Below are 136494 nucleotides of genomic sequence, written 5' to 3' on the forward strand. Positions count from 1 at the left end.
AAATGTCCTTGCTGATCTCTTTCAATTGATTTTAGTTTGATGTCTATTTTATTAAATATTAGGTTAGCTACACCAGCTTGCTTCTTATGTCCATTTGATTGGAAAGTCTTTTCCCAGCCTTTTATTCTGAGCTAGTGTCTGTCTTTAAAGTTGAGGTATGTTTCTTGTATGCTACAGTATGGTGATATTTTATTTGTAGTGAAATATGGTTTTAATTGTATGTTAATAAATAAAGTTGCCCTGGGGTCAGAGCTATTAGAGCCATAGCAAGAGTGTGGTGGTTAGAAGAGCTAGGTAGATTTCTGTGTGTTCAGGGATACAGCCAGTATTGGAGACATACGCCTTTAAGACCTGGAGGGCAGTACTTACAGGCAGTGACGAGGCAGTCATGTGGTTGGGTTTACAACCAATGAGAAGGCAGAACAGAAAGACTATTTAAAGACAGACACACAGGAGGAAGCTCTCTCTCGGGGAAGCTAGGAGCACTTCAGGAGGTAAGATTTTATCTCTGAGCTCTGACCTCTCGGCTTTCTCTTTTACATTGGCTCTGTGTTTCTTATTTTAATAACACAATTGGTTACATCTACACAACAGAAGGATTGATCCTGTTTTTGTATCCATTTTCTCAGCCTATGTCTTTTTATAGGTGAATTGAGACCATTGATATTAATGAATATTAATAACAGTGATTGTTAATTCCTGTTATTTTTGTTGGTAATTGATGTTTCTCTTCTTTGGTTTTTGTTGGTGTGGAATTATCTATTGCCTGTGTTTTCATGGTTGTATCTAACTTCTTTAGGTTGGATTTTTCCTTCTAGTGCTTTCTGTACGGCTGGATATGTGGATAGGTATTGTTTAAATCTGTTTTTATCATGGAATATTTTGTTTGCTCCATTTATAGTGATGGAGAGTTTTGCTGGATGTAATAGTTTGGATTAGCATCTATGGTCTTTTAGTTTCTGTATTAGTTCTGTCCAGGAACTTCTGGCTTTCAGAGTCTCCATTGAGAAGTCAGGTGTTTTTCTGATGGGTCTGCCTTTATATGTTATTTGGCCTTTTTCCTTTGCAGCTCTTAATATTATATCTTTATTCTATATGTTTAGTGGTTTGATTATTATGTGGCAAAGGATCTTTTTTTTTTAGATCCAGTCTATTTGGTGTTCTATTAGCTTCTTGTACCTTCATAGGCATTTCCTTCTTTAAGTTGGGAAAGCTTTCTTCTATGACGTTTTTGAATATATTTTCTATGCCTTTGAGTTGGTATTCTTTTCCTTCTTCTATCCCTATTATTCTTAGGTCTGGTCTTTTCATGGTGTCAAAGATTTCCTGGATGTTTTATGTTAAGACTCTTTTGACTTTAGTGTTTTCTTTGACTGATGAATCTGTTTCCTCCATTGTATCTCCAATGCCAGAGATTCTCTCTTCCATCTCTTGCATCTGTTAGTTATGCTTGCATCTGTAGTTCATGTTTGTTTACTCAGATATTCCATTTCCAGCCTTCCCTCACTTTGCATCTTCTTTATTGTTGCCTCTATTTCAGTTTCCAAATCTTGGACTTTTTCATTCACCTATTTAATTGCTTTTTCTTGGCTTTCTTTAAGGGATTTACTGATTTCTCCCAATTATTTGTTTGTCTTTTCTTTGAGTTCTTTAAGGGCAGTCTTCATTTCCTCTTTAAAGGCTTCTATCATCTTCTTACAGTCATTTTAAAAGTCTATTCCTTCTGTTTCTTCTGCTTTGGGATGTTCAGGTCTTACTGATGTAGCACCACTAGGTTCTGATGGTGCCATATTAGTCTGTATGTTGTTGACTGTATTTTTGTACTGGCATCTACCAATCTTTTCCTCCATTCCATGAAACTGCTGTCTGGTTTTAATGGAGACTCTATGGGTTCGATTGACACTTTTGGTCTGATGGGCGCTCTTGGTCTAATCCAGGCTCTTGGTCAAATCGGTGCTGATGGATTTTGTGTCTCAGGGAGCAGAACTTAGTCTGCTAAGAGCAAAGTGGGCTCTGTCTCAGGGAGGAGCTATTCCCAATGGGTGCAGAGTGGGACCTGTTTTCAATTCCCAATTGGTGCAGGGTGGGCGTATGTTTCTGGTTTTCACTGGTGTCACACTGGGCTGTTTTCTAGGGAAGGAGGCGGGGGAAGGGGCAGTTGGCTAGTCCCTGGGGCTCCAATGCCTTAGAGGAGAGGCACAGGGTGTTCCCTCCAGGGCCTAGGAACTAGGGACCTGGTCTGCCCAGTCCAGAGATGGAGCCTTACATGTTCCCAATTGGTTCAAGGTGGACTGTGGCTCTGGGTTTCACTGGTGTTGCAGGGGGCTGTTGTCTTGGCTGTAATTGAATTTTGAATATGTCTGTTGCCCATTAATTTATAGATTACAAGAATAGCTAAATAAAGTAAATTTTCAGCAGTAGCTTCTATTTGGAAATAGATTGTCTGTATGTGAGACACACTGAGGGGCTCTTCTACTTTATTTAAATATATATTTCAGAAAATCTTACTGAAAAGTTAAGTAAGTTCAATTTTTACTATACTAAAGGATTTTATGAAAAAGACTCAATTCATTAACCAGTCAATGTTTTCTAGATTGTGTTTTGTTCTTAAAATATTTCAAAGAGTTTTCATCAGGTTTAACAAGAATAATGTAGCACTTTGGGAAAAAGATGCATCCTAACAGTCCTGCACTTGAAGTCAAGATGGAGAAGACCTCCACAGCCACCATGGTCTTGTCCTTGGTGCTCTGGTAGACAAGGAGGAAGGTGACCCAGACACAGCAGAACACCAGCATGCTGAATGTCAGGAACTTGGCTTCATTGAATGTGTCAGGCAGGTTCCTGGCCAGGAAAGCCAGAGTGAAGCTCCCTAGGGCCAGGATCCCCAAGTATCCCAGCACACAGTAGAAAGCAGTAAGTGAGCCCTTGTTGCACAAAATGATGATGTGACTCTGTTCAGAGTATGCATCTGCCTCAATATACGGAGGCGAGGTTCCCAGCCAGACTCCAAGAAGAATAAGCTGGATCAGGACACAGATGGGGATGACAGAGTTATGGATGCCTGAGACAAGCAGCCTTCTCATTGTCCTTCCTGGCTTCAGGGCTCTAAAGGCCAGAATTACAGTTATAGTTTTGGTCAAAACAGTAGAAAGAGCCAGAGTGAACACAAGTGCAAATGCAATTTGCTGCAATATGCAGGAGGCTGTGCTTGGGTGGCCAATGAAGAGAAAGGAACATAGAAAACAGAGGAGGAGGGAGATGAGCAGGATGAAGCTGAGCGTCCTGTTATTGGCCTTAACAATGGGTGAGTCTTGGTCTTTGAGAAAGATCCCCAAAACTACAGCTGTGCTGACAGAGAAGCACAGAGCTGTGCAGGCCAGAGCCTTTCCCAGAGAATCCTCAAAGGACAGGAATGTCACTGACTTGGGAAGGCAGTTGTTTCTTTCAGGGTTTGGATACTCTTGAAGTGGGCAACGGATACACTCCTGCTGATCTACGGGAGGAAATGAATCAACATTTAAGCTTCTATAATTATTTACATTTTGTACTTCAGCCATGAAGAACACTGAGGTTGTGTGTAGCCTTGTTCATTCTGCCTTACTATCATGTCAAGAAGGACACTAACTCTTTAGACATCCCCTTCCTAATGTCTGCCATGAATACCTCATGGTACACCATGTGTTGACAAGTTTATTCTTGTTTTTCTAGGGTAATGAAAATAAAATTGTAATCTACTTGTTCAATTGAAATAAAACTCTCAAGTAATCCTTTAAAGAATTCTAAACTTAACTCACACCAGCTTGATCAGTCTTCAGGTGCTCATGTGTGTAGTCAGAAAGATTTTTTTGTGTCCCCACCTGCTGGCAGTAGGGACATATCTCTCTCAATCACATCCCTCAAGTAAACACACAGAGGCTTATTTTAATTGTAACTATATGGCCATTAACTCAGGCCTACCACTGACTATCTCTTACAGTTAAACTCACCCATTTTTGTTAATCGATATGTTGCCATATGTTCTGTGGCTTCACCTGTGTGCTGTTACATGCTGCTCTCTGGACTGCAGGCTGGCCTCTGCTGACTTAGCCTTCCTCTTCCCAGAATTCTTCTTGTCAATTTATCCTGCCTATACATCCTGCCTGGCTACTGGCCAATCAGAATTTTATTTATCAACCAATCAGAGCAACACATTCACAGCATACAGAAAGAGATTCCCCATCACAGATGCATGCCAAACCAGTCAGAAAACAGTGAACCCCTGCTACACCAAAGGCCAAGCTAACAGCCAGAAGGACAATTTCCAACTTGAACAAGGATTCCCAACTAGGCTAGAAAACTAAAGATTAAACAGAAACCAAGAAAGAAAATACCAAACCAATGAAGAGTAACTCAGAATTCAGGGACTAGAACTAATCATTCCAAACCTAGATGCATAAATGCCAGTATACAAATACAATAAACAACAGCTAGAGCAATGACCCCACAAGAGCCCACCCATCCTTTGACATCAAGACCTTAGTATTACAACATTGCCAAAGCAAAAGAAAATGACATTGAAACAACTTTATTGAATATGATAGAACTCCTTAAGGAGAAATGAAATACTCCATTAAATAAATTGATGCAAAGCTAATCAAAGAATAAGATGAAATGAACAAATCTCTTAAATAACGTCAGGATAGCCAAGAATAGTGCAAGCAGGTAGAGAAAAGTATTTATGGTATGAAAATTGAAATAGAAGCAATAACAAAAACACAAAGTGATGGATTTCAAGAAAAGGACAATCTGGGTGAGCAAACATGAACTACAGATACAAGCAGCACCAACATAATAAAAGAGATGCAAGGTGTTGAATGCAATAGAAATAGTTTCATTGGGCAAATAAAATACTCAATCTAAAAAACTCCTAACACAAAACATCATGGAAATCTTGGACACCATGAAATGACCAAATTTAGCAATAACCATAAAAGAAAAAGGAGAAGAATCTCAGCATAAAAACCTAGAAAATACATTTAACAAAGTCATAGATGAAATTTTCCATTACTTAAAGAAGGACATGCGTACAAAAGAACAAGAAGTTTACCAAAACAACAACAACAAATAGATTAGATCAGAAAAGAAAGTTTCCATGTCACATAATACTCAAAAAGCTACATGTACAGAACAAAGAAAGACTACTAAAAGGTGAAAGGGAAAAAAGGCTAAGTAAAATATAAAGACTGGCCTATAACAACCACACGACTTCTCAACAGAGATTCCAAACTACAGCCTTTAAAAGACAACAGATGACAGCCCAGACTAATACACCCAGTGAAACCTTCAATCACCACAGATAGAAAAAAAAGTCAAATTTAAACAATACCTACCCACAAATCCAGTCCTATAGAAGGTACTCAAAGGAAAACTCTAACCCAAGTTAAATAACACCACACATACACTAGCAATAGATAATCTTTCACCAGCAAAATCTAAAGAAGGAAACACACACACACACACACACACACACACACACACACACACACACACACACACACACACAAAATTATCACCAGCACCAGAAACATAATAACAACAATTACAATCACTGGTCATTAATATCTCTCAACATCAAGAGGCTACATTCCACCAATAAAAACACACTGGCTGGGTTTTGTATCCATCCACCAGAATGGATACAAAATAGGATTCACCCTTATGTTGTATACAAGAAACATACCTCAACATTAAAGTTAGATATTACCTCAGAGTAAATGATTGAATAAAGATTTTCCAATCAAATGGACCTAAGAAGCAAGCTGATGTAACTCTCTTAATATGTAACAGCATAGGCTCAAACCAAAGTTAATCAAAAGAGATGAAGAAGGAAGTTCATAATTGGAAAAATCCACCAGGATGACATCTCGATTTTGAACATCTATACCTCAAATGCACATTTGTGGCATTTGTGAAAGACACATTTCTAAAGCGTACATCACACATCGAGCCTCCACATTAATAGTGGGAAACTTCAACACCACACTCTTGCCATTGGACAGGCCATCCGGATAGAAACTAAACAAAGAAATAATGGAATTAACAAACATTATGACTCAAATGGACCTATCAGGTAACTACAAAACATTTCACCCAAACACAAAAGAATATGTCTTCTTCTCAGCACCTCATAGAACCTTCTCCAAAATTGACCATATACTTAGTCATAAAGCAAATCTCTGTAGCTATAAAAAATATTGAAATAGCTCTCTGTATCCTATCAGACCACCATGGGTTAAATGAGATAAAGCCTACAAACTTAGGAAAACTTAACAATTCTCTAAAGAATGACCACTGGGTCAAGGAAGAAATAAAGAAAGGAATTAAAGCCTTCCTAGAATTCAATGAAAATGAACACACAACATAGGCAAACTGATGGTACACAAGGAAAGTGGTGCTAAGAGAAAAATTCATAGCACCAAGTGCCTTTATAAAGAAATTAGAGAATTTTCATACCAGAAACTTAACAACACACTTGAAAGGTGTAGAACAAAGAGAAGAAGGCCTACCCAAGAGGAGTAGGTGGCAAGAAATAAAAGTGAATGCTGAAGTCAATAAATAGAAACAAAGAGAATACAGAGAAATCAATGAAACAAAGAGCTGGTTCTTTGAGAAAATCAGCATGATAGTCAAACCAAAACTAACTAGAAAGCAATGAGAAAATATTGAAATTTACAAAATCAGAAACCAAAAGCAGTACATAACAGACACTGAGGAAATCCAAAGAATCATTAGGTCATAAATCAGTACTTCACAAATCAGTACTCTACTAATTTGAAAAATCTATAGGAAATGGATAGTTTTCTAGATAGGTACCACATACCAAATTTATATCAAAACAGATAAGCCATATAAATATACCTATAACTCCCAGGGAAATAGAAATCATCATTAAAAGTATCCCAATAAACAAAAGCCCAGGGCCAGACAGTTTTAGTGCCAAATTCTATCAGACCTTCAAAGAGTAGCTTATACCAATACTCCTCAAATTATTCTACAAAATAGAAACAGAAGGGACATTGTCAATTCATTTGATGAGGGCACAGTCACCCTGATACCTGCAACACACCAAGACTCAAAAAGAAAGAGATTTACAGACCAACTTCTCTCTTTAACTTTGATGCAAAAATACCCAATAAATTACTTGCAAACCAAATCCAAGAATGTATCACAAAGATCATCCATCAGGATCAAGTAGGCTTCTTCTCAGAGATGCAGGGCTGATTCAACATACACAAATCTGTCAATTCATCCACCACATAAACAAACTGAAAAAAAAAAAACACATGGTCATCTGAATAGATGCTGAAAAAGCCTTTCACAAAATCCAACACGCCTTTCTGATAAAAGTCTTTATGAGATCAGGAATACAAGGAACACACTTAAAGATAATCAAGGCAACATATAGGAAGCTGATAGCCAACATCAAATTAAACTGAAATTCAAAAGATTCCACAAAAATCAGGGACAAGACAATGTTGTCCACTCTCCCCATATTTACTCAACATAGTACTTGAAGTTCTAACTAGAGCACTAAGACAAATAAAGGAGACCAAGAGGACACAAATTGGAAAAGAAGAAGTCAAACTTTCACTATTTGCTGATGATATGATAGTATATATAAGCGACCCAAAAAATTGTACCATGGAACTCCTACACCTGATAAACACATTCAGCAGAGTGGCTGGATACAAAATTAACTAAAAAACCAGTACCCCTTCTTCATACAAAATGATAAAGGGGCTGAGGAAGAAATAAAGGAAACAATCCCCTTTACCATAGTGTGATGATAATGGAGTAACCTCTGAGAGTATAAAGTAAATTAAATGTTTCTAATTATTAAACTTGGTTTGGTCAAGGTGTCTCTTCATAGTAATTGAAACTCTAAATAAGACACCACAAATTTTATATTCCCTCCCTCTTTTTCTTATTTTCTCCCTCTGTCTTTAGGATAGAAAATATCCTAAACACACACACACACACACACACACACACACACACACACACACACACTCCATAAAAGCAGAAATGAAATTAAACAAGCAAAGAAAAAAAAAAGGAAAAAATTCCCACTAAAGCAAAATGAGAAGAAAAAAGTGTACAAACATACAATTGAGTTCATTTTTTATTGGCTTTCTAATGATTTGAATGGGGCCTGCCCTCAAATGTGTTTAATACATCCAATAGGACCCCTTTGTGGGAAATTGATTTTATTCTTTAACAACTGAATTATATCCCAATGTCTAAATGTACCAAATGTGCATTATCTATTATCCATTGCTTGATATTTAAGCTCTTTCCAGGTTCTGACTATTGAAAGTAGAGCAGCAATGAACATGGTTGAGTAAGGGTCTCTGTAGTAGGGTGCAGGTCCTTTTGATAGAACCAAAGTGTGGTTTATCTGGATCTAGAGGGAGAATTATTCCCAGCTTCCTGAGGAACCGTCACTGTTTTCATAGGGTCTGTACAAGTCTGCACAACCACTAGTGATGGATAAGTAAACATTCTCCCTTCCTCAGACCTTTGCCAGGGAATACTGTCATTTGTTTCATTGACTTTGCAATCCTATAGTTTTGATCTGTATTTCCTAGTGACTAGAGATGTTGAACATTTTTTAGTGTTTCCCAGCCAATTCAGTTTTATCTTTTAAGAAAACTCTGCTTCCTTCTGTACTCCATTTTAACTGTCTTGTATTTTGATGTTCAGTTCTCTTTTGAGTTCTTTACACATTTTATATATTAGCCATCTCTCAGAAATATAATTGGTAGAAATATTTTCCAACTTAGTAGAATGTAACTTTGCTCAATTCTGGTGTCCTTGTTATACAGAACCACTTCCACACCATGAAGTCCTATATATTAATTGATGTTCTTAGTGATTGTGCTAATGATATTCTCTCCAGAAGGTCATTCCTGTGAAAATTGGTTTAAGGGCACTCCCCACTTTCTCCTCTATGAGGTTCAATATATCTGGCCTTATGGTGAAGTTATTGATCCATCTGCAGTTTAGTTTTGTGCAGAATAATTAGTATGTGTCTATTTCCATTCTTCTACATGCAGTCATGCAGTTAGATGAGCATCATTTTTTGAAGATGCTATCCTTTTTTCAGTGTGTATTTTCAGGTTCTTCATAAAATATCAGGTGTCCATATGTGTGTGGATTTATGTCTGGGTCTTCAATTCAATTCCTTTGGCTTATGTGTTTGCTTTTATGCCAATACCATCCTTTTTTATTACTTTAACCCTATAGTAAAACTTAGAATTGGGATAATAATACCTCCATCACATTTTAATTATTCATGAATGTTTCAGCAACATCCAAATTCTTCATCCAAACTCTGCATCCAGCCGGATGTACCCCCACACTTCAGGCATCAGTAAGGACCCACATGCTGTACAAAAGCCCAGGCCATTCGTTGTAATTTATTTCATTACATATAAGCCATTTTCAACCTGTAGACATATCAAACTTATATATAATCTCTTTTCCACAATTTTCATTGTGTATATGAATATTAGGAGAAATAAAACAACTACATGCCCAAATATTATCAAAAAATACCAATAATATCACAGATAATGACAGTATATTCTCTCCAAATATAACAGTCTGGTAGAAATTTTTGCCAATGAGTATTACCTAATAAAATTCAGGACACAGACTGTAAAAGAACACTCCTTATAATCATAGAGTAATTTAAGCAGTTGAAAGAAGACACAAACAGTTTAATAAAACTAAAGAGAAATAACTCAAGGAGAATCAATGCCATAATGATGCCCGAGAAAACACAAACATAAACCTGACGTAAATGATGAAGACAATGCAAGACTTGTACATGGAATTCAACAAAGAAATAGAAAGTGTGATGAAGACTGAAGCTGAAATGAGGACAGGACTGAAAAAACACATCGGCCAGCCAGAAACTCCAGGATAGCCTTCCATGTCAGAGGAAACAAGCAGAAAGAAGAAGTTAGTATCCAAGTTAGAATAGAGGATAAAAAATAATCAAGAAATATGAAAAATTGAAACGGAAAAGGAAGTGTGGGATGCTTTGAGAAAACTGAATCTTTACATTATTGGCATAGATGATGGAGAAGAATTTCAGGTCAATGACATAGACCAGTTTTTCAATAAGGTCAGTTTCATAGAAGAAGAGTTACTGAAACCATGGAAAGATATCTCCAAATATGTAGAGGAAGCACAGAGTACACCAATAGACAAGACCAGAAAAGAACATCCCTATAGCATATTATTACTAAAACACTAACAAAGAAAAATATTTTAGAATAAATTTTAATTCTCACTTAAAAAACATAATAAGAAGGTGTGCTGAAAGCTGCAAGAGGAAAACAAAAGACAAGGCAAATATAAATGAAAATCTAAGAGAATAGAAACTAATTTCTAAATGGAATCCATGAGAGCCAGAAAAGCCTAGAGCAAAGCATGTCAAGTCCTGAAAGACTATATTGGCCAGCCTAGAGAAATGTACCCAGCAAAAATAACTGCCAAACTGAAGGAAAAATACAAACTTTCCAAGATATAAACGGCCTACAACATCATATCCACCAAACCAGAACTAAGGAAAATACACGAAGTTATATTTTAGACTGAAGAGAGCAATGAATACAGCAGAGATGTCGGAAAGAAATAAGAAGACATAATTATTACAACATGATACACCACTGCGACCACAGAAAACAACAACAGCAGAGTGACCAAAAGTAACATAAGTTTCTACAATATCTTAAATATCAATGGCCTCAATTCTTCACTTAAAAATGTGGACTAGCTGAATGGATCATAAAACAAAATCTGTCTGCCTCTTCCCTTCAAGAAATATATCTTGATTTTAAAGATAAACACCACCTTAAAATAAAACGACAGAGAAAATACTCCAGTTGCAAACATTCAGGAAGCAAGCATGCATGCCACCATGACATCTGGCAAAGTAGATTTTAATTTAAAACTAATTAGAAAAAGTAAAACAGGAAACTACATTCTAATCAAGGGAAGAGCAATCAAAAAAGACATTACAACTCTACACGTGTATGCATCCAATTCCGGGGCAGCTAATTTTATGAAAATTGTACTGCTGTGATTAGTGACACATTAACAACAATCTACTAATAGAGTGTGAATTCAAAAGCCCACTTTCTCCAACAAACAGGGCATCTGGGAAAAATAAAGAGAAATATATCAGAATTAAGTCACATCTAAAATCTCCTGAACTCAACAGATATCTACATAGTATCCCCCACAAACTGCAAAGAAAATTTATTCTACTCTTTAACACATGGGAGCACTTCAAAAATAGACCAAATCATGGAACACGAAACAGGTATTTACAAATTCAAAAAGATTGAAATACCTGTCCTATCTTATCACAACACAACAAAACTTAAGCTTGACAGCAAATATATCTGTAGTAAATACACAGACTCCTTGGAGATGAAACAACTCAGTACTTACTGACGAATGAGTCAAAGAAGAAATCAAGACAGAAATAAAAAATTTCCTGGAACTAAATGAAAATGAAAACACAAACCAACAAAACCCCTGGGATACATTGAAAGGTGTTTTACAAGGGAAATTTACAGCTCTAAGTGCCTACGTTAAAAGTATCAGATGGAACACAAGTAGATGGTTTAATGATGCAACTCAAAAATTGGAAAAACAAAAAATGCAAACACAAGCCAAAATAATAGCAAGAAATAATAAAATCTGTAGCATGAATATTAAAGAGTCTTATTAATAAAAACAAACCTGAGGCCAGTTATTGGGGTGAATGCTGGAAGATCAGAGAAGCAGAACAAGCCACAGCTTCCTCACCTTGACAGTTACTCAGCTGATCCTGTTTCCTCAGACAGGAAGCTTCTGTGTCCTCATCCCAATGGCTCTCAGCTGAACGGCTGCTAGAAGCCTAAAAGCTTAACCAGCCAAATGCTTCTAGTTTCTGGCCCTCATGCCTTATATACCTTTCTGCTTTCTACCATCACTCCCTGGGATTAAAGACTTGCTTTCTGGGATTAAAGGCGTGAGTCACCATGCTTGGCTATATCCTTGAATACATGAATTTCTGCCTCTGGAAAGCTAGGATTAAAGGCATGTGCTACCACTGCCTATCCTCTATGTTTAATATTGTGGATAGTCTGTCTCTGACCCCAAATAAGTTTATTAAGGTGCACAATATTTCGGGGAACACAATACCACCACAAACATCAGAGCAGAAGTAATTGAAAGAGAAACAAAGAAAACAATACAAACAAGCAACCAACATAAGAACTGACTCTTTGAGGAGATAAATAAAGACAGACACTTGGTTCAAGTAGCCCAAAGAAAGAAATGGAGGAGTCAGATTAAGAAATCAGAAATAACCGAAAAGAAAGAAAGAAAGAAAGAAAGAAAGAAAGAAAGAAAGGAAGGAAGGAAGGAAGGAAGGAAGGAAGGAAGGAAGGAAGGAAGGAAGGAAGGAAGGAAGGAAGGAAGAAAGAAAAAGAAATCAGAAATGACAGGGAAATATTACAACAAACTCCAAGAAGCATAGACTATAGTAAAGGACTATTATAAAAAAAAAAAAAGACAATCTGTATTCCAGTATTCTTGAAAAACTATATGAAATGGATATGTTTTTAGATACGGCCAAACCATTAAAAAATCAAAACACCAAGTCAACAAGCTAAACAAACACATAATACACAGCAGATTGAAACAACAATAAATTCATTCCAGTTATGAAAATATCCAGGTCCAGATGAACTCACAGCAGAATTCCACCAGACATTCAAAGAAGATATACAGTCAGACCTTCTTAAAATATTTAAAAAATAGAAGAGAAGGATCATTTCCAAGCTCCCTTAGAAAGCCATTTTCATTCTGATACCAAAACCAGGGAATGTCCCAACAAAAACAAGAAAACCACATGCCATTATCCCTGAGAAACATAGACTCAATAAAATGGTTGCAAACAGAATACAGACTCACATCAAAACTATTGTATACCATGACTAAGATAGTCTTATCATTGAAATGTAGGAATAGTTCAACATATTTAACTCAATAAATGTAAAATTCACATAAATGGATTATAGAAAGAAGTCACATGAACATCTCAATAGATGAAAAAAGGTGACAAAATTCAACTCCCTTTATCATAAATGTTCTAGACAACATACAGAAAGAGGGAACATACCTCAACACAATAAAATCAATATATAAGAAACCCGTAGGCAATATCATTCTCAATGCAGAAAAACTTAAAACAATTCCACTGAAGTAAGAAATCAGACAACTAAGTCCACCACTCCCACTCCTTTTCAATATTTCAAAGTATTAGCTGGAGCAATAAGGCAACAAGTAAGTTAAAGGAATACAAATAGAGAAAGAAGTCAAACTATCCCTATTTGCAGATGATATGGTATTATACACTAGAGGTCCCCCCAAAATATACCAAAAAAATTCTTGAAATGATTAACAAATACAACTATGTGACAAGATGCAGAATCATCTTGCACAAATCAATGTCCTTTTTTATACACTAACAACAAACATAGGAAAGAGAGCATGGACAGACTCCCATTCACAATTCTCCTAAAGAATATGAATTACTTAGGAATAAATCTAAGCAAGGAAGCAAAGGACTTTGACAGGAGAACTTTAAACCCTTGGAAAAAAAAACAGGAAAGACAGTAGAAAATTAAAAGACATCCCATCCTGTGATCACTGATTTGTAGAATTAAGTTTATAAAAATGAACATTCTACTGAAAGCTATTTATAAATTCAGTGCAAACCCAATCAAAATCGTGATCTCATTTGTTGCAGATAGAAAACAACTATAACAAAATTCAACACACCAAGGAGACCAAAATAATACCAAATAAGAAATAACTATGACAGAAGGATTACCATTCTGAATTTTATGATATATTACAGAGGCATAGTTAAAAAAAAATCACCAAAACTTGCCAGAAGCCATTCCCCGGTGGTGGATGGGTCCTGAGGAGGATGTAAGGAGTCCACAGGAGAATGAAGTGAGCCAGGCCATGGTGGTCAGGAGAATCTTGCAACCTGAATGACTAGCAGCCAGAGTGTTTATTTATTCAGAATTTAGTCAGCAGGGATACATTAACGATGTTCCAAAACATAGATCATATCATTTTTGTTTTTGACATATGTCTCACTCCCTTTTGCTCATCTTTTAGTCATCATTAATAAACTATGACAGAACAGAGTTATCATTTCCAGTCATTTCCCCTCAAGTTTTGACATCATTAATAGAGTTATCATTCTTACTCATAAACCCCATAACCCAATTTTTGAGAATCTAGAGGAATATGACAGCATGTGCTCAGGCTGGTTGTTTTGGTTGCTTCAAGGACATTAGACCAAAACAAAATCTTCAACCACCCTGGGCATTTTGCCATGTCCCAGGCAGTGTATTAATAACTCCTAGTGGTCAGAGTACCCAGGAAAAATCCTCAGGCTAAAGCTGCTGCAGTTATAATTCAAATTCTGGCATAATACAATCAATGTTCCCATTTATATCATTATAGAATTCGTCTATATGTCTAATCCTGGCATTCTGTTATTCCTTGGTCATATGACATTATAGCTCTACATGAGCTAACTTCTAAGAGAGGGAGGACCTAACACCTCATACTTTTATCATCTTTCCACTCCACACTTTGCTCATCAATATGTCTCTATGTAGGGCAGACTTGTGTGGTGGTATTGTGTTCTCCAAAATACTGTGTACCCTAATAAACTTATCTGGGGTCAGAGAACAGAAAAGCCACTAGGTACTTAGGATAGGCAGTGGTAGCACACACCTTTAATCCTAGCATTCCAGAGGCAGAAATCCATCTGTTTAAGGCCACATTGGAAACAGCCAGGCATGGTGACACATATCTTTAATCCCAAGAAGCTAGCCTTTAATCCCAGGGAGTGATAGCAAAAACAGAATGATATATAAGGCTTGAAGACCAGAAACTAGAAGCATTTGGCTGGTTAAGCTTTCAGGCTTCTAGCAGCAGTTCAGCAGAGCCCAATTCTGGATGAGGACTGAGAAGCTTCCAGTCTGAGGAAACAGGATCAGCTGAGGAACTGTCAAGGTGAGGTAGCTGTGGCTTGTTCGGTTTCTCTGATCTTCCAGTATTCACTCCAATAACTGGCCTCAGGTTTGATTTTATCAATAAGAACTTTTAAGACTCCTGCTACAGAGTTGTATGCCACATAAATGTCTGAGTGTACAGTGGGAAGAGACTTATAATCTGAACTGTGGTCAACTCCTCTAGCCTACCAGATCTTGTTGACCTTTTTGAATTTACTTTGTCTTGAATATCTTGCTCCAGTGTAAGTACAGGGACAGATGTTTCAAGAATGTCACATAACCTCATGAAGAGACATCTGGCTTCTTCTTTATGTTACAATCTCCAAAGCATAAGGAAGACCTTCAAGTAGATAAGGATATCTCCCTCAAAGTCGAGGGGGGGGGAGGGGGGTAGTATGTTCAGGACTTTCCTGGGTAAGCTTAGAAGCAGCACTCCTTGGAGTAGGCATAATTGATTCATATGGAATTTTCCATCAGTCCAACATCCCCAAATTGTACAAATATTAAAAGTACCCCAAGTATGTAACAGGTAGAGATGAAAACCAAAGGTTGCATGGCAGCCATCATGTGGCTCAGATCTGCTGGATCTTTGTCAAGCAGCTGTGCTGGATTTATGATTTCTGCCATTACACTGAGATATGGCTGTGCCAAAAACAACCACAAATTAATATGGCACTGGCAGAAAAATATACCTGTAGATCAATACATAAATCCAAAACCCAAATTTGAGCACCTGTTAGATTAGTCATTTAATATTCAATAAAGACACTAAAAACAAGATTGAGAATTGAAAACATCATGAAGACATGTTCTTTGAAAAACTGGAGTTCCACAAGTAGAAAAATGCAATTACACCCATAACTAGCACCGTTGCAAATTGTAACTCCAAAGGATCAAAGACCTGAACCTGAAAACAGGAACACTGAAATTGTTAGAAGAAAACATAATCAAAAGTCTCCATGATCCAGGTTCAGGATAAGACTTTCTGAATAGGACTCCACTTGACTAAGAATTAATGCTAACAACTGAAAAGTAGGAGTTCATGAAATAAAATGCCTCTTTACAGCCAAAGAAACAGTCAACTGAGTGGGGATAAAGCCTGCAGAATGGGAGAGAATCTTTGCCGGGTATATATCTGACAGTGGATTGATATCCAGAATATACAAAGAAGTGAAAAAAACAAAGTCTTAAAAAACAAATGACCTATTCTATAAGAAATGATCCTGGCATCTGAAATGAGATTATCAGTTGGAAATAAAATGGCTAATTAATAATTCAAAAAAGTCTGCCATCCTTAGAAATTATGGAAACATAAATCAAAACAACTTTAGATTTCATGTTACCACAGGAAGAATATAAAGATCCACAGAACAACTGACAAATGCTTGAGTGACACAGAGGAAAAGGAAATCCTCATTCATTTATGGTGGGATTGTAGCTGGGGCAGCTACTGTGGAAACATGGGGAAAAGTAATTCTGCCATATGACCCAGCAGTACCACTCATTGTCTTACATCCCTAGGACTCCACATCCTGCTGCACGGGTATCTGCTCTGCATGTGCAATGCGGCTTTGTTTAAAGCAGTTAGGAAACAGAAAAACTTCTAAATAATCTAGAACTGACTAGTGGATAATAAAACTGTGATACACATAATCCATGGAAACCATTTGAGTATAAAGAAAAATGAAATCATAAACACTGTGGATATACGGGAGGAACTAGAAAAGATTATATTGAGTCAAAAAATCCTGACCCACCAAGACAAATATCACATGTTCTTTCTCATCTGAGGCTCCTATCTCCAAATCTTCAGATGTGAGTACATGTCCTGGAGAAACTGCAGAAGACAGGAAACTGAGCAGGACCACTGCAGGAGCTGGGGAATAACAGAATGGAATAGCAGAGAAGAGATGACCAGAAAAGGGACATACAAAAGAGGGAGACTCTAATCGTGGAGGTAAGAGAGAGATAAGTACAGGTGAGGGAGAGAAGAGACTGAAATAACAATAAGGATATCCAGAATAAGTGATGTGATCAAAAAGGAAAAAAAGGGATGAGGGAACTTTAGGGAAAAGGAAGGGAAGTAAATACAGAACAAGGAGGGAGGTGGTAAAATATCAGTAAGGATGTCTGAAATCCACAGAGTCTCATAATATTACTATAACTAGAAAAACCCTACAATACCATTAATTCTCTTTATACTGATATAAACAAAAACCCAACACCAGACATGAGAAACTTCCTTTGGAGCTGTTGTCCAGGGTTGTTGAAGGGTTCCCAAAGCATACCGCCTATCACTGCTGCCCTTGTTCATCCTGCAGAGTTGAAAAGTGAGTCCCTACTGCGGATGACACCATGTACTTCAGAAACAGAGCACAGAGACCCTTGAGGTGGAACTTATATGAATGCCCTTTCTCTGAGGACTGGCTTTTCACAGTACCAGAAGACATCATGCAAGCTTCCAAATGATTGAGACAACCAACAGTCCAAGCCTGTTATGTCCACTAAGAGCCATATCAATGACCAGCATAGCACAAAACCCTAAGGGTGAGGTAGTGGAATTCATACCTTGACAGTATTCAACAGCTCTTTAAATAGGACCCAAGACCCACTCAACAATAAAGAAACCATTCCTATGCCTGAAACCTAAGTACTCAGTGATAGTGAAGTCATGATTATTACTAATTTACTAGACCAGCATGATCTGTAACAGCAATCTGTAAATGTTTGCCCTGATTCCCACAGATAATTGTAGTCTGTACTCCCCAGCAAGAAAACTTCTCTTTACAACAGATGAGACCATTACGGACCAATCAATCAAATGCAGAGTTGTGGAGGGCACCTCCAGTGGATAAATCTCCAATACCATTCCCAAACCTAAGGCTCACAGAACATTTCAGATTAGGGTGGGGAAAGATCATAATAAACGAAAGTTCAAGGGTTTGTCTGTGAGATTTTGTCTCCTAGTAAAATCATAAGCTAAACCCATACATAAGTCCTACCAACATGACCACCTAGATATGTGGAACTGACCAGAGACAAAAGGGGCAGACATGACAAAGTATTCAGGTGAATGATCACAATGCCCCAACCCTACCCAAAGAACAGGATGCAACTACAAAATGTTGAGAGGGGGAGAAACGGTCTTCCCCAGGGAAGAGCAGAGTTTGTCACTCAAAACAAAATGGTCAGCCCTAAAAACATATATTCAAGTAATGTCATACAGAACAATCCAGTTATATTAGTAAATCATATGTATACATATATAATTGTAATCCAATCAATGAAAAAAGGCTGTAATGTGAAAAAGAGTAATAAGGTGTATATGACACATTTCACATCAAGGAAAATGAAAGAAAAATAACACAATTTCATTATAATTTCAAAATCAAAGGAAAAGGAAACAAAAAACAAATGCTTGGTGTAGCAAATGCTCTAAGAAACAGGGTAGGTGTTAGTATAATATATAACTCTGTAGAGAAAAGGGCTTACCATGCAAACCTGATAACCTGAGTTTGAACTCTAAACATGTCAAAGTCAAGGAAGATGCCCCAGCTCCACAAAGATGTCCTGTGTTCTCCATATGTCAGCTATGGCACATACATGCATGCACACATGCACACACACACACATCAAAATAATCAGAAAGAGTTATTTTAATGACCTTTTCTTTATCTGAAGAAGTCCAGTAAGGAATTAGATATTTCCAGTTATCCTACCCTTATGATGATGACAATAACAGCGCGCTCTGCCAATAATTTCACCTATGGTAACATTAGCTTTCAGAAAACTAAATTCTATTTAATTAATCTCCCTGTCTTTAATTTTGTTGTGATAACATATTCCATTTGTTATACAGTTGCTTAGTGTTGGTTTTATTGAAGCCAGTAGTTAAATAGTAGATTGTCATCATTATTAGAATTTCATATTCTACTTTCACCAATTTTTCTTTATGTTATCCTTCCTTATTTAAATTGTAATATAATTACCTCATTACCTCTCTTCTCTTTTTCCCTCTAATTCCTCTCCTGGACTCAGCCTAGTCTTATTTTCTGTTAAATTTATTCCTCTTTTTCATTAACTGTTGATTTGTGTGTGTGCATGAATGCATGTATTCCTAAATACCATCTGTTATGTCTATATAATATTAGCTGTATATATGATCTCAGGGCTAACCATCATCCTAGACAAAGGTCAACAGCTGTACCTTCCTTTACAAAGACTTGTTTTGCATACTATGTTTAATATTCCAAATGACAATTCTAAATGTTGTAAACTTAATTCTTTATATGGTACATTTAGGAAACAGCCCCACATGCACTTTTCCAGAACTTATTTTCAGGAAAGAATCATTGGATTAATTTATTCAAGGAATACACATGCATCCTGGACACTTGCACACCTCATATTGTCTGGCAGTACATAGCATGAATCACTGCAAGAGCTGAAATGAAACTACCAATAATGAAAGGCAGTTTGGGGAAGTAGGGATGCAGATGACACAATAACATGAAGACTGCCACTCAAATGTTCACACATTGTGTGACATCAGCAGTGATTACTAATGAATATGGGGATGAGTGGGAAAGATATGGAGAACGCTGCTGCATCACAACACCACGGTCATGTCTTAGTTTTCTCCTTCTACATTCACAAGCAGATTGAGGAAAGTATTAATTCTCTACCTGTCTGATTGGAAATGTAACTCTCTGGACAAAGCATACAGGTAAAACAGCAGATCGGTCTTTCATCTTCTAGAATTTTCCAGAAACCTGGACCACAGCTCTGTGTACATACAGATTGAGGAGTCTGAGGGCAACACAGAAAAAAAATCATCATAATTTTGAGCATCAGTCACAGCCTTAAAATATTTTTAAGCTAAACTACCTAAACTACAAGCAGACTCTGAAAATTGTACATATTTATGAGGCACTGTGATGTCTCCATACGGTAGTGTAGAATGTAGAGTTGAAGTTATCACACTTCCCAATGCTGAAAGTTCAAAATTTCATTATGGTGCCCCAACTGTGACTAACTTCTGCTGGCTTTTGTGAAATGTGTAGGACATCTTTATATTCTCTCCTGTGAGGCAGAAAGCCAGAAATCCTTCCTTGTATGAATTATGGAACAGCTGAGTTGTCAGACATAAACCCAGACACATTTCTCTATCCATTTCTACCTTTACCTTCCCAGCTTGTAGTCACAACCATTCAGTCTGATTCACATTTCCCATGAAAGAAGCTATGGCCATTGGTGGATGGCCACAGCTTCTCCTGACACCATCATATGTTGATAGTCCATAGATGCTGAATTATGATCCATTACTGTGACTTTTATCCTTGACTCCCCCTATTCAGAATAGTGCTAAGTTTTTTGTTCCAAACATTAGTGGCTTCATTACTTAGAATTTTCATCAATTGCCTTCGTAGTTAATCACTTAATAACTATACTTCTGAGAGTCTACCAGTGCAGATTAGACTAAGAGGTGAGTCTACTTTCATAGCTGATCACCCCAGCCTCCAGGCTTTGGGCCCAAGGGCTCGTCCCTGTGCCCCCTCACCACCCATTGCAGTCCCAGATTGAGGCCAGCAGGCAGGTCTCTTGCAGGCAGGTCAGACTACCACCATCCCCCACTGGACCCTGTAAGTAAAAGCCCCACCCCACCTCTGAAACCCACTCACGCTTTAAAACCACAGCTGCTCCCTGAGACACAGAGTCCATCAGCACCAACTAGACCAAGAGCTCCGATTTTAGACCAAGAGTTCCCATTGGACCAAGAGTATGAATTGAACTGAGAGGCTCCCTCAGACACAGACACCATTTTCACCAAGTAGAGAAAGAGATGAGTACACACCAGTGTAAAAATACAGTCAACAATATAAAGACCAATATGGCAACACCAGAACCTAGTGGTTCTACATCAGTAAGACCTGAACATCCCAATGCAGAAGAAGCAGAATAAATTGACCTCAAATTATTTTAAGAAGATGACAGAGGTCTTTAAAGAGGAAATGAAAAATTCCTTTAAAGAAATTGAGGAAAGATAAACAAAAAATTGGAAGAAATCAATAAATCCCTTAAAGAAAACCCCCCAAAAAGCAATTAAACAGGTGAAGGAAACAGTCCAAGATTTGAAAACTGAAATAGAGGCAATAAAGAAGATACAAACTGAGGGAAGGCTGGAAATAGAAAATCTGAGTAAATAAACAGGAAACAAAGGGGCAAGCATAAACAACAGAATGAAAGAGATGGAAGAGAGAATCTCTGGTGCTGAATATGCAATAGAGGAAATAGATTCCTCAGTCAAAGAAAACATTAAAGCCAACAAAGTCATAACACAAAATCTCCAGGAAATCTGGGACACCATTAAAAGACCAAACATAAGAATAATAGGGACAGAAGAAGGAGAAGAATACCAACTCGAAGGAACAGAAAATATATTCAACATAAACATGAAAAAAAATTTTCCCTTCATAAAGTAGGAAATACCTATGAAGATACAAGAAGCCTATAGAACACCAAATAGACTAGACCTCCCAAAATGTCCCCTCAACACATAATAATTAAACCACTAAACATACAGAACGAAGAAAGAATATTAAGAGCAGCAAAGGAAAAAGGCCAAGTGACTTATAAAGGCAGATACATCAAAATAACACTGGACTTCTCAATGGAGACTTTGAAAAACAGAAGGTACTGGGCAGCTGTTTGCAGACACAAAGAGACCATAGATGCCAGCCTAGACTAGTATACCCAGAAAACTTTCAATTACCATAGATGGAGTGAACAAGGCATTTCAATACAAAACCAGATTTAAACATTACCTATCCACAAATCCCGCTCTACAGAAAGCACTAGTAGGAAAATTCCAACCTAAGGAAGTCAGTTTCTATTGTGTGGAACAATTTGAAGAGCATTGAAATTAGTTCTTCTTTGACAATCTGGTAGAATTATGCACTGAAGCCAACCCCACAACTGACAGAGGACTGATTTCCACAGTATATAAAGAACTCAAAAAACTAGACATCAAAATACTGAACAATCAAATTAAAAATGGGCTAAAGAGCTAAACAGAGAATTCACAAAAGAAGAATCCCCAAATGGCTGAAAGACATTTAAAGAAATGCTCAACATCCTTAATCATCAGAGAAATGCAAATCAAAATGACTCTGAGATATCACCTTACACCTGTCAGAATGGCTATGATCAAGGCACTAATGACAGTCAATGTTGGAAAGGATTCAGAGCAAAGGGAACACTCCTCCACTGTTGGTGGGATGGAAACTTGTACAGTCACTGTGGAAATCAATATGGCGGTTTCTCAGAAACTTGGCAATCGATCTACCTCAAGACCCAGCCAAATCACTGTTGGGTATATGCCCAAGGAATGCCCAATCATACCACAAACATACATGCTCAACTATGTTCATAGCAGCACTATTTGTAATAGCCAGAACCTTGAAACAACCTACATGCCTGTCAACTGAAGAATGGATTAAGAAAATGTAGTACATATACACAATAGAATACTACTCAGCAGAGAAAAATAATGACCGCATGAAATTTGCAGGCAAATGGATGGAACTAGAAATAATCATCCTGAGTGAGGTAACCCAAACCCAGGAGGACAAACATGGTATGTACTCATTCATAAGTGGATTCTAGATATAAATCAAAGAACAATCAGACTACAATGCACAGAACCATGCAGGCTATATAGCAGGGGGCACCCTAGAATGACTGTGGCTTATAATAAGTTTTGGTTTTACTCAGTTACTGAGCAAGTCTCAATGAAACATTTCACTATTATGATAAGAATTTATACTGTATCAAGCTGATAATAGAAAAATAAATAAATTTTTAAAAAGAAAAACTAAATTTAAAAAAGGAAGTCAGATACACCCACAAAAACACAGGCAATAGATAACCCCGCAGCAGTAAATACCAAAGAAGAGAAACACACACAGACACACTTCCACCAAAAGATAACAAAAATTAACAATCACTGGTCATTAATATCCATCAATATCAATGGATTTAATTTACCTATAAAAACACACAGGCTAACAGAATGGATACAAAATCAGGAACTATCCTTCTGCTGCATTTAAGAAACACACCTCAACTTCAAAAACAGACACTACCTCAGAATAAAAGGCTGGGAAAAGATTTTCCAATCAAATGGATTTAAGAAGCAAGCTGGTATAGCTATCCTAGTATCTAATAAAATAGACTTCAAACTAAAATCAATCAAAAGAGATCAGAAAAGACATTACATATTCATCACAGGAAAAATCCCCCAAGATGAAATCTCAATTCTGAATATTTATAACCCCAAACACAAGAGCATCCACATATGTAAAAGAAACATTACTAAAGTTTAAATCACACATCAAACCCCACATGCTAGTATTGGGAGATGGCAACACCCCACTCTCACCAATGGACAGGTCAGCCAGACAGAAACATAACAGAAAAATAAGGGAACTAAGAGATATTATAACTCAAATGGACTTAATAGATCTCTACAGAACATTCCACCTTAACAACAAAGAATATACCTCCTTCTCAACACCCCAGGGAACCTCCTCTAAAACTGGCAACATGCTTGGTCACAAAGCAAATCTCAACAGATACAAAAAAAAATTGGAATAACCTCCTGTATTTTATCAGACCACATTGGATTAAAGTTAGATTTCAACAATAACAAAAATTACATAAAGTCTAAAATTTTATGGGAACTGAATAATGCCCAACTGAATCACCACTGGGTCAAGGAAGAAATAAAGAAAGACATTAAAGACTTCCTAGAATTTTGAGAAAATGAATGATCAACATACCCAAACTTCTGGGACACCATGAAAGCAGTGCTAAGAGGAAAATTCATTGCACTAAATGGCCACATAAAGAAGATGGAGAAATGTCATACTAGTGACTTAACAGCACACCTGAAAGCTCTAGAGCAAAAAGAAGCAAACTCACCAAGGAGGAATAGATGTCAGGACATAATCAAATTGAGGGCTGAAATCAATAAAAGAGAAACAAAGAAAACAATACAAGAAATCAATGAAAACAAAGAGTTGGTTCTTTGAGAAAATCAACAAGATAGATAAGCTCTTACCCAGACTAACCAAAAGGGAAAAACAGAGCATCCAAATTTACAAAATCAAAAAGGAAAAGGGAGACATAGCAACAGATAATGAGGAAATCCAGAGAATCATGATGACATACTTCAAAAACCTGTACTCCACAAAATTGGAAAATCTAAAAGAAATAGATAATTTTCTGGATAGGTATCACTTACCAAAGTTAATTTGAGATCAGACAAACAATTTAAATACATCTATAACCCCTAATGATATAGAAACAGCCATTAAAAGTCTCCCAATCTGGCCAGATGTGGCAGAACATGCCTTTAATACCAGCACTTGGAAGGCAGAGGCAGGCAGATATCTGTGAGTTATAGGCCAGCCTGCACTAGAGAGCAAGGTCCAGGACAGGCTCCAAAGCTACACAGAGAAATTCTGTCTAAAACAAAAAAACAAAAAAACAAAAAACAAAAAAACACAGGACCCAATAGTTTCAGCAGATAATTCTACCAGATTTTCAAAGAAGAGCTAATACCAATACTCTTCAAATTGTTCCAAACAATAGAACCAGAAGGAACATTACCGAACTCCTTTTATGAGGCTACAGTTAGCCTGATACCCAAACCACACAAAGATGCATCAAAGAAAGAGAATTACAGACCAATCTCCCTCATGAACATTGATGAAAAAATATTCAATAAAATGTTGGCAAACTGAATCCAAGAACACATCAAAAAAATTATCCACCATGACCAAGTAGGCTTTATCTCATGGATGCAAGGATGGTTCAACATATAAAAATCTGTCAATGTAATTCATCATCTAAACAAACTGAAAGAAAAAAAAACATGATCATCCCATTAGGTGCTAAAAAAAATCCTTCAACAAAATCTAACACCTATTCATGATAAAGGTCCTGGAGAGATCAGAAATACAAGGAACATACCTAAACATAATAAAGGCAATTTACAGCATGTTAACAGCCAACATCAAATTAAATGGAGAGAAACACAAAACAATTCCACTAAAATCAGGAATAAGACAAAGTTGTCCACTCTCTCCATATCTATTCAAGATATTACTCAAAGTTCTAGCTATAGTAATGGGACAACAAAAGGAGATCAAGGGAATATAAATTTGAAAGAAGAAGTCAAACTTTTGCTATTTGCAGATGATATGATAGTATACATAAGTGACCCCAAAGATTCTACCAGGGAACTCCTACATCTGATAAACTCCTTCAGTAATGTGGCAAGATACATTATTAACTCAAAAAATTCAGGAGCCCTCCTATATACAAATGATAAGTGGGCTGAGAAAAAAATAAGATAACATCACCCTTTATAATAGCCACAGATAATATAAAATATCTTGAGGTAACTATAACTGAGCAAGTGAAAGACAAATATGATAAGAACTTTAAATTTCTGAAAAAATAAATTGAAGAAGACATCGGAAAATGGAAAGTTCTCCCATGCTCATGGATAGATAGGATTAACATAGTAAAAATGACAATTTTACCAAAAGCAATCTACAGATAAAATGGAATACCCATCAAAATCTCAACAAAATTCTTCACAGACTTGAAAGAACAATATTCATCTTCATAAGGAAAAACAAAAAACCCAGGATAGCAAAAAGAATCCTGTACAATAAAGCAACCCCTGGAGGCATCACCATGCCTGACCTCAAGCTTTACTATAGAGCTACAGTAAAAAAAAAAAAAAAATACAGCAGAACAATGGAATCAAATTGAAGACCCTGACATTAACACACACACACCTATGAACACCTGATTTTTGACAAAGAAGTCAAAACTGTACAATGGAAAAAAGAAAGCATCTTCAATAAATGGTGCTGGCATAACAGGATGTCAACATGTAGAAAACTGCAAATAGATCCATAACTGTCACCATGCACAAAACTCAATTCCAAATGGATCAAAGTCCTCAACACAAATCCAGTTACATGAACTTGATAGAAGAAAAAGTAAGAAGTAGTTGTAGTTGAAAGTTTTTCTATGTCCTGGCTAGCCAGCTCTAGGGACAAATCTCTCCCACTTGTGTCCCACAAGTAAATACACAGAGGCTTATATTAATTATAACTGCTTATAAAAGCTCAGGCTTATTACTGACTAGATCTTACACTTAAATTAACCCATAATTCTTATTTATGTTTAATCATGTGGCTTGTACCTTTTCTCAGTTCTGCCTTGTCATCTTGCTTCCTCTGTGTCTGTCTGGCAACTCCTGACTCAGCCTTTCCTCTTCCCAGAATTCTCCTCATCTACTCACTCTGCCTATACTTTCTGCCTGGCTACTGGCCAATCAGCATTTTATTAAACCAGTATACAAGGGCATTATCCCACAACAAGTAGTCTTGAAGGCATTGGCATGGGAGACCACTTCCTAAATATAACACCAGTAGCACAGAAACTGAGAGTAACAATTAATAAATAGGACTGCCTGAAACTGAAATGCTTTTGTAGGGCAAAGGACAAGGTCATTAAGACAAAACAACAGCCTATAGAATGTGAAAAGATCTTCACCAGACCCACATCTGACAGAGGTCTAAATTTCCAAAATATATAAAGAATTCAAGAAACTAGACATCAAAATACCAAACAATCCAATTAAAAATGCACTAATGGACTACAGAGTTAACAAAGAATTCTCAACAGAAGTATCTCAAGTGGCTAAAAGACATTTAAGAAATTGCTCAACATCCTTAGCCATCAGGGAAATGCTAATTAAAACAACTCTGAGATACCATCTTACAACTGTCAGAGTGGCTATGATCAAAAACACTGATAATAGCTTCTGTTGGAGAGGTTATGGAGCAAAGGGAACACTCCTTCACTGTTGGTAGGAATGCAAACTTGTACAACTACTGTGGAAATCAGTATGGCGGTTTGTCAGAAAATTGGGAACCAATCTATCTCAAGACCCAGCTATACCACTCTTGGGCATGTACCCAAGGAATTTCAGTCATACCACAAGCACACATGCTCAACTATATTCATAGCAGCATTATTCATAATAGCCAGAACCTGGAAACAACCTAGATGCCCCTCAGCTGAAGAATGGATAAATAAAAGGTGGCACATATACACAATGGAGTACTACTCAGCAGTAAAAATCAATGACAACATGAAATTTGCAGGCAAATGAATATAACTAGAAAAAATACCCTGAGTGAGGTAACCCAGACTTAGAAGGGCACCTGGTATGTACTTGCTCATAAGTGCACACTAGATGTAAAGCAAAGGATAACCAGACTCCAACCCGCAGTTCCAAAGAAGCTAGTTAATGAGGATGACCCAAAGAGGAATGAATGGATCACCCTGTGAAGGAGAAATAGATGAGCTCTCCATGAACAAACTTGCGCGGGGGGTGGGGGGGGCTTCATCCAGTAACTGATGGACACAGGTGCAGAGATTCAAAGCCAAGCACCAGGCCAAGCTCTAGGAGTCCAGTTGATGAAAGAAAAGAGGGATTCTATGATCAAGAGGCATCAAGATCACAATGGAGAAGCCTACAGAGACAACCAAGCAAACTAGTGGGAACTCAGGGACTGTGGACTAATAGCTGTGGAGCCCCCATGGACCACACTAGGCCTTCTGCAAAGGAGAGATAGTTGAATAGGTTGAACTGTTTAAGGGGACCCCTGGCAGTGGGGTCAGGATCCATCCCTAGTGCATGATCAGGCTTTTTTGAGCCCAGTGCCTATGGTGGGACACCTTACACAACCTTGGTGCAGTCCAGAGAGGGCTTTGGACCTGTCTCTACTGAATGTGCCAGGCTCTTCTTACTCCCCATTCGAGGGCTTACCTTGGAGGAGGCAGGACTGGGGGGGGGGTAGGTTGGGAGGGAAGGCTGTGGGGCGAAAGGAGGGAGGAGAGGGGATCTGTGGTTGATAATAAATTGAATAGAAAATTTCTCAATAATATAAACGAAGAAAGAAGGAATTAAAAATATATTTATATTAAAAACAACTATATACAATTTTAATATTAATAGTTTTGGAAATTGTATATGCAAGTATATATTTCTCTCCTTCCCTTAGACATGCTTCTTGCCATGATTTGGAAGTCAGTGTCTGTTTCATAAATATCTACATATTAATAGATACATGGGGCTGGAGAACCAGCTCAGTGATTCAGAGTGCAGGCTGCTTTCACAGAGAAACCTGAGTTCAGCTCCCAGTATACAAACCAGGCAGCTCACAAACATCAGTTATAATGAGAAATTGCATAAATATTGGTAATTTATTTCCTCTTTGTAAAACCTGTGGGCATGTTTGAGTATGAGTTATCTTAGACTGAGGGAAAATTAATCATCAGCATGCATATATATATAAGGAAAATATGTATATATTTATACACATGATTGTGTGCATGTATGTGAATACTCACAGAAACACACACTCATATATACAGTCATGAACGCTGATTTATTCATTCCCTGCAGCATGAATGAACACACCCAAATTGAATTTCAATTTAAACTAATTCTATCTACCAGCATTATCCATCGAAATGTGTGTGCTTGTGTGTATATGTATATGTACCTGAACATGTATATGCATATCTATACATATATCAAAGTCAAAATCAAAAGATTGATTTATTTCTAAATTGAAGATATCAAACAGAACTAAGGAGATGGCTCAGTACTTAATGTACTTGCAATATAAGCATGAGGTCCTGAATTTGATCATGCAGAAGGGAAATATAGGAACGTGAGGTGGAGAACTGTGTTTCTGTATTCCCAATATGGCATTCATAGAGACAGGGTGTCACTGTCCCGTTGAATACAGCTAAATCATAAAGCAAGGGGTTCAGAGAGAGACTATGTTCACAATAAAATGGAGAAAAAATGAGGAAGTTAACCAGTGCTGACTGTCGCCACAACAACCACAGGCAGTGACATGCAGGAGAATTCATACACAACCTCACAACAGAAGCTAAGAAATTAGAATATAAAAATAATTTAAAATTTCAAAGAGACATCACAATCAGTTCTCATAAATCTTTGCAGATATTTGTCTATATATTAAATATTGAAATTCAGCCAGACCTGATTGAAGTTGCTTGGCCATTTGATCATAACTTCATTGATGAAAAGGCCTTGATCTTGTGGACTCCTGGAGACAAACTCTCCTACTTTAACTAGAAATGAATAATGATTTGTATGTCCCATAAAATTTTGTACATCATACTTTTCCACATGATTCTTGTTCTCATCAAAGCATATTTGGTCTCCAGCAGCATTTGTAAATTGAATTTTTCTCAGAAAAGGATGAAGCTGGAGAGAGACATCAATTGGATATGAGTAGTGTATGCAAATCTCTCACTTGTGGTCCCTAAGAGCAATCCTCTTTCTCTCTCCCTACACTGGCTTTCTTTTTGAAGAGACTTCATTTGAGCAATTGTCTCCCCCACTTGTTCCAGTGAGATGAACTTTTCTCCCTATGAAATTAATGTGGAAGTAGCTGAACAAAAAGAAAAATGTTGTCTAAGGGGTGGAACATAGTGCAGTGTGGACCATGTTTTAGTGGGAACAAGGCCCTGTGTCTCTCCCCAGCAAGGAAAAAATGTCTCTAATTAGAAAATACAGATGATTTCTGAGTGAATCTGGAACAAAATGGAAGCAACACTAGTCTATTTGTTTATAGGTGTTAAGATATTTACCTTCTTTATGGCACACCATGAACCTATGTGTGTATGGTTAGGTAGGTAGATATGTGTACATGTAGATAGAGAGAGTGTCTGGACTTGATAATATTAGCAGGGGTTTATTCAAAATTCCATATTCTTGACAATATATATTAATATGCAGAAATTTTGTATGCAATTTGTTTTACAGGAAATTGGAAATAGACCCACTGCCTGCCTCCAATCCTTAATTCAGTTTGGGTCACAACTTTTGTCTTTCAACTTTGATAAGAACAATATTGGAGTCAAAATTAAAATTTAAATGTTCTGTGATTAAGCTAAATTTTTAAAATGATTTCTAATATTTTTATATTAATTTATTTTGTGTATGAATTTCCTTCCTGGACATATGTATGTGCACTACACATGTTCCTGGTGCCCGTGAAGACCAGAAGAGTGTGCTGGACTGAGTGGAAGTGGACTTGGAGACATTTGTAAGCTGCAATGTAGATACTAGGAACTGAACCTGCATCTTGTCAAGAGCAGCAGTTACATCTGACTTCACATCCCTCTGGTCCCTAGATTTGTATTATTTTTAATTCTGCATATTGCCTATGTATATGTATGTATATTCACAAACTGTATTCCTGATATCTGCAGAGAGCAGAAGAGAGTGACACATTCCTAAAACCTGGAGTTACAGACAACTGTGAGCTGCCATGCTAACAACCAAACAGAGTTCCTCTGACTGAGCATCAAGTGCCCCTAACTGAAGAGCCATCCCTCCAGCTTGATTTCATTACATATTTAAATTAATACAATGGGTTAATTTTTCACATTCTGAGATTCACTATTGTGTTAACTATTTAACAACTCATTTCATAAAGAACCGTTTTTTTAGATATTAAGTTATCTGTACAAGAGACACACTAACTTACCTAATATCACATCTCTGGAAGCCATGTTCACAAACTGTGTCCATGTCTATGTCAAATATTATTATCCATAATACTAAAAGCTACATAGTACACTATACATTCAGAGTTCATTTTCTATTTATCTACTTTAGACTGAATTAAAATGAAATAAAAGTGAAAAGTTTGTTCACCAAACTTCTTGAGGATCACCTATTTGAACGGGAACATCAAGGCTCATAGGTATAATTGAGTCAGAAGTTTATATCAGGATGGTTTAAGCCCAAACATATCCACTTGTAACTATAAAAAGGTGATATGGCTTAGGCTCATGAGCACAATCTGTATTAAAATATTTAATAATGGAGGCATAGTCTTTGGTTTCTCCTTAATTTTATCTTATTTAAGAGTAAATAGTCTGTAAAAAGCAATTTCTTTCTCAGTTACTTTTGAGGTTATGACAGCCTATTTTTATTTTCCATAAAAGTTTCTCCCTATGGTCTTGGGTGGTTAAATATATATTATATTTTATGTGAAATAGCTGCTGTTAGATATGGTGACTATGTCTCTATCTGATGGCACCAGATATATTCCATGAAATTATATAAATTATTATTATTGAACTTGCTAACTTTGACAATAATTGATTTTGAATATTTTAACAGAATTTCATTACATAAAAGGAAAACATTTTTTAAAATATGCACAAATTTCATGTCTTGAAATCAAAGCTACAGTAGCCCAAATCGTGCACCATAATTACAGACACATACTTACCCACTGTGAAAGATCTCTTTCCATTTTGCCTTTTATTTTTATTATAAGATGAAAATGTGTTGTACGTTTGACTTCAATGACTCAACTACTAATTAGTTCCCAGCGCTTCCCTTGCTTTTGAGATAGGCTTACCTGCCAGGGTAGAAGCCTGTCATGGTTTGTGTCTTCATGAGATCTTATTCCTGTTGTCCCCAAAAGCATTTTATGGAGGGTGTGGGCCACTGCATACACTGCATTCCATATGGAAAAGCTAGGCTCAGAAGTGATCATCACATTTATTTCTTGCTTTGTCTTTAGGGATATATTCAGTGGGCAGGGTTTATGATTTCCACATAGCAGAGGAGGAGGTGAGCAATAAAAATTGTCAATCCAGAATTTATTAAAGTAAAGCTCACCTGGGTACCGGGAGGGTGTAAGTGCCTCTAGAAAGGGCTTGAAGCCAGGGATATCTCTCTTCTTTGAAAATGAGAAGCTTCCTTCAAAAAAGTCCATAAAATCGTTTTTTTCATAGAATACAGACTCTAAATAAACTAAGTGGGACTTTGCCATGATCCACACCTTCCTTTTGGCTTTCATGATTTCATTTTGCCTGCAGAAAAATACTAAGTCATCTATATCACCATAGAATACATGCACATTTGCTTGTGTATGTTGGATCAAATTCACCAACACAACATCAGATGTTAACTGAAACTTCCAATTAGCCTGGAGTTTTTCTGCAAAAGCCACACAGATATCTTCTGATACCATCTCTGCTTTCAGGTCAGAGAGGAACTCCTTTCCTTTCAGATCATCAGACACTATGAGCCCTACCCACTTCCAGCCAAAGTGCAGCAGTAGAGAGGTCACCCCTTGGGTTAGAGCTGTGTCTTTGGGAGACATCTGGTAAAGGGATGGGAATGTATCTCTGTCACTTAGCATAGAATCAAAAGTTCCATATGTGACCTGCAGAAGCAAACAGAAAAAAAAGGGGATTCTGAGTTTCTAGGTATTTGGATTCCTCACCCTTAGAGAGAAAGTGAGTTCATTATTCGCATAAGGGTATCAGGAAACTGAATGTTGGTAAGGAGACTGTCTTCTGTGATATTAGCTTCTCTCTCTCATTGTGTGATGGAATATGGTCTTTGTCAAGTACTATGGGCTACAGAGTTACTAAGAACTCTGAAGCAATTGAGTGAACAATATTCTGTTCATGTTAGATTTTAAAGGCACCATGGATTTCTCTTGTTCCAATAACAATGGAACAGAGTATGGGATGTAGAGTTAGACTGCAGAAGCATTACCAAGTGCTTTACTCTGACCACAGGACATCACCTTCCCTAGATCCTCTGCCTTCAAGAATGTAAATAACACATTTTTCGTCACAGATTCGCTCCTGTTTTAGAAAAGAGCAAATCATGAATATCTGGGGGAATTTCACCAAGCATTGTTGCATCATACTTCCCAAATGATAGGTTTGACAAAGTCATTACCAAGAAACTAATTTAAAATGCAAATCTCTGAGATAGATGGAAATTCTTGTGTATATAATTTTTTCTTACTTTAGGATACAATAAATGTATGAATTGTTTCACTGAGTGATAATGATCAGTTTTACATTGTCTGATTTTCTAATCTTGATTATCCATGAGTAAGTCACTCACCGAATATTTTCTCTATTTGCAGTGATGCCTACTGATGGTTGCTTTGCTTCAGTAGTGCCTGGCAAGAGCCAATTGTCAGGATGTATCTAAGTAGATGTTCTCAGTGAGTGCTATTCAGAGATCTACTTTCCAGAATGAGAAAATAAACTCCTTGGAACATTTTCATTTGTGATGGTCCAAGGATTGTCCCAGATTTGTTTACATGTCCTGAACTTACTATTCCTCTATCTGTCACTCATTGAACACATAATTAACTCTAAGATGTTTATACCCCAGCTTGGGCAGTTAGTTATCTGGGTTGTATGTTTGACTTAAGAACAGCACTCAGCTATGAGCTGCCAAGTACATCTTGCCAGTGACTGGAGATAGAATCATGAATATTACTAAATGATCTTCATAGAAATCCACAGTATTTACTGCTCATGTTTTTCACCACACTCCACTGTTGATCATGGCAGGATCCACATAATTCTTTCACTTACATTTGAAATCACCAGCAGGAAATATAGACAACTTCTCCATTTTCTTTTGGTCAGATGTTTTATGTGATTATGGACACCAAATCTTTGCCAACTTACTTGTGGAACTTTGTAGAGCTCTAAAAGTGTTCCAATTGCAGCAGAAAATTCAGGCCTGGTTCCTGCAATGATTCCGAGAGCTTTGTGTTGAGTTTTGCATTTGTAGTTAGGGATAAACTCACTCCTTCCAGACAGCCACATCAGAGGGCCCTCCAAGGTTCTCCGGTGGGAGTTAAAGGCATTGTAGAGGTGGAAACCCAAGGTCACATTGGGAAGCAGGTGGACATCCTTATTGATCTCCTCAATGGCAAAGTAGAAGGCCAGCAAACATTGATAGTTTTTCCATCTCCATCTAAACAGGAGGGGCAGAATGATGGGTACAGTCAGGCCATTGTTCTTAGAAACTCCTTAGCAAATTCAAGAAATTAGACGTCATTAAGTTCTGACTTCTTTCCTGACACATAAAGCTTGTGTGAATGAGCCCCTGACAGCTCAGAAACATCATGGAATGACTCAAAGTCTCAGTACTTGGTTTCTTGAAGAGCATAGTGTGGATTTATTGTCACTTGTCTGTGTCCTGTAGCTGATCAGTACATGGTGCTTATGATGTATCTATACATTGAAGCATTGGGCAACAGAAGACACTACTGTTCTCTCTAGGATTGTGAATAAGAGTTTCATATCCTTTTATTTTGTAATGATTTAATTTCATACTCATTCTTGAAAAGTGTAATAATTTTGTTTCCATGCATGCCTAGTGTTAAAGTGTTTCTTATGGACATAGACAGAGAGCTACGCAGTAGGCATCTGCCTCCTGTTGTAGGAAACCTTGCAACAATCCCAGAACCTACATGGTGGCTCAGAAGCATCTGTAGATTCAGCCAGGAGCTCCTCTCCTAGCATATTTGGGCCCCAGGCACACATGTAGCATACACACATATATAATAAGGAAAGCACTCAAACACCTGACATAAAAATAAATAAACCTTTTTGGAAGTGCTTCTGGGGCTTGAGAAGTGACTGAGAGGTTAAGACTACTTGCTGTTCTTGGGGAGTGCTCTAACAGGTCAAAGAAGCTACTCTTCGGGTTACAATAGTATATACCAGTTTTAAGAAGTCATGTGTTCTCCTCTGGCCTCTTCAGTCAGAAGGAACACATATGGTACACAGATAGACATGTAGGGAAAACACTCATAGACATAAAATAAAAAAATTAAAAATTGAAAAACTAATAAAGAAAGAAAAGAGAGTTTCTCTAAGGTTGCAGATTAAATGAGTGATAGCATCTCCTGTGTAAGCCAGTGAAAGAATCAAAGTTCCTGAAAATAGAATATGAAAAAGAGGAAAAGCTCCCAAATCCATGAAGGCAGTGAAGAGTGCTCAGAATGAGAGGAAAGGAAACTCTGGAAGCAGGAAGTTGGGCTGAACTGTCTCACACATGTCATTTGGTGGTTGGGGAGCGGTCTCTAGAGGGTGCTTTTAAAACTTTGCTTGACAAGAGCCTGCCTAGTCCCACTGCAGACAAGTCAGAGAATTCATGAGGCCCAAGTCCCCTGGGTTCTGTTGAAGCAGAATCTACCTAGAGGCCTGAGGGCAGCAGGAAGAAATGCAGTTTGTTTACACTGTGTTAATTTGGGATCTACGGCTAGATGCTATGTTAAGAGAGAATCTGTTGTACGAAACCTGGTAATTGGAAGCTATGGAGAGAGGGAGGGAGAAATTATTTTCCCCCAGGGATTATCTAATACCAAATATTCAGCAGTAAAAGTGTATACATGTCTATAAATGTATACATGTGTATCAATGTATGCATGTATATAAATGAATACATGTGCATAAGTGCATCTATGTGTACAAATGTATGCCTGTGTACACATGCATGCATGTGTATAAATGAATACATGTATATAAATGTATGCATGTATATAAATGCATATATTGTAAAAATGAATAGATGCATATAAATGTATTCATGTATAAAAATGCATATGTGTATATAAATGTATGCGTGAGTATAAATGCATGCAGGTTTATAAATACATACATATGTATAAATATATGCATGTATAACATGCTATAGTCTATGCATGCTTATAAAAGAATACACGTGTATAAATGCATGTATGTGTATAAATGAATTGTGTATGAATTATGAATTTCTATAAATGCATACATGTGTACAATACAATAAATGTGTACAAATGTATACATGTGTATAAATATACATGTATAGAAGTATAAGCATGTGTATAAATGCATATAGGTATATAAATGCATACATGTAAATATAATTGCATACTTGTGTATAAATACATACATGTGTACAAATTCATAGATGTGTTTAAATGCATACATGTGTATAATTGTATGCATGTTTATAAATACATACATGAGGATCCCTAGAAAGAGCCATATCTGAAAACTGACTGAATAGAACTTCTGTGATATGGAAGGTTGAAGTGTTGTATGTCTAGAGACTCATTAACTTATTCCAGGCTAACTGTAGCACCCTGAACAGCCATTTCTTGGACATGTTTGCAGGTGAGCTAACCTCCTATAACTAGTTAATTAAATACATTTGAAATCCACTAACTTATGAGACAACTGACTTCCAACAACCTAAAAGCTAAAAATGACATTGCATAGCATCTTGGGTCTGTGGGATAAGTTTTCACATCTTGCCTGTGACTTCCTCTCTGTTGTTTTCACTAATCTTTTGATTTACAAATTTCATATATTTTACTACAAAAGCTTCATGAAACTGCCCCCACCTTGGAACATGGAATCTGGGATCAGTCAAATCTGTGGTCACCAGCCATAGTCACTGAAATATGGTTCTAGAATGAATTGTCTCTTCTGTTTGATCTGAGGGTTGAGGTTTTTCCTATGACACAAAAGTAATACTCAACACGAAACAGTTGGTTCAGTTGGTTAAATTTGTGTACTCATTTGTTTATATATGTATGCACCCTTCTTCATAAAAATCATAAAACAAAATTAATTTGAGAGGGAGTAGGGCTGGGAGGACAGGATAGAGTTGGAGGTAGAAAATGAAAGAGGAAACGATAGAATTGCATCTTAAATATTGAGGTGTTGGGAAGCAGAAAGTTCAAAATATATTGTCTGAGATATTTTTATGAGTACTGTATTTAGTCTGCCTCATGTCCTGAGTGATAGAAAGTATAGAATGTATATTTTAGAGAGAAGGAGTGTAGGAAAATTATGGACCAAAGGGATTAGGCAGCAGGCAAGCTATTCCAGGAAGGACATAAGAAAGAGAGCCCAGTCCAGGGCAATCACAAACCAAGCTTCTCCCCACAGAGTTATCCTGGGATTTGAATGAAACCGCTGAAACTACGAGGTCAGTAAAAAATACAGAATTGCAAACCTGTTGGTCATTGCAGTGAAGGACAAGACTGTGACATCCTGTTGTCAGTCTGAGAGTCACACAGCTGCCCTCTCACCTGGTGATTAATACTGAACAGGTTTTCAAGTGTCATTGCCTGTAATGTTCTCATGATATGGTGGCTTCCCGGTCTCAAGTCACCAAGGAGACATCCTCCAGCTAAACAGTAACCAGAGCAGTATGGTTGGGGTTGGCCCCAAAGAGTGAGAGAATAGAGCCAGTACCCAGAATTCACAGCTCAAAGTGGCTACATAGCTCTGATATACCAGTTGGGAAAATGGTGCCTATGAGCACAGGCTGGTGGACATCATACTCTTATCTAATAAAGACTCAAGAACAACATAAGCCAAAGAAAAGACAAGAGTCCACACTGTCAGCTGACCTCCCTCTATATGTTCAGCCGGCAGTCTGCAATTACTAAGGACAGGGGATTCCTTTCTGCTAGTCCTCATCTTCTTTTCTTTATTTTTATACTTGATTAAAATTTTCTCCACCCCATTTAGCAGAGTTTGTATACTTAAATTACTTGAGAATACCTTATATGCATAGCATATGTTTTTATCAAATCTGCACCACCCCCATTACCACATATTCCTCCCTTATTCTTCCTGACACTTTCTCCACCCAAATTCAAGTGCATTCTCTGTAATTCCCCAGAGAGTCCACTCTGCATTACCAACATATACATTGCAGTAAGGCCTTCTGCTGCAGTATGGGAATCCTCTCAGTGTTTACACCCTAAAGAAAACTGTATTTCTCATTCCCAGAAGCTGCTAAATGCCAAAGGCTCATCAGGCAGAAAAGTATTCATGATCCTCTATCCCATTAATGTGTTTGGGGGGTCTTTTCCTGCAGGTCCTGTGCAGTAGGTTCCTGTGTGCCATGACCATGTGATGTAAGGAATAATTTCACCCCAAATCATGCACTACTTTTTACTCTTAGAAAAGTCTACCCATAATCTGACGTAGTCTCTGAGATTTTGTAAAGACTGCATGAAACATGCCCCATGTAGAGCTGAGCACAGTCTCTTATTATCTGGTTGGTGACCACTTATAGGTCTATGTAGTAACCAACAGCTATTGGAAAATGAAGCTTCTCTGAAAAGATATGAAAGAAGTATTCATTGAACTGCCCATATAAAGGTAAGAACTGAGGAGGCAGGTACAATATTTGTCTGTTTAGCATAATAATTATAGTAGTTCTCATTTTGGATTAATGGCATGACTAGCCAGAGTTTCTTAGGTCAGTTAAGGGAGTGAGGCATGAGATCTGTCTAATGGAACTGGACTTAAATATGATAAGAATATTATGAGTTACCCTTGTAATATTCATGCCACTATAAAGATATGCCACCAGTGTGCATAGCTTTCCCTGCCAGTCATAGTTGTAGGTTTCGGGTGTCACTGGTGTGTTAGACAGTTGATTATGTTTTCTTTTTATTAATGTGCATAAAACTTTTCAGCTCTGTGGATGCTAGCAGGTAGGAATAAAGTTTCCATGTAAGCACCAGCTTGATTTCTCCAAGTCCTATAACTCAAGTATGCAAACACCAGCAAATTCTGGAGGGTAACCACGAACAACAGAAATAGCTTGTAATGTTTGGGTGTGTATTGACAGCATTGACAAACAACTTGAAACATACCTAGCGATGGGATTTTTGTTTGATGGCCCACGGTATCTAGGAGAAGCACTATTCTGCAGCTATAGAATAATGATATTTAAATTATTTATGTATGTATTTTAGGATGATTCAATATTAGTACATTCCCATGTAGTTTTCTCCAAGGTCTTACTGTTAATCCTTCACACACTCCCTCTGCTGATCTGCACTCCCAGAACTCACAGCCTACCCTTCCTGTTCCAGTATTTCCATTCCCCTGTTCATACCACATGTGCTCCATTCCTCTGCTAGTGAAATCCCTTTTCTATTGCACCTTACTAGTTCCCTGATTTACATGGGTACACCAGTAAGTAGAGATAACTCAAGATTCAAAATTATCATCTGCTTATGAGAGAGAGCATTTAGCTTTGTATTATTGTGTTTGGGTTACCCTATTCAGAGTGGTAATTCCAGCTGCATCCATTACAAGTAAATTTTATAATTCTATTTGTGATTTCAGCTGGATAAAATCAGTTGGTGTACATGTACTACAGTTTCAATATCCATACATCAGTAGAGGGACATCTATGCTGCTTTCACTTCGTGGCTACAGTGAATATAGCAAGAATGAACATGGATGATCAAGAATTTCTTTAGTAGGATGTGTAGGCCTTTATGTATATACTCAGGATTGATAAACATAGATGATATTGTAGATCTCTTTCCACACTTTTAGAAAGCCTCCACACTAATTTACATAGGGCCTACAGCAGTCTGTGGTCCCCTTAACCGACATAAGGGCCAGCATTTGTTGTAATTTGCGTTCTTGGGTAAGACAAAATATCAAAGAAGCTTCAATGTTTATTTCACTGGTTGCTAAGGAGATTGAACACCTTTAAAATCTTTCTCAGGCATTTGTATTCCATGTTTTCTGCACTCTCATTTCAGTGCCATGTGTTTTAAATTGGGTTGTTTGTTTTATCTAGAGTTAAATCAATGCTTGTTGATAAGACATTGGGATCTCTGTTTCCTGTTATCCCAACTTCTCTGGTTTTAGATGAAGTGAGAATGTTTGAGACGCAGTCTTGAGGCCACTCCATGTTGATGTGTGAATGAGTTGTCTAGAGTGTGTGTAGCCTGTGTGTCAGTCACATAGAAAGGGATGCTGCTCCTTTGTTATTTCAGACATTTCCTTTTGACAAATCTCTAGGTCACTTGGAGACATCATGGTTGAAATTCTTGTCACCGGGACACTTACCCTTCTCTCTCCCATCCTTGCTCTCCCTCCTAGTGTGTTCCCTCCTTACACCCGGATCTTGCTCTGCATACTCCTCATGTGCCTTCTCCAATCTCTTTTCCTTCTCAGACTTGGAGATTCCATTAATCCTAGTTGTCTTATTGAACATGACTTGGCTTCAGGACAGCTCAGTGACCATAGATGGCACACTGGACTTCCCATGCCCACAGACTGTAACAATTTCTGTTATCATAAGCATATGATCCCAAACTAAATTCTCTCTCTATCTCCCTCTCTCTCTCTCCCTCCCTCCCTCCCTCCTATCTCAAAAATCTCTTGTCTCTGGGTCTTAGCTCCCTGCTCTTGTGTTATCTCAGAGCCTTCCTTCTTCTCTGCTTGCTCCAGTCCCTTCTCTCACCACTAGATACAGTTTTACAAACATTCACATATATTTGGGATATGGATAATATTATAATATTAAAATTGTTTCATGCTTTTGTGTTCTATAAATAAAGTGTCTGTGGGGTTGGGTTTTAGTTCTCTCCCTCCAGACCTGAGCATTCTGTTTAAGGCTTTCGTTCAAATCTGTCCTGTGTTAGGTGAGCCACCTCAACCTGTGACAAGAGAAGTAGAGAAAGCAGAATAGAACAGAAAACAATGCTGTGTGTTTAAAAAACAGCTAAAAAGTAAGTTATTCCTGATACAGGTCAGGGATGCTAATCGGCTTCCCTCTCTTACATCCCTAAAGCTTTTACTAAAGTATAAAGTTTATCTTTATGTTTGTAAGAAAAGTCTGTAAACTTTCTCTATCTCAGGGTTTGTAAATTCATTGAATGTGGTTGAAAAATCTGTAAAATCTGTAACAAAAAGTTATGGTAAAATTTATTTTAAAAAAAGGATTGAGAGATAAAATCTACATCATGCTTCTGTGTAACTGTAATTTAACTCTTGTTCTGGAAGACCCATGTGACACAGCACACTGTATATGTGACTTTCATTCAATTACTGTTTGTGGAAAACAAAACTTAACAGCAAATGTTTGATGAATCTACCAGCTCTCATTGGACCAAGAGGTGAGGGACTCTTCTCCCATCTAGACAGTCCTGCCTCTAGGACCCAGGCCCTGGGACACAGACAGTCTCCAAGAACCCCAAACCAACTCTGTCCTAGTTGCTGGCCAGCAAGAAAAAGTGCTGTGGGTAGACTCCCCTGCTAAAATCTCCCACTGGACCCTGCAATCTACAAGACCAATGCCCTACCCAATACCCATCTGCGTGTGACCCCAGTAACTTCCAGAGATAAGGAATCTACCAGCTCTCATTAGACCAAGAGGTGAGTAACTCTTCTCCCACCCAAAGAGAACTGCCTCAAGGATCCAGGCCCTAGGACACAGCCTGTCTATGAGAACCCCCACCCAACACTGCCCAAGTTGCCAGCCAGTAGAAAAAACTCCTGTGGGCAAGCTCCTCCACCAGAAACCCCCATCAGACTCTGCATTCTACAGGACCCATGCCTTACCACAATAACCATCTACCTACAACACCAGTAACTTCCTGACACATGGAAATATGCCAGCTCTCATTGCAGAAAGAGTTGCTGGCCAGGAGGTAAGATTCCGGTGTCAGGCACCACCACCAAAACTCCCCATAGGACCCAGCAATCTACAAGACCCATGCCCTACCCCAATAGCATCACCCTGTGATACCAGTAGCTTCCTGAGACATACAATCTGCTAGCTCATATTGGACCAAAAGATGCTTCCTGAGACACAGAATCTGCCAGCTCTGACTGGACCAAGAGTTCTAATAAGACCAAGAGAGGCTCCCTGAGTCTCAGAATCAGCTACCTTGGACTGGACCAAGAGCAGTTCCCTGACATACAGAATCTGCCAGCTTCAATTAGAGCAAGAGCTAAGATTGGACCCAGAAGGGCCCCCTGAGACACAGACACAGCAAGCACAGAGTGGACCAAGATCAGATAGATCAGACACAAGCACCTCTTGCAACTATTGGAGGAAGAAATGAGTAGATGTCAGTGCAAAAATACATACAACAGCATTAAGAGAAATCTGGCATCACCAACACCTAGCCTGCCTGCAACAGCAAGATCTGAATATCACAATGTAGAAGAAGGTAACCTTAAAAATAACTAAATAAAGATGCTAGAGGCCTTTAAAGAGGAAATGAAATTTTTTCTTAAAGAAACTGAGGGAAAGAGAAATGAAGAAATCAATAAATCCCTTAAAGAAAGCCAAGAAAACAATGAAAAAGCAAATAAACATGTGAAGGAAACAGTTCAAGACCTGAAATTTTAAATAGAAACAATGAAGAAGACATAAACAGAGAAAATGCTGGAAATAAAAAATCTGATTAAACAAACAGGAAACACAGATGCAAGCATAACCAACAGAATACAAGAGATAGAAGAGAGAATCGTTGGTATAGAAGATACAGCAGAGGAAATGGATTCATTGGTAAAAGAAAACAGTAAAGCCAAAAGAGTCATAACACAAAATATCCAGGAAATCTTGGATACCATGAAAAGGCTAAACATATGAATAATAGGGATAGAAGAAGGAGAAGAATACCAACTCAAAGGCACAGACAATATATTCAACAAAATCATGAAAGATATTTCCCAACATAAAGAAGGAAATACCTATGAAGATACAAGAAGTTTATAGAACACCAAATAGACTAGAACCAAAAAAAAGTCTTCTAACCACATAATAATTAAACCACTAAACATAAAGAATAAAGAAAGAATATTAAGAGCACCAAAGTTTCTCCTTTCTCATTCAAGTGATTTAAAAAGGCAGACCAATCAGAATAACATCTGAATCCTCAATGGAGACTTTGAAAGCCAAAAGATCCTGGACAGATGTAATGCAGACAATAAGAGACTATGAATGCTAGCCTAGGTTAATATACCCAGCAAAACTTTCAATCACCATAGACAGACTGAACAAGATATTACAAGACAAAACCAGATTTAAATAATACCTATCCACAAACCCAGCCCTACAGAAAGCACTAGAAGGAAAACTCCAAGCTAAGGAAGTCAAATGTACACTCAAAACCACAAACAACAGATAACCGCAAAAGAAGGGAAATAAACACACACTACAACCAAAAAAATCACTGGTTATTAACATCCCTTAATATCAATGGACTCAATTCTCCTATAAAAGGACATAGGCTAACAGAATGGATACAAAATCAGAAACTATCCTTCTGCTGCACACACCTCAATTTCAAAGATAGCCACTATCTCAGAGTAAAAGACTGAGAAAAGGCTTTCCAATCAAATGGACATATGAAGCAAGCTGGTGTAGCTATCCTAACATCTAATAAAATAGATTTCAGACTAAAATTAATCAGGAAGGACACTACATATTCATCACAGGAAAGATCCAACAATATGAAGTCTAAATTCTGAACACTTATGCCCCAAATACAAAGGCACTCACATATGTAAAAGAAACATTACTAAAGCTTAAATCACACATCAAACCCCATTCATTAATAGTGGGAGACTTCAACACCCCACTGTCACCACTGGACAGATCTGTCAGATCAAAACTTAACAGAGAAATAAGGGACCTAACAGATGTTATGACTCAAATGGCCTTAAGTGATATCTACAGAACATTCTACCTTAACAACAAACAATATACATTCTTTTCAGCACCCCGTGGAACGTTCTCTAAAATCAACCAGATACTCAGTCACAGAGCAAATCTCAACAGATACAAAAAAATGGAATAACCTCATGCATTCAATTGGACCACCATGGCTTAAAGTTAGATTTTAACAACAAAAATTACAGAAAGCCTACAATCTCATGGAAACTGAATAATGCCCAACTGAATCACCACTGGGTCAAGAAAGAAATAAAGAAAGATATTAAAGACTTCCTAGAATTCAATGAAAATGAATGTACTACATACCCAATCTTGTGGGACACTATGAAATCAGTGCTAAGAGGAAAATTCATAGCACTAAATGCCCACATAAAGAAGTTGGGGAATTTCACACTAGTGACATAACAGCACACTTTAACAGCTCTAAAAAAAAGAAGCAAAGAAACAAGGAGGAATGGATGCCAGGAAATAATCAAATTGAGAGTTGAAATCATTAAAATGGAAACAAAGAAAACAAATCAAAGAATCAATGAAGGAAAGAGTTGGTTCTTTGAGAAAATCAACAAGATAGACAAACCCTTATCCAAGCTAACCAAAGACAGAGAGAGAGCATCTAAATTAATAAAATCAGAAATGAAAAGAGAGACATAACAACAGACAACAAGGAAATACAGAGAATCCTCAGGTCATACTTCAAACACCTGTATTCCACAAAATTAGAAAATTTAAAAGAAATGGACAATTTCCTAATTAGGTACCACATACCAAAGTCAAACCAAGATGAGAAAAACAATTTAAATAGACCACTAACCCCTCAGGAAATAGAAACAGTCATTAAAAGTCTCCCAACCAAAAATAAAGCACATGACCAGATGGCTTCAATGCAGAATTCTACCAGATTTTCAAAGAACATTTAATACCAATACTCTTCAAATTGTTCCACACAATAGAAACATACGGAATATTATAAAACTCCTTTTATGAGGCTATAGTTACTCTGATTCCCAAGCCACACAAAGATGCAACAAAGAAAGAGAGTTACAGATCAATCTCCCTCATGAACATTGATGCAAAAATACTCAATAAAATATTGCCAAATCGAACACATCAAAAAATTATCCACCATGATCAAGTAGGCTTTATCTCAGAGATGCAAAGATGGTTCAACACATAAAAATCTGTCAATGTAATACACCATATAAAAAAACTGAAAGAAAAAAACCTACATGATCATCTCATTAGATGTTGAAAAGGCCTTTGACAAAATCCAACACCCCATCATGGTAAAGGTCTGGGAGAGATCAGTAATACAAGGAACATACATAAACATAATAAAGGCAATTAACAGTAAGCCAACAGCAAACATCAAATTAAATGGAGAGAAACTCAAAGCAATTTCACTAAAATGAGAACAAGACAAGGCTGTCTACTCTCTCAATATCTAATCAATATAGCACTTGAAGTTCTAGCCAGAGTAATAAGACAAAAAAGGAGATCAAAGTAATATAAATTGGAAAGGAAGAAGTCAAACTTTCTCTATTTGTAGACGATATGATAGTATACATAAGTGACGCCCAAAATTCTACCAGGGAACTTCTGCAGCTGATAAACACTTTCATTAATGTGGCAGGATACAAGATTAATTCAATAAAAATTTAGCTCTCCTACATACAAATGATAAATGGGCTGAAAAAGAAATCAGAGAAATATCACCTTTTACCATAGTCACAAATAATATAAAATACCTTGGGGTAACTCTAACTAAGCAAGTGAAAGATCTATATGACAAAAAGTTCAAGTCTTTGAAGAAAGAAACTGAAGGCAATATCAGAAAATGGAAAATTCTCCCACTCTCATTGATAGGTAGGATTAACATAGTTAAAAGGACAATCTTACCAAAAGCAGTCTACTGATTGAATGCAGTCTCCATCAAAATCCCAACACAATTTTTCCCATACCTGGAAAGTACGATACTCAACTTCATATGGAAAAACAAAAACCTAAGATAGATAAAACAAACCTCTACAGTAAAGCAACCTCTGGAGGCACCACCATCCCTGATCTCAAGTTTGACTACAGCTTTAGTCATAAAAACAGCTTTGTATTGGCATAAAAATGATCTGTGGACCAACAGAATCAAACTGAAGACCTGACATTAATCCACTTGAATATGAACATCTGATTTTTGACAAAGAAGCTAAACTGTACAATGTGGACTGTATTTATGGTTTAAGGTTTTACTTTGATGCTAAAGGATCTTCAAATAAATCTTTAACTAAAAATTTTAAGGCTCAGATTGACAGGGATAAAACTATAAAATTCTAATCTTATACAAACTATGAACTTGGTATAAACTGTAGAAGATAATTAAGACACGGAAGTTAATGGTCAGTTGTAGTTAGATAGGCCCATAGGGCCGAGGAAATTGGCTCAGACCAGTAGCCAAGGCATGCACACAATGTACTTCCAACCTGGAGCAAACCTGGAGTCTGCATGAGGGCCTAGCAACAGGAGCTATCAGAGTTCCTGGTCACTGTCAGAGGTTCTGACTACTGTCAGAGTTCCTGATCATGCAGAGTCTGCCTAGGACCTAGCAACAGTCCTTGTCTAAGTTCCTGATCATGCCCAGCCAATGAGGGATGACCACACAGACTAGGCACTGGGAGGAGGGTATATAAGGGCTTCCCTGTTATTGAATAAGAGAGTTTGTTATTTGCCTTCAATGGACTCTTGGTTTCTGTGCCGATGATGCTGTGCCATCTCACCTCCTCCCCCAAGGGAGCCATTAGAATCTAAGCAACAGTCAGTTACTTTATAAATAATCAAACTTTTTACTGTGCTCCAAACTGTGGTTTTGGTAATGCTGAGTTTAAATGTAATTCATTTACAGAGGGGCAAGCCATAGCCTTCTGTACATGCTATCAAGGACAAGCACGAAGCAAGTAACTGAAAATAAGTAAAGTTTGTTTAAAATCAGGTATAGTTAATTAATTAAATGATGTCCCACACACTGCTCAGAGAGATCTGCTGAATATGGAATGTAGACTATTTAACAAAAAAGCTTCCCCTGATACACAAAAATACTAGCTTCTAGAATCAGCTTCTAAGACTATTCACAAATATGGTGGAAGAACATACTCCACCTTGACCTTTCCTCAGTTGTGCTAATGTGGACAACTGGGCTCATACCTGGCACACAATTTACCCACCACCAGGTCCGTGCCAAAATGTGGACACTATTGAGTTAGATGCCCTACTCTGCCCAGCCAAGGTAGGACAGTTTTCCCTAGTTCCTCCTTCACAGAAACATCTCTCAGACCTCAGGAGTCTGGTGTTTGAAGGTAGATGCTCCCCTGTGTGGCAACCAACGTCTTAATAGTGTCTTGTGTGTCACATCCAAGAAGTGACAGCCCTGCTCCCAACAGAGTCATAGAGACCACCATGGAGAATTCCAGATGGATGCTTAGGTATCAGGTAAGTCTCTGTCATTTTAACTGATACAGGGGTAGTTTTGATATACTTCCTGCTCAAATTTTTCTCTCTGATTTCTAACAAGTTGTTGTTTTATAAGTTTAGCAGAAGCAAGCAGACCTACCCAGCTCCTCCCTGTAGCTGGAGAGTTTCTCTCCAGCTCCCAAGTCCCACCAGTCCCAGAACCCACTTGTAAAATAAAGACACAGACTCTTACATTATTTAAACTGCTTGGCCATTAGCTCAGGCCTATCATTGTTTAGCTCTCACTCTTATATTTAGCCCTTTTCTATTAATTTATACTTTGCCACATGGCTCGGCTTATTGGTACCTTACATCTTGCTTGTCCTGGCGGCAGCTCCAGGCAGTCTCCCTTCTCCTTGCTCCTAGCTCAATTTTCCTGTTAGTCCTGCCTATACTTCCTGTCTGGCTATTGGCCAATCAGATTTATTTACATATAGCAATATCCACAGCACCTCCCAACAAGGCTACAGCTGCATGATCAGTCCACATAATATGTGAAAATTATGTGTTGTTTATTTTTAAATAATAGGTCATCTGCTGAAGAAGGCAGACTCAAGACAGGGTCATCTTGCTGACAGGCTTCATACTGAAAAAGATATCCTCACAAACTAGGTTTAAATGAAAACCAAACTGAAGCTATCATGCTATTATTCAGCAAAAAAGAAAAAACTGTTTACTATTCATTTATTAAAGGAACTTGCTTTTCAATCATTCTTCCTATTAACCAGCCATATATGTCTTCTGGTAAATGATTGGATAGAAAAAAAGGATTAAAGTTTATATAAGTTTGAGGGTCTTAGGAAGGGATATATTATGTACACACAAGTTGGAAAGGTCTGAGGAAGTGACTTATGCTATGTGAAAATAAGACTTAAAGATTTCTAAGCTTCAGAGTTTTATGTTAGTAGTTAGTGGAGTTCTAATAAGCTATTAATCTAGGCTTGGCAAAACACTGGCTACTATTATTATCGTCACAGGCCAAAATTTTTAATTTTCTTTCATAGTTTACTAAACATAGACTTAAAAGTGCTGCTGGCTGACTGTGCTGAAAATATCCATGTCATATACATATGACATATATATGTATATGTACACACACACACACATATATATATATATATATATATATATATATAGAGAGAGAGAGAGAGAGAGAGAGAGAGAGAGAGAGAGAGAGAGAGAGTGAGAGAGAAAGAGAGAGTATAAAACTTGGCCAGAAGAAAAAGTATTCATGTTTGTAACTGAGCACCATCCTTTGGGTCCCCAAGTTTTTACTAAGTCTATAAAGTACAAGTCTACCCCACCTGTACACAAACACTGGTTTTGTTCTTTTATACAATGAGGATTTAAGCACCGATTACAGACAGTGTTCATGACAATATATTTAAAACTTTTTTTTTTTTTTTTTTTTTGGTTTTTTTTCGAGACAGGGTTTCTCTGTGTAGCTTTGCGCCTTTCCTGGAGCTCACTTGGTAGCCCAGGCTGGCCTCGAACTCACAAAGATCCGCCTGCCTCTGCCTCCCAAGTGCTGGGATTAAAGGCGTGCGCCACCACGCCCGGCTAAAACTTTTATCTCTGAAAGTAAACTTAAAAAAATTAATGTAAGCTTCAGGAAGTCGTGACTTGAATCCACCTATGACAGATCAAACAGGCTCCTGAAAGAAGCTCCTGTCAGTTAACAGTTCCAGCTTTCCTCTCTACTGCCTATCCCTGAGGATGGACTCTCTCTTTCTCCTGGCCTTGGGACTCAATCTGCCTCCTGCTGTAGCATGATACTGAACTACATACAGTCTTTCCATCCTGTAAAAGCATTCCTAAGAGAACTTTAAGTGCTAAATAAATTAGGCATGTATGTTGGCATTTTTCTTTTCACATACTCCATAATACCACAACTACCAGGACTACAGGTCTGGAAGACTGTTTCCTGTTCACAGAGCAGTGCATGGATTGGACCTTCAAGAAGATACTTCTCAGCAGAGGACAATCTTAATCTAGAATTAATGTTTAAATGAACAAAGGTACCAACAATAGCAACAATAGATAAAAGTAGGAAATATGGAAAAGCAAGGCCAAACAAATCCTCCACAATATCATAAGAAACCAACAAATGAACTCAAAGATACTGAGAGAGACCAAGTGCCAGATGAGTAGTTCAAAAGGCAAAAAGATGATGTCCTAAAAGAACATAGAAACAAGCAAGCAAAACCAACTGGGCATTGAGACAAGATGCAACACTGTACAGGAAAACAAAGGCTGAGGGACAAGGACAACAGCAATTGTACATATACATATATATCAAAGACTCAGTACCAAGAAAGTCAAATCCTAAATGGAAACTGAGATTCTTCCAGGGGGGAGAACAGATAGAAATGTTGGAAATGAAAAACACAAAACCTCCAATAAAAACACAGGGGAAAGTGACCCCAGGAGAACTGACTAAGCAGAAGACAGACTATCAGGCATGAAGGATGTGATTTCAAAACACTGCATTAAAATATCAATAAGGAATTAATAAGTAATAAACATGACCACAGTGTCCAAACTCTGAGATATTTTAAAGAGACCAATGCAAGAACCTGAGGGAGAGGAGATGCTAAACCATGTACTAAGGACATGGGGTTTTAGCAGAAAATATCCAGGTCTGTAGAAAGAAAGAGACATTCCTACAGGAGTCATTTAGATTCTCAAAAATATGAGAACAGGGTGGAGCCTCCCCTTGTCAGGTTAGAGTCAATGTGTGAAAACAATATAAGACTGTCTGTGGACTCACAGAATGGACAGACACAAAAATTGTTTTCCCTCTTTGATCTCTACCTGACTAAAAAATAAACAAAAGGAAAGCAAAGGTCTGTAAGATGCATAATGAAGGAGGAAAGTTTGCAAATGAGTTTCACATTTCTGTGTATACAGTTCATTATACTCAAAGGAATTACATGTGCACAGAGGAGCATACACTGTCATGTAGCCAGAATACCCTTAGCACAGTCACACAAATACTTACAGAAATTTATCAAATATATCTGGTTTGGTATCAAAAAATATATGGCTATTGTAGAATCCTTCCATTGTGATGTAAATGGGGACAAATCCACCTAGGATGATGTCAGTCTTCATGTAGGTGCTGGGCTTCCAGTAATCAAAGCATCTCTGATGATTCATTTCACCTAATGTAAACAAAGACTGCAGGAGTAGGAAGAGACAAAGCAAAGAAAGGGACATGTCAGGGTCTGCTCCACACAGAGACAATGTCCTGCAACTAGACTGAGCTGTGGAGGAGATGATTGGCTTAGGTCATGGAACAGGCTCAGACCTCAACAGTGTCATAGGAGACTCTGTATGCTACAGCTGTTCCTGATGTTGCATCAGGTTCTCAGGCTGCACATAATCTATTGTTCTCATGAAAGACAAGGGCACAGACAGTAGCAAAGTCCAGACAACTGAGGGTAAGTCAGAGTGCTGAGCTTCTCCCCAACTGTAACTAGAGTGGCCCTGAATTTGCTGGCTTTTTCTTGCTTCTATTTCCCTCTCATGCATATATGCTCTGGGGATCTTAGTCCTGGGGCTCTTCACCTGCATCCTCTATGCTGGTGGAAAACATGTTTGTTTCTTTCTTTCTTCCCCCACCTCTATGATTTCATAATTGTCCACAGTGACTTTTCAAGAGCACCACAGCCTGAGACAGAATTGTGGGTCATCAATCCAGATGGTTTGATTTAGATTGCTGTTTTGGAAGACACAGATAAAAATCATAAACACTGAGAAAAAGCCATAGCTAGCCGCAACAAAGCATGCACTTGTAATATTCCATACAATGATTTCACAAGAGAGTGAAGTGGTGATGTCAGTTTCTAGTGTCTGCCATTCAAAAGTACAGTGAACTTGTATCAATCTTGACTCCCTGGTCTGTTCTCTCCTCCTTGTAGAAATAATTATGAAGATGAAGAAAGGAGTAAGGATGTCCAGAAAAGTCCAGAAGATCATTTCCCACCTCAAATATTCAAAATATTAAGGTTCCAAAACAGTAATCTGTGTTCTGCTATTAGTGCACTCTGGTACCTCCTTTCCCCTCTCTATATATATTTTGTAAAAATTCACAATGAAATAGAATCATGCTTAATTTCTACACCTCTTCCCTCTCTCCTGTAATACTATGCATCAGAAATACAGTTGATATAATTTCATGATTTTGTTCTATATTACAGATAATTATTATATCGTATAACACAAATCAAATTTTTATATATGTATATAAGTTACTTAGATAGCAACAATTTATGAAAAAACAGGTCATGGGTTTTCAAGGGGCAATGAGGACTACACTGGAAAATTTGGAGTACATAAATGGAAGGAGAAATCAAGTAATTATATTCAATAAATAAATAAATGGATGGATGTCTCTTATGTATAACCTTACAAAATTTTGATTACTGGAGTCCTTAAAATATACACAAATTACTTTTCAATTCAACACTGTATATTATTATTATTATTATTAGCTCTTCTGCACACAGCTTGAAGTATTTCTTTAAATTAACCCTCTTTTGACACTGAAATGTGTCCTTTGACAAGCAATTCCTCAACACCCTGATATTCAGCCTCTCACAGTCACCATTCAAACTTAGGTCAGGGGATTGACTTTAGGATCCAGTTTTGAATGAGGTCAGACAGCATTTGGTTTTTTGTGTCTAGCTCATGTTCCTGAACATAATCTCTGCATTCATCTATATGTTCAAAATAATAGGATTGCCTTTCTTGAAAGGTTGATTGCTACTTATATGTATGTAGGAATACACACACACACACACACACACACACACACACACATATATATATATATGATGTATGTAATAATAGTTACTAATGATACAACTTCTGATAATCAAGGAGCCCATGGAGAGCTGTATGGGAAAATATGAAGGGAGGAAAGGGAGGTGAGAGCAGGCATGATTATATTACAATCTCAAAACCAAAAGAAAAATGTTTCTCTGCATTAAAAAAATCAAATAATACAATATCTTGTATTCATGTGTTGAAGGACAATCAAGTCATTTCTAATTGTGTGCACTCTAAATTATGCTTCAGTAAACATGAATGGAGATGTGTTCTTGACCAGCACATGTCATGTGTTGTTTTCATATGTATGATGGTGGAATTACCCACTTAGTGTATACAGTGAATTCTCTATTTTTAACTGACTGAGGAATTTTTATGTTATTTTCCCTGCTAACTCTGTAATATTAACTTTTTTCTCTGTTTTACTTAGGGTTTCTATTACTCTTATAAAGGAAAACAATTAAATTTTGTGGCTCTCTTACAGTTCAGAGGTTTACTTCTTTATCATCATGGTAAAAAGCAAGGCAACAGGCAGGCAGACATGGTGCTAGAGCCGGAGCTGAAAGTCCCTACATATTGACTTGGAAACAACATGAAGTGATCTGATTCACTCATCTTGAGCATACATGAGAACTCAAAGCCTGCCTCTACAGTGACACACTTCCTCCACTAAGGCCACATCCACACCAACAAAACCATTAATAATAGTGCCCCTCCTAATAGTGCCCCTCTGTGAAAAACCATCCCTCACTGCCTCATTTCCTCCTGAGTACTCTTGAGTAGGAGCAGCAGGAAATATTAGTTAGGATAGAGAGGAAGAAACAGAGAGAAATGCAAGATAGTCGACTATCTCTGCCCTAGGGTATATCAAGGAATGCCAAGGCGTGGAGCAAAAGGTTTCCCCTCTGCCCCCACACAGACAAGTGCAGACCATCTCAGACACCTGCACTCAGGCCCATGGTCCAATCTCTATGCAGTCCTGTGGTGGTATTGTGTTCCCTAAAATATTTTGTATCTTAATAAACATATCTGGATGATCAGAGAGACAGAACAAGCCACAGCCTGCCTCACTTGGTCAACTTCTCAGCTGGTCTTGTTTCCTCAGACTGGAAGCTTCTGTGTCCTCATCCCAATGGCTCTCAGCTGAATTGCTGCTTAAAAGCCTGAAGCTTAACCAGCCAAATGCTTAAGCAGGCCAAATGCTTAAGCAGGCCAAATGCCTCTAGTTCCTGATCCTCATGCCTTATATATCTTTCTGCCTTCTACCATCACTCCCTGGGATTAAAGGCTTGCTCTCTGGGACTAAAGGCATGTGTCACTATGCTTGGTTGTTTCCAATGTGGCCTTGAACTCAGAGATCCAGAGAAATTCTACCTCTGAAATGCTAGGATTAAAGGCGTGTGCTATCACTGCCTATCCTAAGTATCTAGTGGCTTTTATGTTCTCTGACCCCAGATAAGTTTATTAAGGTACACAATATTTTGGGGAACACAATACCACCACACATACCTGCTAGGTAAAGCCACTAGAAAACCTAAAAATGGGCTCCAATGTGTCCCCCCTTCTTAATCTATAAAAAACAATGAGCCCCCATTAAGAGCTCACAGCAATATCCATACCTGTCAGGTCTCCCAGTATGGGAGTAGAGGATGATAAAGATGGCATTTCTTTTTCAAAATGGGACTAAGGTGACTAAAGCAGTCCTGGCTGCACAAGCCCTTTAAATCCAGAAACTCCTGATGCAACTGCATCAGTCTTAAAAACACCAATAGCTTCATCATTAACATTTAAAGGTTAACATAATTCTAATATGAATATTGCTATACACATTAACAATTCTCTCAATCTTACATCTTAAAGCAAACTCTTATTAGAACCATTTGAATTTCTTGCTAACAAAACATAGGATAAACTTCTGATGTATTCACATCAAACTTAAATACTTTCTTAACCAAAGAAGGGTGCATTAATATCAATAAATTTATATTTAATTAATTTAATGTAAACATTTTAATATAAACATTTTATATTAACATAATGATTCTTACATGAACATTACTATACACCATTATTATTCCTACGAACATACATTCAAAGGCAATATTCTCACTATTGCCATTAATACTTTCTTACAAACACTGTACAAAAACAATTTCTTAATAGAACTATACAAAACATAACATTAATTCACTCAAGTAACACTAAAATATTTTTAAATTAAATAGACTGAGGAATATTAACACTCCTTCTTTTCTTTATAATTTATTAGACAAAAAACAAATTTCTCTATTTAAATAGCTCCATTTTAAGCAGTTCCATTTTTAACACAAAACAATTCATGAATCACCACAGTTAGTAAAGCATATATGCATTCACAAAGCTAAATCTTGAGACTAAGTAAAAAATAAATAAAATTTTCCATTTAAACATTTCCATTGTTAACACAATTCCATAAAACTGTTCCTAAGTCACCACCATGGATACAGTCTATATGCATAAGTAAATTAAAACTGTCCCATTTTTAAGAAATCATTACTGTCCAAGTCACTTCTTAAGTCCAAAAATTCAAATAATAAATTATGGTAAAAGCCTTCCAAATATGAAGAAACCCATAACCAAAACCTTTTTGGAGTTTTACCTTATTTTTTTGTAAGTTCAAAAAGTTCAAACAAATTTGGTACTAGAATTCCACTTCCAAATATGAAGAAACATTTTACAGTCAAAAACTTTTTGCATTTAACAATTAGTTCAAACAAGCATCTCTGCAACTTTTGTTCTCAGGCCAGAGACATTTTTAGTTACAGCGGCATTTTATGGCAGTTTTTCCTTCAGGGTGAAAGCTGTTAGTTCCATAAGTGCTGGTTGGTGCAAAGTCCTCTCAAAAGAGACTTTCTTTTAGCTATCAAATAGAAACTGCAATGCTTTTGCTGCTAGCTCAGGTTTTTCAGTGCTGTGTTGATATTACACAGGTCTCAGCTGTGGATGCCTGACCATGGCCATTGTGGTGGCTCTGGCATCTACCATTCTTAGGAGCTTTTGAAGTTTCTGAAACAGCCCAGACTGCTAGCTTGCAGTTCGCTATGGACACTGTTTTCTGTATCCTAGGTTCCTTCATCATATACATTAAGCATAGACTCACATTTAACATTTACACTTTTACACAAACTCACATTCAACATATAATTATTTATATTCTTACAAGCTTATACTCTTAAGGCAACTCTACAAGACTACCTTACCAAATATACTCCCTTCTTCCATTTTGTTATGTGGGCTTCCAGCATGAGGCCTGGCTGAGATTACAGGTGGGGTTTTGGGGCTCACAACATCTGAGTTATAGGTGTTTCTTTCCCCATCAATATCCAGATTAATGGAATGTCTTTCTAAAGCAAAGATCAGGATTACATGTGGATTTTCTCTCTTCAAATTAAGCAAAAATACCTCACAGGCATGCCCCTCCATTTTGGGGTTTTAATGAATTTCAGATGTAATAAATTTGACAAACAGAAATAGCTATCACATCTGCACCCTTGTGAACTTGAGACACAATTATATCTAATATGTCATGATTAATTTCCAAATGTAAAACAATAACCATGTTTTAATATTTCCTAAACATGATGTAATTATTCAGAGTACAACACAAACACATTATGTATTAGACCAGCTCAAAATTATGCTTAACATGATTTAATTATCCCTTGTAGTTGGAGTTTTCCTGTGTCCACCCAGCTCTTTCAGCAGCTCAGACCTAAGTAAACACACAGATTCTTATATTACTTATAAACTGTATGGCTGTGGCAGGCTTCTTACTATCTAGTTCTTATATCTTAAATTAACCCATTTCTATTAATATGTAAGTTGCCATGTGGCTTGTGGGTTACTTGTACTTTACATCTAACTTCTCATGGTGGTGGCTTCTCCTGACTCAGCCTTCCACTCCCAGCATTCTCCTCTCTGCTTATCCTGCCTATACTATACTTCCTGCCTGGCTACTGTCCAATCAGCATTTTATTTATCAATCACTTAGAGCAACACATTCACAGCATAGAGAAAGACATCCTCAGCAATCCCTTACAACTGCAAACACATTATAAAGTTAGAATAAGTGGCAATGTCCCTGGAGGGACATTCTTTTAGTATCTCAAATTTAAATATGATAACTTTCAATATTCTCCCTCTTTTTTAATAAATTTAGTTTTATTTATTTGTTTATTTTTGTTTTACATCCTAACCAAAATTTCCCCTCCATCCTCTCCTCTCAGTCCCTCCCCCCACCTCCACTCTTCCTGCTCCCCATCCATTCCTCCTTCTCTTTTTTCTCTTCAGAAATGGGCAGGCCGCCTGTGCATATCCACCTGCCATGTTATATCAAGTTGTGGTGAGACTAGGCATGACTTCTTACATTGAGGCTGGGCACAGCAGTAGGAGGAATGGGTTCCAAAAGCAGGCAATAGAGACAAGCCCTGCTCACACCATTAGGAGTCTCACAAGAGGATCAAGTTATACAACTGTAAAAAACATGCAGAGGGCTTAGGTCAGCCCCATGCATGATCCCTGGTTGGTGGTTCAGTCTGTGAATCACTATGAGCCTAGGTTAGTTAGTTCTGTGGGATGCTTGTGGGGTTCATGACCCCACTAGCTCCTACAAATATTTAATTGTTTATTCATTAATTTATGTGCATTTGTGTTTTGACTTCATGTTTGCCTGTGGGAGGGTGTTGACTCCTCTAGTCCTGGAGTTACCAACAGTTGTAAGCTGCATGAGATTTTTTTCATTCTTTTAAAAATTATTTCAAGCCGGGCGCTGGTGGCGCACACCTTTAATCCCAGCACTTGGGAGGCAGAGGCAGGCCGATCTCTGTGAGTTCCAGGCCAGCCTGGGCTACCAAGTTAGTTCCAGGAAAGGCGCAAAGCTACACAAGAGAAACCCTGTTTCGAAAAACCAAAAAAAAAAAATTATTTCATATGATAAGTGTATAGAAATCTTCTGATTGGTATTTAAAATAATAATATCTATCTCTCTATTTACTTACTTAGTGATGAGGAAATAAAAACATATATACAATAGAGAGAGAATGAACATAAAATACATGCCATGCCATGTATTTTGTCATTCTGTTCCTATGGAGGTCAATAAACAAATTAGGAGGAGTCAGCTCTTTCCTTCCAGCAAACTAGCCATCTCATTGGCCATTCCCTGGTACTTTTCATGATTGACTCATGGCTTTCTGCCTTAGAGGGTTTTCTTGTGGTTCTGAAAGTTAGAGAATATTTTAATATTAAGGGCATTGTGAAAAATTTATGCAGAATTTTGTTTCAAATGAATGATAATATTAAGAAAAATAACAGGCACTCAGAGTTGAAGGCAGGAAAGAGCAAACACATCAAGCCAGCCACTTGGAAAGTTCTGCTGCCTCCTTGGCTGGTGTCTGGGAGTTGGGATTTCAGTTCATCTTTATATTTATATACACATGTATATGCAGTTAGATATGGTTGTACATATTAGGTATATCATATAGATACTTATAAAAATATGTACATAATTATATTCATAGTTCTGCATTCAACATGCATACCATATACATGCATAACAATGCCACAAAAGTTGTTTGTTTCTTTTTAATTTCTTGTTATGCCAATTTACTGTACATCTAATTTAATTTCAAAGTATAATTCTGTGTGTGTATGTGTGTGTCTGTGTGTGTGTGCATGCAAAGTTGTAGACACGTACATGTTTTTAAATGTATGAATATGGGCACATATTTGTGAGTGTTGTATGGAAACAAGCATGTGTGTATTGTGGCACAATATGATGGTGCCCTCATGCTTTATGATGGGGTCATAGCATTATTACAGTGGGGTGGGGCATGCTTGTTCATGCTTCATTCTGTGCATGGAACTTTCATGCTTCTAGAGCACTGATATTGTCTAAGATGTTACTAACAATGTGTAGATGTTTCAGGGTCTTTCTGCTGTGGGATGTTCTCTATGGCAAATGTATTGTTCTGATTGCTCAATAGATAAAATACTGATTGGCCAGTGGCTAGGAAGGAAATATAGGTGGGACTAACAGAGAGGAGAAAAGAAAGAACAGGAAGGCAGAAGGAGTCACTGCCAGCTGACTCCAGGACAAGCAATATGTGAAGATGCCGGTAAGCCATGAGCCATGTGGCAAGGTATAGATTTATGGAAATGGATTAATTTAAGATATAAGAACAGTCAGCAAGAAGCCTGCCACAGCCATACAGTTTGTAAGCAATATAAGTCTCTGTGTTTACTTGGTTGGGTCTGAGCGGCTGTGGGACTGTCAGGTAATAAAGATTTGTCCTGACTGTGGGCCAGGCAGGTAAACTCTAGCTACATCTTTCTAAGATGGATATCTACAATCTATGTCACATGCTAAGTCCCTCGGATACCATTTGACATCAAGCACAGATAAGTTTCAGTTTCTCCTTCCTCCTCGAATGCACATTCAGATTATGGTAAATCATCCCCATCAAGTAAGTCTAAAAACACTTACTGGCTATCCAGAACTTGGTGAAGAGCAGGAAATTGTGGGTGCCCAGGATCCAATGATAGTGACAGCAAGACTTCCAGGTGGGATGTTACTACTGCAACTGTTACCACAGGCATCCAGGCTGAGACAGCAAATGGGTATCCCTGCTGGGTAACTATATAACTTCTCTTCTTCCAGATTCTGCTGCTGCAGACAGGAAAAGGATTTCAAGCTCTGTGATTAGATTGCTGGTTTAACTGAGGTCACCTTCCCTAAATTCTGTTTGGCATTGAGGGTAGCACAATGCTTACACTTCATCTAGAAATCACAGGAAGAATTTCCCCACAGTTTTGCCTTTATAACTGAGATTTGATTGGTTGAGGACCAGTAGAAAAAGATGTTAATTCAGTTTTGTTCTCTTTATTTTTACATGCCACAGTTATTAAGTGTAGTTTTCCATCTTCAATAGGACAGAGGAATGGAACACTGTGATACCCTGACCTCAGATCTCTAAGATGCCTCCTTCCCACTATCCTTCAAATGTCATGTTAGGGCAAGAAAAAAAGCATCTATGGAAAAGAAGAATAAAAAGAAAACCCAACAATGAGGAACTGAATTAGAAGCATTGCTGGAAATCTGAGACCAGCCTTCAGGGATAAACTTTCAGGGAAGGAGAGAGGCATGAGGCAAAGGACAGTGGGAGATTGGGAATGAATATGCTCAGAGTCAGATATGTCTATTGTATTCTACTCCTCATCTCCATTTGTGTCTGTTAGAAATGATGACAACAGCTGAGGCAGAGTCAGCACTATCCCAGGACTCCACTTTCCAAATGGGACAGGATCAACTGCTGATACACTGCTATCCAGTGAGTGACAGCCTCAGAAGTCATCAACTACCATGATGAGAGGAGGTAGGGAAAGCCTCATGACTTTCTGCTTTCTGGTCAATCCCACTTCAAGGTGTGTTTAATGATGGTGAAGGGACAGGCTGGAGGGCAAATTTCAAACAGCTCTGTTCCCCAAGACCCAGGTACTGCAGATGGCACAATAAAAGCCTCATGATAAGAGAATCTTGATGATAAAGTGAGTCTCATGAATAGAAGCAGTATTGGAACTGTGTTCATATGGACTGAGTCTGCCCCTTCCCCATGTCCTTCCTCATCTCAGCAGTGAACTTCTGGAGCAGGACAGGATGATTGGAAGGGAAGTTGTCCACAACCAATGATGATAACTGTAGACTTCAAGCACCTCCCCTAATTACCCAAGCTAGGAGGTGAGTTCCCAGAGTTAGCAGACCCTGCAGAAGAGGCTCTGAGTGGGCAGATGCCTCCCTCAAGGAATTTGGAACAGACTCAGGGCCAAGACAGGCAAGGCTGGTATTAGCCTGCAGGAGAGGCTCCTGTGGCTCTCACAGAGGGGGGAAATGCACTCTCTACAGGCAGGCAGAGGTGGGGGAGATAGGGGCAGTTGGGAGTTTACTGCCTGCACACTCTGAATCTAAATCCCCCTCCCTTCCTTCCTAAGCCAAGTTCTTCATTGGCTTCCCATTTTAACCCCTCTCTGTCCTGGTAATGCATAGAAAAATGTTAAAGATACATTATGATTTAAAAAATTATGATTTTGTTTACACACACACACATACACCGAGACAAAAAAACATGAATTTTGGTCATTTCTGTTCAATGGTTACAAATACTTGCCATCATTTAAGAGAATTGGTTACAGATTATTATTGGTTAATATAAGAAAAAACTGGGTCAAATTTCAAGCAGAAGATAACTCAATGAATTAAATAGAAAAAGATATTTAAAGATGTAATATGTTTATAAAAATTAAAGGCTTAAGTATGTCTTGAGAGATGGTATAATTTTTGTATTGGGTCTGTAGAAGTAGTTTAACATAAAAATATGGAACATTAAAGCTAAATAAGTTATGAGATTTGAATATAAATAAAGTTTATATGGGACTAAAGGTTATATGGGGTCTATAAGGTTTTCGGTATGGGAATATAAAAAGAATATTTTGGGAAGAAGGAATATATATGAAATACAACTTCAGTTAGATGAAATTTCTAATGAAGCAGAGGGCTAGATTTCTGACTTTAGAAGGAGGATCTACCTAAAGGCTCCCATTGTGACCACAGAAGCTCATGGAAATGGCACCTTGGTTTCAAGTCATTTTGGGGTGAGGAATGTAGCAGGAATGAAATAGCTATACCATGTGACATCAGCATATGGACATTCTACTGTCTCCTGGAGAGCCCTGGCATTCCATGTGATGTCACCAGTGTTGTGGCAACACCAACTGTCATTGGGGCCTTTGTGGTGTGTCTCATGTTTCACCGACAGACATGCTGACTAGACTGAACAGGATTCTTGGGAGACAGGATGGCGAGCAAAGGGAGATCAGAGGGAGGCAGAAGGAAGATGGCCTTCAGTCACCATGTCACACATCAAGAAACAAATGGTTCTGGGGAAAGCACAGTGAGTCCTGGGAAAGGGAAGGGGAGCTCCTGAAGGAGGAAGGCTTCAGCTGATCCTTCCAGGAGTGGAGCTCAGGAGAGGAGAGTTTCTGAGAAGCAATGGGCCTATCCTGGTCCTCTGAGTTCTTCAAGAGCAGACCCAGAGTTGAGGATTTTCCATGGTTAGTTTGCAGAGAGCCAGGGAAGTTAAAGGCTGAAGCTGCTCTGTTGAGGGCCCTCTGCTTTCACTCTGAGTGGGAAGGAAGCACAGAGGGACTAAAGAGGTTTCAGTTCCAGCCCTGCACTTCACCCACACTGGATTTCTTTTGGTGTGTGTCACTAATAACAGGGAGAGTAAAGTCCTCTGGCCAGAGCTAGAGAGTCTCACATTTTAAATAACAACCACTGGCAGGGCAGGAGCCACCAAGTATTGCCACATGTCAGTGACCCCTAAGGTTTCTAAGTTCCTGCCCTCTCACTAGCCAGTCCTCTTTCCTCTACCTTGAGTTCAGGACTGGGACATCACTCTTCCTGTAAGTATTTGTTCTTGGTGACTGACAGCTCACCTGGGGATGCCCAGTCCTTAATTATTTTCAGTCATACCTATTAGTAGTTGATAACACTTTTGCTACCTTCATGATGGTTGAAATGTGTTCTGCTGAAGGTTTTAGCAAAAGTTCCATCATTTCCAATATGACTTATCATTGTTCTGACAGGACCCACATAATCATCCACCTTCCAATACATTGTAACTGCCCCGTGGATCTTCTCTAATGTTCTTGTTCATCTCATGGAACAGATCTTCCTACCCCATTATCCTGAGCTATTTTCTTAGAATCCTTAATTTCTCATCTTATTAGCTTGGGATTATAAGAATGAGAAGAGCCATTTTTGGGCAGTGTTTGGAAAGTGACTCTTGCTCTCCACACATGATGAACTGTTGAATTAGAATGAACTAGATTCTAATGAATCAGAGAGATCTCAGGATTGGAAGGAGGAGGTGCTGAAGGCCTTCCCTTGTTATTCAGGAAAGGCTCCTGGAGAGGGCAGGTTGGCTATTGGTGAATCGGGGAAGAGCTTGTTATCAGATAGGTGATGACCATTGGCAGTGGCCCTAACAGTCCATTCTCTGGAAATTCTATTGTATCCTGGAGAGCCCTTGGCATCGTCTGTGAAATCACCAGAGTCTGGGCAATGCCAACTGCCCTTGAGGCATTCACCAAGTACTTATAGAGTTCACCAAATTGACATGTTGGCAAGACTGATCACACTGATTGGCAGAGAGAGTTTTCTAAGGAGGTGAGGCTAGAACTTGACCTTCTAGTATTGGGGTTCAGTAGCTGTGATCATGAAGCAATGGGCCTATGCTGCTTATCCTGGTTCTTAAAGAGCAGATTCAAGGTGGAGGATTCCTGATGGTTAGTTGGCAGAGGGCCAGGGATGGTCAAAGCTGCAGCTGCTGTGCTGTGACCTCCTTCAGTTCATTCTGAGTGGCAAAGAATGCAACAGGAGGCCCAGAACCACTAATGTGGTATCAGAATGGGATGTTGTTGCATTTTATATCTGATGTAAATACTAGGAAGGGAAAGTTTCCATCCATGTACCCAGGTCTGAGACATTCAGTTCCTTTTAGTCATGGACACAGGTTATGAGGGCTGTTAGGCGAAGAACACTAGGGACTCCTGGACTTCCTTGCATCACATCAGGTATGAGATGACAATTCCAAACCAACATGGCTGGCCTTGCTTATCTATTTCAGGGCCAGTGGGGCTGCAGTAGGGGCTGAGGCATATATCTAGCCATAGTGATTGGAGTCAGACACATGGCATATGAGGACCAGCTTAAGGATCTGCTCTGATCTTTGAGGGCTTCAATGGATTCCATGCATTTCCTCTTCCTCAGGCCTCCTCTTGGGACTGCACATGATGATCTTGGCTTATGCCATTCATCTCTAGAAAATCACTTGTGTTTATGTACCTACAGGGGCTGCTAGGAAGGCATCATCCACAACTTTCTACCTCATTGAACAGGAGCAGCAGCTGAACCAGGTGGAAAAACTGAAACTTCAGCTACAGATGATGACCAATGACAGGAATGAACTGCGTGAATTCCTGGCCCATTACAACAATGAATTGAACAACAGGTATTCATCGTGCCTGTTCTCTGGTGAATGCCTTGACCCTCCTGTGTCAATTCCAGCAGTCCTTAGGTCACTGGAAACTGCACCTGCAGGGTGACCTGCACAAACAAATTTTCCTGAATGCATCTGAGAGGCAGAACTGAAGTCTGTAGGAGTGAGAAGGGACACAGGCTGTTCTGCTTCCTCCTTATGAAAACCAGAGCCTGTGGCCTGAATCACAATCCACAGAGAGGGGCAGTAGGGTGTAAGATCACAACATGCATTTCAAGAGACCTTGACAGTGTTGGCTTGTAGGAGATGCTGGGTGCTCTGAGTTTAACCTGAGTCTCTGTATTTGACAAGATATTTAGTTTTGCTTGTTGCTCTGGGAGCAGCTTGAAGGGCCTGGTGGTCATACTTGGTCCATCTCTGTGTGTCTGGAAGGCCTGCTGTCCATCCCAGCTCCTCTCTGGTCTTGTTCCTTGTACTGTGAGACAATGCCACCCACCTGCATTTCTCTGACATCCTAACTGTGGGTTTGTGTGCATGTGAATTGCCCTCTAAGGGGCCCAAATATCGCAAACATGGCAGTGTCAGGTTTTGCCCTTTTCACTTCCCTCTCCCTTGATAAACCATTAGATTAGATTCCTAAATTTAGTCCCCAAAGTTCATTCCCTTTTTTGGACACTGGCTCATTCTTAAAAGTGAACACCAAAGTGCAACAATCAAAATTCATTACTCGGCTGCACTTGCCAACCTGTCCAATCAGATCTCAGCAACTCACCCTAGCACAGACTTAACCTTTCTATTTAAAATCCCACTGCTGAAAAAAGCCTGCTGCATGTTGTCTGCCTTTGCCTGATCCAGAGGCAGGCTCCCAATGCCATGCTTGCCCTGCTGGGGAAATGCATCTCTTTGTGCTCAGGATTTGGTGTCAGTGTCTTCTGTACTGTCTCTGAGAGGCTCGCTTAAAGTGTGTGTGTGTGTGTGTGTGTGTGTGTGTGTGTGTGTGTGTGTCCCTTCAGATCTTGTGAGCTGCATATTGATAGTAGGCCTGAGGATTTGCCTGTTTCAAACATTTCAGGTGATATAAGGGCTGAGACCAGGGAGCTCCACTTTGAGCATCACTGTTCTCAGTCTTTGTGCTCACCCTGGTGCCCCATTGGAATCCCCTTGTGAGTTTATAAAGCCATCCTCATGGAGTGCCTCATGCATGGCAATACTGATGATGAGTTCTGGTTATCCTTGTAAGGACAAGCATTTCTGTTCTCATGCCAGTGGAAATGTCATCACAGTTTTCAGGTATGCCCACACTGATGGACCTTTTTAGAGTGCTAGTCTACCTCTCTAGGCCTACTGAGGGAGCTCATGGAGCCCTGTCTCCCTCCCTGTTGACACCCAGCCTTTCCTGGCCCTGGGGCAGGGTAGAAAGTCTAATGCACATGAGGAGTTCCCAGTACATAGGATTCAGGATGTGACATCCAGTAGACTTGGGTAGTGCAAAATGCAACCTTAATTCATGGGGTCCCTGAGGCCTGTGTTCACAGGGTTCTTTGCTCCTGGGGCTATGCCCTACCACAGGCTGAATTCGGATAATGAGATGCAGAACACAGAGCATAAGAAGGATATGTCAGATGTGAAGAAAATACCCAAAGAAATTAGTGAGGCCTTGTACAAATGCACAGAGCTGAGTGAGACCAAAATTTACTGTTGAGTGCATGACTTGGGTGGACTCCAGAACTTGCTAAGGAGTGTTTCTTGTTGTCTGAAGTTTCTCCAGTCCTGCCTGACCCTGCTGCCAGGAGGAATCTGTCCCACCTGCCTCCTGCAGCAAAATGATCCCAAATAAACACACAGAAGCACTCATTACTTACAAACTATATGGCCAATGGCTTAAGTTTCAGCCTAGCTATATCTATCATCTTAAATTAACCCAATTCTATTCATCACTGTTTTCCCACATGGCTGCTGAATGCCAGGCTGCTGGCATGTTGCTCCTTGGGTGGCAGCTGGCATCTCCTCCAGTTCTGCTTTTCTTCTCTGTCTCTCCTGGACTTTCATGCCGAGCTCCTTCCTGCCTTGCCAAAGGCCAAAGCAGCTTATTTATTTACCAATGGAAGCAATACATATTCACGGCATACAGAAAGACATCCCACAGCATCTTCTTCCCTTCTCCACCTTTAAACCAAAGTGAGGGCGGTGGTTCTAGTCTGTTTACCTCTTAGCAAGCAGCCTGCCTTATTGCTCTTGGGTTTGTGCCTCCTAGACTGAGTTCTCCTAAGTGTTAAGAGTCTGATAGCCCCTCCCAACTTTTGCCGGTCAGCTTCTGGAACTTCTAGACAGAAAACATAGTTTGCACCATGAATGGTTTCTGTGGCTCTGGCAGGAACTTAGAGAGCTGGTTTCTTCGGACACATGGATGGAAAGTATTCCTGATGTGTCTTCTGTCTCCCTCAGAGCATGGCTTCCCTCTACATCCTAATATTTTCCCAATACTGTGAACAGTTAAGTACCAGGGTATGTTTGTGGGATGCAGAAGATCCAGTCTTCAGAGGTACATGGATCCCTTTTGCTGTCAGGGTCTTCAGAAGTAGTGTAAATCTTTCTGGAATGGGCTATTCTCTGGCTTTGGCCTGCACCTGAGTGATGCTGCCATGACTAATGTGGGTTCCAGCACAGGTCTGTTGGGGATGGGGACATGGGACCTTGCAGGAATCATGGTATTAGGAGGCAGGAGTGGGAGATGGAGGCAGAGATCATCATTTTTGGTGATATTTCAGCACCCTCTACAGTCAGCACCTGAGTGAACAGACTCAGCTGAAGGAGAAAGTAAGAATCTTGCTAGATGACAAGAAAAAGCTGCAGGGGGAACAGATTTTACTACAAGAGTCCTGTGAGGAGGCAAAGAGGCTCGGTGAAGAGGCCCATGAGAAGATCTATGACCTCTGGACAAGGCAGCTGCAGGTAGGTTGAAGCAGCAGGGCCAACCTTGCCACCAGTCTGACCATACACACACATATATTCACACCCATGCAACCATTTACTCACTCCTCCACCTGACCCATCCCATCCAATATTTCACTTCTGTGATCATTCACAAGTCTTTCTGGGAGTTAGTCTCTTAGAGCAAGCAAACCCTACTGCTCTGCTGGAAGCCACAGCCCATTGAGGGAGATGGGTCAATCACATACCACTCACCTGTATGTCAGTATGGGAGGAGCCGTGCTATGATGGGAGCCACAGAGATCTGAGTGAGTCAGGTCAAGGGTCTGGGTCTCATTTGCTTGGCAGGGGTCATGTGAGATCAGAGGCAGACACAGCATGGAAGGAGGAACACCCCCTGAAAAAGCCAAATGACCAGGGCTCCTAGACAGCTTTTGGGTTGTCATATGACATTTTACCCTCTTGTTCCCAGACTGCCATGGTGTTCTCTTTACCTGGCCAAGCTCTTGGTTCACAGTGACAGAAACTAAATTAACAGCTTGTCAGTACTATTTGCTGTGAGTGGCATTGGCCAGTTCTCCCATCCTGGATCTTACATTCAGAAGCTCAATGGATGACCAGGGATGTGACAAGGGCTTATGAAAGGCGGGGATCAGGGTGACAGATTTGAGCCAACTGCATCAACATAGCCTGCAGAGACACAGCATGTTTCTCTAGGCATTTTTAGTCCCAAATGATGCAGAACTGTGGGACTCACTTATAACAGCTACTGTGAGGAGTCTAAAACCAACTGGCAATGTCATCCTCATCCAGTGTCATGTCCTCCTCATTGAGTTCTGATCAGTGATGATTTGAGGGATTTGTGTCTGTGTGTGAGTATGCCTGTGTGTGGGCGCATACATCTGTGCGTGTTTTCGAAGGTGTGATGATGACATCAAGTGTCCTCTGTGGCTTTCTCCCTTATTCCCTTCAGCCCGAGTCTCTCACTGAACCTGAAAATTTCTGTTCTGGCTAAGCTGGATAGCCACAGATCTTTGTATCTCCTGTCTCCTCACAGTAGAGCAGCCTGTCTTTTTCTGTCTCATTTCATTGTTAAATGGTTCATTTGTTCAGAAAAAGAACTGACTTATAGGTTTCTCTTCATTTTTAAACATTTTTATTACTTTGGAATTAATGTGTCTTATAATAAATAACAAAAATCAAACAATGGAGCTACTTTAAAAATAAAGAAGTAGACTTGTTTTCTTTCACACCATAGAGGTAACTTCCCTGAAAAGGTCTGTTTTGTCTACTGGCTTCACAACATGGAACCTGATATTTTGAAGCTCACTCTTAGGACAGAGTCCAACTCATAGTTGTATAGAGTGCTGCATTTTAGAAAAGTCCTGTGGATGATCTAAGTAGCCTTCCACTGACTGGCCTGTTTTCATGTAATGTGCACTGTAATCTGGTCAAAACCTGTTTGGTATTGACAATGGGTGACTTCTAGTCTCTGGTGCTGTTAATGTCTTCTGTGGAGGAGTCTAGGTAAGTTTAGTGAGGAGACTATGATGATTCAACTTAAATCTATCGGGAGGCTTCATGTCCGACCCTCTTCCCCCAGCACTTGGTTTTGTGTGGTCCAACTCAGTTGTGCAGAGGTTGTTACTTCTCTGTATGATCAGTGAGTCTGGTGATAAGAACTTCCCTGCGAAGGGAAATAAGTTCAGGCCAGGGCAGAAGAGCGTGGCTGGGTCTAAGAGGCTTGTAGACTGCAGGGAGGACCCACTACCTCCCCCTAGAGTAGAAAAGGTGCTGCAACATTCTAGTCTTCTACCTTGCCTTTCTGGATTCAAGAAAGGTAGGTGTGTGTGTGTGTGTGTGTGTGTGTGTGTGTGTGTGTGTGTGTGTGTGTGTGTGTGTGTGTTGTCTCTATGTGTATCTTTGTGGAATGAGAATGTGTGTTTGAGCCTCTAAGTGTATGTTCACTCTGTCACGAAACAATGGAACATCTTTAAGGATGATGGAGATGGATTTCAATGAGAAAGTACTGTGCCTAATCTTGTTAGTACCACTTTGCCACAGTCAAAGAACAAGCAGAGCTGCCCATCCTTCTGCATGTCCACACAACTAATTACAACATAAGACATAAAATTGATTCAAGCTAAAGTTTTTCAGGTATTTGTAGGGGAAGAATTATATTTCTGCAAAGAAATCCTCTGGAAAAAAACAAAGTAATGGGGTCCATGATGGTGAGAGAGAGGCTACTGAGAGGCAGGAAAGGCAGGAAAGGTTTGTGTCCCTCTCCTCTGTGTGAAAGGAGGCTGACCACTGATGACTTCCCTGCACTTGTTTTGTTTTTCTCCACTTCGCATGCTGCCATTTTCCTTTCACCTTTGACTAAACTTGGTTCAGCTAACCTTGCCCTTGGAGCTGTCCTGGACTTTATTCTCAGAGAAATTCTGAACTGCAGAGGGGCTTGTGGCTGCATCCCAGCCCAGCAGAAGTCCCACAGCTATGCTGAAGTGTGAGAAGAGGCTGTCTCAGGGCACTGCTTAGGCTTATCATACTCTCAAGTACCCACTCCATGTTGTTTCTGCAGCACTCAGAAATTGCTTTTATTCCAAACTTCTTCATACTGAGTTAAGTTCAGCCTGATGGAGAGTTGGGAGAAGTGTGATCTCTCAGACATTGCTAGTAGTGTAAAATGGTGCAGCCCTGTGAGAAGCTATGTGCAATTATTCAGAAAGTGGATCTACAGACTTCAGGTGGAGCAATGATTCCAGAATGGAAAGTGTTGTCCACAGAGAATAGGGGACAACAGGGATACAGCAGGACTCATCAGAACAGTCCAGCTACAAACTCTTCAGATACCCATCACTGATGAGTGCAAACATACAATGTGGTCCATGGGATATTGTTAATTATGGAATAATATATGCAGTCTTTTGGCCGTGAGTTAGTCAACCTTCTGTTACTCAAAGAAATCCCTAACACAATCAAATTACTTGGAGGAAAGTTTAATATAGACTCCGGATTGGAGAGATTTTCTAGTTTTCTGAGCTCATTCCTTTGGGCCTAAATGGAGGCAACCTGTGGTATACAGAGCTTCTTTAGGAGGAAGCTGCCCTCCTTGAGGTACTGGGAAGCACTGAGTGAGAGCAAGGGGCTGGTCCACTGCCATCCAGTGGTCCTGTGCTGGGGAACTAAGCCTTCAATGCACAGACTGGGGAACTTGCTAGGAGAGCTTAGATTACAGATCAAGGAACCCTGGTGTTCACCTGTCTGTGTACAGGATTTCAAGGCAAGCACTGCATTGACTTATCTGCACACTGAGTTCTTCTACCAGGTCACAAGGCATGCACATGTTATACAGACACAAAAGCAGGCTGTACATCTGCACATATAAAATAAAAATAAACTGAAAAATTATCAACACTTAGTAAAAGTACATGATCTTCTCCACATCCCTGTGCTCAGAGCATCCTGTGTTTCCTGCCTCCGGGCAGGAATATGGGTAGACAGGTTCTAGGTTAATGAAAGGTAACTTTGTTCTCCATAGTATCCCAGGTGATCTCTTCTTACATAAGAGTATCTGGGAAACTAAGTGTGGATGGAATGTAGTCTGCTTGTATGTGTGCATCTATATACATGTATGTCCTAGAGAGAGAGAGAGAATGCATGTTTATGTACATGGTGAGGAAACCTCCACTAAAAACACAATCTTCTAATGAACAGGAACATCAAACACTTGAGGAAAATCTTCAGTCTCTGCTGAAGCAGAAGGAGCTGCTCACCCGGCAAAGGGACTTGGCATTAAAGCTGCAGCATCACTTCACTGTGTCCCAGATGAGGTAGGAGCCCAGGCTTCCAGAAGCAGGTGGATCCAAGTGGGTCCACTGTACCTGGATCTCTGTCCTCTTTGTGTTTTGTCAATTGGCAAAGCTGCCAGCCACCCCAGGGAAAGAAACCCTCAGAGTGTCCTTGCTGGCGCAGTCAACAGGAAGCAATATGCTTTCTCCTTGGTCTGATGGGGACTGTGTCCTCCTCTTCCTTTCTGAGACCTCTAGTATCCTCTAGTATCTCATCTCTTAGATTAGATCTCCCAACAAATATTCCCATGGCAGCCAGAAACCTAGAAAGGAGGATCATTGATCATGAAGGAAAGTGTGTCCTCCTGCATCTTTTCCATCAGGAACATCACGTTTAGAGAGAAGTGTCCACCTTTTGCTAATTTGCATAAAGCACACTCCCGTGGATTGCAGGCTCTTTGCAGTGTTTATAAGTTTCTCATGAGAAGATTTACTCTTGGTCATAAACAGAGGAGGAGCTGACAAATTAATCCCATGCAGGGCTCTAAGTTGTAGGAATAACCAGAGCCTTCTTTGCATTGCCGTGTAGACTCCACTAGAGGGCAGGCATAGAGTTTTCCAGTATATTGACATTCACCTGGTATCTATTCAAGGCCAGTGATATCTTTCCTGAACTGTGCGTAAGACTTTAACATACTGATATTTCTCCAAAATGATGTTTTTGGACTGTTGGAGAAATATGCTGTTTTTTTTTTCTAATGCAGCACAGTATGTTTACCAGTCCAACTTCTAGCAGTTTTTAAAACCTGAGAAAAAAATCCTGCCCAGGTGCTCTCTGACCCTTTTCCCTTAGGCAAGCAAGGAATGAACTCAGCTGAAAGGTAATGCTCGACTGTTTAGCTGAGTAGAGCTGGTGGGGGCTCAAAAGCTGACATGGCAGGTCCCCACCAGGCTTGTGCCCCAGCTGCCTTCCTCCCCTAGGTTTGAAAATCTCCAGGTGGAACTGGAGCAGACCACAGCCCAGGAAGAGAGCCTCCTGCAGAAGGAGCTGCTGGTGCAGAAACACTATGTTCTAGGCAAGTAAGCCACCATTGAGCCCCATCCCCAGCAGCCAGGGTGTTCATGGGGTGTGTTTTCTTTCTTAACTTTTGTTTACTAGGGATAAATAGTCCCTGATTTTTCTTGACAGTGGCACAGCAAAACTGATTCTGAATATTTTCTTTGTTGATTTTCCCTAACAGCACCTCTTCAGAAAACTGAGAAGGCTGGAAGAAGCCAGAGACACCTTGAAGGCATGACATTCTACACTCCAGGTTCTCGGCCTCCTCAGAAAATGCCACCTCTTTTCAGCTGTGAACTCACTAGTGAGGTAAATATCAACCTACCATCAGGCGATCCAGCCACAATCTGATCCACATCTGTGGCTCACTATTCCCAGAGAAAAGATTGTATCACATTTTGTCTGAGATTCAGAGGGCACAACACAAATTACTAAGAACCCTGACATCCATCAGCACGTGGCCCCAGTGACGGGCAAAACAAAATGAAGAGGACATGTGGGTGAGCAAGAGTTCTTCTGTCAGCTTACTATCAAGGGCTTTGACAAGCTGACTCCATATGTGATGGGAAATCTGACAAGGAAGACTGTGTTAACATCACACTGCCATCCAGACAGACCTCACCCAAAAGCATAAGATTCTCTCCAGTGCAGTGCTGAAGCTGACTTGTGCAAGCTGACTTGAAGCCATGTCATGTGCAAGTTTTGCTGAAGATAATTCACTGCAGAGAATAAGCTAGTTCCTCACCTCATTTGCTCTCCCTAATGAAATTCCAAGTGATCCTGAAATGTGCTTAATTTTTTTGTTTATATGTTGGGATATTTATGCTTTAGATTTTGTTTTTTTTCATTTTGGTTTAAGGTTTTGTTAATATTTGTTATGTCTTATATTCTTGTCATTGTTTTAATAGTTTGCTATGGCTATACATTGTATATAAGGACTGCTGTTTTGAAAGACCCATTGAGTAAAATGAATGTAATTTATGAATAAAATGCAATTTCAAACTTCACTCTGAGACTCTTCTTTAGGCAGGTGAGGTTTCACACTCCTGTAAACCCTGAACTCACAGGCTGGAATGTATCTCATTAAGTTCCAGGAAACTTGAGATGCACAAGGATTTCCCATCCATGGGACTCAGAGGTAATTTCAGGCCCAAACTACTCTAAAAATTCTATACCTGTCCGGTGCATTGGTTAGGGTTTTATGGGGTAACTGAATTTCTATACATATATACAAAAGGCTATGTTTTAGAATGACTTAGAGGCTGTGGTCCAGCTAATTGAACATTGGCTGGCTATAATGGCAAAGTCCTCGAATCCAGTACTTGCTCAGTCCAGTATGATTGATGTCTCAGCCCATCAGCAGTATAGTCTGGAATCCCAAAGCAGTTGGCTCCAATGCCAGTGAAGGCATGGACATGCTAGCAAGGTGAGAGCAAGCAGCTAAAGAGAAAACTCCCTTCTTCCATTTCTTTATATGGGCTTCCAGCACAAGGCCTGGCTGAGATTACAAGTGGGGTTTTGGGGCTCAAAACATCTGAGTTATAGGTGTTTCTTTCCCCATCAATATCCAGATTAACAGAATGTCTTTCTAATGCAAATATCAGGATTACATGTGGATTTTCTCTCTTCAAATTAAGCAAAAATACCTCACAGGCATGCCCCTCCATTTTGGGGTTTAATGAATTTCAGATGTAATAAATTTGACAAACAAAAATAGCTATCACAACTGCACACTTGTCAACTTGACACACAATTATATCTTTTGATGTCATGACTAATTTCCAAATGTAAAACAATATCCAGGTCTTAATATTGCCTAAACATTATATAATTATTCAGAGTACAACACAAACACATTATGTATTAGACCAGCTCAAAATTATGCCTAACATGATTTAATTATCCCTTGTAGTTGGAGTTTTCCTGTGTCTACACAGCTCCTTCAGCAGCTCAGATCCAAGTAAACACACAGAGACTTATATTACTTATAAACTGTATGGCCGCAGCAGGCTTCTTGCTATCTAGTTCTTATATCTTAAATTAACTCATTTCTATTAATCTGTAAGTTGCCATTTAGCTTGTGGCTTACTGGTATCTTGATCTTACTTCTCATGGTGGCGGTGGCTTCTCCTGACTCAGCCTTCCACTCCCAGCATTCTCCTCTCTGCTTATCCTGCCTATACTATACTTCCTGCCTGGCTACTGTCCAATCAGCATTTATTTATTAATCACTCAGAGCAACACATTCACAGCATACAGAAAGACATCCCCAGCAATCGCTGTACAACTGCAAACACATTATAAAGTTAGAATAAGTGGCATTGTCTCTGGAGGGACATTCTTTTAGTATCTCAAATTTAAATATGATAACCATCAATATTCTTCCACTTTTGGAATAAATTTAGTTTTATTTATTTATTATTTATTTTTTTACATCCTAACCAAAATTTCTCCTCCATCCTCTCCTCTCAGTCCTTCCCCCAACCTCCACTCTTCCTGCTCCCCATCCATTCCTCCTTCTCTTTTTTCTCTTCAAAAATGTGCAGACCTCCAGGGCATATCTGCCTGCCAAGTTATATCAAGTTGTCGTGAGACTAAGCAGGACTTCTTAAATTAAGGCAGGACATAGCAATTCAGTAGGAGGAATGGGTCCCAAAACCAGGCATTAGAGACAAGCCTGCTCCCGCTGTTAGGAGTCTCACAAGATGACCAAGTTATACAACTGTAAAATATATGCCGAGGACATACTTCAGTCCCATGCATACTCCCAAGTTTGTGGTTCAGTCTCTGAGTCACTATGAGCCTAGGTCAGTAAGTTCTGTGGGATGCTTGTAGGGCTCCTGACCCCACTAGTTCCTACAAATATTTAATTGTTTATTCACTATTTTATGTGCATTGGTGTTTTGTCTTCATGTATGCCTGTGTGAGGGTGTTGAAAACTCTGGTCCTGGAGTTACAAAAGTTGTGAGCTACATAAGATTTTTTTTCATTATTTTAAAAATAAGTATTTCATATGATGAATGTATAGACATTTTCTGATTGGTATTTAATATAATAACATCTATCTATTTTGTGATGAGGAAATAAATACATACATATGGTAGAGAGAGAATGAACATAGAATACACACCATGCCATTCTGTCATTCTGTTCATATGGACAATGAACAAATTAGGAGGAGTCAGCTCTTTCCTTCCACCCAACTAGCCATCTCATTGGCCATTCCCTGGTACTTTTCATGATCAACTCGTGGCTTTCTGCCTTAGAGTGTTTTCTTGTGGTTCTGAAAGTTAGAGAATATTTTAATATTAAAGGGCATTGTGAAAAATTTGTGCAGAATTTTGTTTCAAATGAATGATACTGTTAATAAACATAACAGGCATTCAGAGTTGAAGGCAGGAAAGAGCTGACACATCAAGCTGGCCACTGGGAAAGTTCTGCTGCCTCCTTGGCTGGTGTCTGGAAGTTGGGATTTCAGTTTATCTTTATATTTATATACACATGTATATACAGTTAGATATGGTTTTACATATTAGGTATATCATATAGATACTTATAAAAATATGCACATAACTATACTCATAGTTCTGCATACAACATGCATACCATACACATGCATACCAATGCCACAAAGGTTGTTTGTTTCTTTTTAATTTCTTGTTATGCCAATTTATTATACATCTAAATAGAATTCAAAGTATAATTCTGTGTGTGTGTGTGTATGTGTGTCTGTGTCTGTGTGTGTGCATGCAAAGGTGTAGACACATACATGTTTTTAAATGTATAAATGTGTGCACATATTTGTGTATGTTGTATAGAAACAAGCATGTGTGTATTGTGGCACAACACTGATGGTGCCCTCATCTTTTATGATGGGGTAATAGCACTATTTCAGTGAGGTGGGGCATGCTTGATCATGCTTCACTCTGTGCATGGAACTTCCATGCTTCTAGAGCACTGATGTTGTCTAAGATGTTACTAACAATGTGTAGATGTTTCAGCATCTTTCTTAGATGGAGATCTACAATCTATGTCACATGTTAAGTTCCTCAGATACCATTTGACACCAAGCACAGGTAAGTTTTCAGTTTCTCCTTCCTCCTCCACTGCCCTTTCAGATTATAGTAAATCACCCCCCATCAAGTAAGTCTAACAATGCTTACTAGCTATCCAGAACTTGGTGAAGAGCAGGAAATTGTGGGTTCCCAGGTTCCAATGATGCTGACAAGAAGATTTCCAGTGGGCTGTTCCTACTGCAACTTTTGCAACAGGCATCCAGGTTGAGACAGCAAAGGGGCATCTCTGCTGGGCAACTGTATAACTTCTCTTCTTCCAGATTCTGCTGCTGCAGACAGGAAAAGGATTTCAAGCTCTGTGATTAGATAGCTGGTTTAATTGAGGCCACCCTCCCTAAATCCTGTTAGTTTTTGAGGGTAGCACAATGCTTACACTTCATCTAGAAATCACAGGAACAATTTCCCCACAGTTTTTCTTTTATAACTGAGATTTGATTGGTTGAGGACCAGTAGAAAAAGATTTAACTCAGTTTTGTTTTCTTTCTTTTTGCATGCCACAATTCTTAACCCTAGGTTTTCATCTGCAATAAGACAGACGAATGGAACACTGTGATATCTTGACTAACTCCTCAGAGAGCTAAGATGCCTCCTTCCCACTACCCTTCAAATGTCGTGTTAGGGCAAGAAAAAAGCATCCATGGTAAAGAAGTGTAGCGGGGTCCTTTGCTGTTGTTCCCTTTGTGGGAGGGGCCAAGTAGACACAGAGTCAAATCACACAGAATCAGGGAGAATGTGGAACCAACAAGCTCAGTTTATTCAGTTAGAGGCAAGCCTTATATACCCTCCACCCCTCCATGGGGGGAGGTCTGATGAATATGCATCAGCTGGTGTGACATGCTGTCTCTCATTGATCCAGGTCATTTCCAGATCATGTTTCAACTGCTGTTGCCATGACCATTAGGCAGACCCAGGCTGGCTCTCAGAAAGTATCTTTCACTTGCATGGGGCAGGTGGCCCTCAAGCCTGTTAGGGATGAGTCATCCCACAAAGAAGAATAAAAACAAACCCAATAATGAGGACCCTGAGTTAGAAGGATTGCTGGAAATCTGAGACCAGCCTTGAGGGATAAACTTTCAGGGAGGGACAGAGGCATGAAGTCAAAGGACAGTGGGAGATTGGGAAGGGGTATGCCCAGAGTGGGATATGTCCCTTGTTTTCTACTCCTAATTTCCACTTGTGTTTGTTAGAAAAGATGACAACAGCTGAGGCAGAGTCAGCACCTGTCCCAGGACTCCACTTTCCAAATGGGACAGGATGAACTGCTGTTACACTGCTATCCAGTGAGTGACAGCCTCAGAAGTCATCAACTACCATGATGAGAGGAGGTAGGGAAAACCTCATGGCTTTCTGCTTTCTAGTCAATTCCACTTCAAGGTGTGTTTAATGATGGTGAAGGGACAGGCTGGAGGGCAAATTTCAAACAGCTCTGTTCCCCAAACCCTGGTACTACGGATGGCACAATAAAAGCTTCATAATGAGAGACTCTTGATAATAAACTGAGTCTCAGAAATGATAGACCAGTATTTGAACCATATACATATGGACTGAGTCTGTCCCTTCTCCAATGACCTTCCTCTTCTCAGCAGTGAGCTTCTGTAGTAGGACATGACAATTGGGTGGGATGTTGCCCCTGAGCAATGATGATAACTGTAGCCTTCGGGCACCTTCCCTTATTACCAGTACAAAGACATCTGCATAGCTTGACCACCTTTGTGCTTCACTGAACAGAGTGTGGCCTGGCCTCTGTGACACTACACAAGGAATCATTGTCATGGTTACATGTGTGCCCGTAACAGGTTGGCAGCTCACTCTATTAAAGTGGGCTGTGATTCACAACAATAATAACATGTACAGGAATCAATCTGGTAAGTCAGTGCAAACATTCTTTGTGGGAAGACATTATCTCACATCAGTGAGTGGACATTTGAAAGGGATCTTGAAAGGGATTCTTGAAAGGGATCACAAAGGACTGGTTCATTGTTCCAGGGGTTTTCAAGGTAGAAGACAAATGACATTTTGAGAAGTGTTTCCATAGCAAGGACAAGAGGAACACCCTCATAGTGCATGCCATGAATGACATATAGGACAGGACACCATACCCACACTGCATAAGAGGCATCATGAAGATCTGTACATCCCTCATGTGCCTATCAAGGCAGCCTCTAGATCAAAGGAGGACCAGCCTCTGCTGTTAAATTAACTGCCTGTGATATGCCTTCATGGGAGCAGACCACAGAAGGAAGGAAAGGCAGCAGAGTCCTTGTTGGGACTCTATTTTGTTATCTTTACTGAGAAGCAACAATTTGCACATGGTGGCCACAGTCACCAATGCAGCAGCAAGGACTCCCCAAGCACCACTGTCTCCTCCCTACTTCACCTTTCTGTTTGTGTAATATGTAGTTTATTTCATCTGGAGTCTGCGCTGTGTGTTGGTGTCTGTGCCCATTTCCCTTGAAAGAGCCAATGTTCCTCAGAATATACTTGAGATGTAAGAGAAACACAATAAATACAGTCTTCTATCAATATCCACATATTATTTTTATTCAGAACGGCTGAGCATAATCCAAGGCAGATTACAAATACAAAATAGCTTCAGTCAAACCTCCACTCAAAAGTATCCCCCGCTTCAACCCTGAAGAGAGACAGGTACCAACAGTCCCCGAATATCAATGTAACCAAGCTTAACTCTAACACAAAAGTTGACTAGATACAGACACACCCTGAAAGTACCCCAGGCCAACAAGGCCCCTGAAAAAGCCCATGCTAAGCACCTAAAGTGAAAGTAGACCAGGATTAAACCCAGGTGTGTGTGTGTGTGTGTGTGTGTGTGTGTGTGTGTGTGTGTGTGTGTGTGTATGAAGATATATGTATATGCATACATATAGTTACATTTCCTAAATGTAAACCAATCATTCTGTATGGCTAGCATATATGTTTTCAGGAATGACCATTTGATATTGAGTATCCAACTGGTGTGCTCTTCCCTGGGCAGGACTATTCCCTTAAGTCTCAGAAAGTTCTATGAAAAAAGAGAAGAGGTTCATAATATCCAGCAATTAAACCATGGCTAGGAAAGCTGAAACTTACAGGAATTCCAAGGCCCTTCCACTTCCAATGTTAAATGGGTGATAACTAAGGAGAACTGAAGAAAGGAGACCCTCTGTCCCATTCAGCTGCAAACAAGTCATGCAGCCACATTCAGAGTTCTAGTCCTCATGAGTCACCCATTCTAATGAGAGCCTTTGTGATGCCATACATTAGAGTTATTCATATTCCTATAAGTGATCCCATACCTATACACCTGTATTAACCTCAATAAACTCATTCATTTGAGGGAATAGGAATCACAGTCTTCCCTGGGAGGCAGACACATAAAGAAAGGGGAAATGATAAGTAATACAAAAGGCCAACTTCTAGCTTCCTTTTTATTTTCTGTACTGAGACAGAGGCTCAGTAGGATTTATCTTCCACCAGCAGGCTGCCTCTTCCAGCTGTCTGGTTTGGGACAGATAGGTGTGTTCACAGTCAGTCCTGAACACGGTCACCTGAAGCTGCAGGTGATCACAACTCTTGTGAGTGAGGAATGGCTATGTTATGTCCAAAGGACAGCATGTCACAGCAGTTCCCTCATGCTCAGTCAGGACATTCAGGACCAACTTCCAGGATGTTTCCTATCCTAGGGGAAGTGGTTGATCTACAGGTCCCATTTAGGAATGAGCATTCATGGTCATTTCAACATTTTGAAGTTATGAGGCTGTGCATTTGCTGCTGCAAACCACAGAAAGAGAACCTTTGGCCAAGACTGAGAGCTGAAGAGATCTATGTGTGAAACAAAAATGTTTACAAAGCAGTTGCTACTACACTAAGTAACAATAGTAGCATCATCTAAAGGGCTATGACCTGTCAAGCCAGTGTCTTTTGACCAGGTACACAGTAGCAGGTACTAAATCCTTCCTATAGTGCAGGCCTCACCAGATCAGAAGGAAGTTAATTACACAATAATTCTCATGCCACCATTACATGAGTAACTTTCTCATATTCTGTATGCTACCACTTAAATTATATTTTCTTATGCTGAAATAAAATGTCTTAATTTCATGAGATCCTATTTGTTGATTTTTGGTCTCATTTACTATTGGAGAAGAGTCCTATTCAGAAAATCCTTACCTGTGCTTAGCAGTAGGAGTATTTTCTCTACTGTGTCCTTTGGCATTTTCAGGGTATCTGGTCTATGGCACATTTGGTGCAGAGCTAGTGTATGGTAGAAGATAGAGAGCAGAGTTTCATTTTCTGCATGATGAAAACAATTTTTCACAATCAGTATATCTGAGACAGTATCTCACATGCCAAAAAATATATGAACTACAAATATAGGTGCAAAGTTAAAGTAGGTATTCACAAGTACATTCTTCTTACCAAATGGACCAATTTGAGGTCACCAGCCATGAAGTAATATGAGGTCCAGCTCTGACCACTCAGAACAATGCGTGGCAAATATTTCAATAGAATAAATTGTTAGCAGGACTTACAGCCTGGCTGAAATACTATAGACTCTGTGGTCATTTTCTTGGGCCCCAGACCCATTTGTCACATTAGTAAAATAATATTCAGATTGCCCCATAATTCCAGCTTTAAGTGTCTTTAAAATGATTACATTTTTCACCCAATATAATTTTTTAAATGCTGCAAAGGAGGTGGAACAAGAACATATACGCCATGTTCATTGTAAACTAAAACATTACAGGTACTGTGGACGCTATAACGATGGTTATGAATGAAAATTTAACATAGACCTGCCCGCTGTACCACTCCTGGGTGTGCATAGTGATCGAAATTAATGACAGTGAATCACTACATATGTAAGGTGAGTTTGTGTGTAATTTTTTACCACTGTACTACCTGCAATAGATGATTCAGGGAATGAGCTCAGATGACCACCATTATATGAATGATGAAAAACAACACAATATGTATAAATAATGCAAGATAATTCAAAATAAAAATTGTAGAAAAAAATTGCATAATTCTCAAGAAAATTGTTCCAACTATATATCAAGTTGAGAAACAGACAACTCTCCAAAAACAATTAACACATATCTTCTCTCATAAATGGAATCTAGAAAAATAGGAAAAAGGGGTTAAATTTTTTTGAGGAAGTGTGAGGGGAAATATTTTAAATGAAGGGAGTATAACTGGGAAACAAGGTGGTGTACAGAAACAAATGACTTATTTTTTATAATTGAAATATACAGAATGAAAAGATTAATTTTAGAAGTAACAAAACAGAAAAAGAATTACTTATTTGCACAAGGGCTCATATATTTTTATACAACTAATCATAATGACTACATTTTTACTATCTTCCAAACTTCTCTTAAGGTTTTTGAATGATGGGGTTAGAGTTGGCCTAACAGAAAAGTGCACCCTGTACTCTTTCATAGGAATTGAGTTCAGTTTCCATCACCCATCACCGTGACCCAAAATCAAACACCAATATCTCTAGTTCCAGGTAATCTGGAGCCTCTTCTCATCTCTGTGGGAACTGCACTCATGTGTACATACCTACATGTCTAATCACATATGTGCAATTTTCAAATCATTGTTTCATAATTTCTCGGTTTATTTTATGGACCCAGGGAGGCAGAGAGGCTTGCACCCATGCAGTACATGATGTTAGTTCATCTCATACTCTCAGTTGTAAGAATAAAGGATTGTGACCAAACAGAATGTAAGTACCATAAAGTCATTCTGGAACACAGAACCATAAAAAGATAGTGCCAGGGAAATATAAAATAGTTGGATCATGCAAGACACCTGAGTTGTACAGAGTTGATACAAATAAATCTGCATAAAATTTAAACTTTATAAGGATTTCTTAGCATTTCATTAGTTTCAGTCACTAAAAGGCACAGTGTTCCATCACCATATTGTCATTCATCATGTGTATTTAATTAAGAGAGGTTTACAAAATTCTTGAATTCCACCATAACAAAAGACAGAAATTTTGACACAAATAATCTGTAAAACATGAACTATTATTTGGCTCAGTTGATATAACACACAATGGATGAGCTCCAGAGGTCTGGCAGCTTTCTGGCATTTTTAGCAAGGAAGGAGCTCTGAGTTTAGTAGCTCTCAGGACTTCAGTGCCTGAAAAGCAGCTATTAATTTTTTTTATTTTATTTTTTATTTTTTTATTTTTTTTGGTTTTTCGAGACAGGGTTTCTCTGTGTAGCTTTGCACCTTTCCTGGAACTCACTTGGTAGCCCAGGCTGGCCTCGAACTCACAGAGATCCGCCTGCCTCTGCCTCCCGAGTGCTGGGATTAAAGGCATGCACCACTAAAAGATGTCTAAATAACAAACTTGGTGAGGGGATAAATAGAATGATAAACTGAACCCAAAACCAGACACAAAAGACATTTTGGACAGAAACAGAGAACTGAAAACAATCAAGATAGAAGACTCAAACTAACCATGTAACTGCATTAAACATAAAGTTCTAGATGGGAGAAATCACCAGAGAAGATAAACAACAACACAGGATTTCACTCTATGATGTATAGAAAACAAATGTATGGGCAGAGTGTCAGAGTAATGAGGCAGGAAAAGGCAGAATTCTTAAAAACACTCTAGTACCCATGCTGCTACCAAAGTAAACTGCTGAACAGAAAGTTTTACCAGGGAAAGTATCTACTCTGAATAACACAAACATTATACATGTGTGTGTTGAAAGGGGATTAATTTCTCAGGAAGACAGAACACTCCCCTTGAAAAGTATATAACTACGAATCCTACAACCTAGATGAGAAAGTGGATGGAAACTGACAAATCCACAATTAAAGTTGGAGATGGGAGTCGACAGAACAAAAGGAGGGAAAGTCCAACAGCTTCCCTTGCAAATGTTCATTGTGTAATGGGATGTTGGTCAGGTTCAAGGACCGTGGCTTCAGTACACCATCAATACTAGACCTGCATGACACACAGCAGCTCCCAATGCCACTATGATGGTGTAGAGATGATGGAGAGGTGATGGAGAGGTGGGAAAGATGGGGGCTGGGGGACCAAAGTGCTTTACTGTTTTCTTCTTCTTTTTTTATTATTGTTTATTTTTTATCTTATTTTTATTCCTTTTTTGCTTTCCTTTGTGACGGGACTCTACAAGAGGTTGGGGCAAATATGGAGGGTCTGGGAGAGGAGTGAGATTAGAGTGTACGGTATGAAATTCCCAAAGAATCAATAAAAAATACAATGCATGCATAAAAAAATTGACTTTAACTTTCTACCATTTGTTGATATGAACTAAACAATAAGAAGCTGTCAAATGAAGGAGGTTTTAGACTTTTAAAAAACATGAACATATTGAGTAACTCAGTGCAATTTTGACATAGGGACAGAAGTTCCTATATAATAAGGCTTTAAGATGTTGTATTTGGAATAGAAAATTCCATTTAACTCCTGATATATCCACATGACAAGATTTGGTAATAAGAAAATTTTAAATTATAACCAAATTAAGTTCTTTTAGAGTAAAAAGAGAAAAGAAAGAATGAAAAGCAGAGAAAGTCATTAAGGACAAGGAGAACGTGAACACTGCTGTCAATCAATTTCACCTGACAGACATTTACAGAACACCTCCTCAAATGACAGGTTAAGACAGCATTTCCAGAACACACAAGTCACTTTTCAACATACTCCACGTTACAAGCTACTAAATAGGTTTAAATAAACATAAAAACCTGATATAAAGTGATGTGGGCAATCTGAATACAGTGAAATTAAAAGGCAAGTTAATAACAGAATAGTATCTTGATAATCCCCAATAAATGAAAATTAAATATTTCATTCTTAAAATAATCAATTAATTAAAATAGAAAGTTATAGCGAAGGTAAAAGTATTGAAGTAGAAATAAAATATAACCAAATTTATGGAATAAGCTAAACCATGATTAGAAAAAACTAAAACATTAAATGACTTTATATGAAAGTGAATACATTTGGATTTTGTTTGTATGTTCTACAATAAGATCTCTCACTCTGTAGCAGTGTATCCAGAGCAATGTGTGTGACCCACACTGTTCTCAAACTCATAGAATACTGATTTCCAAGGGCTTGGGTTATAGATATGAAATACTTAACACCTGACTTAAGTAGATTTGTAATCTATGACATAAATTTTATATAAATACTAAAAAGAAAGTGAATAAGAAGCCCCTAGTCAATTTTTAAAATTCAATCAATTGAAAATAAACATGACAAAGGAAAGAAAAAGACGTATATCTATACAACACTGATAAATCTCTAGGCACACTAGCAAAGAAAAATGAAAGATTATTAAAGTTACTCACATAAGGAATGAGAAAGGGGATATTGCAGATCCCACAGGTACTAACATGAAATAAAGAAATACAGAAAACGTTAAGCCCATAATAATCTGGATGAAAGCCTATAATTTTTTTCAGAACTGCATCCTGCCATCCTGGATCTTCACTGAGGCCATCTCAGCCTCATGAGGACTGGGCTGTGAGGAGTCTCCAGGCTCTGAGAAGACAGCCTCACTAGACCTGTTCTAAGAGGAGACTGCTGTCAAGAAGGCAGGTTTGTCTTCACCTCAGCCTCCCCAGAACCAGGTCTGTGAGGAAGTCCAGACTCCGAGGAGACCCTGAGCCTGGCCACCCTGGCCTGGAACTGCCCTCACCAGATTAACTCCAGAGACCTCCTCCACAACGGCTCAGCAGCTCCTCAGCATTTCCTTAACGTCGTCAAGTCTGAGCATGCTCAATGTCCCAGGCAGGAAGACCAAGGTGGAATGGGGGAGGATTAGAGTCTCTGCCCGGATGCTCATTGGGCCAGAGTGCTTCAGGGGCGGGCTTAAGCCTCACATGCCATTTATGATTGGATGTGTTGCATGTGGCTCTATTTGGAGGCTGGCATTTTCTGGTGGGATGCGGCTTTGGTGAGAAATGTCTACAGTGTCTCAAAGGAACAGATATTGTGGAGCCTCTCAACACTGGGGTCTGCATATCTCAGAATTCCAGATCAGCACAGGACAAGTGGATACTCAGGCCTAGGTAGTCTGCTCATTAATGACAGAGGGAGGCCTTGTGGCCAGAACTGCACACCTACCATCCCATAATTCTTGTACTGTCTCACCTTGCCTCATCTTAACCTGACCTAGCCTCACATCCTCTTACCTTAGCAGAAAACCCATTTGGCCCTCTGGAAGGCCACCAGATTGTGCTGCTTTATTGCAAAAAGGAGAAAATTAAAATGACAACCAAATAGTCTCTTTCTCAAAATCACACAGCTGCTGGTATGGGACAGGGACCCTAGTCAAGTCAATTCCACAGACAGCTAGATTAGAGTTGACTTCTATTCCGCAGAACTGGCTGTGTTGAGTCCCAGTGAGGAAGTGGTACCTAACAATGTTGATTTTGTATCAGGTCATCAGCTTGGCGTTCCTGTGACTCAGCATGGACAAGGAGCTTGCATCAGCGGGACTGCACCCTTATCATTCACTTGCCCACGTGGTTTGGTAAACATTTGGAATGTAAAATGGCTTAGTGGCTCATGGCTGAGAAATGTCAAAAGCATATGTTTGAGTCATTTTATCATATCTAAGATAAGAACTGTCATGCAGAAGAGAAAGGAGGAAAACAGTTTGTGTCCATGAAAACAGATTTTATTTTAGTCTTACTGTGAGGCTTCTCAAGATGTGCCTCCTCTGTCTTCCATCAGGGTCACTTTTGGTTCTGAAGGTTGGAATAATGATAATCTGTGCCCGTTACCAGCACTGGTTACTGTGAGGAAAAGTCATGGCCATGACAAACCCCAGTATCAGTATCAGAGCTTTATTAGGAGGAAGAGGGTTGGGGGGGACAAGAGAACCAGGCCTGGGGAAGGAGAGAGAGAGAAAGATGGTGGGTGGAGGGTGAAGAGAGAGAACAAAACAGATAGAGAGGAGGTGAGGTCTGTGTCTGGTTCTTTAAGGGTGCAGATGAGCTTACAGAGCTACACCATGCATGCTAGATTTCGTGAGGCATACATAATCACCAGCGCATAGTGATGACTTAAGACACAAGACCCCAGACCACTTGTGTAGCTCCTGAACTGTGCATGTGCGGTCATGCAGCTGAAGCCCAGCAAAATCCCCAACAAAGGTGTTGTTGAATCAGTTGCCAAGATAGAAGAATGATTTGGGGCTGGGATAATATTGAAAGGAGGTAGCAAGTTCTACCTTCATCAAAGTATCTATCTAGAGCTTTGTTCATGCAAACTTCCACTCAATAACAGTAGGACCCTATGAAAGACACAAGTGCAAGGTTTGAGACAGGAAACTGGAAAACAGACCTATGTTTCATTTTAAACTCTGCAGTTGCTTCTAGAGAGGGCAACCTGGCAGTAGCTATATAAACTCCAATTACATATACCTTATAAATGTAAGTACATAGATCTGACCATCCAGTTTGAGAAATACATTTTATTTGGTATGGTGGTGCATATTTCCAAAGCTACCAACTTGGGATGCTGAGGCAGGAGGTTCATGAATTTGAGACTGGTCTTAGTGTGAGTGCCCTTCAGCTTTAAAAAATATAAAATTATTAAATTCAACAGAAATGGTATTTTTTTTCAATTTGTTAATAAAATGAGAATGCATTCATTAAAGAGATAAGTGTTTTCTTATTTCTATTTATAATTTAATGTAATAATTGAATAAAGTTCTATTATCAATTGAATGCTGTAATGGTGCAGAATGGGTCTCTTCCAATGTTTACTTGGCCTCCTGAGGGAACCTTTGATGCTGGCCAAGGAAGAGCTCCCTGTGGTTCCCACAAACCCTGCCCTAGGGGGAAGACCAGCTGTGCCAGCTGTGAAGGTACACAGAGGCAGAGAGGAGAAACTCCTGATCCTGGTTAGATTGCCCTTCCCATAAGAGCTACTGTTCTCCTTGACCAAGGTGGGAATCAACCCTTTCACCACTGGCCCTTCTGGCACTTATGTCTATGTAAATGTTTCTTGTTTCTGTCTACTAGCTTCCCTTATTGCTATCAGGCCCACAGCACTGGAAGGCAAGGGAAGCTCATCAGCAGGGCCACATGCTGAGTGCTTATCACTTGGAAGTTCTGAGACTGGGCCCTCCCCAAGAAAGCAGGGAGGTGAATTCCCAGAGCAGGCAGACCCTGCAAGAGAGGCCCTGGGTGGGCGGGCAGATGCCTTCCTCACAGGAGCTTGGAACAGACTCAGGGCCAGGATTGGCAGGGCTGGTATTAGCCTGCAGGAGAGGCTCCTGTGGCTCTCACAGAGGGGGGAAATGCACTCTCTACAGGCAGGCAGAGGTGGGGAGATAGGTGAGGTTGGGAGTTTACTGCCTGCACACTCTGAATCTAAATCCCCCTCCCTTCCTTCCTAAGCCAAGTTCATCATTAGCTTCCCATGTTAAACCTTCTCTGTCCTGGTAATGCTTAGAAAAAATGTTAAAGATACATTATGTTTTTAAAAATTTTGATTTTGTGTCAGGGACAAGGACAGAATCTCTAGTTACTGGAAAAGTACAGACCCCCATAAGACAGGGAACTAGATCAGCTTACAGTCAGGTTGCCTAGCAACAGGACATTGAGTCAGAGCCCTTGACCCTTTCACCCTGTAAACATCCTATACAAACATCCTGTTAGCTTGCCCCACCTTATGCAGATGACAGCTTCTTGCTCCCCCCACCCTGCGGAACTATATAAACCTTTGTGGAAGAGAAATAAAGTAGCACCTTGATCAGAATCTAGACTTGGTGTCTTTTCCTTTGGATCTCCTGTCCCTACATTCCCTCCTTAGGGTGGTTGAGAACCCGTTGAAGTACTGCAGGCGGGGCAATTTTGTTTCCACACATACACACAAAATACATGGATTTTGGTCATTTCAGTTAAATGGGTTACAAATACTTGCCATCATTGAGGAGGATCAGTTACAAATTATTATTGGTTAAGATAAGAAAAAAACATATCAAATTCCAAGTAGAAGATAACTAGTGAATTAAGCAGAAAAAAGATATTTTACGATGTAATATTTTTATAAAAATTTAAAGGCTTAAGTATGTCATTAGAGATTGAATACATACTGTACTGGGTCTGAGGAAGTAGTTTAAGATATAAAAATATGAAACTTTAAATTTTAAATAAGTTATGAGATTTAAATATAAATAAAGTTTATATGGGGTCTAAAATATAAAGGTTTTAGGTATGGGAATATAAAAAGAATGTTTTGGGAAGAAGGAAAATATATGAAATGCAAGTTATTAGAATATGTAAAAGAAATTTATCAAATTCTGAGCATTAAAAGACTTAAGTAATGATAAAAAATGATTTGAGATGTATGAAAAATAAAACATGTTTTGGATCTCTTGCTTTTGCTATTCTGCTGTTACACTGAGACTCCAAAGGTTTATAGTTTTAAAAATGTCTGTGTACTCTATAGGTATGGATAAAAACGGGGCCACTTGTATGTTTGATTTTGAATGTCTGAGTTTGTATGTCCTCCTTGTTAAGGAATACATGCTAATGCTAGTCACCCAGCTATCCAGGTACTAGTTTAAAGCATAAACTGTTAACTCTTATGTAACAATAAGCTATTAAAAAAGAAAACAACCTGAGAGGTCCATTTGACTAATGCATCTACAAGATAACAAATTGACCTGGTTATTGTTACCAAACTTGGAGATGTTTTCAAGATTAGGCTTAGACTTGTTTAGCTCAGATATATTTAATAGACAATGGTCCTCAAACCTGTCAAAGATCTAATGAATATATTATTTAAATTATTTGATAAAAAGCTTACTAGCTCACTAGAACAAACAGAGACTCCCAGTTCCTAGCTTTAACTCCCAAGGTTTCCAAGAAGTCATGGAACAATGACAAGATAAGATGACACCCAGACTCAACACCTACTGCCAGGGATCTGGCCTAGAATGGACATATGAGACACTGACAAGATAAGCTCAGTCTTTCCCAAAGTTGCCCCTTCACAAGAACTTTCACAGTATGGGCCCAGCAGCCAAGATTGATGCTGTCCTGACACCTGTCCTGCCAAGGTTATGAAGACAACAGGAGCTTGGGATGATGGCAGTCTGGGCAATGGATAGTCTCTGCCATTCTTTAATAGATTTGGAAGTCTGTACTCAGGTAAAATTTATCCTTCTCAGATCTCTGATGGCATTGACGATTAGGTAGCTACAACTTTGTCAGCTTAGCAACATCAAGCAACCAGTTTCCATGGGGTTGCAGCCACCTTATTAATTTGTTGAACAATGAATAAATAATTAAAGCTACTAGGTCTCCTAAAAAAAGAAAGAGACAAACAGGTTTGCATTACATGCTTCATATTAAGGGACAAATAGGTTTTAAACATAATTTGAATGGCTGTTCTTATAAAAGATACTACAAAATTTCTTTCCTTTATCATACTATCATTATGCATTAAAACTTAAAAAGTTCAGAATTTAACATTAATAGGATTCTGATAAGATAATAGAGTAATGACTGCTTACTGTTTGGATTATGAGCTCAAAATTTTTGGTTTCTTTTGGTTATCTTCTGAATGTAGACTTACAGATAGATTCCTGTTACCTGCTTTTTCTAAAATATGTATTTCAGTACTGATGGATAATACTAATATATTTACTAAGGCTGTGGGCCTAAAAATTCCAAATAAGTTAACTTTTGTCTCTAGTCTACATCTGTTTCAGCGGGCTTCCATTTGGCTGGCAGATAGATCCAGGCCATGGCTACTGACTTCAACCTTCGGCACATGGACTTGCTGAAAGCTGATATGGACCAATCCAGCCAATTTAAATGCTGTCTCTTCAGCTGGTCAATAAACCAGATGCTTCTAAACCCCCTCCTTGCTTTTGGCTAATATTCTTGCTTTCCAGGGCCCTGAAAACAATGTACCAACATCATCAGCAGGAAATAATTACAGAAATGAAAACATCTCCCTTATTCCCTCTGGAATGTTAGGTCAAAAAAAAAATTCTTGTCACAGAGAACCTGAGATAAAATAATAACTGGTCCTATTTTCATTTCCAAGTTCCTTCAGGATAAGGAACTCTGTCAGCCATCACAGGGCTTTAGGCCCTTCTGCTTCTGCTAATTACTGTTGGCTCTTACTTCATTGAAGTCTTATCTAAACAATAATTCCTGTTTGGATGCCACTAAACTGATGATGCTAGAATCCCTCACCTTGTTTTCAGAGGTCATGTTACAGAATAGGCTAGGGCTAGACCTCCAATTCTTACAACAAGAGGGACTATATGCAGCCCTGGGAGAGAAATGATATTTTTATATAGATCACTCTGGGCTGGTTAAGGACTCTCTGGCCAAAATAAGAAAAGGCCTCAACAAGTGAAAGAGGGACAGGGAAGCTGGCCAAGGATGGTTTGAATCTTGGTATAACAGTTCCCTCTGGGTAACAACTCTAACCTCCATTCTTTTGGGACCCCTAATGCTACTAGCCCTCATATTAACTTAAATCAAATCAAATTAATTAATTTGGGCCTTTCCTCATAAACAGGCTGATGCAATTCATCAGGAAAAGTTTCGAGACCACCCAAATAATGGTGCAAAGGACTCAAACTCAATACCAGATCCTCAACCAAGATATAAAAATGGCCCGCTTGACTTAGGGTACATATTTGCAAACTAGGTATTGACAACCCATGACTGGGTGTCCTTGAGTTACTAGAAGAGGAGGGAATTGAAGGGAAAAATCAGCAGCCCTCTTGAGAGATGCTCCCTCCCCCTCCTCTAAAGGTATTTGCTGACCAGCAATTTTAGAACTGACCAGAAGTTGAACTCATGGGAAGATAAGGCTGGAACAATAAATCTATATACCCTAGACTTGGCTAAACAGAATATGAGGAGTAATGGACTCAACCAACCAGAAATTGAACTTATGGAAAAATAGGACTGGAACAATAAATCTGAATGTATATATCCTGGGTTCAGCAAAAGCAGGACATAGGGAGTAAAAGATATATGTCTCTGTAGATACCCTGCATCCTGTTAGCCACTAGTAACCTCATAGTTACCTTATAGTTCAGCCAGTAACTTCAAAGAACTACCTCACCCCTAGCCCCTTCATCCAATCCCGAGATATGTAACTCTCTGCACATAAATCTTTCTTATAGGAAACTCCTTGGAGTGAGTGCTGGGGGTCATCCTCCTCCACTCGCTATGTTAAGTGTGGGCCACAGACAAAGCCTGGGCATGTTTTGTTATTGACAAACCCATGTGCTTTCATCAGATATTGGCTCTGGGGTGGTCTTACTCAGGGCACAACACACTGAATCAAATTTTCACATAGGTAGGTGGATTTAAAAGAAAATCTGACATATTAGCCCATGCCTCTGCTCCCAACTCTTAGATCTGGTTCCTGTTGATTGTGTGCTGAGAAGGAGTTGGTATTTAAGGAAAACAATCAACAAATGACTAGACAGTTGTTAAATTAAAATTTTTATTAAAAATTGATATTTTGGTAAATGAATTCCATCCAGGGTTGGTGGCACATGCCTTTACTTTAATCCTAGCACTCAGGAGACAGAGACAGGAGGATCTCTGTGAGTTTGAGTCCAGTGTGGTTTATATAACATGTTCCTTGCCAGCCAGGTCTACATAATAAAACCATGACTCAAAAATAAATGAGTAAATACCTAAAGTATTAAATATAAAATATTAACAATTTTGGAAAACCATCTCTCACCAGAATTTTGGCAGTTTCCTGGTACTTAAATACATTTCTGAGGAAGGTGGTAACATTAATACAAGGAGTTTCTCTAATATTGCACGATGAGACTTGTTTACAAATACTTTATAAAAGAATAAAATATAGCAATAGAAAAATTACACATGGTTAAAAGATCCACTTAGAGGTATAGGATAGAAAAGAGCTCAAACTGTGCTACATTATGGGGCGCCTTATAAGCCCCACCTCCCAGAGGCAAGAAACATGGAGGTGTGCCCTTTCTCCTTTGATACCCGGGACAAAGAGTGCCAGTTGCTCCAGAAGGAGAAAATAAAAGAAATGCAGAAAGGGGAGGTGCCCAAGTTCAAGGCCCTTCCTGTGACACCATTAACTTGCCAGAGAAAAAGGTAAAGAATGTGACTCAAGCTGAGCCTTTCTCCCTGGAGACAGACAAGAGAGGTGCCTATAAGGCTGAGATGAGCAAGCAACAGGTAGAGGAAGAACTGAAGCAGCAGAAGGAAGCCGCCTGCTTCAAGGCTCGTCCAAACACCATCATCTTCCAGGAGCCCTTTTTTCCCAAGAAAGAGAAGAAATCAGTTGCTGAGAACCTCTCTGGTTCCCTAGTTCAGGAACCCTTTCAACTGCCCAGGGATAAGAGAGCCAAGGAGCAGCAGGAGACGGAAAAGAGAATGGCTGAAATGAAAGCCTTGAAAATGCAGCAGTTGGAGGAAGTCAGGCAGCAGGAAGAGGCACAGGAAGAGGAGGAGCTAGCCAGGCTAAGGAAAGAGCTGGCACACAAGGCGAATCCAATCTGCCTGGTCTCAGCAGTGGAGGTGAAGTAAAGTGAGCTGCTGGTGACAACTGTGCCCGTGTCTCCTCAGTTCTCCACTCAATTCCAATAGGAGCTCTCTATATCACCCCAGGCATGGAGAGCCATTTCTCACACTCACCCACCCACATGTGGCAGTGGACCTGACAACTGTGAATGCCAGTGTTCTTGAAGATACAATAAAGTTGGAACTAATGAGACACCACTCATACAGGCTTGAATCAGACTTCTCGAATTTACCTCCTTCCAACATCAGTTGGTCGTTTATTATGGGTCTTACCTCTGGCTAGAACTTCAAGTGTTTGTTTTGGCACAGTCTATTTATTTTCCCTTAATCTCTCCCACCCCTCTTTTATATGTATATTTTAAGCATAAAATAAAGGCAGTTAAATCCTGAAAAATAAAAGACAGGCTTTCTCTGTATAGCCCTGACTGTCCTGCAACTCACGATGTAGAGCAGACTGGCCTTAAATTCACATCCTCCTGCCTTAGATTCCCCAGTAGCTAGGGTGACATTGTGTGCTGTTAGTCAGGTGTGCCTGTCTGTATTGAACCAAGTGTTTTATTTGGGGGGCCTGGGGATAGAATCCAGGACCTCAAACATGCCAGGCAAGTTCCCCACCACTGAGCTGCACCTCGGCCTCAAATGATCCATATTCTACCAAAAGATGGCTCCTTGTAATGTGGGGAAAGACCAGAAAACTGAAGCTTGTGTCTTGTCTGTCTTGAGCATGCCCATGGTGCTTGTGGGAACTGTTGCTGTGTCCCCCCCCCCCTGTCATGGGGAGCTTCTTTCAGCCTTGTCCCTCCTGCTACTTCACAGCACAGGATCCCAGAGCTGATGTCATCCCTAGGCTGTTGGACTTTCAGGCTTGTGGTGCTGAGTCACACTTCTGCAAAGTCAGAGGCCTCAAATGTCTGGAAGTGACCAAGAGGTAAATATCACAGCCTTGTCAGCCCTCAGCCTCTCTTGTGACTATTCATTTTTTGGTATTGTAGCAAAAGTGGCCACATGCAATATTCTGCCTTGATATAAATATTTATAAAAGCAGGCAGTGAAAACTACCACACCCTCCTTCTACTGGCCAATATCATGAACAAACTCCTCTTCATCCTTCAGAGCCCCTCTTTTAGGTTACCATACCTTTTGTAGAGTGCCTGTCAGATCTGGAAGAGACACTCCTACTGTGTTTCATTTTTTTCTTGGGTTGTAGACCAGCTTCTCCTGCTGGCCTGGAGCAAAGGCCTCATTTGTCTTCAGTTGTTGCAGAATGGTCTCATGCACTTGACCTATATGGCATTTGTGTCTCTTTCTGCAAGATGCCAGACAGTCTATTAGGAGCATCAACCCATTCTTTGTTCTTATAGCCTTCAGAAGTAAATGTACTTTATTAAAAATAGTTCTTTTCAGGGTTAGAGCATGGCTCAGGGTTGGAGCACCTGCCGAGGATCCCCCAGTGAGAAACTTGGGGCGTGGCTAAGGGGTAGAGCCCCTGTCCAGAATCCCCCAGTGAGAGGCTGGTGGTCTTGCTCAGGGGTATAGCCCCTCCCTAGGATCCCCTTATGAGGGGCTGGGGTTGTGGCTCATGGGTGGAGCCTCTGCCTAGAATCACACACTCCCACCCTATGCTCTGTCTTGGCTCAGTGATATTTATATATGCCTTTTCTACAATATGCTCTGGATTCCATCATAATTTGCCATAAAGATAAGAAGGTAAATGGAGGCACTTAGGTCCTCACTAAAGACCAGGTGATTGTTTCTATTCTGAGCTGCCTTTGTGGGTTCTGCTGTGGGTCTGGCACTATCTGTGCCAGGGTGATCACCAGGCTAATCTTGGTCATTATTAGTTTTCTTCTCACATTCTCTCTCTCTCTCTCTCTCTCTCTCTCTCTCTCTCTCTCTCTCTCTCACACACACACACACACACACACACACACACACACACACACACACACACGTAAGACCTACAGGTCAGAATCCAGCCTCTGCTGGAATTGTAAGGTGTTCTAGATGTGGGTCTAGAAATGACAGAGCCATAGTAGAGAAAGTTGGCCCAGGCCTGGGTGTGGTGGTACAAGCCTATAATCTGCAGAGACAGAGGCAGGTGGATCTTGTTAGGTCTCAAAGAACCCTGGGACAAGTGTCTGTCTGAGGTGCCTATTTAACTTATCAAAGTAGACACTGGCCAAGAGGTTCTCCCAGAATCTCTCAGCATACCAAGTACCTGTTACAGAGTCCTTCTGGAGGGCACACCCCACCCCTACCCTCCACCTCTCCAGTCCCTGAGCTTCCCTTCCCTTCCCCCAGCTTCTCTTCTCTATATAACTCAGGCATTTTGCCTGCTTGGTTTGTTGGGTTTCATGTGCTGTCTTTGCTCCTTCTTTCTTCCTCTCCCTCTGTCCCTCTCTCTCCTGCTGCTCAGTCTTCTGGTCAGGTCCAGTCTGGATTCTTCCAGATGTCACTGGCTTTCCCTCACATGTACAATAAACCTTGTTGTCGACCATTCCTTGGAACAGCCACTCCTCATTTTTCATTCAGATCTCTGTGATCTGTGAGCTAGAGGCTAGCCTGGTCTCCATAGGGAGTTCTGTGACAGCCAGGGCTACAAAGTGAGACCCTGTCTTAAGATAAAAAAGAAAAAAGAAAAGAAAAAAATGGTTTCTTTGAGACAGGATCTCAAGTAACTCAGGCTGTCCTTGAACTCTGGACCCTCCCACCTCCACCTCCCGAGCCCTGTGCTGCTGACCGGCAGGCTTCACTACACCTGGTTTCTTGACTCTCACTGAGTACTTGCGGATGCCATTAGCAACACCCAGGTGTAGACTTGTATCAATTTCCAGACATTACTCTCAAGCAATTATTTCGTAACTCCCCGACTCTTCCTCTTCCCATCAGTGATACAAAACTCCTTTCAGAAAAGAAGGAAACTCGAATTCTGAGAAGAAAAGATCAATGCTCCAATACTTCCCAAGCTGCCTAGCAAGGATGAATCGCAGCGGTGATATTCTGTAGAAACCTAGACCTTCTGAGCACGCTCAGAAGACCTCAGAGAGAGTCCCAGCCTGGTCCAGTCTGGGAGGGATTCAGGGAATCGCTCTAAGGACCCCCGTTCTCTGGCTCGAATACCCGTCGGCCCAGGCTCGGGTGCGCCCCTAAGTTCTGCCTTGCTGCACCCGCAACTCATCCCACGCCCCACTCGGAGGAGTCTGCCAGTTTTCTGCAAGCTTCTCGGCCTTGCCCGCTAGGAGGCAGAGAGGACCACATATTGTCGCACCTGGAGGATGTCTCCGCAGCCAGCATGCCTGGTGAGTACTATGCTCACACTTGGTTGAGATCTTCCAGCAAAGGACGGTGAAAGGGAGCGTACCTTCAAGACTGCTCTCAGAGGGGCAGGTTTCCAGCCCCACTGGGAAAGCACTAAATGCTAGCAGGAGGTGGGGCAGGACTATTACAGCACCCGCCTCTCTCAGCTCTATGGAGCTGGGAAATGGGAAGGCACCAACCACAGGGAGCATCCTTGGTGTGCCCTCAGATGGGCCGTGGCCTCAATACTCCAGGCAAGCCTCCTGACTTAACCTCTTGAGGACTGGACTTATAGACACGATCCGCCGTGGCTGGTTGAACATCTCCCCTTAAGAGAGGATATCACATTGTGTTTATGGAGATGATGTAACATTTTAAAGTCATTGAAGGCGAGCTTCACGATCAAATCTATGATGCTCTTTCCCAGTTCCTGTCCGCACGTGATTTACATTTGTCTCCTGGACGCCTGTGTTATCCTCTCTGTCATTCAATGTCTTTCCATTCAGGCATTTTCAGTGCCTCCTTAAACAGGCCGAGTTCCTCATATTGTGGTGATCCCCAGGCATAAAATTATTTTCATTGCTACTTCATAACTGTAATTTTGCTACTGTTTTGAATTGTAAATATTTTTGGAGCTATTTTGGAGGTTCATAAAGGGGTCAAGGCCCAAAGGTTGAGAACTGCTTCTTGAATTCCAGCACAGTACTGTGGCTCTGAGCTTCTTATTCCAGCATAGACAACGGATAGTGTGAGTTCTTTCTGTTGTCATTCCTCCCAGAATCTGCACGCAGTGGGTAACATTAAAATTTTGAAATTGGTCTTGTTAATGCCACTGAAATATGAATGTAAGTTAACTGACTTTTGCCAAATGATAACAATATCAAATAAGTTACTTTAGGAACTACCTTGTGCTATGCACAGTGTTAGAGGTAAGAATAGCTGTGTCAAAGTAATGAGCAAATCTATCACCTAAAATTGGTATCTAAACCCTTTGCTGAATTCAAAGGATATTTTTAGTCCTTTTCTGACTTGTTCCCATGATGTCGTTGAACAATTACTCTTTAGACATGATCTCACCATGTAGCCCAGGCTGGCCTCAAATTTGCACAAAAATCCATATTAAAAATTTAAAGGGTTTTATCTAAATTTCATATTCCTTCCAGGGACTAGAAGTGTAGCATACATGAGGCCCTGGGTTCAATCCTCAGCACCCACGTAAACTTGATATCTTCTGCATGCCTGTAATCTCCTACCTCAGTCTCCCGAACCCTGATAAACAGGTGTGAATCATCAGACCCAGGGAACTGTAACTCCTGCTGTTCAGGTGTATTTAACTTGTTCCATACACGATTTACCTGGCTGTTAAATTGTAGCTAGGTCACACATGGATATTTGTTCCACTGTAATTATTCATCCAGCAAGTCCCTAATGACCACCAACCGGGAAAACCCATTCAGTCTCATTTTCTTCTGCTCATGGTGTCTCCCGGATTGCATGCTTTATTCAATTAATCGATTCATTCATTCAGCTCCATTGTGGGCACTGAAATCACAGGTTCTGTAGATTAAGAAATGGACATCAACACCTAGTGAAACTTGTAGCTTTGTTAACCTTTGGATCTCCAGCTTTTAAAGGACCAGCGTTACAAAACCTCCTCACTGACTGTTTCAGCATCTGCTTCATTCACAGCTAAGCCTCTTACTGCACTGGAATGGAAATGACATGGGGACAGTATCCTTACCAACATGCTTTTATCTTCGTTTCATTTGTAATAAGCTTACAAAGACTGGATGGTCAAAAGGCTTCTTCCGACATCTTTAGTTTTTGTTAACTCACCCTTGCACAGATTACCCTCCCCACCCCGCTCTCCCCTACCAGCCTGCTGCCAGCCAAACTTATGCCTTTAACCTGGAGTGTACTCCCCCATTCTTGCATGCCACCTGTGTTTACTATCCCTTCTGATTGTATTTTTTTATTTGGCCGCAAGATGTAGGTTTTCTTATAGCTTTTTCACATGCCCTTCATTCTAGTTAAGTCTTTTCCGAATGTGTCCCTTCCAAATCCATGTTTGAACCTTTCCACTCTGAGCATTTCGCCTATCTACCTTGATTTTTTACCTGTATTTTACTAAACCCACCTGCTCTCACGAGTCCATCCCCAATGGCCTGTCTCTAATTACCTGGCTTCCACATGTACTCCAAAAACACACAAAAGAAAATATTCAAAGCCAGGATACCTGTGTGAGAGACAGTACACTGTTTGTTTTAATGAGGCAGGGTCTCATGTACACCTGGCTGGCCCTTTTACTCCTCACTGTGTAGCAAGGATGACCTAGAACTTCTGATCCATCAGACTTCGCCTCCCATGTCCTTCAATTACAGGCAGGCAGCACCATGCCCTATTGTGTGAGTGCTGAGGATGGTGCCCAGGACAATGTGCATGCTAGGTAAACAACTGACCCATTGACCTTCATCCCTAGACTAGGGAAGAAACATACAATAGGAAGAAAAAATGTATTTCAACACTAAGTTTATCATGTGTATTTTTTGAGGCTGGTCTTTACTATGATGCCCAGGATGATCTCAAAGCCCCGAGTTCAAGGGTTACACATGCCTGGGCCTCCAGAGTAAATGGCACTGTGGGTGTGCACCTCCACGTGAAATGTGTTTCTTGAGAAGATTCTTGGCATGGCTTCTCTGCACATCCATTTCTGTGAGCATTCATGGAAAATGCTGCTGTGTATAAAAAAGAGCAGATGAATGGGGCCCCTGCTGGAAAGGTGGTCACAACTTCCCACTGACGTATGAACCGAATCTAGAACCTTCATTTACCTGAAACTGCCTCTAGACCTGACAATGTTTGACAAAATACCAGGATCCGAACGTTCAGGATGATGTTCTCATCCTTAAAGTTCACCCCATACATAAATGGACTTAATATGAGTGACTATGACATATAATGTCACCATCCAGACATAGGAATCCTGCAATAATTCAGTGAAAGGAGGAACACTCATAACCAAATACTTCCTTGAAATGCTCAGAGCAGCAAAGTTTTCTTCTACCTTGGGAACTTCGTAAATAGCTAGAAGAAGACTCAGCTGAAGGGTTGCTATCTATACCAATGTTGAAGACCACTCAACAAATAAAATACTGGAAAACTGAATCCAAAAACCCAATAAAAAACATATCCACCATGACCAACTAGGCTTCATCCCAGGGATGCGAGGGTGGTTCAACAAACAAAAATCTGTCAATGTAATACACCACATAAACAAACTGAAAGGAAAAAAAAACATATGATCATCTCATTAGATGCTGAAAAAGCCTTTGACAAAATCCAACACTCCTTCATGATAAAGGTTCTAGAGAGATCTGGAATACATGAAACATACCTAAATATAACAATGGCAATTTACAGCAAACTGACAGTCAACATCAAATTAAATTGAGGTAAACTCAAAGCGCTTCCAAGAAAATCAGGAAAAAGACAAGGCTGTTCACTCTCACCATATTTATTCAATATAGTACTTGAAGTTCTACTTAGAGCAATAAGACAATGAAAGGAGATCAAGGGGATAAAAACTGGAAAGGAAGAAGTCAAGCTTTCCCTATTTGCAGACAATATGATAGTTTACATAAGTGACCCAAAAAATTTTACCAAGGAACTCCTACAGCTGATAAACTCCTTTTAGTAATGTGGCAGAATACAAGATTAACTCAAAAAAATCAGTAGCCCTCCTATATACAAATGATAAATGGACTGAGAAAGAAATCAGAGAAACATCACCCTTTACAATAGCCACAAATAATATAAAATTCCTTGGGGTAATTCTAACTAAGCAAGTGAAAGACCTGTATGATAAGAAATTTATGTCTCTGAAGAAAAAAAATCAAAGCAGATATTAAAAAATGGAAAGATCTCCCATGCTAATGGATAGATAGAATTAACAGTAAAATCGGTAATCTTACCAAAAGCAATCTATAGATTCAATGCAATCCCCATCAAAATCCCAACACAATTCTTCACAGACTTGGAAATAACAATACTTAACTTCATATGGAAAAACAAAAAAACCTGGGCTGGAGAAATGGCTCAGAAGTTAAGAGCACTGGCTGTTCTTCCAGAGGTCCTGAGACTGGTATCTAACTTGCCTCACAGCGAGTCCTTGTGATGTCACATGCAATGGGCAAATCACGGCTCAAGAAAACCAACAGTATTTTGTATTTGTTGTTGTTTCCTCCTCTCCCGTTCCATCCTGAACAACTACACTAATTCTTCTCATGGCTGTGATCAAGTAGCTTTAAATGATTTACTTATGAGAGGGGAGCTTCTTTAACCTCAGATTTACAAGGCATAAGGAAACATAATGTGGAAATTCCTAGGATGTACATCAGGAGTGTGATGTACTTGCCTACATGACATTTTCATCCCCTGTTCCTCCAATCACCGAAGATTTTCTGGTAGGTTCTGTCTGCATGGATTGCACTATGTCCTCAAGAGCATAGTCTGGTGGGGACAAGTATACAAAACTATGTGACAATGGTGACATTGCACATCACATCCCTTTCATGGACCCTTGCTTCTTCAATATGAATAAATATAACAGAATAACTTACTTATGATAGACTGGAGAAACTTTGAGCTTTGCAAGGTAGTGGACACAGCTGTATTAACTGCTTCCAGCTGAACGAAGGAGGGGGTTTTATGGAATTTCATTTCAGCACTTAATTTCCTTAGGAATTTTGTTCCATGGCACCCCTTCTCCAGAAGATATTCTGTTGAAGTGAATTTCACACACATACCCATTTTTTGACCTAAGACTTACCACAGTGGATGCATTCTGCTAGGCTTCGGATCCCCGACATAGACTTGAGAAATGGCACTTGCCTTTCAAAGCCTGATCCCGAAACAAACCTGTGGGGCCTTTTACAAGATCTATTCAAGTTGGAGCTATTTGATATAATTGAATAGAACTGCCCTACATCCACGTTTTTTGGGTTTTGCATTCCTGCCCTCCCTACAGGAGCCAATGTCTCACAGCATGGTCCATTCACTGCAGGAGACACTAACCGCCCCCTTCCCCTAAACTCTACCTAACCAACCCCCTCCTCAGGGGCCACAAATCTAAGACCAAATTCCTCCTCCTTATCTTCCTTCCTGTCCTCCCTCCCCGTACTCCTCTCCCTATCTCCCAATGCCTCAAACTACACACTGGCCTAACACCCCCAAATCTTCCCAGGTTTCTTCTTATCCTTGGTCTCACCAGACTCCTGCCTTCCCACCCATTTCATTTCTCAGTCAGTGCCAGATATTAGAAAGAAATGTTAAAAGGCTGGGGAGGATCGCCAAACTCCCCTACAGGAATTGGTGAAAATGTCTTTTAAAGTTTTTAAAGCTTGAGAATGACAGCTGAGTCAACCCCACAGACAGAGCTGTAACAGAATAGGCTCCAAGCCCAAGCCTAAGCAGCTTCTCTGAGGACACCAGGGCCCCCACAAGGGGTACAAGGGAAGTCAGCCATGAGGCTCAATCCTGCTGGAGCTCAGCCCAAATCAACCCGCCAAAAAGTTGCTTCAAATGCGGCAAGCAGGGCCACTGGTCATGGTATTGCCCTGACCCCCAGCCACCCAGGAGGCCATGCCCTGTCTGCAGACAGCCTGGGCACTGGAAATGCCCCCATGCAGGTTCATCCTGGCAACTGAGAATTCCTAAGCCTGGTGGAGAACTGACACAGTCTAGACCTGCTGATTCCCATTGTGCTCTCCAAGCCTAGGGTGACGCTGCAGGTAATGGGTAAGTCCATTGACTTTCTTTTGGACATGGGAACTACATATTCTGTTTTGACATCTCACTCAAGTCCTACAGTTCCCTCACCAATTTCTGTCTCAGGGGTGGACAGGATTCCTTCCTTCCCACTTGAGACCCAGATACTGCCCTGCATTCTTGCATGGTGATTCTTCTCACACTCTTCTTCTGGTCATACCTGCTTGCCCTGCACCTCTGCTTGGTCACAATATTCTCAGCCTTTTGGGGGCCATACTCACCTTGGCCCCCATAGTCTCCTGAATATTTCACAGGCCCATTCACAGGGGTCCTCCACATATGTCAGCCTCTGCACCAGCTTCGAGGACACCAACCAGGCAAGAACTGGCAGGTGGGCTTTACTCACATGCCCACACATAAAGAATTCAGTTATCCGCTAACTATGGCTGACAGCTTTATCCTCCGGAAAAGTTGAGAAGGGCAATGGACTCATCAAACAACAGCTCACCAAGCTCTCCATTGTATTCAGGTTATCTTGGCCCTCCCATCTCCCCATTGCCCTTACCCACCTCCAGGCCACCCCATGCTCTCTCACATGTTTGAGCCCTTTTGAGATCCTTTATGGAAGGCCCTTCCTCCTCAATCGCTAACTCCCAGCCAAAACTCCCCCACTGTCTGGGGACCTCCTCTCCCTCTCTCTCCTGAGATCTCTTCTCCATTCATACTGTGATCCTCACCACCCCCTCAATGCCAAGCTCCTGGGACATCCATGCTGGTACCAACTCTCCAGGCTCATGGGCACCTATTCAGAATATAAGGTCTGTCCAGCAGCTGGGACCCTCCACCCTTTGTAGCTGAAGTTTTCCTGATCCTGCCGGGCTCCTGTGGCCCTGAGGCTGCTTAGTAAACACAGAGAGGCTTATATTAATTAAAACTGCTTGGCCATTCGCTCAGTCTAACTATTGACTAGCTCTTACACTTAAGTTAATCCATAATTTTTATTTATGTTTAGTCACGTGGCTTGGTACCTTTTCTTAGTTCTGCCTTGTCATCTTGTTTCCTCTGTCTGCCTGGTGACTCCTGTCTCAACCTTCCTGTTCCCAGAATTCTCCTCCCTGCTTATCCCACCTACACTATACTTCCTGCCAGGCTACTGGCCAATCAGTATTTTATTTATCAACCAAATCAGAGCAACACACATTCACAGCACACAGAAAGACATCCGCATCAACCCTCCGGTTTTCCAAGATGTCCCAATAAGGGTCTGTCTGCTCTTCTGCTCTGTATATCCATCTTTACAGTACAACTAGAGCATGTTAATGATCTATTTTTCATAGAAACTTGCCTTCCTTGCTGCCTCAGGAAACAGATGCCTGAGGTCTCCAGGATGACAATTGACTGGAGGCTCCTCCCCTCACACCTCCTGCTGTATGTGAGCCCAGCAACTCCCAACTCCTCTTCCTCATATCACCCCATGACTTAAAGGAAGTAGTCAGACTTGAACCAGTGCCCCTATACCCAAAGAGTGTGGAATATTTGGGTGGGAGCTCCACCTCAGCCGCTGGCACCCTAGCTTCCCTATACCCAAAGAGTCTGGAATGTTTGGAAGGAGTCTGGTGAAAGTTCCATCTTAACTCTCCTTCCCCATCTCTTTCCCCAAACCTACCCTTCAAAGCCTGCCAAACACAGCTCCTCACCCAGAGATGCATCCCAGAAAACAGACATGTGGTTCTTCCAGTCTACTGTCCCTGTTTCCTCTCTGAGGGGTGGGGGATTCATCTGGGAATACTTTAACCATTAAACCTGGGCTTTTCCAATTGTCTGATTCAGTTTAATTTGGATTGCCTTCAAGGTGCAAAAAAATTATCAGAAAGGTCAATGCTTTTCCTAGGAGATGGAGGGTCTGTATCAGGCAAGTCTGGCCCAAGTCAGGGTTACTTTGATTTTAGACCTTGGCATAAGGGATGACGACCAGGGCAGTGAGAATATGTAACTCTAGTGTAGCTAGAGTTTTCCTGCCTGGCCCACAGTAAACCCTGGCCCACAGTAAACCCTGGCCCAACCAAGTAAACACAGAGACTTATATTGCTTACAAACTGTATGGCCGTGGCAGACTTCTCGCTAACTCTTCTCATAGCTTAAATTAATCCATTTCCATAAATCTATACCTTGCCACATGGCTGGTGGCTTACCGGTGTCTTCACATGCTGCTGGACATGGCTGCGGCTGGCAGTGTCTCTCTGCCTCAGCCTTCCGCTTCCCAGAATTCTCCTCTCTCCTTGTCCCACCTACTTCCTGCCTGGCCACTGGCCAATCAGTGTTTTATTTATTGACCAATCAGAGCAATTTGACATATAGACCATCCCACAGCACCCTAGGCCCCTGGTTTACCTGCCAGTACTGTAAATTCTAAATGCAAAGGTAATGTTCACCCCATCACCTAAAGTCTTCTGAGAATTTAAGAACTGCACAAGTGTGAACCAGGGAAAACCAGGGCTGCAGATGATTTTCAAGCCAGTGTTCATTGAGCTCTGAGATTCTGAAGTTCAGTCCCAATCTTGAATTGAAGGGAAGTGTTTAGATGAAAGGAGGGACCAACAGTCTCACAAGAACTGAAATTGGGTAGTGTTCTCCCTTTGTCTTCCCCACAGAACCATGTGATCCCTGAGAAGTCATCAATATAAGGTAGAGTCAGAATCTTCAGTTGTGTCTACATGTAAGTCAGGGTACTAAAGAGGTGTCCAGGACTGTCTCAGTGATGGCTGCAGAAAGGACAGGGTACCTGAGTGTCAAGACAGATCCCCAGTTGCTCCTTAGTGATTGGGGAACACTAGCCTGGTATAAGGTATAAGGTGTGTTAGTGTAGGAAATGAAGTCCCAAGACCTCTTACCCACTCAGCTGCTCCTGGCATGGGCTGCTATGGAACCTTTTACCTTCATCCAATTTCCTACTTTGCTAGATTTTATTGTCAGAGCTCGCTCTCATGGTTATACTGAGCAGTATGTGTTAGGAAGCAGAGTGGTGCACAGCAGGGACTCACAAATAGGTTCCCAAGAGCCAGCCAAAGCCAAAGGGACAGCCCCACTACCATTGTTAGAAGTCACACAAGTAGACCAAGCTACACATCTATCACATATATGTAGAAGGCAAAGGTCATTCCTATGTAGGCTCCCTGGTTGTTGGTTCAGACTCTGTGAGTTCCAATTACCCAGGTTACTTGTTTCTGCTTTTTGTGGTATTCTTGACCCTTCTGACTCCTATAATCCTTACTCCCTCTCTTCAGCAGTATTCCCTGAACCCAAATCAAATGTTTGGCTGTGAATCTCTGCATGTATTTCCCACAGTTACTGAATGAGGGCTCCCTGATGACAATTGAGGTAGCCATCAACTAACCACTAGAGATGGCTGTTTCAAGCTGTGTATCCATTATTACTAGAAGTCTTAGTTGGCATCATCCTTGTAGATTTTGGGGAGTTTCCCTTGCATCATGTTCTACCTGACCCTAAAATGCTTCCTGCTTCCAATCATCTCTCTTCATGCACCTCCCAACCCAAACCCTCATGCTCCCATCCTAACTTGCCCCCAGGAGATATTCCTTTATTTCCACTTCCCAGGGAGATCCATTTATCGGCCACCGGGCTTTCCATGTTACCCAGCATTGAATTTGGTTAAGTCTCTCTTATTGTTGGCCACTACTTTGGAACTGGTCATTTTGGGAGGAGTTATGTTGTTCTGAATTTTCATGTTGCTTCTTGATCATCTTGGTTTAGTTTGTTACTTGAATGTTTTTGTTTGCTTTCTGTTGGGGAGTATTTGGATTGAGCCTCATTGTTCCTAGTGTGGCTGTGCTAGGCTCATCTATGTTATGCTTGAGCTCAGGTGTGGAGACACACAGTGCTGGTTTGTAGATGGGAAAACTTCCTGATGCTGGATGATCAAGGAGGGCTATCCCTTCTGACCTCATCAACCAGAATGCAGGAATTGAGATGAGATGTCTGCTGGGGCAGGATTCAGAATATCCCACATGCTCTGATCTCATGAGCCAGGTTATGTGTATTACAATGGTTGTGTGTGCTGGTCACAATGTGCTAACATGTATTCTGACCTCATGAGCCATGTTTCACAGAGTGCAGTGGGTATATTCACCAACATTGGATCCAGAGCATGAACAAGCTTTCACAGCTCTGCCAGCCTCCTAAACTGAGGTTTCAGCAATCACTGTTATTAATTACATGCCCCATGATTAACTATCTCAAGTCATAGGATTCCACTCTTCTATTTATACTGTTTGGTACTTAACATATTAAAAGATAAACTAAGATTCCTCCCCTGTCTCTGTATATACCGTCAGGCACTATTTGTGTGTCTATCCTCATTCAGCAGTATTTCTCCAATCTGTCTGCTTGAGATGTATTCGATGATTAACTTCATTAAAATAACCTCACCTGATCAAATTGTATTGTACTTGTCCTTGATTTGTTTTCTCCCTGAGATCTAGTCAACCTTAAAGCTTCTATTTGTTCATACAGGTTTATATTACATTCTTAAAGCCAACGGTCAGTAGGTGAAGTTTGGAGGATTACAAATTGAGGCCAGTCCTGGAATACTGTATTAGTATACTTTGTATTGTTGATAGACAGGTCCTGACATAACCCAATGTGGTAGAAAGAGTTTATTTGGCCCCCATGTCCTGTTCAATATCCATCATTAGCGAAGTTTTCGAGGAACTCTAGCAGATTCAGAGGACAGCTCTTTCCTGACTTGCTCTTCATGGCTAATTCAGTTTCCTTTCTTACACAATTCCTGAACAATGTACAGGGGTGGAGGCACCCACATTGGGCCTGATCTCCCACATTAGGCATTAATAATGAAATGAGTCCTGTAAACTGCATGCAATGGCAAAATTACAGGACTAGTTTCAGACACTCAGCAAATAATCCTCTTTATTTAGGTCATTCTTCTGTGTAAATGGATGAATGTGGAAAAGATGATAGAGTGAGAGAACCCAGATCCAGAAAGACAAATGCCAGAGGGCATCTCCATCAGCTGTTTCTGAATCACAAACTTCTGAAGTGAGTATAAAGCATAGAAATACACAGAGTGGAATGGATACCAAAAGAACTGACGCCTAGCTTTTGTGTCTAGCTTTGGCTGTATGTATATTCCTCTTACTCAGCTAGATACCATGTCCTCTTAGAGGTTCTTCTGAGATCTTCCTAGGGAGATTGTACCTAGCAGGAGTAGAAATCTAGCCCTGTGTGTGTATGTTGGACTGTCCTGCGGGGAGGAAATGTCTAGAAGTAACAGATACATAGTTGTGTGTGTGTATGAGAGAGACAGACAGGGAGACAGAGACAGAGATAGAGTCTTTGATTATAAGTCTGGGGACAGTCAGAATAACCTAACTCTATCTCATTGTGTACCTGTAACATTGGCTGTAGAGATCAGGGTACCTAGCATGATGTGACACCTGGCCAGTATATTTGAAGCTTTGCTTTTGGGGAGGTGTTACTGAGGAGGACATGATGCTCTAGTCATAGGTGGGTCTTTTAAATATAGGGTGATATTCCTAGCAGGTTCTGAGATTTGTGTCAGTTTGGCTAGGCTATATGGAAAAGTTTATCCAGCAGGTACTGATAGTGAGCCATATATGTGAATAAAGGTTTTTGGCTGTAGGGTAGGTGTGTAAAGACCTACTAGGCATTACTTCACCAAGCTAATGCACACCCCCCCACCTCTCCCCATACACAAAGTCAATTCCTGTTGGACTTCATTCTATTTTAAGCCCTAGCTCTCCACACAGGGCTAGGTATCAAGGGTAGCATTGTACTCCCACCCTTACAGCCAAAGCCATAAACACATACATGACTACTTGTATTCCTGTGAGGAAGAACCCAGTTCTACAACAATGCCACACATTCACAGATAGGTGCCAAGTCCTAGCCTCCCCCTAAATCCAAAGCTCCATTCATGTGGCTAGAGGAAAAAACTCCTGGGATTCACACCCTGGGGAGGGTTCCCACAGGCCTGCATGCATGATTGTTTTCATATGTGTATGTGTGCATGATTGCATTTCTATGTTTGTATGTTTGTTAACCTGGCGTTTTGCTGTGGGTAAGAAGGTACCTAGAAGATCCTAAAACCTAACCATGTTTGTGTATGTGGAACTTTGGTTGTAAGGCTAGAGACAAATACTTGAGCCTGACACTTGCCTTATATGAATATGAGAGCTGTGCCTGGGTGTTTGTCCCTGTCCGGGTTTCCTAGCAGGATATGATGCCTAGCCTTGTGCATGGGACTTTACTGTATGGCAGTGGATGTCTAGGAGTTCATGATACCTAGCTGTGTAAGAAGAAAATTGGCTGTAGGGAAGAGTGGACCTAACAGAAGCTGACACCTGGCCCTGTTTGGAAGGCTTCGGCTCTAAGGCAAGTGTATATCTAACAGAACCTGCCACGTAACTACACTAGTGTGTGTGTGTGTGTGTGTGTGTGTGTGTGTGTGTTGTGTGTTGATGAGGGAGTGACTTTGCCTGTAATTCAGGCAATACCCTGAAGGACCAGTCAAATAGCATGTATTGGAAGTCTTTGTCTCTAGGCAAGTATATACCTATAAGTATAGTGGCTTAGATGTACATATATACATGTGTGTGTGTGTGTGTGTGTGAGAATCAGGGAAAGGAAGGAAGAGAGAGAGGAGCAAGAGAAGAGAGGAGAGAGGAGTGAGAGAGAGAGGAGAGAGAGAGAGATGGGCTGTAGGTAATGGACACCTAGCAGCAGAAGCACATTGTTGGCTACTGACCCCTAGTCCTGCTGCCAAACCCACCTATGTACCACTGCCCGGCTGGACACTCCTACCCCTGCCACTATAACCTGAAACACACTGCTTGGTTTCAGGCTTTGCTGCACACCTGCCTGAGGCCTGGATGCCCTACTGTGTATCACATCCTCAGGACTCCCCAGTCCTAACCCGGATATTGTACATGATAACAGGCCTCATCTAATAAGTTTCTCTTCCTTCACCCATCCTGCTGTCACAATAACCCTGCTAATTTTCAGCTGTGCTTAGACCCATGCCCCTGTCTGGTAGTGTATGTTTTCAGCAGAATGGTGCTATTTTGGATAAGGCTTGAAGCCAATTATTGTATATGCATACAATATACTTCAATATACATGACTGAAATCTGCACAGAGTGGTAGTGTCTGATAGCAAGAAACTTGATATGTCAGTGATGGAGGTGTCTAGAAGAGCCTTAAAATTGCAATGTTCACTGGGCCAGTAATGTATATAGGGGGTAAGGGTGTGTGTCAACATTGTCTGGTACGTAGCAAGTCATGTGTGATGGAGCCTGGTGCTCAAGTGAACCTGACACACAGCACTTTATATGCACTGTGGTTTGGACAGGGGTTAATGTCCAGCATGGCCCAGTAACTAGCAGTAGAGCCTGAGACCCAGCACATGGTATAGCATAGGAAGGAGTCCAGTAGAAGCTGATGCCTAGCAGTGTGGGTGTGTCTTCAGCAGAAGGAGGGGGTCTGTCAATGCTAATTGCTAGGTATTGTGCAAGACCTGACAGGGGGAATGTTCCCAGAATTGTCTAATGGCTGTCAATTAATGTGGGGTATGAGGTTAAACTGGACCTGGTACCTAGAGTGGATGTGTGGTCACAGCGGTGGTGGTGTGTCCAGTGTGTTTGATGATAACTGTATGTCAGAGGGGAGCAGTGGAAGAACAGGGTGTCAAGCTCTGCACAATCCCGACTGAGTATTGGGGAATAATATAAGGGCCACTCCACGTAGTTAAAAGGAAGATTTATTTAGTGGATGACTTACAAATGAAAGAATGGATAGGTCGCGGGGGTCTGGGGAAGGCGTCTAGCAATCCAGCGGTGTTCTCTGGAGCTCTGCACAATCAATCTCCACCATCCAGGGTCCAGGCGCAGAGAGCGCGCCCCGAGCGAGCGCTTGCCCATCCAACTCTCAGGTTTCCAGCACCTCCCCTCGCCCCGCCTCGTAGGCGTGACAGTTGCCAGAGTCTCAATGGGGGTTGGAGCTTCCAGATCCAAGCTGGAATGACTACCCACTACAACTGAGTGTGTGTCAGCTCATGGCTGAGCTGGTGTCTGTCAAGGTCTGATAACATTTTGAAGTAACGCTGGCAGTGGACGATGAGATGTCAAGTGGGGTCCAATACTAGCAGAGTATTTGGGTACATTAGCAAGAGAGTGTCCTGTATGGCAGGATAAGTAACTGTTAATAAAGGATTATGTGGGTGACATACCAGATCCAGACCTAGGAATACATGTGAGGTATGTCTGAGGGTTTAACAATGCCGGATACCTAGCAGTCAATGTGTGGTTGGGTGAGAAGTCATTCATGGCCCAAGACTTAGAAGTGTATTAGAGGCTGTGTGTGTGTGTGTGTGTGTGTGTGTGTGTGTGTGTGTGTGAGTGTGTGTGTGTTGTAGAGGTTGGTTATCATGGTCTGACAGCTGGTAGTACAAGTGAGGTGGCATGGGTGTAGTGTCCCACGTTGCATTATACCTAGTGTTGTATGTCAGTGCAGGTAGTTTCCAGGAGTGTTTGAACCAAGCAGTAACTGTGTGTCCTTGTCAGAAGATAAAGTGTGCAACAGGGCCTGGTACATTTCCACATGTCTTAGGACATTGTGGTTGGAGGCATGTCTAGCCTGGTCTAGAATCTAGAATTGTATGTGGGACATCAGAAGGGAGTTGAATACCTAGGCCTAATACCTAGAGAACTCTATGGAGAGTGTGGGTGAAGGCAGTCCTTCATACATATACAGTCCTGGCACTGTGTATAAGTTGTTGATAGTGGCAGAGGCATGCGTAGCACATGTGAGTATCTAGGTGTCAGACCTGCTGCTTTCCCCAGCTGACTGGACCATCAATACAGTGCTGTTATCAGATCAGCTGGACAGCTCATCTCCATCCCACGTGATGTGATAGGTTTCAGCCATCCTCACTCTACACAGCACACACTACACCTCCACCTCCTCTTAGCCACACAATGTTCACTGTCAGGGATTTGATGTCTGCTGGGGTGTGTCAGGAGCCAGGCTCTCTCTGGATGTCCTGGGGGAGTGACTGCTCGAGCCATGCTCCAGCTTCTGTATTTTCATGTCCGGTGGAAGCAGGGCTCCCGAGTCCACAGTTCATCTACTCTGTGTTATTTCTGACCTTCCTTTTTATAAGGCAGGAAATCATGTAGTCCTCTTCTATAACTTTATGTGAGCATTATAGTGTTTGTATTTGAGGTCAATAGAAATGCTGACTGTGTTCATTTTTCAATGGGTTTCTTATTGGATTTTAAATCTTCTTCTGGAGTCATTTGTGGACAGGGCATTCTCTCTGCCTGGATTTCCATGGGTGACCATGAGAAAATCAGCTAGCAGAATCTTGCTGGGTCTGTTTCTGAGCTTTCTGTTCTGTTCCACATATCCAGACTCCATTACTTCCATGTAGCCCTTTATGGATCTCTGAGGCTTGGTGGGAAGTCCTGGAAGAAGAAGATCTGGGTCTGGAGGGATCTCTCCTGTCCACGGCCATGTCTTCTAGGTTTAGGTCACATTGGTTAATACATCTTGTGTTTGAGCATCAGACTGGATTTTGCTGAGACTATAGAAATGCAAACATCTGTCACCTTTAGAATAACAACTGGTAGAAGCTGAGAGCTCCTATAGCTTTGGATTTCTCTCCTCCAGGGGTCAAAACATTCTGAATGCCAATTTATAGAAATTATGTTGGAATTCTAATTAAATACTTCAGTATTTCTTTGTAAATTCTCTGCATAATACCAGTGAGAAATGGGCCAAATGTATGACCTCAAGTTCTGCCTCTTCATGTTAGTGGAGGCCTGGGACAGGTGGTCCATGGATACTACACTTCTCAGGAGATCCACTCTAGAGTTCAGAAGGAGAAGCACATTTAATTCCCAAAGCTCTTCTGAGATATTTCTTTACATGCTCAGGCAGGTTTTCTTTGTTATCTGTGAAGACAGAGAGGCATAGGTGACTTTCTGAACTGTCAAAATGCAAAGGGGTCTAAGTTGGGCAGGATTCAACAGTAAGTACCCACTGGGAGGCTTCTACAAGGGGACGCTCCTGTAGATTCCCCAGGACTTGTTGGTAATTTGGGGTGGTTGTCTGTAGTTGGATGGAGGCAGAGAAACCAAGTCATTGTCCTCCACAGCATGTCCTCCTGTTGCTGTGTGGAGCCTATGAGTTTCTCTGGAGCTCAGACAATGGCATGCTAGTCTGCCAGGAAGGGGAGGGGAGAGGTGCTCTTTTCCCTCCATGTCACCAATGCTCAGTGTGCACACATGCAAGTCAGGAATTCTTGGGGTCCACGATTCAGGATATGGCCAGGCACCTAGAAGAAAAAGCTTATGTTAGACCATTGATGAGGCTGGCAGAAAGATTCATTCACCACCCTAGACCTGTGCCCTTTCAGATAATAGCTGGTTTATTTCTGGTGGAATTCAGGACCTAACGAGGCAGGAATAATGACCCTTTTCTTCCCATGTGACTTCCTGTGGGAGAACTCAGTGGGGTCTCCTTGAGAAGCCCTGATTGCAGGGATTGGTTTGTCCTAGCTGCTCTGCTACTGTCAAATATACAGGCTCTAGGATCAAGAAGGAAATGCAGTTTCACCAACATGTCTGTTTCTAGACGCTGTGCTTCCTGCACCCAGCTCACTGAACACTTGCCTGGATGAGACAGGATGCACATAAGGTGAAGATGACGTTTGTCTGAACATATCCAGCAGAACCTGCACATCTGAGGAAAGAAAGGATGTCAATGAGAGTTCTGGATTTGGCCTCTGAGACTAAAAGAGACCCAGGCTGTTACCATACTAGTCATCCTATCTGTGTCAATGACCTTGGAGGAATTTAAACAGTCCCAACCAGTCAGCCTTTGTCCAAAAGCAAGATACCCAGCATCATTTGGACTCACTTTATTCTACTGGGAAGTATTACTGAGCAACTTTGGGGTAGTGTGTGAAAAGATCTTGGTACAAAAAGCATGTATTGTCTGCACCTGTTCCTGCTGCCTCCAGACATAGGCAGTGGGAAAGGAGTGTGTTGAATGTGTGAGCCTCATCATAATCTGACATTTGACATGTAACAATCTAATGGCCACCACATGCTCCAGGCAGTGGCCAGCAATATAAAAAGTTCACATTAAACTCACCTGGCCTCTTAGGCATCAACTCTGGTTCCTAAGGGTCACATTCTTAGAGACCATCATTACTAGGGTTTGGAGTCCTGGTCCGCATGTGCTGTCTCCTGAGAGATTCCATGGCTGGCCACATTACCCAAGGCTCCCTTCCAAAGGCCATGAGTTCAGTTAAGTGCTTCAGGGTGAGACATTCCTTAATGGTCACTCACTGACATACAGACCAAACATGGGCAGAGGAGCAAGCAGTCATTGTCTCTTGGGTGGTTCCCCTTGCTAGGTTGTGTGAATCCCCATTCCCTAGTCTCTGGAACCCAACACAGACTAAGTCACTGGCCAGTGACAGAATGGATGTCACAGCATACAGGTGTGAGAAGATGTTCACCATCTTTGATTCAAAGTGTTCCTTCTCAATGGTGTTAGGGTCAGAGGGGAGAGATGTGCCACTTGCACCAAGTTATATCAATATCCCTCTGTAGCCATGATACAGCTATTTCTATCTATCTATCTATCTATCTATCTATCTATCTATCTATCTATCTATCTATCTATCTATCTATGTATCTATCTATCTATGTATCTATCTATCTATCATCTATATCTATCTATCTATCTATCTATCTATCTATCTATCTATCTATCTATCTATCTATCTATCTATCTATCCATCTATGGATCTCTTGTCCACTGTAATACAAGTTAAGTGACCACCTACTCTTGGGATTGAGGCAGACCTGCCTGATCAGCCTCATTCTTTCTATCCCCTAAGCCAGAGTCAAGTTTAGACAAGAAACAAAACACTAAGCATCTGCTAGTGGTCTCAGTGATGCTTTCAGCAATGTGATGCCCAGAGAAGAGCCTTGACAATCATCCTATTCAGAGTGGCCATCCTTCACTGCATAGAGAGGCTGTCTGCCTGTCAGGTGCACCTGACAACACTCTAGACAATTATCCCAGCAGGTCAAGCAAGCAGAAGGCCTAGCAGAAAGCCCTAGCTGTATGGTTAACAAGGCTGTCTAGGCCTGACCACTGTACCCAGTGGGACCTGGGTACAAAGTAGTTTTTTTTTTTTTTTTTTTTGGTTTTTCGAGACAGGGTTTCTCTGTGTAGCTTTGCGCCTTTCCTGGAGCTCACTTGGTAGCCCAGGCTGGCCTCGAACTCACAGAGATTCGCCTGCCTCTGCCTCCCGAGTGCTGGGATTAAAGGCGTGCGCCACCATTGCCCGGCTCAAAGTAGTTTTAAGAGAGCTGACCACCCACATCTCTGACCACTGTGCCCTTGGCTAGGTAAGGCCCACTCACTTCCAAAGTGGAGCAATGTCCCAGCATTCCATATGAAGTGGTACCCATTTTCCTCCAGCTTGCTGTCACTTTCCTGTTAGGAGACAAATATGGTTCTGATGAAACTCCCTAGAGTGAGGCCCCTTCACAAACACATAAACTAGACCAGCATTCAGTGGGGCTGTGTCTTTTCTGATGGTCAGGACACAGAGATAAATGAAGGCTGCAAATACAACAGCTGGGAAGGAGAGAAAAGAAGGAGAGGAAGGAGCTCCCTTCCCCTCATGTGGGGAAACAATTCACTAGGATCAGAAATCTAAAGGTTGGACAGGTTAATGAGTACTGCTAGTTAGTCCCCTGCAGACTGGTCCACAGGGTCTGCACATTCAAGGGAAGCTTGGTATTGGTAAATGATATTGGCTCAAGTCCCCCTCAGACAAGGATGCTGTGAAACACCAGCCCTGAAACATATTCCCTTGATAATGAGAATTTTCTGGAGGGAAACCTGTGGTAGTTGGCTTACCTCCTCCTGTGCTGGACACAGACCCTTCATGCTGTGGAAGTGGGCACACTGCCATCTGGACTTCCTGCAGAGCTCCAACTTCTGCTGTCTCAGGCCAAACTTGTAAGTTGCCACCCTGTGTCTCCTGATGTAGAGAGCTCATCACTTTAAAGAGGAAGGACATGTGAATGGGACTCTAGGGGAACTTGAAATATGCAGCACTTAAGCTAGACATACTCTGCAACCCTCTCCCCATGGCTCCTTCCCTCTCTCTCCTCCATTCTCTCCAAATTCATCCTTTAGCCAATTCTTTCCTGCTGCCTCTGCAATCTCTGGTTCTCATCATCTGCTCTCCTCCAGCTCAACTATGTCACTTTATTTAGAAGTGGGTTTGTACTGTGGCACTGGTGATTTTGAAGTCAGAGTTTTAAATTTGCATACCCACACAGTGAAACAAGTTAATGTGCCAACTGCAAAGGACACGTGACAGTATCAAATACAAAATTAGTGTAGTAGAAACCCGAGGCCTGGAACCAGACCAGTGACTCTGTAATGAGCACTAGCAAGTGAAGACATGTGGACAGAGGGGTTTATAGTGTGACTCACTCTGTCACACTTGGTCACTGGAGCTTCCACAAGGAAACCTTGAAGTCTCTCCCCTTTTTAAAATTTATCTTACTTTCCCTTTTAATCTCTTAAATTTTGTTTGGGCAGATGTAGGAGTGGAGGGCAGGTGTGAAGAGATAGGATCATGAGTGTGATCAATATACTGATATAAAAGACACACAATGAATATATAAATGAATAAATAACTCAGCAGAGAGATAAGGAAATAAATAGGTGAAATAAGTAAATGAAGAGCATACAGGATAAAAAGAACATTCTCACCCTCAAGAGTGAATGAAATTTAGACATTTTTCAGAAAACAGATACAACTGAGGATGACTGTGTTATGTGTGACAAGCTTGTCCCAAAAGACAAGGATCACTGTTTTCTTTCATAAGCAAAATGTGCAGGTCATAGGCATCAGAACATGAACAACAGAACACTCAGGACATGAAATAGTACCGTGGTCTTCCTGGAATGTTCCACAATGTTCCTGGGAGGGGCTGATCACCTCTATCCTCAGGCACTGTCTAGAGTGGGCTGCATAGAGTCCCAGTTGGTTCCGATTTCAGAAACCTTCAGCCCTGGGCTCTCCATTAACCAGGGAGTATGAACAAAGTTCAGTGGCCTAAAACCAACCCAAAGTGGTTTTGACAAATAACAAAAGCACTGTGGGACCCATGAGCAAGAGGACCCATGGAAGTCAGCAGACAAGCAGACAGAATCTGGGTGTCAGATTAGTAGAACTGGAAGCTCCTATCTAGAATATGTGGCTTCATGTACTGCCTCTGCCACTGGTGTCATTAAAGTGAAAGCCCTGCCTCCAACATCCCAAGACAGGCACCAGCTATCTCAGTGACCCACCTTGAGTCCTCAGCTGTGATCTCAAGGCTCAAATGGAAAGAACTCAATCAATTAGACCAGGTAGCCAATCTGGACGCTCCTGGTTGGTCAGGTTGAAGTCATGGGATTTGTGCCTGGACTGCAGTGGGGATCCTGTAAAAACAGGGTTAGAGAGTAGCCTTTTCATGCTCTGTGCCTTGTTTCTAAGGATGTATCAGCTAGGGCATACCTCCTCCAGCCCACTGACTGGGGTCCCTAGAAGAATTCATGACAGCAGTTCTCACCTCCAGGTATCTGTTCACTGGTGGACATAGAATTCTATTCTGAAGGTTAGATTTGGACTTTGCTGCTGTTTGTAGTCCATCCTGGATGAAAGAACTTTCACTTCAATCCCTGAAGCTGTTTGGATGAAAGAAGCACAAGACTTGTCTCTTTTCCCTCAAAAGTTTGAGGAATTTACCATTGATGCTATACATACAGTACTTGAATCCAGGCATGGGAGTCCACATCTGTAATTGAAGTACTCAGGAGGCAGAGAAAGGAGGTCAATCTCTGTGAGATTTAGACTGCATGTTCTACACAGAGAGTGTCGGGATAGTAAGGGTTATATAGTGAGATCCAGTCTTAAAAAAAGTAAAATATAAAATGAGGATTCAGGAAATTTCCCCATCTCATTTCTAGAATTCAACAGAATCCTCAAACATTTCTCAACCCTGCCTTCACTGATATGCAGCAGAAACACAGTCTGACACCAGGTGATACCCACAAACTGAAAATTTCTCTCTCTTCTTGAAGAAAATGACTGATCTTCTTCTGTGCACATGGGACTCGCCAGATGGTCAGGGTTCTAGAAGTCACTGATAGCTGCTGGGAAGACCTTGCTGAAGACTTTAATATGCATCAGTTTCTGTTAACAGGACAAGATCAAATGGTCAGAATGGAGCTGGAGGCCAACTACAGCAGAGAAGCTGGTTCCTCCCTTGTCAACCTCTGCAATCTCTCAGTCTCCCATTGCTCTTCAGTTGAGCAAGTCAGTGATAACTTTCCCTCTGTGTCAGGGATGCTGTCACATGCCACCTCATGGGATCCTTTTTACCACATCCAGACCAGGCTTCAGAGACTCATCTTCTACCACACACAGACACTTACTGTACTCAAACTTACCTGCAGGCCCATGATTCACACAAATTAGACCCTGGATTTGCTGTTCATTTCCTCTTGCCAACTCAGTGATCTGCTCCCTACCTGGAAGGTGTCCTGGAAAACAGTTCAGACACTACACCTCAACCAGTGCTTCACACTGCACCAGGGGCTGTCATCAAGAGATCCATGATGATCAAGGTTTCCTTCTGAGTCTGACCCCAATGGTGGGCATTGGTCATAGAGAAGTCCAGTGTTATGGCCTTGTAAAGACAACAACCCAGGATCAGGCTTGGCAAGGCCTACTTACCTTCCCACATTGGAGCAGAACAATGTTAATGTAAGGTCAAATGTCAGTTATAAATCCCTCCATGAGATGGAAAAAATGATGTAAGATTCTTGGATCAGGAGGTGGGAGACAGCAAGGGAATCCTGGATGAAGGAGGCTATGGAGACAAAGACATAGACATCATCAGATCTGCCAAAGGACATGTCAGACAGGAGTGGCAGAGGACTCCACTGCATGATGGAGCCACCCTTCTCTTCTGCCAGACCCTTCTTCAGTAGCCCAGAATGGAAGCCCCTTTCCAAAGCAGCCTCATTCTTCACTACATTGACATATGCCAGGAACCATCAGAGCAGGGTCTTTCCTCCTCCTGGCTGGCAATAAACCCACGGTCACACTCTGCTTTGTTTGAGACATTTATTCCTGGTCTCACTTTTCAAGACCCCTGTCCCATGAAAATCTCCTTTTCTCCTGACTCATTTCAGGTAAGCTCCTCTGGACAGACTCCACCCTCTCTCTACGGGTCCTCTCATTTCCTCTCCATCCTCTCCACTTCCTTTCCCCTCTTCCTCCCCCTTATCTCCATTCTGCCATCTCCCACTGGATTTACAGTTACTGCAGTTCTTCTGAAAGACAGTCATAAAGCAGTTTGGAGGTGATGAATGAATCAAAGATGAAGGAAGCCTGAGACCTGTGTGCCAGTCTGTCCTGTTGACAGAGGCAGCCCTTTTAGATGCCATGGACCCTGGCACCACAGGAACCATGAGGGATGTAGACATTCATTGGGTCGATGATACAAGTGACTACTTAGGGATGTTCAACAACAGTGCAGGGGCAACAGTGAGGTGAAGGATGGGGAAGATGGCAGCTGAGACCCTAACCTGGAGGATGGATACTGGAACCTGTAGCCCTAACATATCATCACACAGTACACAGATTTCCAGCCTGGATCCTTCCTGTTGCACTAAACCACACCAAGACTCTAATTCAATTCACTTTCCCCAAATAAAACCCAAAAGAATAAAGGAAGTGCCTCTTTTAGTGAGACTTTAACAGACAAGACTTACTCAGCACTGAGGAGGATGGGACTCCACTGACCAATAGTGCTGCACTTTTCTCTTGCTATACCCCAGCTCTGTAGGAATGAACAGGATGTTATTTCCAAGACAACATTCAACTTGTGTGCATTGACACATGCTAGGAACCATCAGAGCAGGCCCTCTCCTCCTCACTGCTGGCTATTTCTAGCTCCCTCCCAGTCTGCACTTCAGGGGAGGTTTGTTCCTGCTGTAGACTGTGCACGGCCCCTGTCACAGGTCAGCACACACATCTCTTTCATGTTACTTTGTTGACAGGAAGTTCCTCAGGACAGACTCTACTCCGTATTCTATACCACCTCTCGTGTCCTCTATTCCTGTCTCAAAATTGTTCCCCAATTAGTCCTCTTTACCTCCTTTCACCCACCTCCATTCTCCAGAGGATTTACACAGGTCTTGCTGTTTTGTCCAAATGGCAGTCACAGAGTAAGTTGGAGGTTTAAAGTGACCAAGATGATGAGCAGCCGTGATTGGTATGAAGTCATTCCTGGTTGTAGAGGCTGCTGTTTTCCATGCAGTGTGAGTGTTCCTACAAGCACAACCAAAGCTAGGAAGGTAGAGGGTCATGGGGTCCATGTGCTTTATGAACCCCAATTGTCCCACAACAGTTCTGAAGCTGGATTAAGCTGAAAGAGATGCAAAGTGGCAGCTCAGACCCAATAGCTGGAGGATGAATGCAGGCAGGAGCCTGTTGCCCTGGGTTAGAGGGAGCAGGCACTCTGGAGATGATTTCTGGCTCACTTCTGTGGCAGTCACTCCTCACCAGGTCTGGAATTCTATTTGGCCATTTCAGTTTCCACACTTCAAAGGAGAAAGAAACGTGAAAGCACCTCTATTAGTGACTTTGACAGATAAATTTCTGTGCTATATTTCCCTTCCTGATTCCTCCATTCGGAACTTTTAACCCTATTAGAAAAAACTCTCCTCCCTTCCTTCCCACCCTGTCGTCCCCATTTTCGGCTATCTGCTTTTGCCTCAACCTTCCAGGACTTTACATGAACAGGAAGCTGTGAATTTGCCATCTAATGTACTACATATCAAATTCTGGGCCTTCTGAGTGGGTATAAGGATATTAAAATGGCATATTGAAAAGACAACATAGGAATTAATCTGTGTGGCCCAACTGTTCTCCATATACGTCTCCACTGTCCTCTCTTTCCTTGTGGCCCCTGATGCAAGGGTTCAGGGCTCACCTTGGGGTGGGCAGGCAGCAGCAGCAACAGCAGCTGCACAGTGCTCTCAGTGCATGGGAAATTTGCTTCCTCACCAGCTTCCAGACCCTGAATGGCCTGGATCCAGATGTTGTGGGTGCCACCTGGGGCTGGTCACTGGGAATGTCTGGCTCCTGGGATGAATCTTCTTCACAGAAGCCCAGGTTCAGAAATCCTGTGGGTGTTTCATCCAAGACTGATTCAGGGGAGGAGAGATTGCCAGGCAGGGGGTCATCAGAATTCCTGTTGACTGCAATGTCCTCTGCAGCAGTGATGACGTCAGCCATAAGAGCATCTCTTTCTGGGACTGTGTTGTCTGAAGAGGACAGCACCACCAGGAAGGAGGATCTGTGAGGCATGGTGTAGCTTCTACATCTTTTGCCTCTTTCCTCCACACCCTCCTCCTTAAAGTGACCCTTCCCAGCATGTGTACTGGTTGTAAATGCTGGTTCACTGGCTCTCTTCAAGGGGAGAGGGAGGCGAACAGGAACTGCAGGGCTGTTGGTTAACCAGGGCATCTGCTCTTGCTGATGGCTGTCCCCACCACTCAGCTGATATTTGAGAATGTTGCAAGTAGCTGTTACATGATTATCTTCTTGCCTGTGAGTTAGGGATGAAACAATCTCCTCACATGTATAGCCGATGGTGCACATGGTCTCCACGACCTTGGGCAGGATTTCTTTGGTGGCAGGCAGTACATGTTCTTGAATTGGGCCCAGCCATGGTCGTTCCACAAGCTGACAGATTGTGAATCGGTACCAGATAGGGACCATGAGTAGCCGGGCAATGATGAAATAACAGGGTTTTGACAGATGGTAGGGAATGGGACACATTGTGGTGGTGATAACCCTATGCATACCTTCAAGGGTTTCTTCCATGTATGGAAAGTGCCCTGTGACCAAGACATACAGGACGATACCCAAGCTCCACATATCACCCGCCAGTCCATCATAGGGCTTTCTTGCCAAGATCTCTGGGGCCCAATAGAGCAAGGAGCCACAGATCTCCTCCAACATCTGCCTCTCTGTGATTTCAATTGCCATACCAAAGTCACAAAGCTTTGCATTTCCTGCTGCATCGACTAGGATGTTTTCTAATTTGATATCACGGTGCGCAATGTGTCTCTGGTGGAGGAAGTGGACTGCTGACAACACCTGCCGGAAAATCCCTCTAGCCTCCTCCTCCTTTAGACAGCCCAGTGCCTGGAGGCAGCTCTCCAGATCTTCTCCTGCCACATACTCCATAATCAGATAAGTGGTTGACAGTGTGTCGATCATGTCAAAAAATCGAACGATGTTCCTATGTTCTAAAGACTGAAGAATGTTCACTTCAGTACTGATGTCAGCCACACTGTTGGTGTTTTTTTCAAGGACCTTGACAGCCACTCGTGTATGTGTGGGAAGGTGACAGGCCAGCTTCACCTCCCCGAAGGAACCACAACCTAGAGATGTTAACATCCTGAAATCCTTTTCAAGATAGTCCTCTTCCATGTGGCTGCCCATGGTGTTCTGATCAATTTCAACCACTTTATCTTGAGGGCAATCTCAGCCCCACACAATGCTAAAAGAAAAAGATTAATGCACTTTTAGAAGGGGAGGACATAGCTTTGGATTCTCTGTTATGAAATTGAGATATCCCAAACAATCTAATGATGCTCTTCAAGGATATAAAAATACTAGAAGAACCCAAACCTAAGGCAGTGGATGAGAAATCATAGGAAAGATCAGAGTTGGTATAAGTAAATTTGGTAAGCAAAGGAAAATCCTGAGAATCCTGAAAGAATGATCTGCTCTGTTCACAGATGTGCCACGATGCAAACAAAGAGAGGTCAGATAAAAATAACACCATAGAAAAATCGATGTTGTAACTAATACAACTACAGTCCAGATGGTCTTTAGGATGTTACAATATTTATACTCCAGAAAATTATAAAATATGAAAGGAATTCCTAGACATGTGTGAATATTGAGTTAAAATAAAATAAAAACACTTAAACACATAAGTCATAAACACCAGTGTGGATTGGCAACAAAAACAGCTCCAAACAAGGCAGAGCCCAGATCTCATGGATTCCCTGAATCATTCAAAGCTTTGCAGAAGAATGAAGACCAGGATTATAGAAAATACTTCAAGAAAGAAAAAGCAAAGGAACACATCCAAACTCATCCCTGTACCAGTGTTAGCTTGATCCGACCACCAAGTAAGCTCAATAAATGGAGCAAGTGTGAGCTCCTTTCCTTGATGAACATAGATATGAAAATCATTCATGAGAGTCCCTCATACTTCACCTCCATCTCAGCAACACACTAAAGAGCCTTTGTTCATGGTCAGAATGGCAGAAGTAACATTTGTAACAAATGGAACAACAGCATAGCACATAAGGAGACTGTGGGAAGAATCCACACTCAGTACAGTGACTAGAGAACTGCTGTGTTATAAGGAAAGTAGCTAAACTAGATATAGTTTTTAGGAGACAAGGCAGGTCCACAAACAGAAACAGTCTTTTTGACTACTTTGTCTCTCCTGGTCACAGGAAGGAGAGGGCTAGGCTTGTGTAAAGTCACAGTATCAGTCACAAAGATATGGTGGTGGACTGACATAGTGCAGAGGAACATGATCAAAGTACAGTATAGGCATGTATGGAAATGTATCATGCAATTGCTTATGAAAATGTATATATAAAAATTATCCCAAGATAACCCATACTCAGAATGATAAACATGGTATGTATTCACTCACAAGTGGATACTAGATGCAAAGCAAAGGTTAACCAGATTTCAACCCACAGCTCCAGAGAAGCTAGCTAACAAGGAAGATGCCAAGAAAGACACATACATAGCCCACCAAAGGAGAAATAGATGAGATCTACATGAGCAAACTGGGGGTGAGGTGGGATAATGGAGGGCAAGGAATGGAGAATGATAATATAAGGGAATGGGGTGGGAGTTGAGCTGGAAAAAGGACAGAGTGGAACAGCAAGGAACGAGATAACATAATAAAAGAAGAAATCATTGGAATAGAGAGAAACAGGGTGCTAGAGAAGTTCTCAGGAATCCACAAGGATGAACCTACCTTAGGCTATTAGCAATAGTCAAGAGGGTGCCTGAACGGTCCTACTCCAGTAATCAGAACAGTGAATACCCTAACTGTCACCATAGAGCCTCCATGCAGTAACTGATGGAAGCACATGCAGATATCCACATCCAAGGCCAGGCCAAGCTCCAGGAGTCCAATCAATGAGAGAGAGGAGGGATTCTATGAGCAAGGGACATTGAGATCATGATGGAAATAAGTACAGAGACAACTAGCCAAACTAGAGGACACATGAACTGTGCACCAAAAGCTGAGGGGCCCCCATGGGACTTGACTAAGCCCTCTGGATAGGCGAGACTCTTGTTTAGCTTGAACTGGCTAGGGGGCTCCCAGGCAGTGGGATTGGGATCCATGCCTGGTGCATAAGCAGGCTTTTTGGAACTCAGTGCCTATGGTGGGACACCTTGTGCAGACTTAGTGCAGGGAGAGGGGCTTGGACCTGCCTCATCAGAATGTACCAGGCTCAGCTGACTCCCCATGGGAGACCTTGCCTTTAAGGAGGTGGGAATGAGGGATGCGTTGGGAGGAGGCTCAGTGGTCAGGGGAGGGAGGACGGGGAAATCTGTGGTTGGTATGTAAAATGAAAATTTATAATAATAAAAATAAAATGAAATTCTCAAAGAACATAAAAATAAATGTTTCTTCAAAAGCATTTACACATTAAAAAAAGAAAAAAAACAAAATTTAAATATACTCTAATTGAATCTCGTTATCCCATGTTTAGTTGCTATCCCTTGGGGCCTGCTCTTTTCTCTAGGAAAACTGAAGAGCAGTGGATCTGGTGGAGAGAGCAGGTTAGGGGCAACTGGGAGGAGTGGAGGGAGGGGAGGATGCAGTCAGGATGTAGTGTACAAAAGAAGAATAAATATAAAGAAAACCGAAAAACATAAATATAAATATGAAGCAGCAAATCTAGATCCCAGGACCCAAAACTAACAAACTGGAAATCAACTTGTCCAATCTCAACAACCAGCAGCAATGATCCGCAGTATTTCAGTAGTCCATAAAACGGAGGGAAGGCACACTTTCAAGCACATTTCATGAAAGAAATATTACCCCAATTTCCAAACCATATAAGACATTTCAAAAAGATCCTAGTATCAGCCAATATCCTTGACTGACAGATTGGAAAAAAACCTGAATGGGAATAATTGATAGCTCACCTCAAATTCAACACCACATTAATAAGACCAGTCTTCATGATCAAGACATCTTTAACCAGGAACACTCAAGATTCGTACACAGACACAAATTGCCAAAGGGCATAGTATACACACCTCACTGAGGTAGGTCCTAAATCAGACATCAGTGGAATGGAGTGCCTAATTCAGGAAAAACTTGGAATTAGTGAAAGTGTTACTACAAACATGCCAGTTCCACAAACACAAGTGTCATATTTTGTTCACTGCAGGTCATGAGCAGGCAGGGGGATAGCCCTTGTATAAGGCGTCCAATTTAATGGGACTTGGCCCTTTGACAAAGTAGTTGTCCAATTCAATGGGTTGGGAAGTAAAGTGTAGCAGATAAATATGATCAAAGTAGAATACAGCCAGATGTCAGTCATGATCAAATTCCTCATCCTATGCATTTAATATATAACAATAAATTTGTAAAATACACAAGAACACTGCCAAAAATGACAAAGAAAAGAAGGTGATAGAAGGAAAATAAGTTGAGATGAAGAAAAAGGAATTATAGAAAAAAAATACTACCCAAACCAATAATGTAAATAAAGAAATAATTAAATACAATTGACAAAATCCCAAACTGAGAACTTGGGAATCAAACTCACTATGTCCAGATCCAACAGGTCAGGGAAAAGGTCAAGTGTATGGGAAACAACAGAGTCCAACTGCTCTCCCACCAACCAACAGATTTTCCGAAGTACAGACAGAACTCAGCCTCAGGCAGTGCCTTTTCATTGGCTTGTATCTAGCATACATCACAAGGATTCCGTGTGATGTCACATACTATGGACCAATCAAGGCTCAGAAAAAAACCACAGTGATTTTTTAAAAATTATTTTCTGTTAAATTATTAATTTTTTTTCTATTCACGTTTTTGTTCCCAAGGAAATGCCCTTAGCAGAGAAGGCTACTATCCTTCCCAACCCCACTCCTGTTACTTTCCCAGAAGCCAAGACAGATTCATTGCTGTCACACAGTCACACATTGAACATATCTCTCCCATCCACCCTGTGAATGAGTTCTTCAAGTAGCCTAAATTCCAGATCCCATCCTCTGTCATGTAGCATGGGTCTCATATTAACCAAGCCTGCTTCTTGATATTGAAGCAACTCCTTTCCCCTCAGACACCATGAAGTTAATGGAGACACACTTTGTCTGGTGGGAAGAAAACTCCTTAAGACACCCACAGAGTGTCCAGACCATCTTTACTAATGACCTTTTGTCTGAAAGGAAGATCTGTCCATGCATCACTGTCCTTTTGTAAGCTCTGGCCATTCCCTCCTTCCCCTGATAAAAAATAAAAATACATCCAAGAAGGAGGGAAATAATAAGTCAAAGGGAAAATTAAAGTCTAGGAAATAAAACTAGACAAACACTCTGAGTACTGAGTATCAAGAAAGACTCAGACAGTGACCAGGACAATTCAGTGATGAATTCTATCATCTCAACATAAAACAGCAATGTTCTCCAGATATTTCGGTATCCTCTATGTCTGAGTGAAAGAACATTTTCAAATATTTTCTCATCAAAAACGCATTACCCTTATTCTCACACCAAGTAAATAAAATGTAAAAGGGGGCCAGTGTCAGGCAATATTCTGGACTAATAGGTTATAAAAATCCTTAATGAGAGATAGCTCACACCAAATTCAACAACACATTAACACCATACTTCACGATCACCCAGGAACATTAGGATTCGTCCACACATACAAATTGACACAAAGCAGAACACACACACAACACTGAGGTAAGACCTATAATCGGACATCAAAGGAATGAAATGCCTTTTTCAGGAAAACATTTGGAACTAGAAAAAATGTTACTTCAAATGTTCCAGTTCCAGAAACACCAGTGTCACATTTTGTTTTCTAGTGATTCTGAACAAGCAGAGAGAAGAAACTTAGATGATTTGGAAGTACTTGTCACATTCAATGTGTGGGTAAGTGAAATAGAGCATGTAAATATGATCAAAATGCAAAATAGTCACATATGGGAAGTCATGATCAAATTCCTCATGCTATAGAGATAATATATACAACTATATGTGTAAATTCCACAAGAACAAAGGCAAAAATGATAAATAAATAATGAGGTGAAATAAGGAAAAAGCATTTACAGGCACAAATCAAAACCCAAACCAAAGATGTAAATAAAGCAATGAATAGATACCTAATAGATACAAAAGCCCAAACTGAAAGCCTGGGAAATATACTCACTAAGTCAAGATCCAACAGGCTTTGAAAAGTCCAAATTTAGCAGAAGCAACTGAATCCAACTGCTCTCCCACCACCCAACTGCTTCTTTGAAGTACAAAGACAAAACCCAGCCCTAGGTGGCGCTCTTTTATTGGCTGATATCTAGCTTACATCACTTGGACTCCATGTGATGTCACATGCAATGGTCCAATCAAAGCTTGGCAAAATCCATAGTGATTTTTATTTTTTTTTCTCTCACATTCTTGTGTCAAGCCACTCTACTACTAATTTTTTTCCTGGTTATGATCTAATAGTTGGCAAAGATCTACTTACAGGAGGCAGGGTTTATTTAACTTCAGATATAGAAACACAAGTCAACCCAATGGTAGGAAATAATGGCATGGACATCACCAGACTTGTCCTTTTGGTTATATGGCATTTGTCATTTCAATATTCTTCTGACATTTCCTTGACCTATCCAAGTAGCACTAATGCAATCTCAAGCATGTGTCTCTAGTCAGAGTATCAAGTTACATTTTAGGTGCCCTGACAGATACAGTCATCTGTGGTTCTTTCTTCTTGACTTTAGTCAGAGTATCTGCATCTGAACAGGCCAATGTTCATGCCTGTCTATTGGACCACCTGACCTACACAAACTCAATGAATGTGATCCCCAGGCACCTTGGTATTTGACTCTTCCATAAACTGTCCAGTGGGCCCCTGATAATAGTACTCTATGAATTGTGAATAAATGGAGTCCCTGTGTTCACAAATCTAGTCTGCCTAGAAGACTGTCACAGGAAATTTCTCCACTAGGTTGACACATACCAACACCACATGTCTCTCATTTGAAATGGAAGACCAGTCTTTCAGAAACAGGGCTCTTTGCCCAGATGCCGTATCCTCTGTGGGTCCTCCCGTCTACTATCACCTGGTCTCCATGTGGAAGAGTGGACTGTTCCCTTCCTTTCTCCACTTTGCCTTTCTGGTTTCCTCTTTATATGGGTCCTTACTTCTTTGTGGATTCCAGTGCTCTTCCTTTCTTGCATGCCAAAGAATGAACTCCCCCTTTGTTACCCTGAACCTTTATACTCATCTTGTACCATGGAAACACTGTCTATACTTCCATCCACACTGAGACTTCTCAGCTTTATAATTTTTATTTTTTAAGATTATAAATGTGAGTCCAGCATTATTACCCATTGTCTTTAGGTTGCTGAGTTCCAAATTTCATTTTACATTGTGATATCACACACAATGAAGTATTTAATTTTTAATCAAACAGGTGTTATATTCCAAACTGTGAAAATAGTGATGTCAAAGTTAAGTAATGCAAAAAATGCTTCTATTCAGAGCAGGTGGTGTCTAACACTGAGACAAGCCATTGGCCAAGGTACATGGAATATGAGTGGATAATGATCAGCCTTAGGGACATTTACATCTTATCGCCTCCTCACCAGGTCATGGATCACTGTGGAGGAGTAGAAAGATTCTAAGGGACAGGCAGTGTTGATTACTTCTAGGAAACAGTGTCCTCGGTACACAACACAGCAGCTGAGTCATGAACTCACATTAAGTGTGACAGCATGCACAAGCCTAGTGCAAGCACACAGCGGACCACATCCCTGCATTGAGATTGGAGGTAGCCATGAAGAGGAGTAATTGTCATTTGACACATTCATGGGGAGAAGTAGTATGAAATTTCATCTATAGTTATATCCTGGGTTACTCTACTATGTTCTACATATATGTGTACAGGACTCATTTTACTCGATGGTTGAAAACTAGGACAGAAAGTTTTAGGGATACAGACAGGTGTTAGAGCTAAGGTAACTGAGAGGAAGGGACCAAGTGCAAATCTCAAAAGAAATAATAACAAGAAGTAAGTAATTCCGTGATCTTGTGTCAAACCTGGTAATTTAAAGCTGTAGGAGGTTTATGACGAAGCTCCTGGAATTGACAGATGTATAATACTAAACAGAAAACTTAAGCTGTGCACATTGATAATATTTGGGGTCCCTTCAGTTTAAAAGAGCACCCATAGAAGACTATAAATGAGAATATGACAATTCCTTTGGAATGTATTTGACTGAAAAGGCTGATGAGATGGATCCCTGCTAGAGAGTGATCAAATACAGACATATTCCCATGGATTATCACAAAGAGACTACTGTAACTATCACCCAAGGCATCAGGGTACAGTTTAAGATGGTGGCAGGGCATACTAGAATTTTAAAAATGGTTCTGTGTTGCAGGAAGTAAAGAGTTGCAAACTTGAGGGGCCTAAGGAAGTGTGCATCAAGGTTTCCGACTTAACTGACCTGAGTTGTAAGGCATGCCCAGAGTCCTGTGAGGAGGGAGGGCCTCAGAGGATATTGCATCTTGGATGTCTTTTGCTGAGGAAAGTCATATGCATGGTGTGGAGTTGAACCCAAATTGTGTGTTATATAGCAAGCAGACCTGATGTTAAGGGATTGTGCATTGTGGATCATATCATCTCAATACTACACTTAGATGTGATGATGGGTGTGTGTCTGAAATTGGGGATATTTTTACTTATGGCTGCTGTTCTTTCTCTAATTCAGTTGATTGTGATACTGAGGTTCTGGTTATACAAGGAGATTGTAGGATTTTGAAGAGTTTTGGCCTCTATTGTGAAAGTAGGTCATTATTCACAGACTTTTGAGGGTTATACCGACCTCAGGTTCTGGCCTCCAGTTCAGGTTCCTTGTACTCTACTCTGTAAAGAGTTGATACACTCAAATCTCACCACCTGCAGCTCTCCTGAATCCTACAATGTCTGCTCTTTAATATTGATGATATCTCTTAAAAACAAGGAAGCAAAATAAGCCTATCTGCCATTATATTTTTCATTTCAGGTAATTTTTCTCACAGGGAACAGAGAAGTAAATTATAAAACTGATGAGCAACTATTTGTCCAGAAATCAATATATATAAGTCCTTATCTATATGTACTGATATGTATTTTTGGATTCTGTTAGAATATTGGAATACTAGAACTGGAGAGGTGTGTTTTAAAGAAGTTTTAAGTTAAATTGTGGCGTCTGAGTGTGTAAATGTCTTTTTTGTACCTTATGTGTATCTCCACAGTACTTGTCGTTGTTACTATAAGAATTAAACTGAACATTGCTTATTTTAATAAATTTTGATCTAGAGTCAAAGCTATCTTTTGGGAGGTAATCTGTCGAGGTTTGTTTTCCACCATCAAGTATTTATAACATTTTAAAGAAAGAGCATGAGCTCTGAAGACTAGATAGTTATAGCTCTAGTTTTCCATGCTAACAAATGCAGAAAAGAAACTCACTAAAGAGGTGTAAGTGTACAAGTCTGAAAGACATCAAAAGACAGTTTTCGGTTGGTAATACAAGTTAGGGTAGGAAATTAATTAGACACAACATTTTGGACTCACTAAAATAGGATAAATAATGGAGCTCTTTGTCTGAATTTGTCAAATGTTAATGGACTGGACATTGTTAATGTAATACTTGACTGTATGTATTGTATATACTTTTTGTATATAGTTTTTCTTATATTAGCTATAACCTCCTCTTATTATTTTAGAGAAAAATGTGGAAATGTGGTGATATATTGTGCACCCTAATAAAATTTACCTGAAGATCAGAGAACAGAACAAGCCACTAGATTAAACATAGATGCTAAACAGTGGTGGCACATACCTTTAATCCTAGCACTCCTAAGGCAGAGATCGTCTGGATGTCTGTGAGTTCAAAGCCACCCTGGACTACATAAGATTGACTCAATCTAGGAGATAAACAGAGTCAAACAGTGGTGGCCATTTTGGTTGAGGAAGCTTATTCAACCTGAATCCTATCAGCTGAGGACTTTTCATGCTGAGGAGTCCTAGAGGTAAGACCTGGCAGTGGCTTGTTGCTTTGTCCCTCTGATCTTATGACAAAGTTTAGTGTGGTTCACAATATATCATGAATGAGCCCATTTTAAAGAATTCCACCTGGGCAGTGGTGGCCCATGCCTGTAATGCCAGCACTCAGGAGGCAGAAGCAGGTGGATCTCAGTGAGTTTGAGACCAGCCTGGTCTACAAAGCAAGTTCCAGCACAGCCAGGGCTGTTACACATGGAAACCCTGTCTCAAAAAAACAAACAAAAAAAGACAATTTCCTCTTATGACCAATTTTTTGTTACTACTTTTTCAGTTAATCACTGCAGAAACTTAAACCTGCTCAGGAAAAGTATCAGCTAAGAGTATTTTTAAAAAGAAACAGGGGCAGGGAGAGAACCATGTTGGTAAAGTCCTTACCTTGCAAACACAAGGACCTGAGTTTTAGCCCCAGAACCCATGTGAAAAGACTCGAGGATGGTGGTGGTGCAAGACTAATCCAGCACTGAAGAGGCAGAGACAAGTGCATCCTGGGATCTCGCTGGTCAACCAGTCCAGCCTACACGGTGAGTTCTGAACAGAGAGACTCTGTCTCAGAATAGGAGGAGCAAGGACAGCACCTGAGGAACACTACCAAAGGTTCTCTGACTCCCTCATGCATGCATTCATACATACATATGCATGCATACTCACATGGACATGTGCTCCTGCACAAGTAAAAACACTATCACTAACATAAATCCACAAATAAATAGTTTGATGTTTTAGGCCATTAAGTTCTGGAGGGTTTTGTTACATAATAAAAAACTATCATATGAAATTATATCTCATTGAAAGCCACACAAAGAGTTAAAAATGGGGACTCTTTGCTCGTCCTCACACACATGCGTGTGTGTGTGTGTGTGTGTGTGTGTGTGTGTGTGTGTGTGTGTGTGTGTGTTGTATACATATGTATGCATGATATGCTGGCACACAAACACATAAATGTGCAGGTGTGTGCACGTATGCATATGCATTCAGAGACCAGAGTAGGATGTCATTTGGCTTGTCTATCAGGATCCACCTTAGTGCCTTGAGACAGGGTCTGACTAAGTAGAAGTTCACCACTTCTGCTAGGCTGGCTGGCCAGCACGCTGCCATAATCTGTCTGTCTCCACCTCCTCCCCAAACTGGGGTTATAGATACACATGGCCATGCTGCCTACTGGGGTCCAGGAGATCTGACACCCTCTTCTGAACTCCACAGGCACTTCACACACATGGTGCACAGACATGCAAGCAGGCAAAGTATTCATACACATAAAAAATTAAATGAAAAAATTTTAACAACCAGTTTTTTGTGCTGAAGATCTAGATTCCTCCTCTCAGAACCCACTACTCTGGCTGGGGATGGCTCAGTGAGTAAAGTCATTGCTTTGTGTGTTTGCTTCTTTTTCTTTTGCCACAATAAAGTGCTGGGATCAAAGGTGTGAGCCACCTCACCTGGGAGCATTCTTTTGTTTTGTTTTTTAACTCACTCCTTCCTTCCTTCCTTTTTATTGAAACAGACTATGAAGGCAAGAGTGGCCTCAGGTTTGAAATCTCTGGCCTCACTGCCCCTTCTCCCCCAAGGGGCTGGGCTCATAGGAGTGTGCCACTGTTTTTAGAATTACTATTTTATTCTTGCAGTTTTATTTGACCTTAATATATTTCATTAAGGGTTGTAGTCTTTGAGAAGTAGGTTGAAGGACTTTGTTTCTCTGTGTGGATATACTTCTAATTTAATATAAAGTTCTCAATTCATCTGTTTCAATTAGATTTACATTTTTAGGCAAATGACTTGCAATGATTTAGTTTTGGTTTTGGTGCTTTGAGACAGAGTCTCATGTTGTTCAGGCTAGCTTTTAACTCCCAAATGCTGGGGTTACAAATGTGTGCCTCACCCTTGACTCAATGACTTGGTTTATTTTGAAATTATTTTAGGGCTATACAAAAATATTATAAACAAAATAGGGCTGACTTCCCATGTACCCTTCCCCAGCTTCCTCCACTGTCAGCACATCTCTACCATGGAATAATTACCAAAACAAAAACATTAACCACCAGATAATCCTGTCAACAAACTCCAGTCCTCCTGTTAATCAAAAAGATTCCCCATTAACATCACCTTGTTCTGTATCAGGATGCAAGTCAGTACCGCACATGGCATTTAGAGACCTCAGCTTCTTAGTTTCCTCCAGCCTGTGACAGTCTCTGGGTTTTTCCTTGTGTCTTGTGACCTTGACATGCTCAGAGGTTGCTGAGGAGTGTGTTTCCTGTTGGGTTTGTTGCTTCCTCATGATTTAGGGAAGATTCTACAATCTGAGCAGGAATACTGCAGAGGGGATGTGCTCTTTTCAGTGGGTCAGGGAGACAAGGCTGTCCCTGCTACAGATACTGTTTCTTCCATAATTGACAAGTATCTTGCAGGAAGTTGTTTGAAAAACTATTAGTCATCAATTTTGGCACCTACATGTGGGTCTTGGTATAGTAAGTATTACTGTAATTTTTATTTTTCTGTTTTATTTTTTGAGACAATGTCTCATGTGGTTCAGTCTGCTTAGAATTCCCAGTAGCCAAGGATGACTTTGAACTTCTGTTCCTTCTGCCTCTGTCTCCTGAGTGCTAGATTACAGGTATGGGCCAACATGGCCAGTTTATAAGGAGCTGAGAATCTTAATTCAGGGCTTCACACTATACAAGATCTCTATTAACTGAACTATTGCTGAGCCCCCTTTTCTGTGACCCTTTCCTGTAGTGCTGGACTTGTGGATTCCTATCCTATAGGAGGTATTAAAATACTGCTACTTTAAGGATTCTTTGTTTTTAGTAAGTAGCAATAAATAAAGATGTATTATAGACATTTTCCAGATTATCCAAATGTAGAAAATTGTATCATGTGTTATGTGATCCTGGTGTAGTCCTCCTCCATTTCCAATAGTTATATTTGGACAGGTTTGATTTTACATATTCTAAACACTCATTTTGTTTTTCCTGTGAATGGGTATTTTGCATGCATATATGAATGTGCATCACATGAATGCCTGGAGACCACAGAGGCCAGAAGATTGTCTTGGATTCCTTGGAACTAGAGTTACAGGTGGTTGTGAGACTCCATGAGAATGCTGGGGACCAAAGCCAGGTTCTTGACAAGAATAGCCAGAGTTCTTAGTGGCTGAGCCATCTCTCCAGCACCTTTTTATCTAGTTTTAATATCAGAGCTTGGATATTTTATTTCACACTAAAATTCTTAATACAGCATGCTGGGATTTTTGTTGCTGTTGTTTTTAATTGAAACTTTAGGGAATGTCCTGTTTCACGGGAGAACTGACACATGCTGGTTTGGGGAAGTGAATCGTTCAATAATAAAGACAGCATCAGTGACCAGCACAGCTCTGGTCACCATAGGCCAACTAATGCTTCAGTGTGGATTTCATTAGACTGTTATCTGTAGGCACTCAAAGCAAAAGGCTTACACTGAGCTTCACCCATCCTCCCGCCTTACTGGATGCACAAGGTGTCCTTCATTCTTTGCTTGAATTTGTGCCTCCAGGTTCCCTCTCTGAGGGACAGCAACAGCTGCTGTCCTGGAAGGGCAGGCTGTTGGTGCAGAGGCCTGAGCTCCTGAAGCTTTGTGGCCTCTCAGTAAGCACCATGTACCTGACACACCAACCCGGTCCTGACTCAGTTCCCAACAGCAGTGAGAGCTAATGGGACTGTGGGAAGAGTGCTGGCTGTGGCAGGCCGCCTGTGCTCCCTCCAGTGGTTTTATGCCTGGCTAATGGCCATGTCACCTTCTCTGGTGTAGAGAGACCCTTGCCTGACCATCCCTGGGAAAAGGAGGAGCCAGTGGTTTGGGGGACAAGTGATGCCATTGAGTACAACCTTGGTGACATGCTGTAGCCACTGACCAGGGTCAATGCCTCCAAGCCCTCAGAGGGAAGGAGGTGCGGCAAGGTGAGTCCTGCAGGGGCTTCCCATCTGGAGAAGGCAGGGCATCTCAGTCAGCAAGCAGCACCCATTTCCTGGAGATCAACATCCAGATGAGTTAGCCTGACACCCAGGGCCTCCTGGTGTGCCTTCTGCCTGTTTCTGCCCCATCTCACTCTGTAGGTGACTGGTAGGTCACCTCTGCACAGCTGCATCTTCTGTCTCCTTTCTGCCCAGGGAATTAATCCCTTGGTCCTCAAGAGACACAGGTCAGCTCCAGCCTCAGGGCTTTTGTGCCCACTGTCACCACCCTGACCCCCACTGCCAGCACTTCCTAACCTGACTTAACTCTCCGTAACATTTCTTCCCAACATATTCATGTATCTGCAGTTGGACTTGTGTGCACTGAGTTGGTTCTAGCATTGCAGGAACGGTTGGGTCTGCTCAGTTTCTTCACCACTTTAATCTGGGGCACTAGGCTTTCCACCAGCCCCGATGTTAATGACAGAGCAGCTGAGAGACTTTGATCACTCTTCATCCCTGTGGGTGGTACGTGGGTCCTTCCAGAAGCCTCGGGTTTCTTTTCCTATCTATACCTACCACAGTTCCTGGGACACAGTAAAGGGGCCCACTTAACGAATTGGGACTTGATGTCCTGGGCTGAAATTTTCTATTTGGGTGTCTGGGTTTGTGCCTTCAGAGCCCTCGCCAGGCTTCATGGGGTACCCCCCCCCAGCTCTGGGGAGGGTTATCTGAGAAGACAGAAGAAGGGGCTGGACTAATCAGTGCTATGTTTCTATCCCAGAAGAGGCTGAGGATCCTGCATGCATCCCCATCTATTGGGTCAGCCAGTGGGTAGACCAATCAATGAAATATGGACTTGGTACATGTCTCCAGAATGTGGGATGGGCAGGGGATTGTGTAGCTATGGTAGCTTTTGAGTGAACAAGTGTGTGATGTCTGTAATTGTGTGTCTATGTTACTAACTTATGTATGCAAGTGCTCTACTACTGAGCTCTTCCCAGCCTTTGTCCACCTCCTCCTGCCTTTCTAAGACAGCCCTCCCCCTGCCATTAGGGAATAGGCTCTGTGACAACAGTACAGGGGCACTCTTTTATGACTCAGCATGCCTCATCCTCTACAATTATGGCCTTGAATTCTCTACCTTCCCACTTCAACCTCCTGAGTGCCAGGGTTACAAGCATCATGCCAGGCTTAGACAATTACTTGTTAACCTTCATTATGCTTCACATGATTGTAGCTGGGTAGGTAGTCTGTAATTGTGGCACTCAGGAAGGAGAGGCAGGTAGATCCTGAGTTCAAGCTACACAGAAAAAGATGCTGGTTCTGACCTAATGAGCTAAATAGGACAAAGTGTCAGTGTTCAGCAAAGTTTAAGAATGTGGGAAAGTGAACTAATGTCACGGCAGCACCTTCTGATCCTCCTGCCTCCGGTTCTCATGTTCCGAAGTACAGACATGCACCACCATGTGAGGTTCTGTGAAGTGCTGGGACTAGAACCCAGGACATCGTTTTTTACTAGGCAAGAACCCTATCAACAGAATTACTTTCCCAGTCAGGCTGTGGCACACCCCTTTAATCCCAGCACTCAGGAAGCAGAGGTAGGTGTATCTCTGTGGGTTTGAGGCCAGCCTGGTCTATAGAGTGAGTTCCATGACAGCCAAGACTACAGAGAAACCCCGTCTCAAAAAAAAAGAACAACAACAAAACCCTCCAAGAAAACAATTATGAAATACAAATAAAACTTCTTCAGAACTAAGCTTCTACAATGAAGTCACTCAACGCCAGCAAGTTTATGTATAATTTCATTAGATTTTATGAAACTTGAGAGAAATTTTTTTTTTGAGACAGGGTTTCTCTGTGTAACAGCCTGGCTGTCCTGGAACTTGATCTGTAGATCAGGGTGGCCTTGAACTCAGAGATCTGCCTGCCTCTGCCTCCTGAGTACGTGGGGCTGTAACTCTGTGGTAAGTGTCTGCCCAGTGCTGAGGTCCTGGGTTCCATTCTCAGTGCTGAAAAGAAAACAAAAACAAAAACCCAAACTCTAGTGCTGTATACACAGGAGTGTGCCACCATGCCAGCCTTATGTCTTCTGAGAGTGCCAGACATGGCATTTAGGGCTTGTTCTAACTTCCTATGATATCTGCTCAACTCTCAATTTCTGTCAAGACCCTTTTTCCAAGTAACCAAGGATCTCAGTGGGTGTGGATGCCAGCAAGCAGCCCAGACAACTTCCTGCTTGGCCAATGGTGCCCTCCATGCTGGCTCACATTGAGAGCTCCGGCCAGAATTGTCAGACCCCTGCTTTGCCCCCAGCCTTGTGGCCCTTCAGCAGTGTCTGGGCCACTAGACAGCCACAGTTCTCCTGGTATTCCATGTTAGACTTTGGCTGGAGTTGTCAACCCATGATGCATTCCTAGGGCTGTTGTTATTTTCTTTATTATTTCCAGTGCTGGGAATGGAAACCAGGGCCTTCTGCAAGGTAGCAAAGTACTGTGGCACTAAGCCAGGTCTGCAGCCCCCCACTGGGGGATTCTAGGCAAGGGCTCCACTGTCGAACCATATGGCCACCCACCAACTCACTGTGAGGTTTTAGGCAGGGACTCCACCCATGAGCCACAACACCTCCAGTTGGGGAAAGGAGTTCTGTGGTTGATATATTTATACCTTACTAAAATTATCTGGGGTCATAGAACAACCACTAGATAGATATAGAGGCCATAAAATGGTCGTACACACACCTTTAATCCTATCACTTGGATGGCAGAGATCCATCTAGATCTCTGTGGGTTCCTGGCCACACTGGCAACAGCCAGGCTTGGGGACACATACCTTTAATCCCAGCACTTGAGATCTCATGTCTTGCTTGGGAAAGACACATGCCTTTAATCCCAGGAAGTGATGGCAGGAAAGAGAAAGTTATATAAGGTGTGAGGACCAGGAACTAGGGCCTTTTAGGCTTTTAGCAGCAGTTCAGCTGAGATCCATTTGGGTAAGTACTCAGAAGCTTTCAGTCTGAGGATTCATGGAAACAGGATCTGATCAGGAGTTGTCGAGGTGAGGTTAGCTATGGCTTGTTCTGCTTCTCTGATCTTTCAGAATTCACCCCAATACCTGGCTCCCATGGCTTTTATTGATAAGACCACTTGAAATTCATGTTACAGAGTTCCTCTTTTGATTTCCTATTTCCTATCACTGGACCATCCCTCCTAGAAACGGAGCTGTAAAATGTTCTCTTAACTCCCAGCTGGCCTTTGTATGGGACTCTGTTCTATCTGGGGCTGGGAGGAACCCTGTGTTAGGACTGTTCTGAGGCTCCTTGGCCCTGATCTCAGCAACTGTCAGATCAGCTGATTTCAGCCACTCATCAGCACATTTTGGATGCTTCCAAATAGTTATCAGGTGAATGGGTGTGATAGTGCATGTCTGCGATCCTAGCCCTCTAGAAGATGGTTGTTCATGTCTGTGATCCTAGCTCTTTGA

General features: G+C 40.8%; 2 protein-coding genes and 4 long non-coding RNA genes across 10 annotated transcripts; 1 reads left to right on the plus strand and 5 right to left on the minus strand.

Moving 5' to 3' along the window:
• Positions 1–1952: 1952 nt before the first annotated feature.
• Positions 1953–51331, minus strand: LOC143270547 (vomeronasal type-2 receptor 26-like). Its single transcript, XM_076560903.1, has 7 exons — positions 50692–51331; positions 50123–50301; positions 33801–34092; positions 31712–32524; positions 29311–29538; positions 19829–19952; positions 1953–3493 (listed from the first exon to the last, which is right to left on the minus strand). Exons 1-7 carry the CDS (start codon positions 50695–50697, stop codon positions 2580–2582), a joined length of 2556 nt encoding a protein of 851 aa, XP_076417018.1. The 5' UTR covers positions 50698–51331; the 3' UTR covers positions 1953–2579.
• Positions 51332–55193: 3862 nt separating this feature from the next.
• LOC143270552 (uncharacterized) lies at positions 55194–92786 on the minus strand. 2 transcript variants are annotated; one of them, XR_013047748.1, is made up of 5 exons: positions 92603–92786; positions 79073–79195; positions 74993–75174; positions 58478–58660; positions 55194–55337 (listed from the first exon to the last, which is right to left on the minus strand). It is a non-coding gene; the product is annotated as an uncharacterized LOC143270552 (long non-coding RNA). The 2 variants fall into 2 exon arrangements; XR_013047749.1 differs by lacking the exons at positions 55194–55337; positions 58478–58660 and adding an exon at positions 74054–74112.
• LOC143270554 (uncharacterized) lies at positions 65182–70845 on the plus strand. The gene is made up of 3 exons (XR_013047751.1): positions 65182–65999; positions 69696–69811; positions 70751–70845. It is a non-coding gene; the product is annotated as an uncharacterized LOC143270554 (long non-coding RNA).
• An 18468-nt stretch (positions 92787–111254) lies between the features above and the next one.
• LOC143270556 (uncharacterized) lies at positions 111255–113671 on the minus strand. Its single transcript, XR_013047753.1, has 3 exons — positions 113528–113671; positions 113026–113098; positions 111255–111325 (listed from the first exon to the last, which is right to left on the minus strand). It is a non-coding gene; the product is annotated as an uncharacterized LOC143270556 (long non-coding RNA).
• A 1311-nt stretch (positions 113672–114982) lies between these two features.
• On the minus strand, positions 114983–117518 carry LOC143270548 (uncharacterized). 4 transcript variants are annotated; one of them, XR_013047742.1, is made up of 5 exons: positions 117449–117518; positions 116406–116541; positions 116120–116212; positions 115240–115862; positions 114983–115108 (listed from the first exon to the last, which is right to left on the minus strand). It is a non-coding gene; the product is annotated as an uncharacterized LOC143270548 (long non-coding RNA). The 4 variants fall into 4 exon arrangements; XR_013047740.1 differs by having other exon boundaries at positions 115240–116212; XR_013047741.1 differs by lacking the exon at positions 117449–117518 and having other exon boundaries at positions 116406–117442.
• Positions 117519–117672: 154 nt separating this feature from the next.
• On the minus strand, positions 117673–120729 carry LOC143270539 (putative sperm motility kinase W). Its single transcript, XM_076560887.1, has 2 exons — positions 118672–120729; positions 117673–118279 (listed from the first exon to the last, which is right to left on the minus strand). Exons 1-2 carry the CDS (start codon positions 120189–120191, stop codon positions 118255–118257), a joined length of 1545 nt encoding a protein of 514 aa, XP_076417002.1. The 5' UTR covers positions 120192–120729; the 3' UTR covers positions 117673–118254.
• Positions 120730–136494: the final 15765 nt, after the last annotated feature.

Source organism: Peromyscus maniculatus, chromosome 23 (assembly GCF_049852395.1).
Source record: "Peromyscus maniculatus bairdii isolate BWxNUB_F1_BW_parent chromosome 23, HU_Pman_BW_mat_3.1, whole genome shotgun sequence".
NCBI lineage: Eukaryota > Metazoa > Chordata > Mammalia > Rodentia > Cricetidae > Peromyscus > Peromyscus maniculatus.

Coding starts and splice junctions, on each gene's coding strand:
- LOC143270547 (XM_076560903.1), bottom strand. Junction 32,525..33,800: donor AGCTCTACAAAGTTCCACAA/GTAAGTTGGCAA, acceptor TTGCTTCTGCAG/GTCACATATGGAACTTTTGA. Junction 19,953..29,310: donor GGCCAAGCAACTTCAATCAG/GTCTGGCTGAAT, acceptor TGTTGCCCTCAG/ACTCCTCAATCTGTATGTAC.
- LOC143270539 (XM_076560887.1), bottom strand. CDS start 120,191: ATGGGCAGCCACATGGAAGAGGACTATCTTGAAAAGGATTTCAGGATG. Junction 118,280..118,671: donor TGCTGCCTGCCCACCCCAAG/GTGAGCCCTGAA, acceptor TCTCCTTTGAAG/TGTGGAAACTGAAATGGCCA.